We start from the raw sequence: 144,179 nt of genomic DNA on the forward strand, positions 1-144,179 counted from the left end.
AAAACGTAGCTGCATTGTGCTGAAAAATAACTCGTAGCCCTTTAAAAAATCCGTTATAAGCTAACAATTTATGTAAATAGTATATTTTTACTACACATTTTAAGACTGTTTATTTCTATTGCCAGTGGCCATCTAGAAAACATAATACTTGAAATAGCACGGAAACCTTAATGCATAAGCCCGACTCACACTTAGCTATTTTTTTTTCTTTTCCATTGCATCCAGCGATACAAACATGGGCACCTATTACGCAACACCGATGTTTTTCTAAACTTCGATTATCACAGATAATGAAAACTAATCGTCTTGCGGGAGGTTCCGAGTCCGAGACTCCCCACTCGACATCGCGCCATTCAGCAACAGTGCCTTTACCGTTGCCCGCGAAAAAACGCGTCCGTCGATTTAAAAAGTTTCGTTTTATTTTTAAATTGCGTAGATTATAAATAGTGGATGCTACTCGTGTGAGCCGCTGTGCAAGACGCGACGCTGAGACATGTACCGGTTAGTGCATTTCTTTTTTTTTTGTTATTGTTTACGGTGACAAGTTCATGGTTATTTGGCGAGAAACAAAAATACTAGTATATCGGTGTGTGACAACATATTTTTCATATTAGCCTTAGTTTTAAAGTTTCCGTTTTTTTAACAAAATCTCTATAATTACCTCAAAATCATTTTTATTTTTCAACAAAAAATTTTTTTTTTATAAAAAAAATCACTGTTTTATAAATTTTCAAACTGTATAAGCGATAGATAAAAGTAAAATAGAAAATAACTTAAATTTAAATAAAAAGGTAATTACCAGTAATACCTAAACTATTCGTCGTGTGTGGGACGTGGGTTAAGTAAACAGAGTTGATTATTAATTTATTACACAAAAGTAAAACCTCAATTGTGTAAATACGAATACATGTAAATAAAATTGATAAATAAAAAATAAAAAAAACCTCAATAAAGTATAAGAAGATGAGAATAACTATTTCAACATTTTCAACCCTTCCGATGTAGGTACAAATCAAATTATTTTATTAAATATTTTTGATTTGTTTTTGTAAGTAGTAACACTACTACTAAAGGCGCCTAGCCTTCAGAGATAACATACACTAGAGAAATTTCGACGGGTACCTCGGTGGTCGAGGTGGTGTAGCGGTTTATCACGTCAGCCGCGTTAGCTGGAGACCCGGGTTCGATTCCCGGCTTCGCCACCAGTGGGCTTGATCTCTTTTTCTTTAGTGTATGGTATCTATTTCAGTTTATATTTCAACCCTTGTCATTGCTCTTAAAATCTTGTTATCGGGTTAACTTGATCCAATTCTAGTTGACAGTGCCTTATCAAGCCATTTTATCTTCTCGTCGAAGGCCGGCAACAGACAGTCTTAATTTTCATAATCTTAAAAAATCATAATCTTATAAAATAAGATTGACTGCCTTGCCACACACATTCTTAAAATTCAAATTATTCGCAATCTGTCAGATCAATCTGAAAAAAATCATAATCTTAAAAAATAAGACTGTGTGTGGACAGTTGCGAAATTGTATGGGAATCCGTGCACTCGATCTGATTTCATAAGATTGTGATTTTTTAAGATTATGAAATTTAAGACTGCCTGTTGCCGGCCTAAGGGACAAAACTCGCAAAAAGTGCAACGGGCCTATTAATCAATTGGCAATTTCGTTATTTATGCCGGACGGACGGACACAAAAAATAAACACTTTTAATAGTTACGGGTTTTTTCACTATTTAAAGTGTAGAAAAGGTATAAAGTTATTTTACTGCATCACAAAATAAAACATTCTTAAATAGATCTACTATGTAATAACCAAATTTTAATCTATTGCAACAACACCTACGCTGCCTTTTCGAACATTCGTCCGCCAAATTGTAATTTTTGACAGGTCGTGGAAGGTGTTTACTTTACCGCCCTAGGGCGGTAAAATAGCTTATTACGTATCAGTATGCAGGCATGTAATAACACCGTTTACGAGCGAGTGTGATGAAAAAAAAATCATCACTTAAAAGTTTACATATTATAATTAGTTCACACGCATGTGGCAAACGTATTTAAACAATTATAAAAATCCACTCAAAGGAAAACGGAAGTTTGTGTTATCTGTAGGTATCAATCAAATAATACTTAATAAAATAATTTTCACGATTATAATGCATAAAACAGCATTTTATGATACGTTTTTTTATTTTATTCTCAAGGATATTCGTTCCGAAGCTAACCATGGCTTATTATATTTATTCAATAGAAATACTAACATAGTATTACATACAATGAATATTATAAAACTGAATCTAACTAAAAATAAAAATGTATGTCTAAACTCTAGGCCCTTGTGCTGGCAGCATTCATTCGCTGAATCGAAATGCTTATACTCAGTATACTGGGCCAAAGTTTACAAAAACTACCTACTCACATCTGACAGTTACATCGTGGCTATCTATAGTTAATATACGTACCTGTAGTTAACTAGGTATCCGCTGAAGTTAAGAACAATATTTCCTGCCAGTAACTGCTATTGTGTACGCACAATGCGCGGTTTTTGCGAGCGATTGTCTACAATTACTGACAAAACATAAGATTTAACCTACATACACAAGTTTGAGCTTAGGTTCGAATTTAATGAATTTCTGTGCCGTTTTGATGAAAATGTAGGCTTTAATTTGTTGCGTATGTACGCAACGAGTTATGCATGTGTGCGTGGCTGCGCCCACGGTTCATATACGTAATACCATACTTGAATAAACGAGTGTGCTACAAACCAGCGTTCGTGTTACTTGTCCCCTCGGCCCTATACATACCAGTGGCGACGAGGATGGGTATTAAGTCGAGCATGCTAACGGGTAAGAATGATAGACAAAGGCGGTTACTGTTATTAAGATATTTAAATGGCATAAAGGGACAATCGATAAAAGAATAGGAAAAGTATTGTATTTAATCAAAGACTATTACACCGGCAGTATTGTTAAAAGACATAAAAATCAAATAATTAAATATAACGGTACCATAACGGTTGACAGCCCGGGAGACCTAAGCTTAACAGATGTGGACGAGTACTTACCACTTGTAGACTCTTCCCCGCCGTCGTCGCCGCCACCGTTGCCGCCGCCGCCTCCGCCATACAATCCGTCTGTGCCGCCGCCGCAGTCGCCTCCGTCTCCTTCGCCGCCGCCGCCGCAGTCGCCTCCGTCTCCTTCGCCGCCGACGACCTATGGAGGCAACGTCCTGCCTCCGGTTCCGTCGTCTCCGTCTGATGACACTCCAGAGCTCTCGCAAGAGGGGAAAGGGTCAGTGACGAGTGACGCCGAGTTTCAAGAAGCGGAATCTTTTACGGATAGCTCTGAAGACACAGACACAGGAATGGTCCCCACTGAGGCTGAACAACCGAGTAACCAAGAGGTCCGCTCAGATATGAGAGACAGGTTACGACGTCGGTCAAAATTAAATATAGACTTTAAGAAATATTTTTAGGATGTTATGTGTAGTTACTAAGTAGTAGCGGGAGGAGTGTTGCGTATGTACGCAACGAGTTATGCATGTGTGCGTGGCTGCGCCCACGGTTCATATACGTAATACCATACTTGAATAAACGAGTGTGCTACAAACCAGCGTTCGTGTTACTTGTCCCCTCGGCCCTATACATACCATAATTAAAATGCTTTTTTTCACAATAATTCAGTTCATTATCAGGATTTTTTTTTGGCATTAATTATTCTCTTTATTTATTTTAACTCTTAGGCTAGGGTATTTTATAATCCATACTAATATTATTAATGGGAAAGTGTGTGTGTCTGTTTGTTTATCCGTCTTTCACGGCAAAACGGAGCGACGAATAGACGTGATGTTTTAGGTGGAGATAGTTGAAGGGATGGAGAGTGACATAGGATACTTTTTGTCTCCTTCTAACGCGAGCGAAGCCGCGGGCAAATGCTAGTATGATTATAAAAGTAAAATACAAAACCACTTATAAAACAATACAAAATATATAAATAAATTATAAAAAACCTAAACTAGGCTGCCGCCAGCAGCGGGGCAGGGCCCAAGCTGGCGGACGGTTGGCTGCAGAGAGAGAAACCGTCGGACTATCCGCGCCGTGTTTGGATCTTGGGACCTTCTGCATCTGGCCATTGATCCAGCCACCTAGCGAGAGTCTCTTAAGATGTTGGTCGAGACTCTTCTCTATGAGACCGTTCGCTAAAACGACTATTATGTGTAAACGACGCATTAATTATAATTATTATTTATGACAGAAAATCGAGTAACCAGATTTTATTTTATTTTTTTACCTACCTTTTTTCCACTTTCTATCAACAACAAAAAAAATATCAACCCAACATGAAATACCCTAATGACCATAATTTTCCTTGTTAGAATAGGTTTTTGAGTGAAGGAAACATGGCAAGCAAATATAATAACGAGGAATTTATTTACTTCAGTAAGTATTTATTGCTTAGTTATTGGGTATAATTAAATTAGGTATGTACTTACGTACTTATAACACAGTCAACTCAAAATCACCTAAAACATAAAAAAAACACATATCGTACCTAAAGTCTCGCATGGACGGAAAGTCGTTAGTTATATCTTAAAGTTTTTCACATCCGCTTGTTCATTAGCCAAAGGTGTTAATTAATATCCCGTTAATTACATTTTACTTAATTACTTTACTAATTACCCATGACACTAGGGGCCGCAGATGACAATCCTTTTTCGGCAAATAACAATGGAAAAGTAAAGTCTGAAAATAATTGTCAGAAAACGCCGATCAAAAACTTGTGTGCGATTATTTATCTGCTATGGATTAGGAGATACTTACATATTAAGTTTGAAAAAAAAAATGGTAATAAAATACATTTTCCCCTCACTAGCTCGGAAACACGTGTTTTGTCCTTTAATACCAGCGGGTAAAAACGCATTTTATCCACTAGTGAGTAAAGTAATTTGACCTTCAATAAAGTCAAATTAACTGCTTAAAAATTGATAAAAGTAGGTGAATCTAGTAATAAAGATGATTTACCACCTGTGGAAATACTGGAAGTAGTGATAAAAACGCATTTTTGCGTTGTAGTTTCCTCGCTATATCGAGGGGAAAAGTTTTGTGTTACACTCGGGTGCAAATGTATTTTACTTCTCGTGTGTTAAAAAACTCGCAAGTTCAGGATTCTATTCTCGAACCACTCGCTTCGCTCGTGGTTCAACTATAGAATCCTTTCACTTGCTCGTTTTTCAATTCCACACTCGGCGTTAAAATACAACTTTGCCCCCTTGTATAACAAATAACTATTTTCACATTACCTCTGTGACAGTTCAATATAAAGGGCTGAAAGTTGGAGACAAACAATTGACATTTATTAAATGAAAATGGACGTGGACTGTGACTGTGGGGCTAATCCACGTGCTATGGAGAGAGAGCTATGCTTGGAGTCTCTCTGAGGGACAAAATTCGGAACGAAGTGATCCGCCAGAGAACCAAGGTGACCGACATAGCTCTGAAAGTTAGTAGGTTGAAGTGGCAATGGGCTGGCCACATATGTCGCAGAACCGATAACCGCTGGAGCAAGCGTGTTCTGGAGTGGAGTCCGCGTCTTGGTAAACGTAGTGTAGGACACCCTCTGGCTAGATGGCGGGATGATTTGCATAGGGGGGCCGGCGGAAACTGGATGCATAAAGCAGCAGACCGGGCTCTGTGGCGTACCTTGGGGGAGGCCTATGTCCAGCAGTGGACTGCAGCGGGCTGATGATGATGATGATGATATGAAAATATTCCTCCACACATCCTTCTTTAGCCTGCTATACATACGAGTGCGTTTTTACATTATTCGATCCGATATCGGATGTCGGACCGATATCCCATACGGTTACAGGATACAGGCGCCATCTTGGATTTTTTTCATTGAAATTCTTCCGACATCCGATATCGGATCGAATAATGTGAATACGGACTCAAGTTCACACGGTAATGATGACACTAATGACTCATAAGTTAACTGCTAATTATTCATTAATTTATTAATTCTTAATTTACTTAAATATTCTTTCGCTTGAGTTCCAACGGACATATTTTAAACTATTTGGCCAGTACATGCATAAAATATAAAATAATTTAAATACACTACTTAATGTTTTAGAATGTAGATCATCAAAGGTTTTCATTAAAATATGCTAATTGCACTTGAACGCCCACTAACCTCTACTTACATATAATCAAAGTTATTATGTTCCCAGTTAATTATGAACTACTTGAGTAAATTCATAAACCTATGTGTGTTTTTATTTGTTAAAACAATTAATACATCCGTTTATGATTATGGCCCAGTTGTTAGAACTCGAGTTCAACGCCTTGTCGACAATGTGCAACCGTCGTAGTAAACAATTAAAATTATCACTCATCGTCATGACAACGCAATGTATAATGACTACCGTCCCCGTATTGTGCAGGTTTCTTGCTAATCTGGAGGTAAATCTTTTTAAATTCCGGCATCACTTTCCCGTGATATAGGATAGGTATATATCCTGATGGCAAACAAGCATACGGCCCGTCTGGACGCTTGCAATTTCAGAGGTTTTACTTGCGCGTTGCCGATCCTTTAGAATTCCTTTAGGACACACATCGGACGTGAGGGTAAGATTTAAAGGCTCTTCACTAGGGTCACTAGGGGTATTAGGTAGTCTCTCATAATATTAACAAAAACTGTACACTAAAGATATCGGGAAAATTAAAAAAATACATATACGAAATAGGTGTCGCTTAACTTCAAATCTGGGTAAATCCATTCTGATTTAAGGTTGAATATTTATATAAAAAATATAATACGAGTATGATCTGAAAGATAATCAACCTTATAGCAGAATGAATTTACCCAGTTTTGAAGTTAAGCGACACAATAGGAAGTTAGCAATGAAGTTAGATTACCTACCTATTTTTCCAACATTTATTTTTAATCAATTGCTGTTTACGTTGTATGGTCAATGAAAATTGTGATATCATTATAAATCTATGACAAAAAATCTGCGATTAAAAAAAATTGTGCTAACTTGCAAATTCTAATTCAAATTATACACAAAAAGACTTACTGATCCGTTATAAAATATTCTTTTATCTTTTTATTTGTGTAGGTAATAAACAAATACTTATTCATTGATATTCGCGCATGAGCTGACAGAGGAAGTGCGTGTGCACTGCACATGCAACGCTTGTGTAATGCATTATATGCGCTTTATTATTATACATGCATTTTTGGCCATCACACGTAATTCATTATGGATTACCTTATCTGTGGATCAGGTTCCGAAGAAAGTTTTTTTGTTAAAATTGACGACTTTTCCTGTTTTCCATTTTCCTAATGAGGAGGCACACTGACATTTTATTCCGCCAGGCGGCGCCTGTGCAAGTGTCTTGGCATATCGCTGTCATTCATATGTGAGAGAGAGAGAAAACAAATATCATCTCGCTCTTACGTATGAAATTCTTTATCTGTGCAATGGACTAATAGGGTGACGCCATCTGTCATAAACCTTTGAGTGTGCCTCCTCATTGATAGAGTAAAGTACATTTCTATTATTAGGTCGTAATTTGAGAAAGGTTTTTGCGATATTTGATTGGAAAATTAGAGCCAGTCACCATCAAGACAAGGCATCATCATCATGTCAAAACCCGTTCAGAATCATGTCAAATTGTTAAATGTGAATCGGCCCTCCGATTCTATTACTTGGAATTTATTAAGTCGTGTGGTTACTTACACATAATTATCACAGACCTCAACGTATTGATTTCTGCTTCTTTATTTTTTTCTACCACGCTGGTGACATAATCGAACCATCAAAGTGGTCAGATTATTTTTAATTTTTAAGGCTGAGCAGGAAAGCGGACCCTGGCGCTAGGCCGGGAAAACGCTAGGTTGAAGAAGAAGAAGAAGACGTAAGGTGTGAACAACAAATATTATACAACACATACAATCACGCCTGCATCCCATAAAGGGGTAGGCAGAGCACATGAACTACTAAAGTTTCAGTGCCACTCTTGGCAAAAAGGGGTTGATAGAAATCAAAATTGTGCCATTGCAGTGACAGGTTGCCAGCCTCTCGCCTACGCCACAATTTAACCCATATCCCACAGTCGACTTCTACGACACCCACAAATATTATACTTTGTTTTGTTTGTTTTCTTCACTTTCATTATTCTGAAGATGTTGTCTCAATCTACTGTAAACGATTGTTGACATTATACAATGTCATTGGAATAGAAGTTTTCTGCAGAGGCACAAGGTTGTTTCATGTAAACATAATATGACCCTCTGACTATCAAACAATACTAATGGTTAAGATTTGTTAGTTTTAATGAGCAAGCTTATCGGTGTTACTGTGCTTGCAACGGACGTTCTCAGGAAATATATTTATAATACGTTAACCATTATATTTATTTCTAAAGAGTTGTGACAGTTGAACCTTAGCTGAACCCATTCACGCTGATCACTTAGCTAAGTCATCTTGTGTTATTTTATCTCTTCGAGGCGAATAGGCCCCCAATTCTCCCATATCCCGACAAATACAAAACTTTTTTTAAATGTTTCAATGATTTAAGTACTGTTATTTCATTAGACTTATATTGATCGGGATATAAACCGTAATTATGATTATCTCTTTGAAAGATAAACGTAATCACGGTCCTGGTAAATATAAGACCAATATTTTTTTTTTATTTGACGCCTGTCGTGTCCCACTGTTGGGCAAATCCATCTATCTCTAGGATATATCATAGCTTTTGACATTTTGAGAATGCAAACTGTCGTGATCTCATATGTACTATATTATGTACCGCGTATTATGTAATTACTCCTTAGTACGATTTCGTGTGTGTTGTATAAGTCAAACAAAACGTGTGGACATTGTAAGACGGTCAGGGTCTGCCATGTTTACTGACATTTTTACCACACTGCGTAATTGTTTGAATCTGCTACAGGTCCAAGTGTCTACAATACAATACAATAGAAATATTTTATTCTATATTGCTGTCAGTATAAAAAAGAAACATTAATATATACACCGTGTTTTTAGGGTTCCGTAGTCAACTAGGAACCCTTATAGTTTCGCCATGTCTGTCTGTCCGTCCGTCCGTCCGTTCGTCCGCGGATAATCTCAGAAACCGTTAGCATTAGAAAGCTGAAATTTGGTACCAATATGTATATCAATAACGCCAACAAAGTGCAAAAAAAAAAATGAAAAAAAAAATGTTTTATTAGGTACCCCCCTTACATGTAAAATGGGGGCTGATATTTTTTTTCATTCCAACCCCAACGTGTGATATATTGTTGGATAGGTATTTAAAAATGAATAAGGGTTTACTAAGATCGTTTTTTGATAATATTAATATTTTCGGAAATAATCGCTCCTAAAGGAAAAAAAGTGCGTCCCCCCTCTAACTTTTGAACCATATGTTTAAAAAATATGAAAAAAATCACAAAAGTAGAACTTTATAAAGACTTTCTAGGAAAATTGTTTTGAACTTGATAGCTTTAGTAGTTTTTGAGAAAAATACGGAAAACTACGGAACCCTACACTGAGCGTGGCCCGACACGCTCTTGGCCGGTTTTTTTTGTTTTACGTTATATTAGACACGTCGTTAGGTTCATTATCAGGAACCACCCTGTATATCACTTTTAGTTAAATTCTCAAAAAAAACCGTGAGGACTGGAGAAAGGAAGGGGAGGCCTTTGCCCAGCAGTGGGACACCATATAGGCTAATAAAAAAAAAGTATATGAAATATCTGTGAAATACGAGCTCATAGACCGACCGACCGACACGATGAATCGAAATCGTATCGATCTTAGCCGTTTTAAATACCTATGGAATCAAAATCATTAAATATAATAGATGTTTCGGTTGTTATCACGTAAAACAAGATTAAAAGCTAGGTATCGAACTGCAAAAGTTTAGTATACTGACTCTACATAATAGAGCTGGTTTTTAATAGGCAAAGTGAATAACCTCAAAATCACACCTATGTAATAAATGTCACCGTTTATTAATCTAGATTATTATTATAACTAAGCCGTGATGTTCGATAAACCAATAGACGAGCGGTCATTGAACTTTAATATTATTTAAATTATAAAATAACGACTTCGCATATTTCGTCGCCTATAATTAGGTACCTGTATCCTTCGTACAGAAAATTAAAAGTCCTCTCGCGACCAAATTCGCCTTCCATGGGATCGCTTCCTTTATGTACACATATACTTAACACACAGCTTGCACACAGTAAAGTTTCTTAAACGCTAAGTAAAAGAGGTGATCAATAGTTATTTGTCAAGGAGGCAAAGTTGTATTTTAACGCCGAGTGTGGAATTGAAAAACGAGCAAGTGAAAGGATGCTATAGTTGAACTGAACCACGAGCGAAGCGAATGGTTCGAGAATATAATCCTGAACTTGCGAGTTTTTTAACACACGAGAAGTAAAATACATTTGTACCCGAGTGTAACACAAAAATAAAAAGTTTTGTGTTACACTCACTATAGCGAGGAAACTACAACGCAAAAATGCGTTTATCACTGCTTGAAGATGATTTACCACCTGTGGAACTACTAGAATCATCTTTATTACTAGATTCACCTACTTTTATCAATTTTAAAGCAGTTAATTTGATTTTATTCAAGGTCAAATTACTTTACCCACTAGTGGATAAAATGCGTTTTTACCCGCTGGTATTAAAGGACAAAACACGTGTTTCCGAGCTAGTGAGGGGAAAAACGAATTATACCCATATTTTCCTGCTTTACCCACTTTGCCTAAGTTTCCAAGGTAGTTTTTACTGATGCATCGAAAACTACACGCAGATTGGTAGTTTTACATTGCGCTCTTAGTGCAGCATGATGGGGAAGTCACTCCAGCTACTAATATGTTGTTGTGGATAGTATTGTAGTTGTACGACATTTGACAGAATTGTGTAAAGGATGAGATACCCCCTAAATATAAAAGAAGAAAATAATGTAGAAATTCCTGTAGATCGGTCACCACCACACAGGCCTCGCCTAGTGTGGGACCACGGATATAGTTGTCAAAGTTTATGTCATTTCTTTTAATACATTTATTTATTTTAATTGGTGGCCTTGCCCAGATGACAATTGCACATCGACCAAATCCAGATGAAGATGAAGAAAAAGTATATCGTGTTGAGAAAAGTCACATGACAATTTTCATTCATAGTTTGTTTCGATTACTTAGATTTGGGTCAAATAACAGAGTTAGGGCTCAGGTTAAATTGCTTGACCGTATTTTTACAGCTGAAATACCTGCACAGTTTTATCACTATAGGGAATATTCCATTCCTTATTGGTAATTACTATTACTTTAATATCAATACAACACGGGTTGTTATTTTCCTGGTACAGTTTTAATAGCATTTACCTTATACTTAAGTACCTATATTAATTTATAGCTATAATTTAGAAATTAGTACCAAATAAACATGTTTGAGATTTACCATTGTAGCCACAGGCCACGCGCAAAATTCAAGGAATTATTTCTTTATACCACTTTTCTTAGGCGATGGAAGTTGTGCTGTAATTTTATGATAAAAGTGGTATTGTTTGTGATAGAGCCATAATAAAAAATCACGCTAAAGCGTACGAATATGAGGGCGTGTACCATAAGGTTAGGCGTAAGAATATAATGATCGGCAATCGTCATTAATAAGGTCATTGCCACACGCTATTTTTTAAGTACGTGGTGATTATGCTCAGACACACCAACTGTATCAGAAAGATAAGACGAAAAATATGTTTTTCAGCAGAAGAACTGAGTTGGAATTGCTAGATTTGAAATCTGTGAGACTGTGATACAACTTAAGGTCTTACAAAGATAACTGTTAAGATTAGGTTACTGTTAAATAATGTTCGCCACAGCAAGCAAGCAAGGCAAGAGCCTATATTGGCGTTTTCCAAAACAATTAATCTATCGTGTTTTAGAGAAGGCTAGAGTTGAGAACTCTAAAAACAGAGTACCTATCGCATTTATGATTAATTGATTATAGAAATATATTACTTGATTACAGTACAAGTGTGGAATAGAGGAAATTCGAAACGAGTGGCGATAAATTCGAAACGACCGAAAGGGAGTATTTTTAACCGAAACGAGTTACGGCCTATAAGTTTCTCCTATAATTGACAAGAAAATACTATCTTACTTTGCGAAATCAAAATCCTACACATTACATATAAATGTAACAGGTAATACAGACCCTGTAAGGGCATAGACATAGTATAATTTAGTACTTATTATAATTACAATTATTTCTTATAACCTAATTATATATCTATAAAAAAGACGAAAAGTATAATTTATTTAAAAAAATAGTACGGGATTTTTTTGTTATAGTTATATTATTAGGTACTGTTCAATTTGAATTACAATGCCATATAAGGTAAACAGGATGTACATCTAACGTCGCACAGAATCCAAAGTATCCAAACCACATTTTATCACAGACGACTTTAATTAACCATAAGTATTATTAATTAATATAACCGGTTGTTTACAATAACTATAACATGGTAACGGAAAGTCATTAAATAATAATAGTTTATTAGCAACGTTCTATAGCTTAATAGCTAGAAGATCTGTCTTAAATTGTTACTAGGAATTTGATAGGAAATTTACTACACTATTAAGGACACTAAAAATAGATTTGTCGAATTTCTAACTGATTATTTGTTATTATATTATACTTATTACACAGGCAGATACTGATAGTTTTAATTAGAGTAAATAACTTTTTTAACTATAGGTCAAGCTAAACTTGCCATTAAATAAACGGGGCAAAATTGAAAAAAGTAGGGGCGAAAATTTATGGTCCCATAGAACTTTTGAATTTTGCAGATTTTTATAGTGACAACTGGACAAGATTTGCTGCCGTCTATATCACAAATAAACTCGAAACGTTAAGATTTTAGTTTAAAAATAAATTATACGGAATGAAGCGAAATTATAAAAGATGTAGGTATATTCTATATCAGCCAAACTCAAATGTGCTCCACAGAGACCTAGGGCTCCGCAAAACCTCTCTGGGGGGCTCCTTGTAAATTTTGGTTGACTGATATGCGACTTCAACTCTATTCCATAAAACCAAAGATTCACCAATTGTAAAAATAAAAACAGTTCCATGTAAATACCTCACATTAGAGATTCTAGTGATTAGATTTTATTATTATGATTAATATTTAGTAAATTAACTATTGATATAAACATTTTTTTTAATTTTAACGACCCTTTCTTTCCAAAAGGGTTCCATGGGAAAATAAGTTTGAAAACCGCTGTTTATACCTACTTTATATTTCAGACTAATCCTCCTGATCGCCACCGCGGCAGCCGCGCCGCAAGACAACAGCATCACCTTCATAAAGAACCTCCCTCCAGCTGGGGAACCGCTGTCTCCGTCCGAAGAGTCACTGTCTCTGCCCGAAGTGCTGCTCCCAGCACCGTCCTACGTCTCCACGCATATAGAGAACTTACCGTTGAGCAGCCAAGACGCTTCGGATTACAGGTAACTAGTTTCACTGTCTTTATGACTCAAGTCACACCTCGGACACTCGGTGATCAAACATATGAAAGAGGCGCGTTCCTAGCACACATTCTAAGCTCGTGTAGGTGAACGCGTGCTTGTATAAGTGAGATATGACAGGTCGACAGTTCGCGTTTTCGACTGGCGGTAACTGTGAGGTAACCGAGAGCGGGTGGGGGGCACTTTCAGCGGCGAGCGGAAGTGGCCATACTGTACGATAGTACTCTTTATTATACTGTGCTCAAGTCATGATAAGATACATAGAACCTGGAGAGCCACTGTCTCCGTCCGAAGAGTCACTGTCTCCACCAGAAGGGCTTATCCCAGCGCCCCCTCCTCGGATATAGAGAACTTACCGTTGAGCAGCCAAGACACTTCGGATTACAGGTTACAGGTAACTACTTTCACTGGTTTTGTATTTCATCATAAGATACATAGCCTCTGCCTCCGTACGAAGAACCGTTGTTTGCACCAAAACAGCTGATCCCAGCGCCGTCTTATGCGTCCTCGAATATAGAGAACTTACCTCTAAGCCAAGATGCCTCGGATTACAGATTAGAACTTAGTCGTCATTTCGTCAATCATCATTTATATAAGCGGAATAACAACAGCAGGCTGTAAGTGCTAAGCTCACAAATTGAAGCCTAATAGCTCCCATCACAATGGCTGTAATATAAATGTTATAGAACACTGGATGACAGGGACAGCGCGATGGTATTGACTTTACACTGTCCATGTCCCTGGGACACAATGTTATACCTATACTATAACATTTATAACAGCCAGTGTGGGACCATAATAAATTCTCCGCCACCGAAAACCACTATTTCGGCTTTGTGAGCTTACAAAACCTGATGAGTTCTACTGAAGTTAATTGGCTCTTCTCGAAATTGGCGACCTTTGTCGTAGCACGTTGAAAATCTTCCTCTAAGGGCCAGTTGCATCAACCACATTTGACAGACACGTCATCGTCACGCAGCTGACGACTATGGAACTTTCCATACAATAAAATTTAACGAACACTTTAACGGTGACAGACGGTTTAATGCAACCGGGCCTAAGCAGCAAAGATGTTTCTGATATTAAGATGATTCAAATAAAAGTAGGTACTTTAAAAACTGGAGGGTTAAAAAAATACATTACATCATGTCTTTCTGTGATCTTATCTCATTTATCTGTGATGATTACAGGACTGAAGAAGACAGCAGCAAACAGGAGTACCTCAACAAGTCAGCTGACTCCAGTCCAGACGAACAGACCACAGATTCCACTGAAGATTCCACGTTAGAAGAGTCTACGGAGACCAATGAAGCTACTACTTCGGTGACTTCGGTTACAGAGAGATATCAGCCTAAAACTACGCCTAAGGTAGTAAAAATACCCAAGGAGATTGAATTCGCAACTATGGGAACAAATCAAATTATTTTTAACAAATATTTTGATTTGTGTTTTTTAAGTAGTCACACGCCGACGACGCCGCCAAGACGCCGGTTCGAATCCGGCCTTCACCACTGGTGGTCCTCGTCATTTTTTCTTTAATATATGACATCTTATTTCGATTTTTGATTAGGGGACAATTTCAAATAATCGCCATGTTTTCAATGAGGAGGCACACTTACATTTTATTCCGCCAGGCGGCGCCTATCCAAGTGTCTAGGCATGTCACTGTCATTCATATGTGACAGAAAGAAAAAAAGTCATCTTCTCGCTCTTACGTATGAAATTCTTTATCTGTGCAATGGACTAATAGGGTGGCGCCATCTGCCATAACCTTTGAGTGTGCCTCCTCATTCGTCAATGGACACATCTGGCACTCTTAACTAGTTTAAAACATGGCAAATATGTTCATTACTTGAAACCCCGGTACCCCTTACTTAAGGAAGATTAAAGCTATTAATTACTTAAACAAGAATTAAGCTGTGTTCACTTCACTAATGTTCTGGATGCAATACCGTTGTCATATTGCTTTTGATGGCTACTGCATATTGTCTGCCTTTTCCACTAGAGAATTGCAACTATTACGAGTATAAAATGCCCGGTAGCATATCATAGATAGGCATAAACGTGAGAAAGTCACGCAAACTACATACACGATTGATGGTTATTAGTAACCAACTAATCATTAGATGCCAATGGGTATTTAGCATTCGTAACTTGGCAGTGAAAAACGTTGAAAGAAGCACAAGTATTCAAATACATAACAAGTATTTTATGAGTGTAATTTATAGGTGTCGGTGTAATCTATAGGATTTATTTATTTATAGGAGGGGGGAAATTGAAGTTTTTAAAAATGGGTAAGATGAAAAATCTTCCGTAGCTACACATAACACTAATACAATCTTACCACTCCTTTAAACTTCCCCCACTTTACCTTATCCAGATGTTGACTGTATCAAGGCACCTCAGAAGCGAATAGGGTTTCAGCAATCTACTTAGCATTTATACCAAGTATCTTAGCATCTGCTGTGTCTTTGATAAATGACCTCTCTTTTAAAAGTTTCTTCTTCAGTTTCAGCTCAAGAAATCCCCACCGAAGTTCTATTCAAAACTGAGCTACTTCGAGAAGCCGAGCTACTCCGCGCCCACCAATCTAGTAGACCGGTCTTCCAAGCGCAAGTTCCGATCCAACTGCCGATGTGAAAAGATTTCTAACTGTCCGAAACTGCAGATCACTGTGCCAAGATGTCCGGAGGAATATTTCTTGTGCTGTTTTTAAAATGTTAGATATCTTAAGTAGGTTTATATTTTGTTTAAAATTGGATGTAGAACGCTGATCTTCCAACATTGACATATATTTTTGGAAGGGGAAATAGGGCAAACATCTCGTTCCTATTTATGTCGATAAGATAGTCCGAATCAGAAGAACTCCGTTCCTCCAACCTTGTGAACCTGTCTATTACAATTTTGTTTAAAATGGCTGAAGAGTGACCAATTGGCTAACATTATGTACATTAAAAGACTAATTGTTTAGCCATTTAGATGTCCTAATAATTTTATTATTTTATAGTTATGCTATGAAGTGTCCGAGAGAAGTGGATCAATCCGTACGAATTTTATTTAAACATTCAGTATGCATTTTCTGTTGTGTACCATCGACATCTTCCGCTAACCTGACGCTTTTGACATAAAAGGTTGCGAGGTGATTTTTTTGTGGAAGGATAAACAGTATGTATGTCTCCTGACTATCCCTAACAACATCCCGTAGTAAAACTTTCTGCTTTCGGCCATTCCATCTAGAATAGCTCGTTGACCAAGCTAATAACATAAAAATCTTATCGACTGTATGATTTTCACTCTTTGCGAGTTAGTTTAGGTATCCCATCTCGCGGTAAAAAAAAAATGTGATGGGTGCAAGTTATCAAAGACTTATTTAATTGTATAGATATATTAATTTTAAGTATTTTAGTTTAAAGTCTTGAAGTAAATCTAAGGTTTATGTTGAAATAAACTTCCGAAATAATTTGGCAACTAGGAATATTTTTAAAACCCCACCGAATACAGGTTCAGAATGTAGTTGTTACCACAAAACTACAAGATATTAAATATCTTCCTTTAAATATATGAAACTAACAGTGCTGAAATATCATTTTTATTAGGGTTCCGTAGTCAACTAGGAACCCTTATAGTTTCGCCATGTCTGTCTGTCCGTCCGTCCGTCCGTCCGTCCGTCCGTCCGTCCGTCCGTCCGTCCGTCCGTCCGTCCGCGGATAATCTCAGTAACTGTTAGCACTAGAAAGCTGAAATTTGGTACCAATATGTATATCAATCACGCCAACAAAGTGCAAAAATAAAAAATGGAAATAAATGTTTTATTAGGGTACCCCCCCTACATGTAAAGTGGGGGCTGATATTTTTTTTCATTCCAACCCCAACGTGTGATATATTGTTGGATAGGTATTAAAAAATGAATAAGGGTTTACTAAGATCGTTTTTTGATAATATTAATATTTTCGGAAATAATCGCTCCTAAAGGAAAAAAAGTGCGTCCCCCCCTCTAACTTTTGAACCATATGTTTAAAAAATATGAAAAAAATCACAAAAGTAGAACTTTATAAATACTTTCTAGGAAAATTGTTTTAAACTTGATAGGTTCAGTAGTTTTTGAGAAAAATACGGAAAACTACGGAACCCTACACTGAGCGTGGCCCGACACGCTCTTGGCCGATTTTTTTATAAGACATATTGACCGGGATATAGACTGTGATTACCTTTTTGATTTCTATTGAGGTTCCGATATTTCGACGCAGTTGCATGCGTCATGATCACGGGAAACCTCAATATCGGGACCTCAATAAAAATCAAAAAGGTAATCACGGTCTTTATCCGGTCAATATACAATATAAGTATAATGAAACTAACCGTGAATCATTTAAAACTCATTCTTATTATGTAAGCGAGAACGACCAAAATTAATGTCCATTTAAAAATTAACCCTTTTAACCGGCACTATAGGCTAGTTTCCTATACTTAAAATAAAATATTTTATGCAGTGCACGAAATAAAGCACCACATAATTAGAAGAAAAATATGGATAGTAGTTATTTTTAAACATGATTTCTATTTAATGAATCAAAGAGAAAGATATAAAGTAAATGAATTGATCGTGACGTCACTCCTCAGTATTTCATAGTAATTCCATATTAACAAATCGTTTTGACAGTTCATAAAAAGAAGCTGATTTGACTAGTAGGAAACTAGCCTATTATTATAGTTTCATACACGAAGATACATGCTCTGGTTTGTTATATGTTTGAAAAATTGTGAATAACACAACCCAACCTACTTATAAATATTTTATCGGCTGTGCTATGACCGACGATGGCAGTCAAAGGGTTGAGCTATAACTGGGGTTAGCAAGAAAATATGTACAGGCTTTAAAATAATGTTAATTTATAAAAATAAAACATGAAATAACAATTTTATTTTTTATTTTGTAATTTAATAGCAACACTAGAAATTATAAATTAGGAATAGCAACACTGATTATACTTAATACGAAGATTTAACAGAAAACAGTCAATACTTATCTTTTGAAAAATAGTTCTACATGTCTATTTTGTGACTAAATATAATCCAATAACCTATAATCATAGCCTAAAATGCGTTTTACGCTTGGCACTTTTTTTCTAAATACTAAATAATCATAGGTAAAAAATATAGTCATTTGACCAATCACAAAAGACTACAAATCATTTCACTAAAACTAGCATGAATGAAATGAACAAAACTGACAGTATATATGAGTGACACCTGTATCGCTATACATATAGACGTTAGTAATTGTCAACAGCTACCATTTTATTGGCTAGGCACTGGTCCCACCAGACCCTTTAGCACAACTTGCCTTGTCGCGCGCGAGTCCATACGTCATGCGCGACTTCAAGTATGGACTCGCGCGCGACAAGGCAAGTTGTGCTAGAAGGGCAGAAGCGAGGAAGCGATGAGATCGGCGATAGAGACGATAGAGGGAGCGAGTTATAGTTCATCGCTTAGCGACGAACTATAACTCGCTCGCGCTATCATCGTGTCTCTTTTATTCACACGGGAGCGACTATCTTTTGTTCATTTCTACCGCCGATAGCTCATCGCTTACTCGCTGTTGGTGGGACCAGTGCCTTAATCTGTCACAAACATGCATATTTTCATTCACTCCTTCGTGCCAGCTCTTGTGAATGTGATTGGTCTATTTTTTCTTAATTATTCTAAGACTATGTCTTTATTTGAGCGGTTCAAGATATCGTCGCAAATGCGTTGTTATAAAATGCTTTATAAAGACAAAGGAGTTTAAATGACGGTCTCGTTAGCTACATGAATAAATGCATACAACTATTTCTGTAGCTGCTCAAATGAGGACACAGTTTGAAATATAATAGAGATAATAGTTACTAAGGAAGGCAAAAGTATTTACTTACGTATACATTGGCATATTAATTGAGATTTGAGACGAAGATTTAGTGCGTTTTCACATTCTCCGGTCCGATATCGGATGTAGGACCGATATCCTATATATTATGGACGCCATCTTCCCCTTCCCTCCCATCTCCTCTCTCCACCATCCCTTCATCTTCCTTTCTTTTTTTATTTTTCCCTTTGAATTCCTTCCGACATCCGATATCGGATCGGATAATGTGAATACGCACTTAGGATAACATGTATAGATATACATAGTATGTATTTTTATTTTGAATTCGGGGGCGCATTATATAAAGCTATAAATTGAAACTGATCTAAAACATATTTATAGCTTTATAAAATGAGGTCCAATCCTGCTGGTGACCTTTTAGTGCATGGAGTCAATTTCGACTGGTGGACAATTTAAACTAATCGATTTTCTTACAAGTTTTAGTGTCCACTGCATGTGTCCTTGAAACGGCTAACATCGCACCCCAAACACTGGTGACTCGATGGCCGCTATAGGAGGTTCTCTGTGGAGTATGTCGCCGCGAGATAGACTACCCGTCCTTATGTCATTCATACAGTTAGAAGAAGACGTGTCATCTATCTAGCGGTGACATACTCTCGCGGCCATCATGTGCTAGGCCTACTGGTCATATATGGCACGCGTGTTGAGTGGATGGATACAATGCAAAGACATATACTCCGTGTGTAAGAAAAAAACGTACCTCAGAACTATACAGAAAAAGGTACGGTGGCCTAGATGGCGTTACACCTTTGGGGGACGCTCTGCTAGATGGCGCTAATATTAATATTTGACATTTAACACATATCAAGCTAAGAATATGGGCCAAATTGTCAAAACTGAGGTTCAAAAGTTTCAAGTCTGTGTCAAGAGATGGCAGTCTATGCACTGTGATTACACATTTTACTTTGACAGTAACTCTCTATAATACTCGATCCTCTTTTATACATGTTACATATGGAACTCAAGTTAATTGGAGAAAATCGATCAGTTGAAATTTGTCCCCCGGTACCTTAAGCCGGGTCTGCTGCAACGTGTTTTTGTGCTTTTCTAACACCTAACATGTTTTCCATTTGTTGCAGCAAACATGTTTGAGTGTTTTTGCTAACAAAAACGCTTTAGCCACACCCCTTTTATGTTAGAAAAACATATTTTAGGTGTTAGAAAAATACAAAAACACGTTGCAGCGGACTCGGCTTTAGTTACAGAAGTATACTTTTAACAAAAAATTTATAACTTGGAGAAGGATCGACAATTTTTTGGTAGGTATATTGTGCTATTTAATTTAATTTTACAGTTAATAAGTAAATAATTGGAGTATACTTTATTTAGTCTCAATAATTGAGCATTGTAATTGTTTATGAAGTTCGATTAGAAATGAATAATCAACTGTATCAATTTACCAATCATGCTTTTTTTATCAGAAACGCGTTTGTGTCATATGGAGTAACAAAATCAATAAGTTTAACATATAAATAAACGATACAATCACAATAAAAATAGTAATACTGAGACGCATATAATAGTGCAAAAATATTGTATCACTAATTATGTTAAGAGTCGGACCAACGTAACTCAGCAGTCAATATGGCAAAGTGTAGCAATCTCATCATCATCAATGTCACAATTCGGCGGCTATTCGCTGTTTGGTAAATACTTTTTATCAGGTGCCTCCACTAACGCCAAATCTAAACGTGCTAGCTACACTGAGAAATTTGCATTGTGAATTTAACAAGTTCGACTTGTTGCGGGTTTATCCGTTTGAAACAAAAATATTTTAGTAAACGGTATAAATCACAATGTTGATGATACAAGTCGAATTTGTTCGAACCGCAAGGTCAAACTTGTTCAAAACATATTTGATTGAATCAGCCAAACATATGTTTAAAACAATATGTGCCATGTTGCTTTCATAAAATCGACTTGTTGATTCAAATATATTGTTGAAAATGACGACTAACTTGTTCAATGTACTAGTTACACTTAACAAAATCTAACTTGTTGTTTGAACCAAAGAGCACGTAGGCGCTTTTTAACCAAAAAACTTGTTGAACTTTACAGCGTCATCAATATGCACTATTTTATGCATCTCCGTATTCAGTTGATAATTTAAGCCAGAACACTGTTGTGGAATAATTTATAAATAAGTAATTGTCATGCAATAGTCATTTTCCATCACAGAAGTGACCTTCATATGCTTAAGGGTATCTCAATCAGAAAAGGGCCGATATGCACGTAAAGTATGGGTTCCTTCTCTGAGGAAAAGATATGCAGTCCGATAAAGTAAGCTCCTGGTAAAGATAATGGGTTCCTTCGTATATTTGATTTAAATTTATAGTACAGTCAACTATCAGAGATGTATCAACTTTTTCACCTTATTGCATTGTAATTAGAGATCCGGGTAAATACCGGGAAAATACCCATATCTACCCGTATTTACCCGTATCTACCCAAATGAGCGGGTATAAAAAATAATCTATGAAATTAAAGATTATTCTTAATTTACAGACTGAAATATATTTTTCTACTAAAATAAATATATATATATTTGACTAACTATTCTAACTAATATTAAAATGTTAACAGAGATTCCAAATATTCCATATATCATGTGTAATTTACCACATTCAATTAAAAAGTTGTATTCCCCAGATGTTTTAGGCCCACTAAGTATTCAAATAACTTACTTAACTTAAAACACGGTGGACAGACAAATTCAAATTCATTAGCCAATGAGGTCACAGCTTTGCAAAACGCCAGGTAGGTGCATCCGTATTGAAAGGGTGCAATAAGTCACTTGACCGGTCAGTTACTTTTTTTTATTTTTATTTATGGGATACTTATACTTTAGTTTGTACTTAGCTAAACAAGCGCCACGTCCATGTGTGATTTTAATTAACACTTGCTTTGAATTCGGACTGTAATAATGCCTTCTATGTGATGACGGCTAGATAGTAGGCTTTACCAAACAAACAGCAAGTAACATTTTAGTGCTATAATTTTGGTTTTCGACGCTAAAAGCTACTATAGATGTCGTATAAAGGTTTTCGGCGTGACCGCCTGTCGTATAAAAGCCTCCAGTAACACCTTTTAGCTCTATAAGCTTGTACCGCTAAAAGGTGTCATTAGGAAGTTGGTCTATAACAGGATCAAATATGACTACTATAGGTCTATATTATTGTATAATAGTGTTAGGAATCACTGCTATGCAATCAATTTGCGCTATTAAGGTTCCCGACAAGCCGCTATGGTTGTTGCGTTATACAGCTAAAAGGTGTTATTAGGAAGTGGTGTAAACGTTTATATCACCATTTTATAGAGCCGCTATAGGCCTGGTCTATAACAGGATCAAATATGACTATTATAGAACAATATTACTGTATAAAATGGTGTTAGAAATCACTGTTATGCAATCAATTTGCGCTATTAAGGTTCCCGACAAGCCGCTATAGTTGTTGTGTTATACAGCTAAAAGGTGTTATTAGGAAGTGATGTAAACGTTTATATCACCATTTTATAGAGCCGCTATAGGCCTGGTCTATAACAGGATCAAATAAGAACAATATTATTGTATAATAGTGTTAGGAATCACTGTTATGCTATCAATTTGCGCTATTAAGGTTACCAACAAGCCGCTTATAGTATTTTTAGTAGTTGTGTTTTAACAGATTTAAAACCTAACTATACCACTATTTTTGGATATAGTGGCTTTGGAAAACACTGCTATAGTATTTAACACTGTATAGTAGTGATATGAATACCATTATAGAGCTATTTTGCTGTATAATGAAGTTTTCAGGATACGTTTATATAGCTTTGAAAAGGTTATAGTCGTTTTCTAATGCCTTTTATATCTCATCGCCGTATACGCCACAATGACTCTTTAAATATCACCATAGATTAATTAAATAAACAAAGATTGGTAACTCAGTACATCGTGTAGCGACCTACTTAACGCGAGTTATCGTCGCTGGTACCTCTTAGTTTTCGAGTTATTTACAGATGGCGCTGTTTTCAATGTTGAAAAGTGCCACCTAGTGAGATAATAATTAATTACATTGCCGAGTAACCACATCTGAATATGATTCAATATTTTGAGCCGGCGGCACCTCGTTTTTTGGCTTAGGGGTTAGAGTATCTGACTTGCATTTTTGAGATCTCAGGTTCGAGACCCAGCTCCGGTTTTTTTTTTAATGTGTTTAAAAAGAATTATGTTGTTGTTTTTCGCTTTTTTTATTTTTCTAGTTGAATATTAGAAAAATAAGTATGATGTGAAGTTGAATCATACAAAAGTAAGTATGAATTGTTCGCGCCTACTTGTTGTGTGTTTGAATCATAGAAAAGTAAGTATGAATTGTTCGCGCCTACTTGTTGTGTGTTTATAAAACCCATAGGCCCATAGGGAGGTACTTATCTACCTACTCTACTCTCCAATCACTTATGTGACGTTGTCTCTTTCCAAAGACCGATGTGCAAGTTTTATCGCCCTTTACTGTATTTATATAAATTTATCGGTACCCATAAGTATTAAAAATCTTTATTTAGGCACCTACAGCTATACAGTCAAGGAATTTGATTCCCTGCCCATTTAATAGAATCGTTGTTAGAAATACGTATATAGTATTTTATTTTATTCCATATATCTTTGGTTATACTTACCTAGTATTGAAATATCAAATTACTTAGCACTGTTTTTGACATTTCAAATTAACTCGACCAAATTATGTAGGTTGCTTATAGGCGTATCGTCCGAAACTAAACTTAACACGTGTTTCTAATTTAGTAGCGTTGCTCATGTTTTATGCATCATCAAAGCAACGTCTTCATCTAGCTAGATCTTATGGTTTTTTGTGTTTCCTCGGAAGAAATCATTTATATTGGTCCCTAGTATCACTGTACAAAGTGGCTTGCTTTTTGCATAAAGTGCAGCTTTTTTGACCACAATTTCGCCGTAAGCCTTATATCTCTTTTCGTTTTTGTTTCACTATTGATAGCTAGCCAAGGCGCGTAAAACTAAATCCAGTGATAATTTTGTCTGTGACAAGAAGTGAGAGGAATAGTTCCCGTCATAGTTATCATTGTTATCAACAAACAATATTTCTTTAATCTTCACAAAACATTAAACTATTTGTTATAAGGGCCCGCGCAGACGGGCGACAAAGTCACTCGACGACTTTTTTGTCTCTGTCGTAACTCCTTGCGACAATTTCAAAGGTGCGCACACGGGAAAGACAGCGATGCAACCACAGACTACTATGAAGATACTACGGACGCAACTTTTTCTTTTTTCATGAAATTAAGAGCCTATCCAAAAAACATTTTTGGTACTTCAGAATAAGTGTTTAAAAGTTTTGATGAACTCGTTAGAATTTTACAACCCGGCATCGTTTTCCTCAATATTGTAGGACTATTCTTTTAAATTCTTGTCATATAAAGTCGGTCTTACCTCTACTTCTGAAGAATTGAAATTAAACGACAGGTATCAATGTCGACTTCAACAATCGGCATTTAAAATTATATTTTTTTTCGAATAATAACATACGTTTGCCCAGGCGGTTGAGTGATAACTGTCAAAATGACAACCGACCGGCGACTATTTTGTCACCGTGTGCGCACTTGCATTGAAACATATAGAGAATGAGACAGTTACGTCGCAGGCTTGTCGTCACTCGTCGAACCCGCAGACAAAAAGGTTGCGTTGCAACGTGTGCGCACTTTCATACTAGCCCATAGACCGATCTCCGCAGACAAAAAAGTTGAGTCGCCCGTCTGTGCGGGCCCTAACGCATACTTTGCAATTCGCAGGAGATACCAACGCCTGGACAGGCAACACCGACCGGGTTAAACGTCAAATTCAATACTAAAAGACGTTCAAACATATAAGCCAATTTATAAGTTCATTAAAAATACAGTGATAAATCTTTAATAACTTAATCATAACAATAGTGAAGTGTCAACCAGTGACTTATTATATAAAATTAAAGACTTGGCTTAAAGGTCTCGTAACCAGGCCATAAAATTCAAAAAAAAAAAAAAAAAAAACGTCAAATTCAAGCTTCGTGCGTATATCATTTCAATAATGTGTTATAAATATTAAAAATGTAAAATATAAGGAATTACAGTGATGTATCGTATTTTAATTAAAATGAGAAAGTGTTATCATAAGTTTTCATGCAGCCTAAGAAGCCAAATATTGACGAAAAAACTACGCCAACCGTCAACGGATAGCGTTCAAGATTTACAATTATAATTAATTAGCGTTTTTTACAGATGAGTATAGCTTACTTAATATTTAAGTGTAGTTTTTCAGATTATTTGTCTAGAACTAGTAACTGTCATAGGTTATTTTTGTGTTTTCTGTTTGTAAACATTTGAAGTACATAATAGTATTTTAACTTCCATATTTACATTTTCTTTGTTAAATCAACTCGAAATAATAAAACCTTACTCACTGCTATCCCGTGTAACTTGCAACAAAGTGAATTACAAAGTTTGTTATATGAAATCTTGTTAACAAAATCAAGGCTGTGGTTCCATATTCTTGTATCTTAATCACATTATATCCTGTTATAAGCCCTAATTAATATATTTTAACAATACATTTAGGCTTCAATATCTCACATGATGAATAATGTTACAGAACAAACTACCAAGGTTACAACACACCGGGATGTGATGGTGGCTAGAATGAAACAAACACAAGCCTCAAAAATCAGCAATCAGCCAACCAAGATGTCAAGTATGAAGACCTGCAAGGACAACGGGATGACCTCTAGGCAGTCATTGATCGGTTCCAGCAATGCCAAGAGATACATGAGCAGGCATTACAACGCATCCGGGACCTCGAGCAGCAACTGCAGGAGTCGGATTCAAAATGGTATTGCAAGTATTGCTCCGGGAACTCCGCTCTGGCTGAAAACAATTTAAGTATATTTGCTGAATATAATATATTTGATTTAGATGTGGTTCATGACAGTGCATCATGCTCCCCAATGAAAGACCCTGTAGATTTAAAACAGTCTGTGCACATAGAGGGCGGCAGTGATCCCAGAGTGACGTTGAAAGGGTCAAATAAAATTAAAAAATATCTAAAGCTAAGCAAATTCAAAATACATCAAAATGTAACAGCTGCCTTAAGCGATGAGCTTCTAAACTGTCAATACCAACTTGACCTGACAGCACAGGAGTTGAACCATCGCTCCGATGAATTTCACAAATTAGAATTTAGGGCTTGCAATATCGGACGGTTTTCAATTCCGGAACTGGTTTTCGAGATTGGACTTCAATTCCGGAATTCCGGAACTAGTTCCGGAATTGAACAATTTTTTTGGTTTGGTTTTCTGGTGGATTTTTGATGAATAATACAATTTTAAACTGAAATTTGTTATAAATCGACGTTTAAGACAATAACTCCGTACCTGAAAGGCGTATAACACCGAAATTTTCATTTTAGTAATTTTACAGGAAAGCCCATTTTGCGTCAAAATCGGTCTTGCAAGGTATTTCGAACTAATACAGTTAACGATACAAACGAGGTTTTAGTGCCAGTTTTCTGATAGTGGTCAACGTTAAAGTTATTTTTTTATCCATTGAGCATCGAAATAATATAAAAATAATAATTTACAAGAATTGCATAACGTCTTGTTCACATAACTATAATAAAATAAATATTGAATTACCTTTATCAGACTCGAGTAGGGACAAAAGATATCCAAGCTAGCCCAAAAAGACAGATTTTATGATTTATTCCTAGGTACCTACATGTACCTACACCTTAATTTTTTGTAAAAAAATAAATCATTCTTTTATATACATCATTTTCCATACATTTGCTTCTCAAATCTTTTGATTTTGTGGTAAGTGGTAATAGACTTAGATAGAGTTTAGTAAAATATGCACACGTCTTTGTGAAAAGTGTATAAAGTAACTACGACGTTATGCTTGTGAATGAATGTAATACTAAATACTACGATTTGCTTCTGAACTTAAGACTGTATGCCTAAAATATTCAGTGCTATGAGAAAAGAAGTAAATTTTTGAGTTTATGCCGCTTTAGGGTCCCCCCACATCTAGCGTCTCGCGAGCGTCGCGTCGGGCCAACTGTATGGGCAAAGCATGACGCCGCGTCGACGTCGCGTCGACGCGACGTCTTTTTCCATACAGTTGGCCCGACGCGACGCTCGCGAGACGCTAGATGTGGGGGGACCCTTAATTTAGATTATTACTGAAATATAAGTTCGATCTAATAAATTGAGCATAAATAACGACAATAAAATAATAATATTAATAATGTACCTAATGTTATTTATGTTTAATTATCCTTCAGTATTCGAGCATAACACTCAACTCCCGGCTAGTAATTTTAAATTATCACAAAACAAAACTTTCTACAACAAATATTTACTTTAAAATGATTATATATTTCACTTATTAGCTAAAACAATTGAGAGCAAAACTAGAAAGTGACAATGGTATAATATTAGCGGGTTAAAACTACACTATCTCGCTCTAACTAGCCCTGGATGCAACCCTTTGGTCATAAAATAGGCACTACCTGAATCCGAGGAGTGTCTAACTTAATGAATTTACATATCTTTTATAGACGCGGTAGTAGTTTTGTAAAATAACCAGGCTGATATTACACGTTTTCGTTCAAAAATATATCTTTTTTCAATTCCGGAATTTTCGAGATTATGTGTTTCAATTCCGGAACTGTAATATCGGAAAAATTGTCCGAAATTCCGGAATTTCGAGATTCCGGAATTCCGGAATGCAAGCCCTAATCGTTATTTTTTATTTGTATCAGTTCGTTTTTTTTTCTTCATCATGTATATTTTTTTTATTTTTTTAGATATACCTTGACACTTAGAGACTCTATACAGTATCTCTAACATCTCTTATTAAGCATAGTAGCTTTGTACTTTGTATAATTTATTGAAATTAATTTCCATAGAGCAGTCTGTTAATATTTTCTTTATGAATACTTTTGCATGTGTATTTTGAAAAAAAGTGGCTGAGGCGTAGGGTTAAAGCCGGCGTAGCTTTATTTGACGTTCATATCATTGTAATATGCCTACTTGGAAATAGTGCATTACGATACAAGTGCGTAAAAATCGACACGAGTTACGAATTTCCTTTTCGCACGTGTATCGTACGACGTTTTTCAGTACAGATGGCCCTCCGAAGTTTAGACCTGACATATACTCGTAATGAACCACTTCTCGCACTAGTGCGTAAAAAAAAACACCATCTGTACTGAAAATAAATATTTCAATGCATTTCAACACTTAGCATGATAATTAAGAAACTTTTCAAAGAATTTAATTAATAAAATTGACTTATAATATATTGTTTTATTCCACATTCATATATTTAAAAAAATCTGTCGTGCTGATATATGTAGCTGTTTGTGGTAAAACATTTTTATAGTAATAAAAATAAAATAATCTGAAAGTAATACTTCCGTCTTAGTGTGTTTTCACATTATACGATCCGATATCGGATGCAGGACCGATATCCCATATATTTAAGCCGCCATTTTTGATTTTCGCCTTTGAAATCCTTCCTGACATCCGCACTTAGGGTTGTAATATTTTACGTAGCATATTTTGCCTATTCTGGGATGTACGTCCAAGATAATTTAGAATAATCGTTAAAACTTGTGCAAAAAAAAAACAAATACTAATGATAATGAATGTGCATATTGAGAGTCAAGAGTATTGTACGCCAAATTCTGGCAGATTGTGATGTTACAAAATACTAACCCTATCATCAATTCATCATTTATAAAGTCGCCGTCAATAGAATTTGTGAACAATGTAAACAAACCTTGTACGTTGTCAAAATGTCTTTAATTTTCATTCTAACTCATCAGATACTGGCTAAATCCAACCTTTGAAATAATAAAATTGTGCTAAAATATTGATATTTTGTATAATGGTTTGTTTACATTGTTGGCAATTTCTATTGACAATTTGACAGCGATTTTAACTACTCACATTCGAACAATAAATAAATTAAATTTAAAACTTATCTTCAATGTGCCAACTTTGTTTAGCATGCAGTGTTGTGCATCTTGCATACGCGCCATCTACCGGATTATAATGTTTGCTATTAGTCATCAAACGTACAAAACACTTCCCATGAATTGAATCTGATTCAAGTACCCGATTGGTAAAAAATGACTTAATTGTTTTTGTTAATTTCGGTGTTATATAGTGATAATGTTGTACGATCATGTTCCAAATTTTGAAATAATACGACTTAGGTCATTTAAATGAAATTATTTCGTGAATTGAACAATACCATTTGTCGCGAGAGTATAGTAATGCCATCTATTGTTTTACGAGTCAAACATATAAAACGATGTACTGAGTTACACGTCTTCCTTTATTTAATTTAGTCTATGATATCACAGACCTGTTGAATAATGGTTTCGGTATCTCTTTTAAAACACAATAGCGTTATAGCTGAGTTTACTATATGTTTTATAAACCAAATCAGATATATAAGAGTAGAAAACGATTACTTTTAAATGACAATTTTGACCTTAAAAGGCTGCTTTATGGTGTTTATACATCGTAATTATGAAATCAGGCCAAAGATACGGTTTCTGGTTCCGTACAGTGTTTTTCTAGAAATTAACTTTAAAAATACACATAGCGACCAATTGTAGTTTAGATTTGTCATACTAAAAAGAAAACAACATTTATTAACACTGTTTAAAAGATCTTTCTACTTATAGTAAAACATTGAAATCAAGTATTGTTTTCTATATAAAGAACTTATAAGTTAAACTGGATCATAGTTAAATTCTCATGCAACCCTAATTGAATCCACGATGGCGGGCTTATGGCAGTGAATGCGTATGATAAGTGATATAGTCGAACTATAAAAGCGTATGTTTTACTTCTTGGATCCATAGTAGAAACTATGGTGCCAATAATTTTATTGTATTGAATTATATTTATTTATTTTATTCAAAACATGTATACATCGAGGGCGCATTTAAAATACTCCATTAAACTAATATTCTTTTTAACGGTAAAATTTCCATCGCATACCTTTTTGCAGTAATGATGATGATGATGATGATTCTAATGATGGAAGTATACGAAATCCAAATTATGTTAATTGACACTAAACTTCACAAGTTCACACGCCGCTTTTCATAAAGTTCCTCGTTTAGAACAGTTTTTGTTAAATATTACACACATTAAATTATTTTAGAAATTTCATTCATTTGCATTAAAAGGGACGGCAACTGCTATTACAGAACAAAAAACCTGTATAACGGAATCTCAAATGCTACTATAGCATAAATTGATACTATAATAGCGTTACTGTGTCCTCTATGTCAACAAATTAGCACAATAGTCATCATCACATCACCATTATAGACCTTAAACGTCACGGATGATACTGCTATAGCCCTATTATATCACTAAATGGCTGCATAATTGCGCCAAATCGGCTCTACAGTACCAATATAGACTATTTATAGGACCATTTAGTGTGATTTAATTTGGTGTCCTCGACCACTATAGGACCAGAAATTGTTACTTGAGAGGAACTATAATAAGCACACAAAATTTCATCCCCATCGGTTCAGCCGTTTAGGAGGAGGAGGTAACTAACACACAAGCATGTCAATGATATTTAACAAATTCCTTATTCAATACAAATACTTCGATATATGTTTATAGAACTATATTAATAAAATATAAATATATTATACAATACCAAGAAAACATTTTTTCACGATTAAATTCAATTTATGACCCATTTTATTACAATATTTATTTATACCCACCCATTAGGGTAGAAAAGGTAAATATCGGGTAGATTGGGTAAATACCCGGTAAATACCCGATATCTACCCCGGGTATTTTCCCGCCGCCCATCTCTAATTGTAATAAGGTGAAAATAAGTTTACTTGCAAAAATTTCATTTTTGGCACAAGCTTTTATCGCTGACTGTACCTTTCTTTCAACAGTTATCTACTGCTCTCCGAGACGCGAAATATCAGCTAAATAGGAAAACGGGAAGTGGGTCAAATTTAGCTTCTACGTTTTGACGCACACTAACATACTAACAAGGCAAGTTAAATAAAAGCTTGTAAAAATGGATACATCTCTTTGTAGTCTAGACTGAGCAAAGTGGTGCTGCTCTTGTGTTGGAGGCCAAAACTACTTTTGAGTTATCGCGTCAGTTTAGTAAGAAATTAAATACAATAGTTCACTTTACAAGGTAAAAAATTATTTGATTTATTAGTATTATGTCTACAGGAGTAGATTATACGCCTAATTGTTTTTGATGGTAATGAGTCATCCCTTTAGATCGCTTACGGGTGTATTTTTTCCAAATTTTTGTTCTATCAGATATCTTACCTGATGGCTACTAATAGGGTAGACGATTTAACCTATCCTGATGATCACTAAAACGTAGAAAGCTTAGGTACCTGATGTTCACTGATAAGATAGACAGCTTACCTTATGTTCACTAATAAGGTGGACAGCTTACCTGATGCTCATTAATACGGTCGACAGCATACCTGATGTTCAATAATGAAGATGACAACTTACCTGATACTCACTAATAAGATAGACAGCTTACCTGATGTTCACTAATAAGATAGACCGGTAGCGACTCTGTACAGAACTCGCAGGGTATGACGGGGTCGTCCACCTCGGCCGCAAGGCGCGGGCGCGGGGGGCGCGGGCGCGGGGAGCGGGGGCGGGAGGACTTGTTCGGTCGGTACTGGGTTAGGTCTGGGCGACAGCCGGTCTGAAATACAATATAAGACTGGCTTTAGTGACACGCTGACCATTGACGAATGGTCGGCGCGCAGCTGATCTATTGGACTCAGATATGACCCTTTTGTCCTGCTGCAACGCACACAGTTTGTATATTCTTTTTATTTTATCTTTTTTGTTATTTTTGTTTTTATTTACTGTATCAATTGTATTTTACTGTTCTGTGTCTTTTTTTATGTTGCGCCAAATTTGTGTGTTTTAAATTGTGTATTGTATTGTGTGTGTTTGCAGTCTGCCAATAAATAACTTATCTATCTATCTATCTATCATATGTACAGTCACGAGCTTTAATTTGTGACCCGTTTCCGTTAAATGTTGTTAGAACATTCATAATGCAATAAGGTCGAAACTTTAGTGCAATAATGTTGAATGTCAAGTTAATACATAAAATGTCATATCTAATCGACCCTTGAAGTGATAACCTCTATGCAAAGAGATATTTCGCGTCAGTGTCAGTCAAGTAGTTTAATGTGAAGAACAAAAAGTTAAGTTGTCGATGGTAAACATTATGACATTGACAGCGTTACAATATTAGCTCTAAATAGCGAAAGTTATTCTGCACGATATTCAACCTTGGGTCCCAAATTAAAGCTCGTGAATGTACTTCTATACAGTCAATAAAACTGCCTTTGTTATCTAATAACTAACTTTGGCTGATGACTTGACGTACCAACCTCATTTATCATTAAAAAAATTGTCGGTAGAGTCAGCAATAAAAGTACATACAGTACCGGTCAAAAGTTTGAGTTCACCCTTTGATTTCGGTACAAATGAGTACTTTTGTACGATAATTATCTTCGGTTTGGTAGTCGAAATATGTTTTCAACTTATATTTATTGTTTTGTGGAGATTTGTTTTACTAGTTAGACACAATTCACGTACCTTTCTTTCACTAAAATCTAATAAACATGACGGCAAAATGCTAGTTATATTTATGGCCTTGCCTTTGCCACTAATTGAGACACATCTTTACACGAAACACAGTTTTAGCCAGATAATATAGGCCAAATAATTATTTAGCCTATAAGATTTGAGGGAAACAGATGTTAAAAAAATATAAATTGTTTGCGAAACAAATTTTGACGTCTGAACTACAAAAAACTATCTCTCTAAAGCAGTCAATTGTACTGAAAACAAGGAGTGAACTTAAATTTTTGACCGGTACTGTATATATAGCCTATAGGTACTTCTTAAAAAAAATAACAAAATCTACTCTCAAGAGCAACCCGCAAGAGCTCAGGGTGTTAGGGTTGGGGTGGGAGGTTACTCAAACTGCCCAAGACCGGAGTAAATGGAGAACTATGATTCAAGCCCTACACCCCAGCAGACGGTAACAGGATGTAAAGAAGAAGAAAATCTACCCTCAAAAGGCTCCTAAAGGTAAATGTCCAATGAAAATATTACACGACCAAGAAGGTTAAAGACAGGTCGCTCTGTGACAGATCCGCTTGGTTTTGGTTAACCGACAAATTTTCTGTCTTTTTTGACTCAGTTAAACACCGTTGCATACAATACTTTTTCTACGACCATGCACTTAGTTTTTAATAGTTTTCTTGAACAACTTTCGTGAAATTCACACTGTTTCCTGTATTTTGACTTGTCGGCCTCTCATCTGTTCCAGCCTCACCCTGTCGCTCGCACTCCCCCGTGCCGCCGCAACCCCCGGCGCCCCGCGCACCCACGCTATATCCCTTAAAGGCTACCCAACAATACTTTAAGAGCTATATCCTATGCGTGGGTGCGCGGGGCGCCGGCCGGGGGCGGGCATCTTTTATGTAGGGTTTTAACGATCTATGCACGTCACTGTAAATGACGAATAACAACGCGGGAGTAGAAAATACCTAAAAGTACAAACAAACAATAATTTATTTGAAAAAGGGCAGGGTTTACAGGCAGATCTTAAAAAAGTAAACAGTCGTTTTGTTCACGTTTTTTAGCCGTGTGCAAACAGTATGCAAATCTGTGAATGTGTAGATTGTCTACTACCAGTGGCCCGTTTCTCGAAAGGTACAAGCCTTGTATTACAAGTGTGTTTCCATGACAACCCATACGATTTGACAGTTCGCGCACTTGTAATACAAGGCTTGTCGTTTTGAGAAACATAGCGTTTTCGAGTACAAGCCTTGTATTACAAGTGCGCGAACTGTCAAATCGTATGGGTTGTCATGGAAACACACTTGTAATACAAGGCTTGTACCTTTCGAGAAACGGGCCACTGGGCCCCATTTCTTCATAGCTTCGAGAAATAGGCCCCAGGGGCCCATTTCTCGAAGCTACAAGTTACAATTTACAAGTGGTTGTCAATGTCTAATATGACAAGTTGGAAAGAGACTTCCGCTTGTAACTTGTAACTTTCAGTTTTGAGAAATGGGCCCCTGGCGTCTAGTTTATATTGTCTGTAACGGCTCAGCCACGACATTGGTCTAAGCGCGACAGCGGTGAGCGGCGGCCATACATTGGAGCGAGACACAGCGATGGGACTTTTCATTCGCACGTATGGCTGCCGCTCAGCGCTGTCGTGCTTAGACCAATGTCGTAGCTGGGCCGTAAGATAGGCCTAGGGCAAAGGCGTGCGATTCAATTTACCTTATGATATATTATTAGCACCTAAATAGGATTTTTTGTAGTTATTTTTGAGTTCAGATTAGGATATAATATAAGTGATATCTAACTAGCCGTGAAGTCTTTTAGCTGTCCGAGTTTGATCGTTGGTTTGCGGTGGGGGGTAAAAATAAATCGTTCTTACAATCCAGCAATTTATTACGAAGATATGTAATATGTGCACACAATCAGTAGAACAATGTAATCAGTTTTAAAACAATAATTGTTTAAAACTAAGACTAGCTACCCATTCCATATTCCTCAATAAAAGTCCCTACAAACTCGCCCACCTCTTCTCAAAGATCCTGAACAGCCTCGTCTTTCCCTTGTCGTCGAAGCAGCTGTATCTTATAGAGTTGATCGCCAACTGTTTCAGCAGTCTTAAGTCCGCTTGCCTGCTCGCTACACCCGCGAACGCCACGTAGAAGTCGTCGGTCAGAGGTCTCGCCCCCCACACGCCGGGGTCGTCGCTCGATAACACCACGGGGAGTCCCTGAGATAAAAGTATCGCTAGCGGGTGGCTCCGCATATCCTTCACCACAGATAACACCGAGTTCGATATCACGCTCACTTCTATAGCTATATCGTTATTCTGCACGGCTTTCATGAGCTCGGATGTTTCACTAGAGCGTTCGCGTGGCCTATTCTTTTCGCTCCCAACAATACGGCGTCGAACAAGTTCTCGTCCACCGCCGTACCGTACTGTCTGGTCTCGCCTGCGTGGAAATAGAAATCTACAACGCGTTTCGCTCGCAGCAGAACCGGCAGGAGCTCCTTTAAAGGTTTCCCTTTATCCTCCTGGCCGACGAGATCAAAACCGGCGATGAGATCGGGATATTTCTGCTTCGCTAAGCCAGCCAGGTCTACCTCATATTGTATACCTTCCATACTAAGTTTTCTGCTGGGAGAAAGAATGATCTTCAAGCCGGCGAAGTCGGGATTGGTCTCCTTGAACCTTTTCGCTACGTTGTGATGCAGCGCGGCCATGTACAGCTTATCGTGCACGGTGCCGTTTAGTTCATACAGAGGGTACAGATTGAGTCTAATCTCGACGTATAAAACGTTGTCGTCGAGGAAGTTCTGCAGTGACTGGTATATGTACTTCTCACGCAGAGGCCGGTACTGTATCAGGGACAAGATCGGACCCATAGTTTTGACGAATTGCTCCCACGAGGCATTTTCGTCAGAATCAGAGTTCAAACCGTCCTCGGCGCCTAAAGTTAGGCGCTGTTTCAGCATCGCGTCAAATCCTGGTACTTCGAATTGATTTGTTCTGATGTGTTCTAAAAGTTTCCACGGGACTGGGCAGGGTTGCTTCGGGATGTTATCGGAGGCGTAGAATTTTAAATGGTTGTCCGTGAGGCATATGTACAAGTGTTCTTCGTAAGTGAGCTTTACAAGGTCATCTGGGTCGAGCATGAGCGAGCCGTGTACATGCAGGGCGGCGCCCTTCGGCATGTGGCGGATCACATCGTACAGCCGCGTGTTCCTCATCTTATCCCTGTACGAGAAATATTGTCCAGAGAGCGGCACATTATCCATGTCTACATTTTTAAAGAACATCAGTTGGGTGTTGACAAGAGTCTCTTTGTCTGAGAGTCTGAGTTTGCTCCCGAGTGCGTGTTGGGAGTCGTCATTGAGTAATTTTGCCCGTTTTGTCATATAATCATGCGTTTTCTTTGCTTGGAATTGATTGAGGAATATCAAGCACAAAACGCTGGTTGCGATGACGTTCATGGTTTCACTATTTACACCTGAACACTTACGGACATTATTGTCCTTTTGAACGATTTACACAATGTATCACGATTTCCAGGCTTTAGATTTAATTTAACACAGGGTTTCCAGCTGGTTCGCTGTTTCAAATAGAGTACCTATCGTAGCGCTAGTACATATCTTTACTTAGTACTATTACTCGTCTCTCACAGCAGCATAGAAGTCCAAAGATGATGCCACTGCCTTAGAACACAAGCTTTTTTTTATACTGTCACTGCACAACTTCATTAAAATTGAAGATAACCGTCTTGCTGTAACCTCGGCTGAAGACAGTGCTCTTAGAAACCTTCGACCTAGTATTTATACTCTTTCGCGTATTTGATTCAGTTGTTTATATGAGTTTACGTAAATATTGCCTTTCAACCGGCCTATTATCCGCGTAACACTGGCCTTTTGACTGATGGTGTAAACAGACGCGATAACAATAAAATATTTTGCATTTGATGTATCATATATCAACGTTTCGTGATTATTTCATCTCAGGGTTAGAACGGTTAGTCAGTATTAAAGATATTCGGAATATTCGGATTTTTTTTCAGTTCGTAAGCGGCCGGATAGTTCGGTTACATTGCCGAATATTTATCAAATAAATAATGTAAGTTAACTAATATTCGTATTTAGCCGAATATTCTTATTCGGCCCATCTCTTCTCTAGTCAGTATAATATGTGAAAGTGTGAGCGTCAGGACCCCTGGACCACTACAGATATTTGATGTTTAGTACATACTAAAATTTATCAATATTTACTACCTATTTGGTACCTGACCAAATAGGTAGTAAATATTGACTAAGATATCAATTAGTAGTGTTGTCTAGAACTATGTAAACCAAAAATGGTCCAGACATCCTGACGTCAGAATGTCTGGCCACTTTATTCGCTCGATTTTTCGATATCAGTGGAGGTACCAAATATATGTACTCAGGTACCAAATAGTATCAAATAGGTACTAAATTTTAGTATGTACTAAACATCAAATATCTGTAGTGGTCCAGGGGTCCTGACGCTCACGTGAACGTTAATACTGACTAACTACTATTGTGCCTGAGCTGTAAATTCACATTTTTGACACATTTATTTTGAAGTATGTTGCGATGTGGCTAAGACGTATCCTTTGCCAAATCTAGCGATTATTTACGAATTGGTTGAATCGAATATACGATTTCTATCAACTTACTGAAATGTCATTTGAATCGAAATGACAGACTCTGCCACAGCTTAAAAATAAAAATGAATGATAAATGACATAATAAGTAAATTCTGCGTGATAAATTAATCTAAAACTGATAAAGTAAAATAGTAATTAACGAAGATCCGCAAAATGTAACATGTATTAGATGATGTTTAAAGTAAGCGATCGCGATATATTGTTTTTAAGTACTTGATTTTTTTAAATATTATTACAGGATTTAATTCAAAATTTCATTAGGTCGCGCCAGTTTACGTTTTGTGGACGCTGTCATGTGTCAAAAATGTGAACTTACAGCTCCGGGACAATAATGAATTATCTTTTATATTGTAGTTAGATAGAGAACGGGTCAGTGAGTGCAGCTACGCGAAAACCGTTTTTACGGACATTTATTCGATTTGAAATTAATGAAGAAGGGCTTTTAAAGATTGATTAATTTTACAGTTTACAGAGCTGTCTCACTGACCCGCTATCAAAATACATCCTGTAGAAAGTTTTTTTTTTATAAACGAACGACGAGGGTTCAAATAATCATGCTAAAAAAATATCCTAAATATTTCCAGCGCTTTTCGAGTTTCCTAAAAAATAGCGCTTGCATTTTACTTGCCAATTTTTTTTATCTTAAAACACGGTGCACATGACTGATTGTTTTTAACCCCCAACGCAAAAATGACGGGGTGTTATAAGTTTGACGTGTCTGTCTGTCTGTCTGTCTGTGTGTGTGTCTGTCTGTGGCATCGTAGCTCCCGAACGGATGAACCGATTGCGATTTAGTTTTTTTTGTTTGAGAGTTAGTCGTGAGTGTTCTTAGCCATGTTTCATAAAAATCGGTCCACTATGCCGCGGTCGGGGGTTTTTCAAAATTTTAAGTTTGTGGTTAGGTTATACCTAGTTCAGCCTAGCAAAAAGAGTAGAAGATAATGGGGGCGCCACCGTCTATGTCAACCGTTTTGCATGTGGCACTATTGAGTGACTTTTGTATGACAACAGTAAGTATCGTTATAACAAAAAAAATCCATTTCTAGTTTTTTTTTTTATCAAGGCTGTGGTAGTTGCTTCCATTTACAAAAATAGGGAACTTAACTGTAGTTAAAATACCATGCACGAAATAAAGCATCAGATAAATATAAGAAAAACATGGACAGAAGTTATTCTTAAATCCAATTTCTATTTAACAAGTCAGGTAGAAATATATAAAGTAACTGAGTTGACCGTGACGTCACTCAATTCTATTTCATATTAATTCCATATTGACTTGCTGTTCAAATTCGTTTTGACAGTTCTTAAAAATAAGCTGATTTGATTAGGAGGCAAGTAGCCTATTGCCGCGCGAAAGTTGTGAGTAGTACCTATTAGACGTTTTGACTGAATTCGGGCACGCTTGGTCCCACCAAAAGCTAATAACGTATGTAATATACGTATGTATGTATCACCTAATTGTATTACTTAAGTCGCGCAATATGCCGTCCCGCACTCCTTGCTGGCTCCACAGAATACCAGCGCCGTTGGCAACGCCTAGTCGTGCCAACTGCATTGCTGAGTGGAGACCATTTCAGCTTCACATATTCTTTTCATTTGTTTGTATTGTTTTCTTCTTCTAGATTTTATAATTGTTTCTTTGTACTTTATTTGTCCTTATGTAATGCAATGATGTGTGTTGCCTGAATAAACATTATTCTATTCTATTATATTCTATTCTAATAAGCTATCGGCAATCGAAATAAACAAAAGATAGTCGTTCCCGTGCACAGATCAATACAACAAGATGGCCCTTACAGGGCGACTCGCGGTCACCAAGCATACGACAAATCAGGTTTATAAAAGTTTGAACGCGTGCGACACCGATCAGTAGCGCCCAAGTATACGACCCGCTAACAGTGTCCGTGTCCGCTCGGGAAAAAATCTTAAATAATCAATTTTGGTTGCAAACAATGGTCTCTTACAGCATAAAGTGGTGTGGCAAGTCTTCTAACACTTCTACATGTAAAAAAGATGGAACAACATTCCACAGTTAAGTCAAATTAATTATTTTGTTGAATATTGTTTATTGTCCGCGGAGTTCATTTATACTGGTCAATATGGTTGTGCTGAGCGGCGCCGAGGCGCGTCCATCCCTCTTTACCGAGTTAACAATGTGATATGCTATCCCTTTCACGTAAACGACTAGGCATGGGGCCATGTTAGTTTATGCCTGTTGCGGGAACTTCGTACTGCCGTTCGTACCATGTGCTACCATTTTATGAAATATAAAAGAAAGCAGATTTGTAATAGTGAATAATTATCTAGAATCTGTAGAGTCTGTAGTGGTATTTAGTTCATTGATTAGTTTAGAATATTTAGTTGGTTATTTAACTTAGTAAACGTAAGTAAAAATGCACAGTTTAGTTATTAGTTACTAGAATGATTTTTATTGAGATGCTATCACAATTATCATCCTCCTTGCGTTATCCCGGCATCGGCATTCGCCACGGCTCATGGGAGCCTGGGGTCCGCTTTGGAAACTACTACCAAGATTTGGCGTAGGCACTAGTTTTATGAAAGCGACTGCCATCTGACCTTCCAACCCGAAGGGTAACTAGGCCTTATTATAATTTAATTATAATATTATAATTTGTTGCAAAACAAATTCACCACAGTACTGGTACCGGTACCATTGTCTATAATAGACATGTCCCATTCCCATCCCTACTGCTAATCATAAAGGCGCGCCATTATTTGAAACGACCAATGGCAGCACCGTGCGCGCCCGCCTCACCCCGCAAGGATTGGTGATTTGCGTCTCGAACAATATCGCTTGCATTTGGCTTCTAGTGGGGTGTTCTGTGTTCCCGTGTAAATACAAAAATTAAAATTTTGAAAAAACTCCCGACCGCGACATAGTGGAACGATTTTCATGAAACATGGCTAAGAACACTCCCGACTCACTCAGCTTTCAGACAAAAAAAAACTAAATCCAAATCGGTTCATCCGTTCGGGAGCTACGATGCCACAGACAGACAAACAGACAGACAGACAGACACACACGCAAACAGATACGTCAAACTTATAACATTAACACCCCGTCGTTTTTGCGTCGGGGGTTAAACAATCGCGTCTCTTATACTCTATATCGTTGTGTCTCAAAAGCTTACCTGGTGCAAAACTAAGTCGTCGGCTAGTATAGGGACGCCGCAGAACTCGCACGGCAGCCGCAGCTCACCGGTGTCGGCGTCATCGGCGTCGGATGGCGGGCTCGGAGGACACAGGCGGTTGCTGTCACTACGTACAAGAAAGTACTGTTAAAATATATTCAATGTTAATGCGTTTTCACATTATTATCATTATATTGACGACCGGTCTTGCCTAGTGGGTAGGGCCCCGGGTTCGAATCCCGGTAAGGGCATTTATTTGTGTGATGACCACAGATATTTGTTCCTGAGTCATGGATGTTTCCTATGTATTGAAATTCTTGGGGGCACGTGGTGTGTGTGCTCAACCCAGGGGGTCACGAGGTCAATTTGTATGGCCAACCTAGGCTCCAGGGGAGCTCATGACCCCATGGATCCGCGCATGACGGTCAGCTACGTATACATTACTGGGGTAATCATTGAACTATAAATTTTTCTTTTCTGTACATAGTGTTTGTTTGTCTATCATGTTTTAATTAGTTTTTCCTCTCAATTCGCTCAAAGGTTGACTGGAAGAGATCCCTTACAGGGATAAGTTCGCCTTTGTACACCATAACTATACTGTATTTCTATGTCCTAACTTGTCTTATGTACAATAAAGTGTTTACATATATACATGCAATCACAGAACTTAATTTAGATAGAAGAAACAAATTCATATATTTGTATAAGGGCCGAGCGTGTCAAATTTTGTACTGAAGTTGATTCTTGCCTGTAATTTTAAATATGTCTCAGGCTCTTGATTGTTCATAATTTTTGTGTTGTTGCAATTGAATATCACGTAACGAGGCATTTTTTATGTTTTGGCTGACTTCAACTTACAAAAATTGACGCCCGAAAGCTGCAAGCTGCGAGTAAAGACGGACAACTCAGTGGATTTCACTGAGTTCATTTGACACGCTAAGTAGATACGTTTGCTTGATCTATGGTATATATGACATCTGTGCATGCAATTTATACTTACATATTAGTGTTGGTAGCATTGGACGCTGAGTTGTATGGCGCTGTAACCTGGAAAAAGCGAGTAAATTTTTATGTTTTTTTTATACCGTCGGTGGCAAACTGATTGAAAGCGGTCACCGTAACCTATGGACGCCTTAAACTCAAGGGGTGTCACAATTTAAAAATGTATACCGAGGCATGTACCGTTTTTGTAAAAAAAAAAAATGCGCGTTGCAGACCCATTAGAAACTTGTACAATCCGAAAGATTTTAACAGTCTATTCCTGACCACGTTTAGGGACTATAATGTCATATAAACTTTTCTGGATATCTCCTAGTTTCAGAATTACCAATTGAAAAAAAATCCTTATTGGCCTTTTTATTTACTTAATTAAATTAGAATAAGTTTAGAATAAGTTAAAGGCGTTGGTGCCATTAAGAAGAATAGTCTCACTATCCTCATTGATAGATATCAAAAAGTGAGAAGTAAAACCTTTCAAAAATGAGGTTTTTAGAAAAAAAAACGTTACAACTCATTTTCAGTGCAAGTTTTATGAATAACATTTACTTGTTACGTGAAAATACATTCAAAAATAGTTAAAAAAAATGTCTAAAAATTACATTTCATATTTTTTTGTTAATTTTTATATGAAAAACGCGAGGCGAAAAACTTTCAGGTTATTCAGGCCCACGGTGTATAAAACATTGCAAACCTCATTGAGTCCTCTTCGCAACTCGCGTAATGAAGACTTAATTTCACTGAAGCGATCCGAACTCGCGTTCGACCGCCCCGGTGAAGTCCCAGAGCTGCCTGGCGATGTAGCCCCGTTCGTTGGTCGACGACGCTCTTGGCCTAGTTGCAGTTCCTGGAACCTGAAGGAAAACAACGAATATTATTAAAAAAAAATATTATGTGATGTAACTAAAAATTTATGGTTTTCGTAATTTTTCCTTTATCTATGCTATAAGACGTTGCTTCGTACCAAATTTCAAGATTCTGAGTTCACGGGAAGCACCCTGTAGGTTTTGATTCCCTTGCAAGTGTCGAAAATTTGCGGCATAAACGGCTGTATCTTTTGATTGCGTTGGCTTAGAAGTTTGATTTTTTCACAGCTTCAAGGGACAGTAGACCTGAGTAATTGATATAAATTTCAGCTTCATACCTCCACGCGTTCCTGAGAAAAAGGGTCTTGACAGACGGACGGACGGACGGACAGACGGACAACAAAGTGATCCTATAAGGGTTCCGTTTTTTCCTTTTGAAGTACGGAACCCTAAAAGTAATATAGCAGAGAGAATGTTATCGGATGTACGCTGTATTAAACCTCATTTTGCATGAATATTGAAATAGCGCGTCGTTAGCCGAAAAAGGAAAGGCCAAGACAGACTGAATCGTCGCGCCAGAGGAGTAAGAGTAAAAATGTATTGCATAAATTTGAAATTGTATTAAATTTGAAATTGTATTAAATTTGAAAATGTATTAAATTTGAAATTGTATTAAATTTGAAAATGTATTAAATTTGAAAATGTATTAAATTTGAAATTGTATTAAATTTGAAATTGTATTAAATTTGAAATGTATTAAATTTGAAATTGTATTAAATTTGAAATTGTATTAAATTTGAAAATGTATTGTACGAATTTGCGCCGTAACTTGTGACTATTGTCTTCTAATATTGTCTTCGGTTACCGCGATAGTTACTCATTAAATAAAACTATGGAATCGGATTAAATCGCGTATAATGAATTTACAATTCATCCCGACGTTTCGAACACTTTACAGCGTTCGTGGTCAACGGGTGACTGGGTGGGTGATGGTGAATTGTAAATTCATTATACGCGATTTAATCCGTTTCCATAGTTTTATTTTATAATATTCTACTTTTCAGTTGTAGAGAGCCTCTATATTGAGAATTTCTCCAGTTTTTTGAGAAAACCCCTCATATTTTATATTTTGATTTTTCTATATACCTGTTCATAAACTGTTGTGCAGTCATAGGCCTTAAGTGACTTAGATCATCGATCGGTATGTTTGGCTCCCCGCCTAATACATGTCCTCTGGTTCTATTGGTTGCCACACTCTTCCTCGTAACTTGTGGCTATAGTCTCTTCTACTTCCCGGTTGTGGAGGGCGTCCATTTTGCGAAGCTTGTCGAGTTTAGCCGCCGGGGAGAGGACGGGTGGGAGTCCTGAAAGAAAATATATACAGTAGAACCCGCTTAAAACGATTCTGAAGGGACCCAGCCAAAAAAGCGTATTATACGGGAAATCGTATTAAAGGTGAAAAAATTGTGTTTCATCGTAAACTTTTAATATGGTTACTTTTTCTTGGAGCGATAATGCTTTTCTTCTTATTTTTGACATCACTGATCCAAAGATGGGACAAAGAATTCAGAAACTCAACACCGACACTCAACACCGCAGCAGTGATAATGAGCGAAGTGTAGGTATCTAGGTAGGTACGAACTATCGCACTAACCGCTGAGTTAGGACGACAAATTAGAAATTTATTTTTACGGGTGGCGGTGTCGCCAGAATCGCGTAATTAGTACAGTACAATTAGTTCCAATTGTTGTCACCCGCATAAATAAAGTTGTAAAGTAGTGCAAGGTGGGTGGTTTTAGATGGTGTATTAAACGGGGACGCGAATCGTATTAACCGTGAAAAAATGTCTGATAACAAGTCTCAAATTGTAGGGACCGGCGTAAAATGACGTAATATGCGGGAAATCGTATTAAACGTGATTGTTTTAACCGGGTTCTACTATATGTATGTATATGTGTAGACAAATGGGTCAAAGGACCTACAGAACAACATTCTAACAAAAGCTTCCAGTACGCTTGTGTAGTACATGTACTAATAGTACAAAAGACACGATTCCCGCCTGCACTGTACTAGACCGAACTACTCCCAAATGATTCTGCTCTCTAGTACATTTAGTACATTCACACACGCGCAACAGAATGGGACCGAAAGAAGCGAAGAGCCGAGAAGTGACAATGACAGCAAAGCGATCCGTGTGATCCGACCGCAACCGAACTAGAACAGACTGACTCGGACCGAGAGCGCGCGAAACGGCCGATCAGCTCTCGGCTAGTACGAGCGAGCGTTACTGTACGCCATATGCACAATTTGTCTCTCGCTCTCTCGGTGTACTACTGTACTAAATGTCCTAAAAGAACGAACTAGTACACTTCGGAGATCGTACTAGTTGGGCTATCTTTTCAGTGAACGAGCAGGCACAACTTTAGCTTCCAGGCTCTATATAATCTCTAAATAACGATTTGAGAAAATCTCAAATATTTACAAGGCATTTTATAAGTGTCAGGAATTAGAACTCGGCGCTCCAGTTTGGGGTTTAATTTTTTTTATTAAATGACCTCGGACTCGTGAATAACTCCAATGAAACTTCACGTTTTAGAAAAACTTACTAACAGATAGATAGATAGATCGTAAGCGATCAGTTTTTGCTACTCGCGCTCTTCGTCTTGTAGTATGGGAGGTCACACTTTTTATAGTACTATACTATAAGTAGGTACTTATGCCGGTACTTTAGCATTCTAAGGAACTTCTTCTTCCTTGCGTTATCCCGGCATTTGCCACGGCTCATGGGAGCCTGGGGTCCGCTTTGACAACTAATCCCAAGATGTGGCGTAGGCACTAGTTCTTACAAAAGCGACTGCCATCTGACCTTTCAACCCGAAGGGTAACTAGGCCTTATTGGAATCAGTCCGGTTTCCTCGCGATGTTTTTCTTCACTGAAAGCGACTGGAAAATATCAAATGACATTTCGCACATAAGCTCCGAAAACTCATAGGTACGAGCCGGGGTTAAGTCGCACGCTCTTACCGCTAGGCTACCGGCGCTTCAATTTTTTAGCCATAGTTCCTTAGAAAACCTTAGCATTCTAAGGAACTACGGCTAAAAAAATTCCGAAGCTCGATGAAACTTACCAACGGAAAGATTGTAAGCGGTCTCTTCCTGTCTCTTCCGCTCTTCATCCTGAGCGCGTCTCTGCGCACTCCAGTACGGCAGGTCGCGCACAGGGTCCGCCGGCGGCGGCGGCGCGGGCCGCTTCTTCACGGCGCCGCGGGACGGTCTGGAAAACACTTGAACAGGGTACTTAACGGCTCAGCCACGACATTGGTCTAAGCGCGACATCGGTGAGCGACGGCTATACATTAGAGCGAGACACGGCGATGGGACTTTTCATTCGCGCGTATGGCTGCCGCTCGCCGCTGTCGCGCTTAGACCGATGTCGTGGCCGGGCCGTAACTTCCGATCCGATCAACTTTTTTTTTGAGCCGTCGACACGATTTGTCACTATGGAATTTATATGAAATACCAGAATTACTCAATCGTTACAGTAGGTAACTTGACTGTACTGTACTTAAAATTCAATATTTTATACCATGCACAAAATAAAGCATCAGATAATTATAAGAAAACATGGATAGAAGTTATTTTTAAATCCAATTTATATTTAATAAGTCAGGTAGAAATATATAAAGTAACTGAGTTGACCGTGACGTCACTCAATTCATATTAATTCCATATTAGAAAAACGTTGAAATTCGTTTTGACAGTTCTTAAAAAGAAGCTGATTTGACTAGAAGGCAAGTAGCCTGTTCTGGACGATTTAAAATCAAAAAATGTATCTAAAACTAAATTTTTCAACTAGGGAACAAATCAAATTATTTATTGAATATTTTTTGATTTGTTCTTTTTTCAAGTAGTCACACTAATATATATAAATTATAAATTGAAATAGATATCATACAAGCGTGCGTGGCGGGCGTGTGGTCTAGTGGTAAAGACGTTAGCCGCGTAAGGTGCTGAATTTCATAAAAAACCAAAATAAAAACCAAGCAATCACCAACAACCCGCTAGGTAAAAAAATTTAAAATGCTTACTATTGGTCAAAATGCCGAGTACGAAGTAGTACGAACTTCACGCCGTAAGAATTTGACCTATCTGCGCATGCGCGAGTCGACAGTCGACAAGTAGCAATTGGAGCGGCCGGCGCGGGCGAGGAACAAGCTGCGACTTGCACACATTCGCATTCGCAAAACATTCGCATCGTTTGAAGCGAATGCGAATGTCAATGCAAATGTTTAAAAGAATGCGAATCATTCGCATATGCGAATGCGAATGCAAATATTCGTAACATCCCTACTGAAGACCCGGGTTCGATTCCCAGCTCGGCCACCAGTGGGCCTTGCCGTTTTTTCTTTCGTGTATGATATCTACTTCAATTTAAATTTTTCAACTTATTTGAAACGAAGTCAAATAGTATATATATGATAAATGGATAACACGAACTGGAATTCAATTAAACACAAACAGACACTAAAAATTCGCCAAAAAAAAAACAATATTGCACTTGACAACGTGGCATATTACAGAAATGGATTTAAACAGCATTCGAAATATAAGATTGAAAATAGCTACAAAATTCCAGCGCACCAGAGGCGGGGATAAGTTATTCCAGCATTTAGTTGCGGAATAAACAAAGCTATATTCTGTCTAAGGGAGGCCATAACTGTTTACGTTTATAGAAAAAACACGAGAGTGCTAAAATAATTATATCGAACTTGCGAAGGTTATCTATTTTAATTTAAAAAAAAAAAAGAAGAAAGATACTTACAAATCCTTATGAACCTTCTCCCTAGGCTCCACGCTAGTATTAATCTGCGGCTGATCATTCGTTCTCTTCACCGTTACTTTTCCATTTCTCTCTCTATCCCCCCCATTACCTCTTTCACCCCTAGACCCGCTAGGTGTCGCTTCAATCCTTCCATTGATACCCCTATCATTGCTTGACCCTGAAAACCTGTCTTGGACTCTATTGTCAGTTGGAAACTGTCTGATCTGAGTTTGAGGTCGGGTTCCAAGATCAGATCTTGTGAGACCGTTTTGTATATCTGTTTGGGGTCCGAGGTCAGATCTTGGAGCGTTTTGAGGTATATCTGTTTGAGGTCGAGGTCTAGTGCCGTTTTGACGACTGGTGGATGGCGCTGGGTAACCGTTGGTGATGGGATTCGGTTTCGCTTTGATTGGTATTGGTACGGGATCTGAAATGGAGAAAATAGACATTAAATATAGCCAATATAGGATACGGTATTTATTTGATAAATCTGACCATCACTAAGTTCTGACACGTATAGATTACGATATTACAATAATTGCAAAATGGTGCATACAAACTTCCACCCCCATTTAGGGAAGTGGGTTAGAAAGAGACAAAACGTAGCCTATGTCACTCTACATCCTTTCAACTATCTGCACTTAAAAAATCACGTAAATTCGTCGCTCCATTTTGCCATCAAAGACGGACAAACAAACACACACACCCTTTATAATATTAGTATGGATTCCTTGAACTATGATGATATAAAGAGTGATGAGTTCAATCGTACTTTATGTGTTACTCAGCAAACTCGTAGACGAGCTTCGTTCGGGTTGTGGCCGACGTTATCCAGCAATATCTATTAGCCAACCCTTTAGATTACTGGATCTTTAGACTCCGATCCGCACCCGCACCGCGCACTAAGTAATATTGCATTAAGTTCAGGGAGTGTTTTAGAGTAAAGCGGACGGGTCCGCGCAAACAACATCAACTTCATAAACTTTAGTGAATTTCACAAATGAACTAAACTACCTCCTGAAGGCCTACCGTCAGAAAGGCGTATAAATCCGTGGTTAGAGTCCAGATGTAGCTGCCGGTATTTGATCATGACGTACTCCTTGCACTCTGCGCATTGCTCGCTTCGAGCGCCGCAGTAGTTCTCGTGGTTCGGCAGAGCGTGGCGCGGGAGCTCTAGCTCGCAATATCTGGGGAAAGGCATGTTGGAATCTGAATGTTGGCAATACGAAAAAAAAAAAAATTATAGGACATCCTTACACAGATTGACTGAGGCCCACGGTAAGCTCAAGAAGGCTTGTGTTGTGGGTATATATAATATATATAGAAAACATCCATGACTCAGGAACAAATATCTGTGCTCATCACACAAATAAATGCCCTTACCGGGATTCGAACCCAGGAACGCGGCGTAGCAGGCAGGGTCACTACCGACTGCGCCACCAAGTTGTCAAACGGACGAAAGAAATAAGAGTGAAGGAAAGATTTCATTGAAGGAAGGGGGATCAAAAGGCTGACCTGCATGGCTTGATGGTCTGCGCACAGGAATCCCGGATGTGGTCCTCGAGGTCTGTCCCGCAAACGCTCTCGCCACACTTCTTGCAAGGTACTGTCAAACAAAACAATTACTAAGGCAAATTATAGTAAGACAGGACAGGGTCAATCATTTTCCAAAGGTTTCTTCAACAAAAGAACTTGGTCGATTGACGCAGACAACAAACGTGAACTCGCTTTTTTGTAGTCGTGTATGCCGTAATACTAGTGATGCTCTTAGGGACTATATTCTACACATAGGACACGCACGTCGTAAGACGCGGAACGGACACCAGCGCCGCGCCGCGCGAATGTAATTTATAAAACGTCTCGTCAAACGTCCAATATTTATAAACGTGCCTCGCCCGAGACAGATTAATCAGCTGAGCCAAACGTATGTGCTGCCTCCTACAAAGCACGTTTGCCACTCGACGACGTGCCTCGCTCTGTGTGGACGGGGCTATTGAGATCTCCTGCTTAGAACTTGGCATTGTATTCCGTACCTTCTTTGTGTAAAGCGTCATGATGCTCCTGCAGTTGTGCAAGAGGCACTGGCTCCTTGCAGACGGGGCAGTTGCGTAAATTACGCGCGCAGTGCACGGAGTGCGTCGTGAAGTTGATCGAGGGTATCTCGCGCTTGCTGCAATATGAAATCGTTGTAGAATTCAGATCCTATAAATTGTTACACGAAAATGGCTTACCAGACTATGGTAAATAGTAAGTAATAATAAGCGTGACATTGTGAAGTACTAATTTTGCTTCACACATTCCATGGTCCATGGATTGTATGTGATATAATGGTTGTCAAATGATATGAATTATGATGTAGTCATATGAAACCACCATCATGAGGCCAAATAGACATAGTATTTTTCACTTAAACTCCTTACACAGAAACTGTTCAGAAATGAGAACTTAAGAACTTATTTTCATATTTGTATTTGTACAGTTAATCAACAGTGTTTCAGTGTTTTATATACTTAATATAAAACAGACATTGCTGAACACAAGCTTCTCAGTGTTTCTCAATAAACAATACCAACAATGGATTTATTCATTACAATCATTACTTCCTATTTGCAACAAAGTATCTTTGAAACTGATTGTTCAATAGGCTCATTATAACACCACATACATACAGTAGGCACCTGGGCGACCAAGCTCTGCTTGCAGCTCGAAAATCCAAAAATTCGCGTTTCCCAGGACCTAAACCTAAACCAGATCGATTTTACACCTCCAAAATCCGTTTCCTAGAGCACTGGTATATATACAAGAATTAATTAAAACCAATTTGGATATGGCAGCAAATTCATAGGACGGGTAATTCCAAAGTATTTATATGTAATCTGATTCTTCTTAGGATTTCATACAATAATAAATGTGCTAGTTTCATACACTTGTTTTCATCCACTTGATGGAACAGTAGATAATTTGTTTAATTTTGAATATGCTACTCAGTACTGGACCTAAACTTTTTCGGGGATTGAAAAAAACTAAAAAAATGACAAATGTGGCACCCCTTCGACTAGGTGAAGTTTGAGCTAGTGGCCGGGGGCAAGGGCCTTGGCTCACTCCCCATAGATCCGGGCCTGATGCTACTTGCATAATATATTTTTATGTAAATATATTCATTAAGTATTTAGATTATAAGCATTGCAGTACCAAATTTATGGCAAGTTAGGCTACCTAATAATAAACTAAGAAAGCTTACAGAAGATATGTCAATGACAATTTTTATTGAAATGTCTGAAATATCTGTAAGTTAAACTGTATTTTTAAATTTTTATAAGAACAGCATGCACTTACGTCCAGAACAGCGACATTTGGTGCAGTGGAAGTGCTGATGATGGTCAGAACCGAACTCCTCAAATCTGAACGGCACGTTTATAGTGACTTTGGTATTTTTATAAGAACAGCATGCACTTACGTCCAGAATAGTGACATTTGGTGCAGTGGAACTGTTGGTGATGGTCAGAACCGAAATACGTAATCCAACATTCGCAAGTAGCTTTCACCAGAACCCCAAAGGCGGCGGTTTTTTTTTTCTTAAAAATTATTAAGGACCTACTCATAAATAATTTTATATTTGATAAATATAAATTTAACAATCATCATTTTAAGCAGAAGATATTCAGGAAAAAGGATCGGATCATTGTAAGTAAAAAGGTTTTTTTTAAATCTTAACTACCAAAATGTGAGACAATTCAACTGTTAATTATATAGAATATCTTAAATGTATAGAAAATAATGAAAGTTAAATTATGAAATTAAAACATTGATTCATAAGTGTGCAAACAATCTGTCTACATTGCGAGTTAGATCAAGAATGTTTTCAATTTCTTTCCGGCGATTCTTTCAGTAAGGTAAACAACCCGAGCAGTTACAACAGCTGTATTGCTCTACATCGTCTAAAAATAAACGGTGAGAGCGCATGTTAGTATAAATAGGACAATTTACACAACACGCCCGAATGGCGTTGTACTTACCAATTGGGACACTGTTTCGTATCCTCCTCTTCCATCTTACACTTTTAACTTTTTAATTACTAGGTATTTTATCTAACGAACTTTAAACTTAAACTAATCAAGTTCCTATAATCCACGAAATAAATAAGAAATCACGCGGTTCCTGCCGCTTCTCGCAACGCAAATAATACACATGAGGTCGGCAAATAATCTTGCTGTTACTTATGTACCCTCTTATCACAAAAAGCGATAGAAATTATTTTATATTTTGTTTCTCGGTGAATCCCACGAAAATGGTTGTTGTCAAAGTAGTGATGTGACGACAATAACGACCGAGGTAACGACGGTATAACGGTTACTTGTCAACTGTCAGGTAAAAATAACTCGTTATTGTCCATAGACAACAAAATATATCTGCGCAATATTCTGGTTATGTTGGTCATTCTGACTATTCTTACGATTTACTCCAAGAAAAAAATCGGCCCTATTTTCCACAAAACCTTTTTTATCTGCTTCCGATAAACAAACAATACCCGGTATTCCCCTTTTAACAAGATGAAGAGAGATGCCAGGCGCGCACTAATGATAATTTGTATTTTGCATGTCTTGATGTGCGAGACGCTTAACGTTATACGTGCATTATCGTTGTCTGCTGTTCGCCTGAGCTAGCCATAACCTCTCGCATGCCGCGATTATTTTTTTCATATGGTTTCCTCGTATGCGGTTCCGCGTTCCGACATACGAGAAGATAATTGTAAAAATAGTAGTTCAACTGCATACTTCAAAGTAAATAAAACAAAATGTAAATTAATCATAACATTTATTGCCTTACATATAAATTAAAAATAATAATCATTGCATGGAGTAAGACTACCGTATCATATATCTACTAGGAATTACAAAACTATCAGCGTTAGGAGGAAGATCTGTGACCACACAATAATTATTTCTCACTAGAATACAATTTATCACACAAATAGCAGGTACAGCCTTTAAAAAAAGTGAAGCTAAAAAGTGGCAACATCGTCGCATCGCGGGATGGCATGACGATATTGCCACTTTAATTTCTACTTTCAAGCTGTAATATCTACACTAGCATAATCTATGATGCATTATCAATGATGGTTTATGGTTCATTGAAAACCATTTGTTGAATAAACAGTGCTTGAAATCAGTTGAAATTATCGTTTTTCACATAATTTTTAAAGTCATGTGTTTTATTTTCATTTTTATTTTACCTGTTACATAAGTGTCCTTTTAATAATAGACTAGATAATGCGTGAATTCGTTATTTACCATAATATACAGAACATTTTGTATATTAAAGAATCATAATCAATTGTCTATTCTTACTTATAAGTTACACATCATACAAATTGTATTGAAACAATAGTTTTACATACATGTACAACTTTCATACAGTCCTCTGAAAATCAGTACGAACACTACGTAACTGATCAATATAAGACCTTATTCAATTATAATAAAGTGTTAATTACACTACTAATTATACACACATTTATTTATAACGAAAAATTATTGGTGCCTCAAATGTGCATTGACCAAAAAAAAATGCTTCAATTTTTAGAAGTATATACAAAAATCTATTTCTTAAAAATAGCTTTCTCAATAAGACAATTTTTTTACAAATTTTAGAATGGAATAGGACATTTGGCTTGTTGAAGCCTAGTTTAGAATACCAGTTTACAGAATACGAGAACAAGTGAATAAGCAATATTTTAATTTTGTATTCATCTGATCTGTTATAAAATGTTATCTTTACAATATCATAATATTCAAAATACAACATGTATATCATAAATGGTGATGGTGTATTTTTATATGGCTCAAATCTACTTGCCAACTTATCAGAGAGTAAAAAAAGTAGAAATTATTATGTAAGATTCACTTTTTAGATAATATTACACTTCTCAATATAGGACTAGAGGGAAGACATTTAGGTTTTAGATTATTATTCTCCTCATATATATTTTGATAATTATACTATGTTGGTGACCAACAAGCATACAGTCGTGCCTAAACAGCCATAGCCTATGGACACCTTCATCAGCATCATCATCAAATCTAAGATCAGATACAAAAAAGTGCTTGCATTTCTAGTCTGTAATATCAGTCAGTCAAAACATTCAAATGTTTATACACGCACTCACCACAATCAGAGGCAATAAAAAGCCAGGCAGGCAAGTATGGTCGCGCGATAAATGATAAAACATCAGGCCGTCCCTATCGCACTTATTATAGTGCGATAGGGACGGCCTGATGTTTTATCGTCTATCGCTCGACCATGCTATCCGTGCAGGATGCAATATTCTTACATATCATACACATTTCTTGTCCACAATCCTAAAACAGACATACACTCATGAAGCATTAAGATTATCCTTCACAGAATTACCACGCTTGTATGGCTTAGAACAGCTTGCTTTTTAATGATTGCTGTCTTCTCTATTGGCTTTATGATTTTATACTTTTTATGCAACACATTAGACCTCACATTTTGACATTTTGGGTGTCGTAGAAGGCGACTATGGGATATGGGTTAAATTGTGGCGTAGGCGAGAGGCTGGCAACCTGTCACTGCAATGTCACAGTTTCGTTTTCTTTCAACCCCTTATTTGCCAAGAGTGGCACTGAAGCTTTAGTAGTTTCATGTGTTCTGCCTACCCCTTTATGGGATACAGGCGTGATTGTATGTATGTATGTATGTATGTACATTAGACCTATAATACCACAACAGTTAGATTCAGTCACCGAGGCACTCTTCTCTTCTTTGATAGTGTTTGCTGTTTCTATGGCTTCTAGTAACATTTGTGTTCGTTTGAGGCATTGGAGTGTAGATTAAGTTTCTTGACAGGCGTATGATCCTAAAACGCTCATCACTTTAGATTGTCACTGAGGCACTAGCACTAGTATTGTCCACGTTGGAACCCGAGCCCTACGCCCCGCATCGTGTGTGTGGTGGCTCGCGCGACTTCGTACTGCGCTTGCATGGCTTGGAATAGCTCTTCTTGTTTCTTGATGGGGTCTACGGTTTTCTCTGGCGCCTCTTGTTTGACTGCATCTGTGGGAGTTAGGTTAGGTTTAAGAAATTTACGGTAAATTAACAATATTACCGAATAAAACGAAGCTACATTCGCACGGCGCAATAGAACTCAAAGTCGACTGTTCGAGTGCGGTCCGTTTGTTAATGTAGGTAAGAATGAATAAAATAATGTGGGTCTAGTGAAAAAGGGTATAACTCAAATTGACTCGGTGGGCACAAGTCCCACCTCGGACGTGACCTTTTTCACCAAGTCAATTTGAGTTATACCCTTTTTCACTAGACTCACAGTATGAAAGGCGGCAATATGAACATCAAAGAGCCTCCTGTATTATATTCTGCTTTGTTCAAATCATTATGGAGTGTAGAATCAATGTTCATCCATTTTATAATAACAATACCAGAAAGATTTAACAAAATTAAGGCCGAGCCACACCGGATGCGTATGGGACCCATACTATGGGTAGATGTGCATGAATTCGCATAAGCATCGTGTTGCTCGGCCTTTAAACTGATACGCCTAAAAGTTACGTTTATGCTAAATAGATGATCAAAAATTGTTCACCATTCTATTATTTTGACGAGAAATAGCGCGAGCGCCTGTTTTATGCCAGAGCAGGAACAAGTCTAATTTTGGGTCACTGAGCCAGGTAAGTATATATGTAAAATAAAATACCTATCAAATGTGTAAAATTGAGACAAAATAATAAACTGTTAGACACAGACAGGCCGACAAATCTTCACAAATCTGTAGCATGTTATAACTGTCTCCACCCATCATTTAATCATAGCGATCGTCATAGCACACTTGGCGGAGAGCCCGCGCGCAAATACTTGTGATTTTTAAACTAGATCAATAAATGATATGCGTACGTTGTGTTTTTTAGTAGACTACATGGAATTTATTTTGAGGAAATATTATGTGAGCCGATCTCAAGGCGTAGTTATCTCCTGAAAATCGCGTTTCAGCTGATTAACAATTTTAATCTGTGTGTGTGTGTGTGTGTGTGTGTGTGTGTGTGTGTGTGTGTGTGTGTGTGTGTGTGTGTCTGTCTGTGTGTCTGTCTGTGTGTCTGTCTGTGTGTCTGTCTGTGTGTCTGTCTGTGTGTCTGTCTGTGTGTCTGTCTGTGTGTCTGTCTGTGTGTCTGTCTGTGTGTCTGTCTGTGTGTCTGTCTGTGTGTCTGTCTGTGTGTCTGTCTGTGTGTCTGTCTGTGTGTCTGTCTGTGTGTCTGTCTGTGTGTCTGTCTGTCTGTGTGTCTGTCTGTCTGTGTCTGTCTGTGTGTGTGTCTGTCTGTGTGTGTGTCTGTCTGTGTGTGTGTCTGTCTGTGTGTGTGTGTGTCTGTGTGTGTCTGTGTGTGTCTGTGTGTGTCTGTGTGTGTCTGTGTCTGTCTGTCTGTGTGTGTGTCTGTCTGTGTGTGTGTCTGTCTGTGTGTGTGTCTGTCTGTGTGTGTGTCTGTCTGTGTGTGTGTCTGTCTGTGTGTGTGTCTGTCTGTGTGTGTGTCTGTCTGTGTGTGTGTCTGTCTGTGTGTGTGTCTGTCTGTGTGTGTGTCTGTCTGTGTGTGTGTCTGTCTGTGTGTGTGTCTGTCTGTGTGTGTGTCTGTCTGTGTGTGTGTCTGTCTGTGTGTGTGTCTGTCTGTGTGTGTGTCTGTCTGTGTGTGTGTCTGTCTGTGTGTGTGTCTGTCTGTGTGTGTGTCTGTCTGTGTGTGTGTCTGTCTGTGTGTGTGTCTGTCTGTGTGTGTGTCTGTCTGTGTGTGTGTGTGTCTGTGTGTGTGTGTGTCTGTCTGTGTGTGTGTCTGTCTGTGTGTGTGTCTGTCTGTGTGTGTGTCTGTCTGTGTGTGTGTCTGTCTGTGTGTGTGTCTGTCTGTGTGTGTCTGTCTGTGTGTGTCTGTGTGTGTGTCTGTCTGTGTGTGTGTCTGTCTGTGTGTGTGTCTGTCTGTGTGTGTGTCTGTCTGTGTGTCTGTCTGTCTGTGTGTCTGTCTGTGTGTCTGTCTGTGTGTCTGTCTGTGTGTCTGTCTGTGTGTGCGTCTGTGTGTGCGTCTGTGTGTGCGTCTGTGTGTGCGTCTGTGTGTGCGTCTGTGTGTGCGTCTGTGTGTGCGTCTGTGTGTGCGTCTGTGTGTGCGTCTGTGTGTGTGTCTGTGTGTGTGTCTGTCTGTGTGTCTGTCTGTGTGTCTGTCTGTGTGTCTGTCTGTGTGTCTGTCTGTGTGTGCGTCTGTGTGTGCGTCTGTGTGTGCGTCTGTGTGTGCGTCTGTGTGTGCGTCTGTGTGTGCGTCTGTGTGTGCGTCTGTGTGTGCGTCTGTGTGTGCGTCTGTGTGTGTGTCTGTCTGTGTGTCTGTCTGTGTGTCTGTCTGTGTGTCTGTCTGTGTGTCTGTCTGTGTGTCTGTCTGTGTGTCTGTCTGTGTGTCTGGCTGTGTGTCTGTCTGTGTGTCTGTCTGTGTGTCTGTCTGTGTGTCTGTCTGTGTGTCTGTCTGTGTGTCTGTCTGTGTGTCTGTCTGTGTGTCTGTCTGTGTGTCTGTCTGTGTGTCTGTCTGTGTGTCTGTCTGTGTGTGCGTCTGTGTGTGCGTCTGTGTGTGCGTCTGTGTGTGCGTCTGTGTGTGCGTCTGTGTGTGCGTCTGTGTGTGCGTCTGTGTGTGCGTCTGTGTGTGCGTCTGTGTGTGCGTCTGTGTGTGCGTCTGTGTGTGCGTCTGTGTGTGCGTCTGTGTGTGCGTCTGTGTGTGCGTCTGTGTGTGTGTCTGTGTCTGTCTGTGTGTCTGTCTGTGTGTCTGTCTGTGTGTCTGTCTGTGTGTGCGTCTGTGTGTGCGTCTGTGTGTGCGTCTGTGTGTGCGTCTGTGTGTGCGTCTGTGTGTGCGTCTGTGTGTGCGTCTGTGTGTGCGTCTGTGTGTGCGTCTGTGTGTGCGTCTGTGTGTGCGTCTGTGTGTGCGTCTGTGTGTGCGTCTGTGTGTGCGTCTGTGTGTGCGTCTGTGTGTGCGTCTGTGTGTGCGTCTGTGTGTGCGTCTGTGTGTGCGTCTGTGTGTGCGTCTGTGTGTGCGTCTGTGTGTGCGTCTGTGTGTGCGTCTGTGTGTGCGTCTGTGTGTGCGTCTGTGTGTGCGTCTGTGTGTGCGTCTGTGTGTGCGTCTGTGTGTGCGTCTGTGTGTGCGTCTGTGTGTGCGTCTGTGTGTGCGTCTGTGTGTGCGTCTGTGTGTGCGTCTGTGTGTGCGTCTGTGTGTGCGTCTGTGTGTGCGTCTGTGTGTGCGTCTGTGTGTGCGTCTGTGTGTGCGTCTGTGTGTGCGTCTGTGTGTGCGTCTGTGTGTGCGTCTGTGTGTGCGTCTGTGTGTGCGTCTGTGTGTGCGTCTGTGTGTGCGTCTGTGTGTGCGTCTGTGTGTGTGTCTGTGTGTGTGTCTGTGTGTGTGTGTGTGTGTGTGTGTGTGTGTGTGTGTGTGTGTGTGTGTGTGTGTGTGTGTGTGTGTGTGTGTGTGTGTGTGTGTGTGTGTGTGTGTGTGTGTGTGTGTGTGTGTGTGTGTGTGTGTGTGTGTGTCTGTGTGTGTCTGTGTGTGTCTGTGTGTGTCTGTGTGTGTCTGTGTGTGTCTGTGTGTGTGTCTGTGTGTGTGTGCGCTGTGTGTGTGTGTGTGTGTGTGTGTGTGTGTGTGTGTGTGTGTGTGCGCGTGTGCGCGTGCGCGTGCGCGTGTGCGCGTGTGCGCGTGTGCGCGTGTGCGCGTGTGCGTGTGTGCGTGTGTGCGTGTGTGCGTGTGTGCGTGTGTGTGTGTGTGTGTGTGTGTGTCCTGAACTAGTCTCATCCAGTTATGAATATCTGAATGATTTTCATGTTATGTAATGTAAATGTTTTTCATGTAATGTTGTATTTTTATATCTGAATGTTTAAACGTATGTATATTAAGGTGGAGCGAAAAAACACTTTTCTGGAATTAGCAAACCTAATAGTTATCAATCAATGCCCCTTAGTCTATGAAGCCTTTGTACAAATTTTCGGCTTTTTAAATCAACATCTTCTGCCTCCGCATTAGGGTTGAAATTTTGAAAATCTCATACAAACCTAAAAATTCAACTTTCAGATAAAAAAAAATTCGGCAGTATTATGTTTAGTATATGTTATTGATACATATCATTATGAGAAACTACAAAAAGTTGCGAAAATGGCGTCAAGAATCGCCAAAGTTTGTCTAGTAGTAGTAGTAGTAATCACTTTATTGTGTACAACAGTTTATATACAATTTGTAGGAATAGAGATACAAAGGCGAGCTTATCCCTATAAGGGATCTCTTCCAGCTAACCTTGCTTGCTAAGCTTGCTAAACTTCCAGCTAGTTTCAGTACATTCGCCAAAATAGCCGCTAAAATACTGAAAATTGGCGATTTTTAACGCTATTTTCGCAATTTTTGGTAGTTTCTTGTAATAATATGTATCAATAATGTATACTGAACATAATACTGCCGAAAAACATTTTTTATCTAAAAGTTGAATTTTCAGGTTTGTATGAGATTTTCAAAATTTCAAACTTAATGCGGAGGCAGAAGATGTTGATTTAAAAAGCTGAAAATTTGCATAAAGGCTTCATAGACTAGGGCATTGATTGATAACTATTAGGTTTGCTAATTCCAGAAAAGTGTTTTTTCGCTCCACCCTAATGTATATACCATGTATTGTGCCTAATGAGTAATGACGTGTAAAAGAGCCCTTGTGGCTTTCTTGCTGAATAAACGTTTGTATTTTGTGACGAGTCTCGTCGGCACTTTGAATAGGTGAGAGTTAGGAGCACTTACCAGGGTCTCTTATGCCCATGAGCCGCATGAACTTCGATGCCTGCTTGCCGTCCTGATCTGAAGCGAAGCGTGTACCGGTCCAGGGCGCCGCTTTTTCTGCTTCAGACTTTTCTTCCTTCTTATGAGCCCATAGCAGCTTGCGTTTCGCCACCTGAGAAGAAATATTTTTAGTTTATTTACAGGTTGACTCAGGAGAGGAAGGCAGGTCGATATGGACGCATTTCTTAACTGGATGGAATCCACAATACAGGAGAAATGGTGCAAGGAGATATGGGGTTGGTTACTGGATTTAATCGGGCAATTGTTTGAAATAACAGGCGGAATGTATTCTGTGATATGGGGGCCGATTTTTGAGTCTCGCGGCGTTCGAATTCAGAAAATTGTCACTGAAAATAATAGGCAATTCACCGTTTTCAAGCGGTATTTTAGTGACAGTGAGACTCAAAAATCGGCCCCATGTAATCAGATTTGGCCAATAAACTCGTGTGATATGAATATGTTATTGCATTGAAAGCTCTCATCAACAACGACTGAAGGTCCTGACATGGTTCCAGTATGATCAGAGATCGGACATTTGGGCGTCATTTGCATGACGTTTACGGAATAATTAACCTTATGTTGTTAGAATGACGCTCAGTTAACCGACCTCTGATTATGATACACTATAAATGGTATATCGAGGTCATTGGAAGTCTAGGATGCCTTTACCCACTGCTTAGGTCAGGTCAAGAGTCTAGGTCCGCTGGAAGGGGTCATTTTAGAACCCTACCCAATGGCTTCCCAGACTGGGAGGAATGCATAATGCATTTATCCACTGAAAAAAAGATCAAGGGTCTCCAATCTCCTAACTTTTTAGCAAGCAAAGCAATTATTCACTGTGACTTGAACTCTAACCATGACATGAAACTCTTACCTGATCGAGGATCTTGTTAGAAGGCGCCTGCGGGTTGTAGTAAGAAGGTAACGGCGCAGGTTGTCCAGGCTCGTGAGCCGCCGCTCGCAACTGCTGCGCTGTTGCCATGGAACCGTCAGGGGTTTTGATTTGCAGGCCTGAGGAGAAGATTACATTTATTGTATAATATTATTGTTGTCTGAGTACCCACAACGGCTACAACACAAGCCTTTTTGAGCTTACCGTGTAACTCAGTCGATCTGTGTAAGAATGTGAATTTATTTTATTTTTTAACCCCCGACGCAAAAACGACGGGGTGTTATAAGTTTGACGTGTCTGTCTGTCTGTCTGTGTGTGTATGTCTGTCTGTGGCATCGTAGCTCCCGAACGGATGAACCGATTTGGATTTAGTTTTTTTTGTCTGAAAGCTGAGTAAGTCGGGAGTGTTCTTAGCCATGTTTCATGAAAATCGGTCTACTATGACGCGGCCGGGGGTTTTTTCAAAATTTTTATTTTTATTAGGGTGTTACAGGATTTTGTGTGAAATCTAGTCAAAGGTCCCACTTTTCGTACACTTTACTCGCTTTCCATAAGCACGAAATTTATTTGTATCTTTATACGAATTACCCGTCATCGTCATGCGTTCTTATATCAAGTGTCAAAATGGTAAGTTTTGCTAGGAAACTGCACATATCATAATAATTTATGACAAAGATCTTTTGAGTCTGAAATACATATAAACATATGGAAATACACATTTTTAGGGTTCCGTTAGTCAACTAGGAACCCTTATAGTTCCCCCCCCCTCTAACTTTTGAATCATATGTTTAAAAAATATGAAAAAAATCACAAAAGTAGAACTTTATAAAGACTTTCTAGGAAAATTGTTTTGAACTTGATAGGTTCAGTAGTTTTTGAGAAAAATACGGAACCCTACACTGAGCGTGGCCCGACACGCTCTTGGCCGGTTTTTAATCCTAAAATTTATAATCGAACACAACGAAAAACGGCAGGCCTGGCTATAGTAACCATGGTCATGGGATCAATGTTTGTTTACCGACACCTGTGGGTGTGGGCTATTCCACCATAGTGACATTAACAATTTTTAAACGTAGTGTCGTCGAGTGGTCAGCGGCCCCGCGGACCGGCCTGTACACAGAGCGACTAGTCACCAGGACGAGTCCCGGTACGATCTGGGTACAGGACGGTCCGCGCAACCACCTCGAGCAGGATCCCTTCTTCAGTTCTTGAAATATTCTATGGAGCCGGTCATCTACGCCCATTTCCCTGAACAAACACCTTCCAAATTCCTTTTATTGTCCATTTCTTAGTTCATCTGTTTCTTTGTCCACGGATGATCCACTGTGAGAATACTTCATTTGTCTGATTCCCCGAATGACCATCGTTAAAATGATCACTTCGCCAAATTCCCTGAACAGCCATTTATTAGTGAATTTTGTTCATCATGTTTCTGACACTTGTTCTGAAGTGAATATAAGTGTGGGAGTGCTGCCGGAACAGTAACCTGCAGCTCCAACTCCAGGGAACTGGGCGGAATGAACACAACACAAGTGATCGACAGTCTGCCTGCTTTCGGCAATTATTAATATTAAGAACTCATGGTAGCCATACAGATTGAGCTATAGATTGTTGAGTAAGCTTACCCATTTTCTCCATGACTTCCAGCTTTCTGTTGACCTTGAATGAGGAAGGTTTGTAGTCGCCATCGCCGCGACGCTCGCTGTAGCCGGAGCTGCTTCTGTACATAACATACATACAATCACTCCTGTATCCCATAAGGGGTAAACAGAGCACTTGAAACTGCTCAAGTTTCAGTGCCACTTTTGGAAAATAAGGAGCGAGCATAAATATGTAGTTATAAATATTATAGGCTATTTTTACACAGGTTGACAGCGTTCTCGAGTTCAAGAAGCCTTGTGTTGTGGGCACTCGGATAACATTATACATAAACATACATAGAAAACATCCACGACTCAGGGGGGTGTTATTTACACAAATAGATGCCCTTACCGGGATTCGAACCCAGTGTGTGTGTGAGCGTCAGGCTTTTGTGACCACTACAGATATTTGATGTTTAGTACATACTAAAATTTAGTCAAACCTATTTGATACTATTTGGTACCAGAGTACATATATTTGGTACCTCCACTGATATCGAAAATCGAGCGAATAAAGTGGCCAGACATTCTGACGTCAGGATGTCTGGATCTATTTCGATATTTAAATAGTTCTAGATTTTCACATTACTAATTGATATCTTAGTCAATATTTAATACCTATTTGGTACCTGTAAATATATTTTTTTCAAATTTTTTTGCCATACCAGCAAAAAGTTATGACGGAATTTAAAGTTGTGAGCCCAGATGATTGATTTGATTTTTTATAATATTAGTATGGATAGGTGGTACATCCGATATGAGATATCGGATCGTAGGTATTTACCCGGCGACGTGCGACGGCGGCGGGAAGGCGGCGCCGGGGCGCGCGCGGGGCGGGCGCTCGTCGGGGCGCTCGCGGGAGCCCCGCGACTCGCGACTGTCTCGAGGCTCGCGGGACCTAACAATATACCATTCCTTCAATACAGGTGCCGACTACACAGTAACGGCCCATTTAGACGGTACGAGAACTCGCATACGATTTTTACATTGCGGTATTCGATGGCTGTGCAAAATTGTACATACCCTCAACAGCCCGCAATGTAACTGAAATCGCATACGAGTTCGTACACCGTCTAAATCAGGCCTAATAGTAATAGTTGCGGATCAGAAGGAGCTAGTTGCGGGCCGACTTTGGGCACTGGTCCCACCGCGAGCGCGAGAGTTACTTGCCCGGCGATCGACTATCAATATCGCCGTGTCTCTTTTATTTGCACGGCAGTGCTCATCTTTTGTTCGTTTTTATAGCCGATAGCTCATAGCTTACTAACTCGCGGTGGGACCGATGCCTCACTTTAAACATCCAAAATAGAGACTACAAAATTTTTACCTTTTTGATTTTTCAGAGGCAACTCTTAACCCATTCAATGCCGAAGACGCGAATCGCGTCCTGTGTATGCGTAAACGTGATGCCGAGGACGCAAATTCGCGTCCACGAGGCTAGAAATCAACTATACTTAAAAGCTGATACGAAAATGTTATTTTATTTATGAAAGATAATATTATACCGTCGCTGGTTTCTGGATTCAGTGCATTTGTAATTTTCATAATTCTTATCTCGGATGCCGAAGACGCGAATTCGCGTCCTGTATATGCGTAAACGTGATGCCGAGGACGCAAACAATGCCGCAGACGCGAATTCGCGTCCTTCAAGTGTGATATATAACCTAATGCCGCGGACGCGAATTCGCGTCCATTGAAATGTTAACGTGATGCCGTGGACGCGAATTCGCGTCGTCGCGTAGAAGGCGGCGGCACTGCGTGATGATTAAAAATATGAGGCGCCGGCAATGAATGGGTTAAATTTGCATCCCCAACCACTGGATTACGAACCTAATGTTCTTCCATCTGACCTACCAAATCGACCGTCCACTCGACTAATATATCCACCATATAGGAAACTGTATATGTTCAATGGTTCATGACTGTGTTCAAACTGGTATATCAGAGAGTCTTCAAAAACAAATTTATCAAATACAAGCACAACAAAAGTATAAACGCATAAATAACAAGACTATAAAAAAATAACAAAACATACCTTCTGTCGTCATCGCGACGGTCTCTATAGCGGCCTTCTCTGTTGTCTCGGTCACGCTCGCGCTCCCGCGATCCTCTGTCTCTGTCGCGACGATCACGATCGACAAATCTATAAAAAAATAAGATAATAAAAGTTTCCATCACATGTGACCTAATAACACAGAAAATACCTAGAACTATTATACTTCAAATACATACAATAAGATTGCTTTCTTCTGAAATTCCGATAAAATTAAATCCTTGTACCAAATTAAGAAGAAGACCCCTTTAGGCATGAAACACCACCATATGTTTAAGATACAGCGGGGCAATTATGACTGGAGAGCAATTTTGAACTGATCAAATTTTTTCCATGTTTTACACTATTAACTTGAGCTCCATATGTATCCACTAAAACGCGTGCCATATATTATTATGATTAGTGGACACTCTATTTAATAACGCAAAAAAATATGTGTAGCATATGCGGTAAGGACGTTTAAAATTTTTTCGTATGAATTACCAACAGAAATTCGTTCTTATTGCAGATGAAGAACAAACCTTTCTCTGTGGAACGCCACGTAGGAAACGTAAAACGTAGTAAAGTGTATAGTACTATTTGAGTAAGTTACCTGGGCGACACGGCATCTCGGGCATCGTGCGAGCGCGCGCCATCCCCCCGGGGCGCCCCCGGAGCCCCGTCTCCGAACTTCAGGTCCATGAGGGCTGGCGGCTGCATACAACATTATATTCATTAATCACGTTAATTATAAATAGACATTGTTTTTTTGCTCACTTAAGGCTATCAAAAGCTAGTAAGCGCTTAGCTATCGGTGATAGTAACGAACAAAGGAGAGTTGCACCCGTATAAATAAAAGAGAGATCGAGCGAGTTATAGTTTATCGCTCGCTCGCTCGTCCTAACATCGCGCCTCTTTTATTTACACGGGAGCAACTATCTTTTGTTCGTTTCTACCGCCGATAGCTAATCGCTTATGATAGGACCAGTGCCTTAATCTCATTCAGACGTACATAACAATAGTTTGAAATTTGGAAAGTGGGAACCTTATATGGAACCAACAGTATAATACAACTGTTTCTGTGCTTATTATCAAAGTTGTCATGGTGATGCCTCCTCCTCCTAGGTTACCCACGTAAAAATGGCGACAATTATAAACAAACGCATAGAACTGGGAAATCCGTAATAGGCTAGTTTCCTACTAGTCAAATCAGCTTCTTTTTAAGGTGGCTCGCTTTCCATACAAAAAACATCTACCATTTATTTAGTCACCGCACACTACAACTAAATAAAAATATGCGCATACATCTACTATACATTATCCATCGTCGCAGTATTGAACGAAATACATTGTTTCATACAGAAATCATGGACAAATCCATGTGAATTTTTTATTAATTTTACGAAAATGTGTGTGCCAAATTTTGTGTACAGACACAGAGCCGTCATATTTCGCGCATTTTTAGTTGACATTGTCATCAGTGACACTTGGCTCTTGACAAGTAATTATTTAAAGATATTGGTTTATTTAACTCAAGCAGACTCAGAAATAATGACGCATTTTGTCAATAAAGATACATATCGTGTATTTCGACACTGCTAGTGTAAATCGAAATGGCGTCTCGGTCAAATGCATTGACTATGAAACAGGAGATCTCGAGTTCGATTCCGGGCTCTTTTTTAATAATTTGAACTTTTTTTGGATTTATTAAGTTTTATTTTTATTTTTTAATAGAATAAATATTCTATTAAAAAAGACTCTTACTATATTTCTTTCCTATTTTTTATTTTCATACAAAAATACATTACAATCTTTATTATGCCTTTGTTGATAAAATAAAATATTACACGTCAGGTCAGGTACATAGGTCATAGTGTGGCATAGTATTAGTATTAGTAATGTGCTGACTTCCTTACATTTACTGAGCTAGTTGACCTATGTTATTGTTGTGTGAATGTTTTTCTTCAACAACTAAATAGTTATATATATGAATATGTATGTAGGTATGTGGGTAGCTTTTGCACATTGTAATTTTTCCTCAGTCACCCGCTGAGCTCAGAGACCACGAACGCTGTAGTGTTCGAAACGTCGGGATAAATTGTAAATTCATTAAACACGATTTAATCCGTTTTCATAGTTTTTATTTCATGAGTAACTATCGCGGTAACTGAAGACAATATTAACTAAATGGTTACAAATAATAATTATCATCAATATAATCTGGTCCAGGCAGGCAATTATGGTCGCGCGATAAATGATAAAACATCTGGCCGTCCCTATAACCGCACTTACTAATAGTGCGACAGGGACGGCCTGATATTTTATCGTCTATCGCGCGACCATGCTTCCCATGCTGTACTAGCTTTAGCCCGCGGCTTCGCTTGCGTTAGAAAGAGACAAAAGTAGCATATGTCACTCTCCATCCCTTCAACTATCTCCACTTAAAAAACATGTCAATCCGTCGCTCCGTTTGGCCGTGAAAGACGGACAAACAATCACAAATTATCTTTGGTGAAACAACGAATTCTTCCACTTCAGATTATAGAGTAACCAGCTTTTCCCATTTATAATAAACCAGCTTTTGACCGCGGCTTCGCTCGCGTAAGAAAGAGACAAAAAGTAGCCTATGTCACTCTCCATCCCTTCAACTAAATCCCCTTAAATAATCACGTCAATTCGTCGCTCCGGTTTTGCCGTGAAAGACGGACAAACAAACAGACACACACCCTTTCCCATTTGTAATATTAGTATGGATTTGACATTATTATTTATATTTAAATAATTATATATGTATAGCCCAATTTCGTCGGTAACAGCGTGTTATGTAATGGCGTCGTTGGGGAACAATCGTCTGTCACGCCGTGAAGGTGCGTTCGATTCCCAGGATTATATAAACTTTTTGTATTTTTTGGATATAAATTTCGTTTTTTTTATTGACTGAGCAAGAATGGAGAGCCGAAGGTATCAATTTTGTCTTAGAGAACATATTGATTTTTTTATTGTCATTTTGATTTTCTATTTATTAAGTTGAGATATAAAACACAACTTTTAATACCCTCGCTAAATATAATATTTTATCGAAATCACTCCTTAGATAAAAAAAGTCCACTTGAGTTTTTAAAGCATTACGTTACTCAGTTAACTATTGCATTTTCATTTACTAATTTAAGATTTCAAAAGCGATTTGAATACCCTTGCTCCATCAAAAATAAACAATTAGAAAAAAAAATCATTCGGATCGTAGTTTAGAAACTAAAATTTATCTATACTTTTTGGATTTTTTTTTAAATATCAGATTTGGATAATTATGTTAGAAATTCTGAGTTCGACGAACAAAAAATAGTGTCACATAGTGTTGTGTTCCTGCCGGTGAGTAAGGCTGCCAGAGCTCAACGAGGGTGCGGGGTGCTGACGACGGGAGGACTTACGGAACTAATTTGTTCCGTCTATTGTCCTTTGAGTCGTCGGCAACCCAAACCCTCCTTTGAACTTGTACACTCCTTTTTGCTGTGCATACGCAGCAAAGGGGAGTGTACAAGTTTCTAATGGGGCGGCAACGCGCAAGCGACACTCTTCGAGTTGCAGGCGTCCATAGGTTACGGTGACCGCTTTCCATCAGGCGGACCGTATGCTTGTTTGCCACCGACGTAGTATTAAAAAAAGAGAAAAAGTCCTGGATTCGAACCCAGTACTTCCATGCAAATCATGCGATGGCACGTATTTACCGCAAGGCTATTTAAACAAGCTGTCGCCGCGTGAAATTATCGACTAGAAGGAATACAAAAACACTGTTTGTATGTGTGAGTGGTACTTAAAAATAGTGTAAAATAGTAAATTTATTTACATTAAGGGGATTAACGTTACAATGAGAAGTTGAATGTTTGTTGTAATACGTCAATTTTAATATTAAATGTTCGCGAAGCATAATTGAAAGTATATAAATGCCTGTACGACTCCACAAAAAAAATAAGACTGGTAATTTGCAGATTAACGCCATCTAACGCAGCCTGAGCTTCGGGTAACCTAGGCGAGCCACCTTAAGAACTGTCAAAACGATTTGCTAATATGGAATTATTATGAAATACTGAGGAGTGACGTCACGGTCAATTCATTGAAATGAAATGAAATGAAATATTTATTTTCCAAGTAGGCATATTACAATGCGCTTATGAACGTCAAATAAAACTACGCCGGCTTTAAAGCCGGATTGAAATCTTCTCGAGGCTGAGTAGGGTTAGCCCTACTCAGCCTCGAGAAGATTTCAGTCCCCCCTCAGTTGGAGGAGGGTATCCACTATGGGACCGGCAAGAAACTCGGCGGGCCACTTCTTTTCAAAACATTACATCTTATAATTAACATGCATTAAAAAAACAAGATACAATTTAATAAGCAAAAGTATTCATAAAAAAAAAATTGCTTATTATCTTTTTCTTTGACTTATGAAATAGAAATTATGTTTAAAAATAACTACTGTCCATATTTTTCTTGTAATTATGTGGTGCTTTATTTCGTGCACTGCATAAAATATTTTATTTTAAGTATAGAAACAAAGCCTATTGTTGAGTATACCTTGTCAGGCCTGTCATCGGGTCTGTCGCCCAGCAGTCCGCGGCGAGAGCCTTCAAAGCCGCGGTTACGATCCGGCCTGTCCGATCTGGAACAAGTTTGTAACTTCTATAGTTTGTTTTGTAGGTACACTTCGAAAATTAGCAATTCTTATTGGTCGTATTCCGCATATCAAGGTTATTAAGTTTATACTTTAAAAATTTTAAATCTATCTAATGCACAAGTAATTCTGGTTCAGTGTTCTATTCATCATCATCATATCAGCCCTTTATCGACCACTGATGATGCTGAGCATAGGCACATCTCGGACACTGGCGATCAAATATATGAAAGAGGCGCGTTCCTAGCACACATTCTAAGCTCGTGTAGGTGAACGCGTACCATGCTTGTATGAGTGAGATATGACAGGTGGACTGTTCGCGTTTTTGACAGACGGTAACTGTGAGGTAACCGAGAGGGGGTGGGCGGCGCTTTCAGCGGGGAGTGGAAGTGACCATACTGTACGATAGTACTCTTTATTATACTGTGGCATAGGCCTCTCTTCTAGTATGCCACTTGTGTTCTATTAGTGTTAAACTACGATTTTTTTTATTCTTACCATAAATTATAGCTCTAAGGCTTTTCCTTTGTGCCTTGTCAAGCAGTAGACTTGCCCCAATACAAAGATGTTGAGAACGCCAACAGATTCACTTTTTTCTCCACAACTGTGTTACCGGCAGAGAGGCAACGTTGAAATTAAAAAGTGGCAATATCGTAGTGTCGTCCCGTTTTCTCACACGTATTGATTTGAAAGGGATGACACTACAGTCTTGCTACTTTTTAATTTCTACTCTTTTTGGTCAGACTGCAGTTCGCGGTAGACTTCATGTTTTTGATGGCCATAGACCTCCCTCGTCCAGTCCACAGCCTAGAGTGCTGATTGCGTCAAGTTATAAGTACCTCCCGTGTGATGACGGGTTAAGAATTTCACCACCCCCTTTCTTCCCGTGGGTGTCGTAGAAGGTGACTGTGGGATATGGGTGAAATTGTGGCGTAGGCGAGAGGCTGGCAACCTGTCACTGCATTGTCACAATTTCGTTTTCTGTCAACCCCATATTTGCCAAGAGTGGCACTGAAACTTGAGTAGTTTCATGTGCTCTGCCTACCCCTTCATGGGATACAGGCGTGATTGTATGTATGTATGTATAAGTACCTGTTAGATCTGTCATCGCGCCGGGGTGACCGACGATCACGGTCACGCCTTGGCGACTCGCGACGGCGGTCTCGGCGATCGCGGGATCTTTCTCGATCACGGCTGTCGGCTGAAAAATGAAAAACCCATTTTAGAATCGTGAAATACTTGCACGACCAGTCTGGCTCAGTCGGTTAGTGACCCTGCCTGCTGAGCCGCGGTCCTGGGTTCGAATCCCGATAAGGGCATCTATTGTGTGTGTGTGGATTGAGTGAGCACCTTCCGAAAATAAAAAAAAATATGCTGATCATTTAGTAAAAGTTCTAAAACAATTGTAAAACGAATCTCTGAATTTGTAAAAAGATAAATCAAAAGATACAGCCATTAACATGTGCTCACTCAGTTCTCACAAACTACCAACGAAAACAGTGAATATATTCATTTAACATATAATATTTATATACTAACATTTAGTAAAAAATAGGCCAACCTACCTCTATAAATATTAGATCACCTAGTGACGTATTAAATTTTTTACAAATAGTTTCTTATGCTCACTCAATCCACACACTTTTGAAAAGCCGAATTTTGATGAAAAACATAAGATTTAGACCGCTATTATATGTGTATAGTTTAGTAAAAGTGAAATGGGAATTTGTAAAATACAAAACGAACCACTAACGTGTCAGGTTTTTTTATAATAATTTTTTGTAAGTGCTCACTCAGTCCACACGTTTTGAGAAAGTTAAAAATGTAAATATCTTACGATTTGTAGCACCTAAGACACTCGAAAGTACTTCAACATTTAGTAAAAATTTTTACTAAATATCCACCATTTAATATTTTATATTCGTTGTCTGGTTTTAAAGATATTCAGACATAACTTTTCTCATACAAATGTATCAAGTAGGGTGACTACACTATGTCGGCTCCTGATTTTCCCCACCTTCCCATTGTCATATTGAGATTGGGGAGTTTCGTTCGTTCAATTTTGATAATATTAAACTAATACCATATTAATTAATAATTATCCATCTGCAAACTGTTTTTAGGTTATGTTCTTGGCCTAGTGATGATGTGTATTGTGTATTTTTTATCGACGTCAGGATAATAACCATATCGACATGCATGCATTAAAAAGGACATGAATGATAATTGGTAAGAAACAAAGAATATAATACTTCACTAGTAAGAAACCAGAACCTGGTAATCTAATCGCGCTAACAGATGAGCGTACCGGATTTGTAAGTGGGAGCGAGAAATAGTTATTCTTTTCTCGCTCCCACTTACAAATCCGGTAAACTATTATCAAAATTGAACGAAACTCCCCAATCTCAATATGACAATGGGAAGGTGGGGAAAATCAGGAGCCGACATAGTGTGGTCACCCTACTTGATACATTTGTATGAGAAAAGTTATGTCGGAATATCTTTAAAACCAGACAACGAATATAAAATATTAGATGGTGGATATTTAGTAAAAATTTTTACTAAATGTTGAAGTACTTTCGAGTGTCTTAGGTGCTACAAATCGTAAGATATTTACATTTTTAACTTTCTCAAAACGTGTGGACTGAGTGAGCACTTACAAAAATTTATTATAAAAAAACCTGACACGTTAGTGGTTCGTTTTGTATTTTACAAATTCCCATTTCACTTTTACTAAACTATACACATATAATAGCGGTCTAAATCTTATGTTTTTCATCAAAATTCGGCTTTTCAAAAGTGTGTGGATTGAGTGAGCATAAGAAACTATTTGTAAAAAATTTTATACGTCACTAGGTGATCTAATATTTATAGAGGTAGGTTGGCCTATTTTTTACTAAATGTTAGTATATAAATATTATATGTTAAATGAATATATTCACTGTTTTCGTTGGTAGTTTGTGAGAACTGAGTGAGCACATGTTAATGGCTGTATCTTTTGATTTATCTTTTTACAAATTCAGAGATTCGTTTTACAATTGTTTTAGAACTTTTACTAAATGATCAGCATATTTTTTTTTATTTTCGGAAGGTGCTCACTCAATCCACACACACACCATCTATTTGTGTGATGAGCACAGATATTTGTACTTGAGTCATGGATGTTTTCTATGTATATAAGTATGTATTTATCTATTTAAGTATGTATATCGTCGCTTAGCACCCATTGTAAGCTTTGCTTAGTTTGGGGCTAAGTTGGTCTGTGTAAGGTTGTGCCAAATATTTATTATTATTTATTTATTTAATGTGTCTGATTATGACTGTCGACTCACAATAATTATGTCCAGAGATCGAACAGTTGGGCGTCATTTGTATGACGTTTACGGAATAATTAACCTTATGTTGTTAGAATGACGCCCAGTTATCCGATCTCTGGTTTATTTTTAAGATACTTTTTTTACTAAATAAGTGATGGTGATGGAAAATCTTTGAGCTATGTAAAAGCAATATAATCTGTTCACAGCGTTCCAAAAATGTCCCAAATTGTCGTAAGCTCAAACCTTGCTTATTACGCAGTGAGTTCATATTTTTCTTCCATTTGAACTTAGTAGAACCTAAGCTACACTAAGGGCCTGAGATAAAAATAACGCACTCTTTTTCTTCTTGCAGGTGAAAGAAAGAGAAAGCATTATTCGTAACAAGCCGTAAATGTCACAATAACTTGGCGTATTGAGATATTTGTGAGTTCCGTGGCCACTCTGAAGGGACTGTAAATATCCATACTAATATTATAAATGGGAAAGTGTGTGTCTGTTTGTTTGTCCGTCTTTCACGGCAAAACGGAGCAACGAATTGACGTGATTTTTCTAAAGATAGTTGAAGGGATGGAGAGTGACATAGGCTACTTTTTGTTTCTTTCTAACGCGAGCGAAGCCGAGGGAAAAAGCTAGTATAAATAGTATTACCCTTACCGGAGCCGCGGTCGCCGGGGCGCTCCGCCTGCGGCAGCTCGGGCTCCGACTCCTGCTGCGAGTCCTGCGACAACAAACACGACGCTACATCCAGCTTCTGTCACGGACACATGGGGATTATCACCTATTTGACGACGCCTTTAGTGTAAATGCCGCTGTACACATGGGGCCAACGGTTGGACCAACCCTTCGACCAACCCCTTGGCCAAGCGTGTAGAGGGCTACTTGGCCGTACGTTTGGCAGTTGGCGCCAGCGCTGGCTGGCCAACCGACTGGTGTCGGTTTTTTGTTCACACATCAAAGGATCTTGGCGTCAATGGCCAACTGCGTTCACAGTTTCACACGTTGGCGCCTCATTCAGTGTGTCGTCAGCCGTCAGAGAGGACAGTAGTGAAAAATTTACGAAAATAATAAGTTTATCTATACTAATAACAGTGTTTATTTTAGGAAATACAATAACCTTGCAAATGTTTAATGTATTGCCTAAAAAAGATAAATGTGCTTATCAGAATATACAAAAAATTCTTAATATTTCAGATAATTTAATTTTATCACGGGGTTATTTTTTATTAATTAAATTTTGCTGACAACGTGAATGACCTAGAACTATCTAGCCTTTTCCATTCTACGTCCATCTTTTATGAAGGGCCATTGCCAAGTGATTGGTTCACCAATGTGTAAACAGCGACTCTTATCTTGGCCAAGGTGGTACTCCAAGGGTGGGCCCAACCGTTGGCTCCATGTGTACAACTGTACAGCGGCCATAAGACCTGAGACCTGAGTGCACTGTCATATGGGCGGGGCGTGCGGCGTGCATGTCAAACAATAGAAGCTCATGCAAGGGGCCTGAGTCGACGCTGCATAGAATGTACGCACGCTCGCCCGCCCCGCCGACCGCTCCGCCGACCGCTCCGCTCCGAGCGGCCACTCAAGCCTTCAACTTATATGTACAACACGCCTCATCGTTCATATGATTATGAATAAATATTGAGTCCAAAACTCCGTCCATAAAGGGTCAACCTTGCTCCCTATCTCCATGGCTGGCCGACCAACCATTATGCGTCTACTCTGTCTACTAGCTTAAAAAAATATAGTGGTTTTACAGTTTTCGAAATAAGGTTTTAATTTACTTTCATTTCATATTTACGTACGCCTGTGTGCATAAAATATCGCCTTGTCAAATAGAATATAAATACCTATCAAAAACCTAGCATAAAACATGCAACTCACGTAAATCTGTCATACCGCACCCATATCATATAGCGTGCTACGCCTGTATACGGGCAATACGGAGTATATTCGCAATAAATTGTGAGCAACGCGATAAGACTGGCCATGTTTTATTTATCGCTAGACGCCGCCAATAAACCACTCGTTTCTATTTACTTTTCCTTTCAAGTTATACTTGCGAAAGAAAATACACCGCTAATATAGTTTTTTTTACTGTTTTGAGTTAAAGACTTTTGAATGAACCTGGAAATGATCTTATATAGTTTTTACCTGATTATGAACCGTCACCTTGTATTATAGTATATAAAAAAATAAATATATAATAGTAATATGTTTATAACCAATATATATAAATAAAATAATATAATATTAATGATATTCTTCAGTTTTTATTAGTCCGCGGATTTAGTAACCAAATAATAGACATATCAATAAACTGTGGTACCCCCCTACATGTAAAGTGGGGGCAGATATTTTTTTTCAGTCCAACCCCTACGTGTTTTTGATTATGAAGATTGTTTTGAACTTGATAGGTTCAGTAGTTTTTGAGAAAAATTCCATTCCATATTATTAGCATATAATTAAAATAATTTCTTATATCTTAAGTAACAAGTTCTGCTCTAAAAATAATCCAAAACATGGTATAACCTAACCTAATCATAAAAACTGCAAATTTTAAATTCATACTCACATATGCCATTAACTGTATAAAATACCAACTTTTAGTTAAGAGTTTGTCATGTTAACGTAATGTTTGTCTCAGAATGTCTATTCTAAGTACTTACGTGAACCGAAGCAGCGAGGAGCCCTCAGTCCGTGCGAAGCCTCAGCGGGATTTGACTTTGGTTTTTGTCAATTTACAAATGGGTAACCATATAAAATAAAAGTGTTAATATCATCTTTGAAAACATCTGATATATAATACTATAGTGAAATACTTGTGAGAGGCTAGCTTAGTCTATTCTTTATGGCTGGGCATGGATGAGGTCTCTGGTTGAGTTCTGAACACATATTCATACTCAAGTTTATAACTTCGAAGATAATTGTAACTTTTCATTCATTTTAAAAACATCTGTTTTAATTAGCTTGTTTCTATATTTTTAGTTTTACAGTTTTAGAATCATTTTGATCAGCCATGAGAATTTAAGAAGAAATATCTAAGTTTTTTTAGCACAATAATAAATATTGTTGTATGCTATGGAACAATTGATTACAGATGTAGTTTGAAAAGGGTTTCCTTCGAAATTTTCCGGAAACGTTCGTATTTGTCATGCTAGTTCAGTCAATGTCAGTACATCTTGTACTAAGACTGACTGAAATCGTATGACACGTTCGTAGTTTCCGTAACAATACGAAGGTAAATCTTTCCGCACTACATCTGTACTCAATTACCACTGGTACTTGAGAAAATATTAGTGTAAATTATGTCTCAACCTGAGACACTCTTGACAACACACAGCATAACTAGAAGTGCTATCTCCTCATCTTAGTTCTTTCCTAGTTGCATCACAGAGCCTCAGATCGCATCGCAGATTGCATTAGATATCTGGAACGATAGTTCCAGTTTGTAAACTAGATATAGTTTACAAACATTTTGAGTAAAAGAAAAGAGTAAAAAGAGAGTTGAGAATGTAAGGAAATCCATACATTGTATGACTCTAATACCCAGACTCTAAATACCCATGTTCCTAAAATACTTACAGTCAAATGGGGTCAATAGGGATGCCGGGGTTAATAGGGATGAGACTTAATGTGATTTACTGGGCATTACTAAATATTTATTTACACAAAGTGTACCATAAGAATTAAATGATACAATTTCTGTAGCATTTTTTAAAGAAATTGGAGGGCAAATCACATTTTAAGCCTCATCCCTATTCACCTCGGCATCCTTATTCACCCCATTTGACGTTACCAACTCAGCTAAGGCTCAAATGAGGTACAATAAAGCTCTAGGCCTAAAAGCTATCTTTAGTCTTGAGCTTTGTAAGTAACTTCCTGATGCCCCTTGAGCCTACATTGATCTATAGCATGTAAAAATATTTCTATAATGTTGGTTTGTACCAAAAGATGTTTGTAAACAATCATACAAATGGAAACACAGCAGACGCAGAGCTGAGCGGATAATGCAACTAGGTTTTACTAAGATGAGGGAGTAAATAGAAGGGTAATGTGATGGTAATTACCTCGCTCATGTCCATGTTCACTTCCTCGTAGTTTGTGTCGTCCTCGCGCCGCCGCCCCGCGCCCTACAAAGTCATTCTATCGTCAAGAGAAGGCAGATTAATAACTATATCTCAATTTTCACTAAATATGGTAACATATGTGATGATGGCAATTAGTTTAAAATAATCTATGAGTCTTCAAATAATGCTTTTACTTACATTGAAATAAAGCAGTTAGCAAGGACTTTTAGTAACATTGAAAATAAAGCACATAGTTTTTTCAAGTGCTTTTGCTATGGTGGCATAAAAACGAATGCGGCCAATTGAAATAAGTACTCATTTACCTGATTACTTCTTAAGAACTTATAAGAGAAACCCAAATTGTGAAAATATATGGATGTATTACCAAGGCCATAATGTCAACAACTAGATTTTACTAATTAGATATGGTGCTTTAAGGTTTATAGAAGTTACAGCTTACAGCAGCTGCTGTCAAATTTATAATACTTATGCGAAATTTTGCACCGTCTATGATTATATTCAATTGAATCAAGAGGGACACATTGGTAAGGTATTACGCTAATAAAAATGCAAAATATAAAGCAAGAAACTTACCGATGAGTGATGACCAGCATAGCGATCGTTTTCGTGCTCATCGTCACTTCCGTATCCTACCAGAGAATCCATGGCTCCTAAGATAACTTGAAGAAACTCCCAGAATAGATTATTCAGACTATAATATCATATAACAAACGCACTAGCGAAAAAATTTTTTGTTCAATATGGGCAATATGGCGGACAGCGGCGCTTTTAGGTATTAATGAACAGCCAAGAATTGTACGACCAATGGCTTACATATAGGGCTCCACAGATCTTGTAACAAACGACGCGAAATTTGTGGAAATTTGGCACATTGCTGACTTTTGTAGGTGTATTGAATTCAATCATCAAACTAAAGCCGCAATGTAGATGAAATCGTAGCCACATTTTGGCTTTTTTTTTTTTTTTTGAGGTGAGTGATGGGAGTTTAGAGGAATCCTCTATCATATCCACAAGAAATGACGCCGGGATGTCCCGGAGGGACATCCCGGGGAAAACATTTTGGCTGTTCATCTTCATAATGGTCATAACTATGGAGTTTAGAAATATTTAACATTCCATAGTCATAACACTCATAACGAAACTTTTGGTTTTTGATGAATTGCTCACTACTAACGAATTACAAATATAATAAATCGATCAAATAACGCAATGTATCAAGAACCTTGGTAGGACTACAGATTTTGTAGAATTGAATCATTATATATTATTAAGCTAGATTGAGTTGTTAGGCCAAAAAGTGTGTCCACATGAGTAAAGTTGGTAAAGTTGGGGCTGGTGTCCCTCTCGCACTTATTGCCGCTGTCAAAATTATTTGAATGACGTCATCACTGTCATTATTTGGGGATACCAGTCAATATTCAAAGTTACTACCAAATCTACTAATACCGAATTAAAGGTTTTTTTTTAATTGCGCAAACCTTTGGTTTTATGGCTTCATATTACTTACATTTATTACTTACTAATTCGTTACAAGGTATTAATATCCTTGCCTCGATATAATATTTTTTTTTTATACTACGTCGGTGGCAAACAAGTATACGGTCCGCCTGATGTAAAGCGGTCACCGTAACCTATGGACGCCTGCAACTCAAACAGTGTCACATGCGCGTTGCCACCCCATTAGAAACTTGTACACTCCCTTTTGCTGTGTTAAGTACACAGCAAAAAGGAGTGTACAAGTTCCAAGGAGGGTTCGGGTTGCCGACGACTCAAAGGACAATAGACGGAACAAGTTAGTTCCGTAAGTCCTCCCGTCATCAGCACACCGCACCCTCGTTGAGCTCTGGCAGCCTTACTCACCGGCAGGAACACAACACTATGAGTAGGGACATACAAAAATAATTTAAGAAGTTTATAAACTTAGTTATCATACAAGTAAAAATACTACTACTATAGTAATCTCTTTAACACTGGTCACACGTGCGAGAGGGACACCAGCCCCAACTTTGACCCTCTCATGTGGACACACTTTTACTAGTCTGATAAGAACGCCTTTCTGCGCCGGTGATAAAGTTTAATTTAGTATGGCAAAAAAAGTGTGAGCTCAGTCCCTATTGAAAGTCCATGGATCAAATATGTACGCATACGCATGCGCTGTATGTTTTTTTTGCTGCGTAGAACGTAACTTATGATCGGATACTAGTGCTACATTAATATACCGTCTGGTTTATCATTTCGTTACTTATGAAATGGTAACTTTATTCAATTTGGTTTGCCTTTTAACGATTTTGCTTAGTGATTGTATACCACAGTATTGAGTTGAACTAAAACAAAACATTTTTGAATCATTTCGTAATTCTTAACTCCTAAGTTTCTTTGATAGTAGTATCCGAACACAATTTTTTCTGCTCACTTTTTTTTTCTTTTATTTAATATGGCGGAAGCATTGACCGCCGACGGGACGTCTGATTTTTTCATTATTCAGTTACGAATCGCTTTATTGTAATAATTTCGCGTATATGTGATACAAAAGTGAACATTCGAATCTTGTGTGTTATTTTTCAACAAACAATTATTTTAAAAGTGCGCTGGAAAAGCTGGTTCTTCTATAAAAATGGTAATGATAGTTTTTTGTTTTGATACTTTTTTACGAAGTTGAGTCTCTTGAAAAATGTGTTTACAGACATTATCATGCATATTTTGCCAGTTTTAATGATTAATACAGATACTTTAATGGCAATTTTTTATTAAACTCGCACAAAAAGCGTATTTTTTGCCTTTTTTTTCTTTGTTTTCAACATTCTAACCAAAAAAAACTGTCATCAGGTGAAGACCATATCACATGTTTCTTGTTCTCGGATGTTTTTGACCAAGTCCTGGGATGTCTTGGGAGATTTGGGATCTTAATTATGCAAGCTTGGGTGTGGCTGTATTGATTTTCTTGGAAGGTTCTAGGTATAGCGTTAGAATAGGTCTTGTTAGCTGCACTTAGCCTGTGCAGAGGAGAGTCGAACAATGCGGTTAGAGCGTGCGGGATCGATGTTTGGTGCTCAGTAGCTCATTAATTATTAACAAACACCAGATATTTTTGCTTATTAAGTGCAGAAGACTTCCATAATACTGTGCATGTGAATTTAAAGAAACATGTTTTCTTGCAAAGTCACCAAAAAGCATGTAAGAGATTAATGTCAAATTTACAACGTAAAATTGTGATGAAAACGCATAAAACCTATAAAATTGCAGAGTAAACAATTCTTATCGGTTATGCAACCGAACTACAGTATTATATGCAGCCAGAAATAGAAAAATGAGTGTTTAAGTTCCTTTGTCAAGACCTGTCAATCCCATGGCCAGTGAATTTTTCTTTTTTTATACTTTTTAGTAAGGATCATGGTGTTATTGCACAATGTTGGGAATACTATTAAAAATGAAAATTATGCTGTTGTTTTTGTTTTAGTCTAAACGGGCAGCATATGGGGATGATGAGGACAATCCTCCGACACCGTCTGATGACTCGGACTTTGATGATGATGAAGATCCAGATAACTTGGAAGTCCCAGGTAAGATATATTTCATATTAAAAAATAAATTATATTGCAGTCTATGTGGTCAATTATTATTATTAAAAATTCTAATTGGAACTTGACTTTCAAAAATGCCTAATTGGCCTATTTTAGAATTAGCTTTTTATTGAGTTTAGTCATTAGTTTTAGTGATAATGATAATATAATAATAATGTATTTTTATGTTCATGACTAAATAAAGCACTTTGATTATACACTGTAACTATGTATGCTTTAAAAAATATAACTCTGCCACACTTTCCACCTTTTATAATTTATTTAAAGTGGAGCAACATGAAAAGTCAATCATTTATTATTTTCAGTAAATCATTTTTTTTTTCTATTGAGTTAATACTTATTGGAAATCCATTCTGAGAGCCCTATGTCCCTGATGAGGGATAACAGGATATCATCACCATCCAAGCAAATACATAATCCTATTTTGCAGGCGGTGGCAAGACACTGGCAGCGGCGGCACAGCTGGGCAACAAACCCAAGGTCACAGCAACACAAATGCCCGTCACAGTCAGAGCTACTACAAATCCGTTAGCTGGTGAGTTACATTATCATGAAATATTCTGTCCACCTTTCAAGCCCCGCCAGTGCCCTTGGGGCCAACTTCAAAATTTAAATGACAATAACATTTTGACATAAGGGCATTTCCAGAATCTGGGACCCAAAATTAGCATAAGTTGTTTACAAAAATTAACTCACAGTCAGTTTTGTGACGACACTTAAGCATAAAGTTTGTCTAAAAATTAACTTTCTTCACATTCAGAATGTAGATTACGCTTAATGTTTATGAAATTAACACAAAGACAATATTTTTAAAGCAATTTCATGCTTAATGATCGTCACAAAACTGACAGAGAGTTAATTTTTGTTAACAACTTAAGCTAATTTGGGTCCCAAATTCTTAAAATGCCCATAATTCAAAATTTCATGCTGATTTTTGACATATGAGTCTCGGGAAGTAAATTATACATGTGTGCGTAGCCGAATGCACAAACGCTGACGAAACGCTCACGATATCTTTCGTGGCTATTTATCTCTATCGCTCTTGCCTATTGGCGTGACAGAGCCAGACTACGTTGCTGTCGGACTTTCGCGGCGTTTCGATTTCGTCTCGCGTCGCAGAAATGCCATCCGGCTACGGGGTCTGCCGATCTTTTTAAACAGATTTGCTGCTGCAATGGAATATCTTATGTTTCAGTGCCAACAGCAACTCTTAATTGACTTTTGATATGTCTTATGTCTTCGTAGTATATCTATGTATGGGTTGGGATTTTCTTAGCACATGAAACTTTTGTGGTTTAATATTGATTCTTGTTTATTGACTTACGACATACATTATGTTGATATAGAACGAAACATATTTAAGTTAACAACAGGTAGTTTTCATCTCTTTCAATTAAATTGTGGGCCAAAGAAATTGTTAAAAAACTTAAATCAATCTTCTTCTGCTTGGCTCCTTCCCATTTACTTGGCGTCGGCCCTTCTAATCATGCGTCGCCAGGCCGGTCGGTCCTGGGTCGTCTCTGGTCTTAAGTTTCCATTCTTCATATATTATCTGACAACTGCCATCCAGGTTGTTGGAGGTCTACCTGATCCACGAGGTGCAGCTAACTCCAGGACTCCTTTGGTCATGTGTTTTGGTGGTCGCCGCATCACATGACCCTACCACCTTAATTGGCCTTCTACAAGTTTCTCTTGGATAGGTACAGTTGACTACAAAGAGATGTATACACTTTTTCACCTTATTGCATTGTAATAAGGTGAAAAAATGGATACATCTCTTTGTAGTCAACCGTACCACTCTGAAACTGCCTCTTACGTCTGTTCCGCACATGATCAAGTCTCGTAACGCCGCCTGCCCATCTCAGCATTTTCATTTCAGCACAGTGTATCTTGTTTAAAAAACTTAAATCAAGGCAAAACATAATATGTACATTTATTTGTCTACAGCTCCATCAGGAGTAGCCTTCGGTCAGGTAGCCAACCAGGTGAAGCCGATCAAGATATCCGCCAGCTCCTTGTCGAAGCCTATCAACCTGGGCGCGCTACCCCGCGGCGGTGGTAAGTTGTTCCCTCCTGTTGAAAAGATTACATCAAGTAAGGTACAGCGGGGCAAATGGTTGACAAATGTAACTGGTCCATTTTTTCCATGTTTTACTATTTTTGCATTATTAAATAGAGTGTCCACCGGTTATATATAGTAGGCGTGTTCAGTAAATACATTTATGACTCAAAATCATAGTGTAATAATGGAAAAAATTAATTAGTTATAATTGCCCCCCGGTCGAGATTTTCCCCGTTGTACCTTAAAGCTAGGAACATACTACGCGGACGTCCGTCGTAAATCGACCGCGACCAATCAGTGTGCATGCATGGACCAAAACATCCAGAGAGCCAGATTTCGATCGGACGTCCATGCGCTCAAGGCCACGTCCACGTCCGTCGACCGATAGTTTGCACGGTTAAGTGTATATTCATTGTATAGATCCCCGTCCGCGGTCGATCGACGACGGACGTCCGCGTAGTATGTTCCTAGCTTAACTGAAGTTGAACATGATTCAAGTTCAGCGATTGCGACAAACAAGTTGTATTTATGTGCCATAGTTGAAAATATAGGTTTTTTTCATTATCCTAGATTACGATTAGACCGCACAAATTAGACCGCATTAAAGTTTAAAATAAAAACGCGATACTGATATGGTAGGGGTACAGTCACCGGCAATAACAAGTAACTTTTTTATTGATAATGTGCAATAAAGTTTAAATAAATAAACATCGCGCAAAAAGAAGACCTCTAAAATATGTTTTTATACCACATCAGTGGCAAACAGGTATACGGTCCGCCTGCTGGAAAGCGGTCACCGTAACCTATGTACGCCTGCATCTGGCAAAATCTTATTTTTCGAGCCAGGGTTTGCAGCCTTGTACGATGTTATTGCCGGTGACGGTACACATAAAAATGGATGCCTATAATGTTTATTTGTTAAAAAAAAAAAATGATCTAATCCAAAATGTTCATGGCATAGACATTTTATGTTATGTAAAATCAAAACTGGCTTAAGTTTGAACTACCAACCAAAATAAACTAAAAAAATTACTATTTCTATTTATAACCGCGTAGGTCAAGTCATCCTTAGTCCGAAATAATCCTGACGTCACCTTATCTCTTTCATTGGTATATTTCCACGGCATTTCCGGTGATATGTTCAACCGAACGAGTCAACAAAAACGTCCAAATTGAAGGATAATTTACTTTAAATATTTAGAATCATGGTTGTTTTTACTGTGTACTTTTGGGCCATTTTGAGCCTTGGGGTTTCCAATATTATATAATTTCGCTGTAACCTCGATATAATTATTTGTAGGTTATGGCGTTTATGGAGTAGTAAATAAATTGATTGGCCATTGAAAAAAATATTGTCTATAGTCTTAGTCTAGGAAGTGTTAGGAGAAACTTCTTTCACTGGTTACTCGGAACCAAAATAGGACAAAATAAGAAATGAAATTATGTTAATTTTAGAAATAAATAATTGATAAGAGCATGAAATACTAAAGGCTGTTTTTTTTAGAGGTATAGAACTTTGAAATGGAATAAAACAAAGATGATATTTTTCAATTGACATGAAATTAACTTTATTCGATAGACAATTTTCTGGCATTATAATTTGAATATAACTTCTGGCATATTACCGCCACGGCTGGCTCGGACGTAGTCTAATCTGGAGGTCCAGTTTTCGATTACTTTTTCCAACATTTGTGGCCGTATATCGGCAAGAACGCGGTGAATGTTGTCCTTCAAGTGGTCAACGCGGTTTCGGGTTTATCGTCGTAGACTAGAGACTTCACATATCCCTACAGAATATAGTCGAGTGGCGTTAAATCGCACGATCTTGGACGCCAATTCATGGGGCCGAAACGCCCGAAACGTGAAATTATGCGATCACCAAACGTTTCCTTCAATAAGTTAACTGTGGCACGAGCTGTGTGGCATGTTGCCCCGTCTTGTTGAAACCACAGTTCCTGCACATCATGATCGTTCAATGGTTGAACGAAAAAATCAGTAATCATGGCCCTATAGCGGTCACCATTGACTGTAACGTTCTGGCCAGCATCGTTTTTAAAGAAGTACGGACCAATTATCCCACCAGGGGCCTGTTGCATAACAATTTACAACTTGTATTACAAGTGGAACTCTCTTTCATATAAAATGAATTGGAGGGGGACTACCGCTTGTAATATGAGTTGTAAATTGTTATGCAATAGGCCCCAGGCCATAAAGCATACCAAACGGTCAGTTTTTCTGGATGTAACGGTGTCTCAACATAGGCTTGAGGATTATCATCACACGAAATGTGGCAGTTTTGTTTTTTGACGTATCCATTCAAGCAAAAGTGAGCTTCATCGCTTATGAAAATCGACGAAGTCTTTGGAACAGATCCTTGATTTTCAAAATAAATTTTCACAATCTGGAAGCGTTGTCCAAGCGCCTATTTATTCAATCTTGAAATGCCAAACCAAACTAAACACAAATCACTTTATAGTTTACAAAATTACCGCCAATTAAAAGTGTTGCCAAATTAAAGTTCTATACCTCTAAAAAAAACACCCTTTATATTTTTTCATGACAGTGCCTCTCCAAGATTATGTATATTTTTTCATGACTTTTCCAAGATTATTTCCAAGGTACGGAAAATCGACGCGGAATCGGCTTTCGCGACCAAAAATCGCTCGTTAGTATGAACATGCGTACGCATGCGTTCAGCGACGACGACGCGCAAGCGTCTTCATACTATCGAGCGATTTTTGAATTCCGCGTCGAGAGTTTTAGGAAACCTTTACGTGAAGGAGACGCTTTTGTCGTGAGAATTTTTCCCATGGATTTATCCTTGATCCTAAGTGTAAAGCCTGAGCGTACGCTTCGGAGCGTTCGGCGGGGCAGGCGAGCTCGCATACAATCTATGCAGCGTCGGCTCAGGACACTCATGAGCTTCATTTGTTTGACATGCACGCCGCTCGCCCCGTCCCGCTGGACGCCCAATATAAGCGTGCACAGGCTTTAGGGGTAAAATAAACAGAAGGGGCGCAAGTCGTAAGACGTGGAACAGACGCCCGCGCCGCGCCGCCCGAGTGTTATTTAAAAAAAATCTCCTCATTACATTTTGTATCGGAAAGACGCAAACATAAGTGCGGTCGTGGCGCCGCGTCGCTTGAATGTTGTGACGTTTTTTATTTAAATTACACTCGGGCGGGTGTCCGTTCCGCGTCTTACGACTTACGTCCCTTCTGCGTATTTTATCCCTTACACTAAAACGATTGGTTGTGGATAGCTGCCGCGCCGTCGCCCTTCGCGGCGGGCTCCTCGGCCGCTTACAGCGCCGCCTCGCTGCTCGCGCAGAGTGAGTATCGGCATCACTAGTACTGTCTATGTCATACATCTGCACATATCCTGCATTCCTCTTACCCCCTCATTCAGAAATGTTTACTAAAGACAGGCTGATAAAAATCGTTTGTCCCTTTCCATCGTACCAATACGTCGTTTTAACGTCACGAGCAACGTTTGGCTGTCCGTGCGTCTTTATGGTGTGTTCGCAGATGTTCGAGAGTGGTCGTTCTCACCCGCCGTGTACCCGCCGCGAGTACGACCACTCCCGAACATTTTCAAACACGTACACTGCGGGTAACAAGCCGCCGCGATATAGCACGACATGCGATTTGGTCGTTGTGGCTCGACTGTGAGGCTTCGTGATGTTATTTTTTTTTTCTATACAACTTCCAGTCAGATTGACAAATGAAACATCTGCAATTCTGCATTCCGCGCAATGCAATGCGTGCTGCACATAACAATATGGCTGTGTACTAGAACTTCACGATTCTTATGAACTCATAACGCGCTTGCATCAGATTTCGACGGACTGGACGCGGCGCGATTGCATCGTACGTTGCGTGCGTCCAGTCCATAGCCATAGAAATCCATTTAGAACTACTGAGTCCTGACTAAAATTACTCTAAGGGTCGGTTGCACCATACCGTCTGTCACCGTTAAAGCGTTCGTAAAATTTTACTGTATGGGAAGTTCCATAGACGTCGGCTGCGTGACGATGATGTGTCTGTCAAATGTGGTTGATGCAACTGGCCCTAAATATAGTAAAAATATATTAACCAATAAATAAATGTTAGTCTAGTTAATTTTCAATGTGCAGATGTTTATGGCATAGGCTACCACCATAAGATTTCCACAATTTCTTATACCTTCGTGGTACCTTATACCGAGGTATTATTTTACGTTGTAAAAAAACTGGGTTTCTAACTTTCTATATGAAGGTGGAAGTAGAAGTAACTTTCTTAACCCGCGTACTAATTTTCGGTAGTCAATTAGGCAAGATTGCTATAAATAATCATCTAGAAATGAAACTTATTGACAACAGTGTTACATTGTTTATATTGCTGTAATAACCTTGGTTTCTACCATTTTACAAAGACTTATCCGGATTCGATCCCCGGATATGTAAGTATTAACTAAAAGTAGTAAAATCTTTGAATTACTTTTCTAATTAGCCCTTAGTTATTGCCTTCATACTAATGGAGGGTTACCACAAAGATTGAACTTGAAGAATCAACTTCAAACATAAGATAGTAATATCTTCGTGGAAATCTTGTGGCGGACTATTAAGTAGTTTTTTGTTAGATAATATTTGTATTTTGTAGTTAAATATAAGAATGTACGATGATCGCATGTATTTGTGGCATGATCCGAACATGAGTGTGATAAATATGTCGTAGTGGATTTTACGGACGTCTACGAAAAAGAATTGAGAAATTGTATGTATAATAAATATGAAAGTGTAAACGATAGAGTTTAAAAATTGTTTATCTGTAAACAATGCATCGAAGCTTTGAATGAAACCTTCAATTCCTAATTGATAATACTCATTATGTGATTCACGATAAACGCTGATTTGTCAAGTCTAACAGCACAGCCACGACATTGGTCTAAGCGCGACAGCGGTGAGCGGCGGTCATACATTAGGTTCGACTCAGGACACTTGCATGAGCTTCAATTATTGGTTGACATGCACGCCGCACGCCCCGCCCCGCCCCGCCCCGCCCCGCCCCGCTACGCCCAATATGACCGTGCAGTGCACTCAGGCCCTACACTAATATTTGTGTCACTTAACTTCAAACTTGGGTAAATCCATTTGGCTTTCTTTCAGATCATTTTTAGGGTTCCGTACCAAAAAGGTACAACAGGAACCCTTATGGTGCGACTCTGTCCGTCTGTCTGTCCGTCTGTCACATTGTTAAATATCTCGAGAACTACTTATGCTATCGATATGAAATTTTGAATAGTTATAAACATTGTGAACCTCTACAAGTTAAAAGTATTTTTTTTTTTAATTAATTATTATAAATGATAGAAAATGGCCAAAATGAAAGGGGGGCAAACTGAACATTTCAAGTAACTAGGTCAAGTGGGGTATCGTTGTTTTTTATATATCAACCTTAAAGCAGAATGGATTTACTCAAGTTTGAAGTTAAGCTATCACATTTAATAGACTTCACGAAGCAAAGCACACGTCTTATGTTATGAATGAAACGATATCCATACACTCGTTAATTTTGACAATACCTACATATATCGTCCGTATTGTCGAGGCAGGCAATCATGGTCATTTCATAAATGATATAACATCAAGGCCGTCCCTTTCGCACTATTTTTTAAGTGCGATAGGGACGGCCTGATGTTTTATCGTTTATCGCGCGACCATGCTATCGGTGCAGTTTTATAAGATGCGAGTGACAAAGTAGTTTACAGATATCTAAACAAAACCTCCACTATCAAGGCGTTACAAATATTTTTAACGCCTTGGCTATAAAAGTTTATTTAATTCGGGAGACGTAAATCAAAGCATGGATTCTTCTACTCTACTTGAACCTTTACTATCGAATGTGATTGTTTGGAGTAGCTAGTTAGTTATTTAAGTGTTCTAATTAAAACGTTTTTATTTTCCTGTCGGCATTTTTTGCTATCCCAATTTATTAAAATTTGGAAGAACTGAACTTTTAAAAAAAATATCAACTGGAAAACAATGTTTTTTGCAGATTTTTTATTTTGATTTGGCATATTTTCAATATTTTGTTGCATTTGAATGTGATGTTAAATGTTAATGAATATTACTTTAATACTTTTGTTTCGTATCTTCTTTGTAGATGTGTTCTTCGATTATTATTTCGTAGTTTGATATTAGTTTTTTTAGAAGTAACATGTAGTAGTTATCTTCTTTTTGCGTTGTGGTATGCTTGTTACTATTACATGGACCAAATATGTTTGCGTACGCCATACAGTCAACTGCTTTCGAGTGAATATTTTCCTTGTATTCACAAGGATACTTGGCTGGATATTAAAGTTAAGAATATATTCACAAATTTTTAAGATGAAGCAGTAGATCATTTGAATAGTAGTAATATTACAAAGAAAAGCCATCACTTTTTGTGACCTGTTCTTACAGCTTAATGAGTTGAGCGTTACAAATCAAAGATGGTACAATATCACTCTTTGGTCCATGTAAAATCCTAACCTCTTATCCATTCATGTAATTAACTATAACTTCACTTGCAGTGGACATGGCAGGCATTCCTGGCATGAACTCGTACTTGCTTCAGAACCTGAATCAGATATTAGCGTCGGGCATGGGTGGGCCTTTGGCAGGCATGCTAGGACAGTTTGCACAGCTCACCACGCCGAATTGGGGTCCAAAAGCAGGCCTCTATCCTCAAGATAAGGTCAGTTGCTATGTGTAATATTCATTTATGAGCTTTTCTCATCTGTTTTAGTAGTTCAACAACATATTCTAAATATTATGGTATAGATTGGGCGTTACAATTTGGTGCCGTGACCAGGATCTATAATGTTGCTTTTACATTTGCCCTTTCTCATAGTTTGTATCACATCAATCCTTAAGACCTGTTCACCCTTAGTCCATTTTCACATTATCTGATCCGATACTGGATGTCGGAACAATTCAAATCAATGGAAAAAAATCCAAGATGGCGCCTGTAATGAATGGGTAACCGGCATCCGATATCGGATAGGATAATGTGAAAACGCACTTAGCGACGAGGCCATGAAAGGGTTGATTGAACTTAATTTGTACCTACTTATGAATGTTTTTGTTTTTTGCCATACGACTAAATAAATAAACCCCATGTGTTTTATTTTTTTCAGATGCCCGGTGATGAGGAAGAAGTGGATGATGAAGAGATGGGCGTGGCAGAGACCTACGCCGATTACATGCCTACTAAACGTAAGTGATTCAGTTCATTTTGCATTATCTATATAATATAAAGCTACAACCCGACTGACATTTTTCCAAAAATAGGCAGAAGGGGGATTTGAAGGTGGCAGTGTTTGGTGTGGTCGTATAGAGTTTGGTCCTGCGACCCCGGATAGATCAGACCGTCGGTCTACCGGTTCCGGGTAAAAAAATGTCGGACGGCCTGGCCAAACGGCTGGAGTTAGCCGGGGAGTGTTCGACCAAATGTCATAGAGGACCCTGGGCAGTTTTTGACGCCGCCATTTTTTTTTCAAAATGGCCGACTTTTTTTTTTGACGATTTTTCAAGTTTGTCGTAGAGAGCTCAAATTTTGGTCATAGAATCTCCAAGCGGCCTCGATTCGAATGAAATAAAAAAAAATTGAAAAGTGCTACAAATGTGGGAAAACTGGCCACTTTTATTTTGTATGGCAACTTTTAAACCGTAAGAGATAGCCGGGGGGTGCTCGACCAAATGTCATACAGGTATCCGAGTAGAAAAAAGTTGCATTAAAAAAAAATCAAAATGGCCGACTTTTTTTTTGAAAATTTTCAAAATGGTCCTAGCGCGCTGAGATTTGGCACACGGGTGGACGGTCGTGCTAAGATTAGTATTCAAAAAGAAAATTTTGAAAAATTCAAAATGGCGGCCTTTGAGGGCCAATTGAAATTTGAATGGAGGTTTTTCTTTTAATTACCATAGCTCCGTAACGGTACAAAGAAGTGAAAAGTGCTCAAACAAATGTTATACAGTCACCCGAGGTCCATCGAATGGCATTAAAAAAAAATCAAAATGGCCGACTTTTTTTTTTGAAAAATTTCAAAATGGTCCGAGCGCGCTGAAATTTTGCACACGGGTAGACAGCTACCCCTAGATTAGTATACAAAAAGAAAATTTTGAAAAATTCAAAATGGCGCCCTTTGAAGGCCAATTGAAATTTGTATGGAGGTCCTTTATTTAAATCCCCATAGCTCCGTAACGGTAGGGAAAAGGTTAATAGTGCTTGAACTAATGTTGTACAGTTATCTGAGGTCCATCGAATGGCATTTACAAAATTTCAAAATGGCCGACTTTGAAATTTTTTTTTTTTATTTTCGGTCCGAGCGCGTTCAAATTTGGCACGTGGTAAGAACGGGGGCCAAAAATAGAAATGAGAAAAAAAAAATTTGGAAAAGTCAAAAACGGTGGCGAGAGGGGACAAAGTCAAATTTCCCTACCAGTTTGTATGGAGGTTTTTTTTTAAATCCCCATAGCTCCGTAACGGTAGGAAAAAGGTTAATAGTGCTTAAACTAATGTTGTACAGTTATCTAAGGTCCATCGAATGGCATTTACAAAATTTCAAAATGGCCTTCTTTGAAATTCTTTTTTTTTTTTTGTTGGTCCGAACGCGTTCAAATTTGGCACGTGGTAAGAACGGGGGCCAAAAATAGAAATGAGAAAAAAAAAAATTTGGAAAAGTCAAAAACGGTGGCGAGAGGGGACAAAGTCAAATTTCCCTACCAGTTTGTATTGAATGGAGGTTTTTTTTTAAATCCCCATAGCTCCGTAACGGTAGGAAAAAGGTTAATAGTGCTTAAACTAATGTTGTACAGTTATCTAAGGTCCATCGAATGGCATTTACAAAATTTCAAAATGGCCTTCTTTGAAATTCTTTTTTTTTTTTTTTTTGGTCCGAGCGCGTTCAAATTTGGCACGTGGTAAGAGCGGGGGCCAAAAATAGAAATGAGAAAAAAAAATTTTTGGAAAAGTCAAAAACGGCGGCGAGAGGGGACAAAGTCAAATTTCCCTACCAGCCTGAGGGAGCGTTCTACAGCCCGACGGTCATTGCTCCGGTCCAAGTTCCGAGCTGCGTACAGACAGTGCTCCCAAGCAAGAAAATATAAGTAAAAGTGTCTAAAAAGCGACGCGGCGGGCCGGAGGTCCAACTTCCCTACAAATCCTACAATCCCCACAGTAACTACGCGGAGGGCCGAAGGCCCGGAGCGTGTCTGACAGGCTCCCAAGTACGCGAAGGCCGCAGGCCGAGCTGCGGGCAGAGTGCTCCCAAGCACGCGAAGGCCGCAGGCCGAGCTGCGTGCAGACTGTGCTCCCAAGAAAACAATAACAAAAAGTATCTAAATAAGCGAAGCGGCGGGCCAAAGGCCCGACGCGGAGCTTCGAAACCCAGCGAAGGCCGAAGGCCGAGCTCCGCGTAGGGCCGAAGGCCCGGAGCGTCCCCGATCGGCTCGCCGGCGGACCGGGACTCACGACGGGCCTGCGGCCTGCGGCCTCCGGCCCGTCGTTTCGCTTCTCTAAGACACTTTTACTATTGGGTCGTGTTTAAGCTCCAACTTTCCTACAACCCCCACAGTAACTACGCGGAGGGCCGAAGGCCCGGAGCGTGTCTGAGAGGCTCCCAAGCACGCGAAGGCCGCAGGCCGAGCTGCGGGCAGAGTGCTCCCAAGCACGCGAAGGCCGCAGGCCGAGCTGCGTACAGACTGTGCTCCCAAGCAAAACCATAACAAAAAGTATCTTAACAAGCGAAGCGGCGGGCCGAAGGCCCGACGCGCAGCTTCGAAACCAAGCGAAGGGCCGAAGGCCCGGAGGCCGGAAGGCTCGCCGGCGGACCGGGAAGTTGGAGCTTAAACACGACCCAATAGTAAAAGTGTCTTAGAGAAGCGAAACGACGGGCCGGAGGCCGCAGGCCGCAGGCCCGTCGTGAGCTTCTCAAGACACTTTTACTATTGGGTCGTGTTTAAGCTCCAACTTCCCTACAACCCCCACAGTAACTACGCGGAGGGCCGAAGGCCCGGAGCGTGACGGAGAGGCTCCCAAGCACGCGAAGGCCGCAGGCCGAGCTGCGGGCAGAGTGCTCCCAAGCACGCGAAGGCCGCAGGCCGAGCTGCGTACAGACTGTGCTCCCAAGCAAAACAATAACAAAAAGTATCTTAACAAGCGAAGCGGCGGGCCGAAGGCCCGACGCGGAGCTTCGAAACCCAGCGAAGGCCGAAGGCCGAGCTCCGCGTAGGGCCGAAGGCCCGGAGCGTCCCTGATCGGCTCGCCGGCGGACCGGGAAGTTGGAGCTTAAACACGACCCAATAGTAAAAGTGTCTTAGAGAAGCGAAACGACGGGCCGGAGGCCGCAGGCCGCAGGCCCGTCGTGAGCTTCTCAAGACACTTTTACTATTGGGTCGTGTTTAAGCTCCAACTTCCCTACAACCCTCACAGTAACTACGCGGAGGGCCGAAGGCCCGGAGCGTGTCTGACAGGCTCCCAAGCACGCGAGGCCGCAGGCCGAGCTGCGGGCAGAGAGTGCTCTCAAGCACGCAAAGGCTAAAGCAAAAAAGCAAACAAGCAAAGCAATAAATCAAACAAGCAAAGCACAAAAACAAAAAGCAAAAGCATAAGCAAAGCACAAAAACAAAAAAGCATAGCTCAAAAACAAAAAGCAAAAGCATAAGCAAAGCACAAAAGCAAAACAAAAAAAGAACACCGCGGGGCCCTCGGGCCCCGCGCACCTTTAAAAACTAGTCTATATAATATAAAGCTACAACCCGACTGACATTTTTCCAAAAATAGCCAGAAGGGGGATTTGAAGGTGGCAGTGTTTGGTGTTGCCGTATAGAGGTTGGTCCTGCGACCCCGGATAGATCAGACCGTCGGTCTACCGGTTCCGGGTAAAAAAATGTTGGACGACCTGGCCAAACGGCTGGAGGTAGCCGGGGAGTGTTCGACCAAATGTCATAGAGGACCCTGGGCAGTTTTTGACGCCGCCATTTTTTTTTCAAAATGGCCGACTTTTTTTTTTGACGATTTTTCAAGTTTGTCGTAGAGATCTCAAATTTTGGTCATAGAATCTCCAAGCGGCCTTGATTCGAATGAAATAGAAAAAAATTGAAAAATGCTATAAATGTGGGAAAACTGGCCACTTTTATTTTGTATGGCAACTTTTAAACCGTAAGAGATAGCCGGGGGGTGCTCGACCAAATGTCATACAAGTATCCGAGTAGAAAAAAGTTGTATTAAAAAAAATTCAAAATGGCCGACTTTTTTTTTTGAAAATTTTCAAAATGGTCCTAGCGCGCTGAGATTTGGCACACGGGTGGAAGGTGGCCCCAAGATTTATATTCAAAAAGAAAATTTTGAAAAATTCAAAATGGCGGCCTTTGAGGGCTAATTGAAATTTGAGTGGAGGTTTTTCTTTTAATTACCATAGCTCCGTAACGGTACAAAGAAGTGAAAAGTGCTCAAACAAATGTTATACAGTCACCCGAGGTCCATCGAATGGCATTAAAAAAAAATCAAAATGGCCGACTTTTTTTTTGAAAAATTTCAAAATGGTCCGAGCGCGCTGAAATTTTGCACACGGGTAGACAGCCACCCCAAGATTAGTATACAAAAAGAAAATTTTGAAAAATTCAAAATGGCGCCCTTTGAAGGCCAATTGAAATTTGTATGGAGGTCCTTTTTTTAAATCCCCATAGCTCCGTAACGGTAGGGAAAAGGTTAATAGTGCTTGAACTAATGTTGTACAGTTATTTGAGGTCCATCGAATGGCATTTACAAAATTTCAAAATGGCCGACTTTGAAATTTTTTTTTTTTATTTTCGGTCCGAGCGCGTTCAAATTTGGCACGTGGTAAGAACGGGGGCCAAAAATAGAAATGAGAAAAAAAAATTTGGAAAAGTCAAAAACGGTGGCGAGAGGGGACAAAGTCAAATTTCCCTACCAGTTTGTATGGAGGTTTTTTTTTTAAATCCCCATAGCTCCGTAACGGTAGGAAAAAGGTTAATAGTGCTTAAACTAATGTTGTACAGTTATCTGAGGTCCATCGAATGGCATTTACAAAATTTCAAAATGGCCGACTTTGAATTTTTTTTTTTTTTTCAGTCCGAGCGCGTTCAAATTTGGCACGTGGTAAGAGCGGGGGCCAAAAATAGAAATGAGAAAAAAAATTTTTTGGAAAAGTCAAAAACGGCGGCGAGAGGGGACAAAGTCAAATTTCCCTACCAGCCTGAGGGAGCGTTCTACAGCCCGACGGTCATTGCTCCGGTCCAAGTTCCGAGCTGCGTACAGACAGTGCTCCCAAGCAAGAAAATATAAGTAAAAGTGTCTAAAAAGCGACGCGACGGGCCGGAGGTCCAACTTCCCTACAAATCCTACAATCCCCACAGTAACTACGCGGAGGGCCGAAGGCCGGAGCGTGTCTGACAGGCTCCCAAGTACGCGAAGGCCGCAGGCCGAGCTGCGGGCAGAGTGCTCCCAAGCACGCGAAGGCCGCAGGCCGAGCTGCGTGCAGACTGTGCTTCCAAGCAAAACAATAACAAAAAGTATCTAAATAAGCGAAGCGGCGGGCCGAAGGCCCGACGCGGAGCTTCGAAACCCAGCGAAGGCCGAAGGCCGAGCTCCGCGTAGGGCCGAAGGCCCGGAGCGTCCCTGAGAGGGGCCGGCACGTGAGCCCGGCGGGCCGCAAGGCCCGCGGGGCGAACCCACGCGGTCAAACTGCTCACCCCAAGTGTCTTAATAAGCGTAGCGGCGGGCCGAAGGCCCGACGCGGAGCTTTGGAGCCGAGCGAAGGCCGAGCTCCGCGTAGGGCCGAAGGCCCGGAGCGTCCCTGATCGGCTCGCCGGCGGACCGGGAAGTTGGAGCTTAAACACGACACAATAGTAAAAGTGTCTTAGAGAAGCGAAACGACGGGCCGGAGGCCGCAGGCCGTAGGCCCGTCGTGAGCTTCTCAAGACACTTTTACTATTGGGTCGTGTTTAAGCTCCAACTTCCCTCCAACCCCCACAGAAACTACGCGGAGGGCCGAAGGCCCGGAGCGTGTCTGAGAGGCTCCCAAGCACGCGAAGGCCGCAGGCCGAGCTGCGGGCAGAGTGCTCCCAAGCACGCGAAGGCCGCAGGCCGAGCTGCGTACAGACTGTGCTCCCAAGCAAAACAATAACAAAAAGTATCTTAACAAGCGAAGCGGCGGGCCGAAGGCCCGACGCGGAGCTTCGAAACCCAGCGAAGGCCGAAGGCCGAGCTCCGCGTAGGGCCGAAGGCCCGGAGCGTCCCTGATCGGCTCGCCGGCGGACCGGGAAGTTGGAGCTTAAACACGACCCAATAGTAAAAGTGTCTTAGAGAAGCGAAACGACGGGCCGGAGGCCGCAGGCCGCAGGCCCGTCGTGAGCTTCTCAAGACACTTTTACTATTGGGTCGTGTTTAAGCTCCAACTTCCCTACAACCCCCACAGTAACTACGCGGAGGGCCGAAGGCCCGGAGCGTGTCTGACAGGCTCCCAAGCACGCGAGGCCGCAGGCCGAGCTGCGGGCAGAGAGTGCTCCCAAGCACGCAAAGGCTAAAGCAAAAAAGCAAACAAGCAAAGCAATAAATCAAACAAGCAAAGCACAAAAACAAAAAGCAAAAGCATAAGCAAAGCACAAAAAGCAAAGCACAAAAACAAAAAAGAACACCGCGGGGCCCTCGGGCCCCGCGCACCTTTAAAAAACTAGTGTTTGTATATACTTACGCCATGTGCCAAATCTGATATGCCATGAACTTACATTATCTATTGTAATCCTATTTGAATAAAGAATATTTTGCCAATTCATTGCAAAGTTGGAATAGGCGAGACGACTAAAAAAAAACTAATTCCTCCGTCAGTTAGATTATCAAATAATTTTAGACACGTATTTTTTTCTTTATTCTCGTAAACGAAAAATTAAGACGGTACAGTGCGTTGAAGTTTCGCGTGACGTCACGCCTGGGTACAATTTTTACTTAGAAGTGACGTCAGAAGCCCCCACTCCGGAACTTTGATGCTCTACCTATATCTTTGTATTTTTTCATTAATTAAAAAAGCGAAAAATATGTGTTCAGTATTTTTGGACGATCTAACTGACGGACTAAACAGATTTTTTTAATGTAGTCGTCATCCCTATTGGCGCGGCGTAGGCGCGCGGAAATTATTATAGGTTCAGCGGAGTTCCGCAAAAAAAAAAAAAACAATTTCTCAAAATGTTTCTTATTCACGTAAATCGGTATTATATTTGCTTTACACAAGTTTACTTAAACAATGTTTATCTGCAGTGAAACTGGGCCGCAAACACCCGGACCCGGTCGTGGAGACGGCCTCCCTGTCCTCTGTGGAGCCAATCGACGTGCACTACAGCCTCAGCTTACCCGACGAGACGATACGGTATTTTTTTTATATAGCCTATAATGTGTCCCACTGCTGGGCAAAGGCCTCCCCTGTTTTCCGCCACTTGTCACGGCTCTGTGCATGCTCTCGCCAGCCGCCACTCCGAGGTGTGACGATGGTGACAACTTGACAAGTAGCAGAGGCAAAAGCGCCCTCTGGTGCCATCGAAGTCGTTATACTTAAATGTAATTCCTATTGCAGACCATTCCAATAACCAATTAATCGATACGATACATCACCCTTATCAGGAACGGACTGCTATCCGCTCTGCAGTTGGAAGCCGTCGTGTACGCGGCACAGGCGCACGAACACACGCTACCCGACGGCACGAGGGCCGGCTTCCTTATAGGTAAGAACTTGTAGTTGACTTTCTGCCATTCGATGTACCCACCACAGTTGCAATAATGGACCGCTTGATGATAAGTGGTTTAAGTAAATTGTGCACGATTTCAACACCAGCAGGGTTAGCACATGATTGCCACGAGAGTATGTCGCCGCGAGATAGACTACCCGTCCTTAAGTCATTAATACAGTTAGAAGAAGACGTGTGATCTATCTCGCGGCGACATACTCTCGCGGCAGTCATGTGCTAGGCCTACTGCGGTGGATTATGCTGGCCCTTTCAATACTTGGCGTGGCGAGAAAAATTACCAATGGCTTATACAATTTTTACACCTATTTGTGGCTTCTAAGTGATATAATACTTTAATTATATTAATAGTTCATTTAAACCATAAAGGCGTTACTTGGATTCTATCCTCCACACTATTTTTTAGCAATTCATTGCCAAGAGTGGCACTAAAACTTGATCAATTTCATGTGCTCTCCCTACCCCGTTTGGGAATACATGCGTGTGTTTATGTATGCGTATGTACAGTCAACCAATTGGAACCGTAGGCCACTGTAGAACTATGTCATAGTGACGCTATAAATCAGATTGTAAGAAATCTCTTACTGCTTGTCATTTTGACATGGTTGTAGAGTGGCCTAGGGTTCCAATTGGTTGACTGTATGTATCACTTATTTAAAATGTGTATAATAAAAATAAATAAACGTTCTCAGGTGACGGCGCTGGTGTGGGTAAAGGCCGTACGATCGCCGGTATAATCTTCGAGAACTACTTGAAGGGCCGCAAGCGAGCCATCTGGGTGTCCGTCTCCAACGACTTGAAATACGACGCTGAGAGAGATCTGAGGGACATTGGTGCCGGGAAAATTGAAGTACACCCTCTGAATAAGGTAACTAAGATTTTTTGACAAGAACCTCCGTTTCAGTTTCAGGAAAAAATGTTACTCCATACGGATCTTCTCTAGGTATGTACCTACAAGCGTTCGGGTCATCTACAATTTACAGAGGCTATAACTTTTGTTACTAAGCACTAAGGCAACATCGTAGTTTAGTAGTCTCTAGTCTAGTCTCTGTCGGGACAGCACTAAAGTTATCAAGCCGATAAAGTCGGAAAGGGACAAACTTTAGTGAACGTTTATGAATTAAAAGGGGGTTCAACTGTAACTTTATACTATACTAGCTCTTGCCCGCGCCTTCGCTCTCATTAGGAAGAGACAAAAAGCAGCCTATATCACTCTCCGTGGCTTCAACTATCTCCCCTTAAAAAAATCATGTCAATTTGTCGCTCCGTTTTGTCGTGAAAGACGGACAAACAAGCAGTTACACACACTTTCCCATTTATAATATTAACATGCATGTCAATTGATCCTCAGTTCAAATACGCAAAGATTTCATCGGCGGTGAACGGGAACGTGAAGAAAGGCGTGGTATTCTGTACATACTCGGCGCTGATCGGCGAGACGCAGTCCAACAGCACCAAGTACCGCACGAGGCTCAAGCAGCTTCTGCAGTGGTGTGGGGAGGACTTCGACGGATGCGTATCCTTTCAAAAAAAACCGGCCAAGAGCGTGTCGGGCCACGCTCAGTGTAGGGTTCCGTAGTTTTCCGTATTTTTCTCGAAAACTACTGAACCTATCAAGTTCAAAACAATTTTCCTAGAAAGTGTTTATAAAGTTCTACTTTTGTGATTTTTTTCATATTTTTTAAACATATGGTTCAAAAGTTAGAGAGGGGGGCGCACTTTTTTTTCCTTTAGGAGCGATTATTTCAGAAAGTATTAATATTATCAAAAAACGATTTCAGGAAACTCTTATTCATTTTTAAATACCTATCCAACAATATATAACACGTTGGGGTTGGAATGAAAAAAAAATCAGTCCCCACTTTACATTTAGGGGGGGGTACCCTAACAAAACATTTTTTTTTTTCACTTTTTATTTTACCACTGTCGGCGTGATTGACATACATATTGGTACCAAATTTCAGCTTTCTAGTGCTAACGGTTACTGAGATTATCCGCGGACGGACGGACGGACGGACAGACAGACAGACAGACAGACATGGCGAAACTATAAGGGTTCCTAGTTGACTACGGAACCCTGAAAATCTATTTTGCAAAGAACTCGAAAAAATATTTCGTAAAAGTTTGTAGACGCAAACTATCCGCTTATGGAATGTCTATTCTACATCGCATTTGAGACTGCGTTGATATTCTACACGTACAGTCCACCATTGACATTAGTAGTCATACTGCAATCATACCAACTTATGCTGTTTCAGTTTTAGGTAGCCTTTTGGTGACAGTTTACATTAAATTACGAGTAAATACTAAGGCTCCGCTTGCTAGATAGCAGACTACCAACGAAAAATGAACATTATAGTCTTAACGGTGTGACTTTGCCTTTAAGCCTTTATAGGAAATGTATTTCAGAATTATCGAGTTAAATTTAAGCATAATTCGTATTCGTGACACGCTAGTGCTTTATAAAATGTCAAAAATGGGGATAGTTTTTGAGTTCACGTCATTGTTTTCATAAAAATCTCCTTACATCCCTAACTAGATCGTATTCGACGAATGCCACAAAGCGAAGAACCTCTGCCCCGTGGGTTCTGGCAAGGCCACAAAGACCGGCCTTACCGCCCTAGAGCTGCAAAACAAACTGCCCAAAGCCCGCGTAGTATACGCTTCGGCCACAGGAGCTTCTGAACCGAGGTAATAATATCAACGTTAATTGATAATAATATAAAGTCAGGTAAATAAATTACGATAAAAAAACTGTCCTTTTACTAACCACAAGCTTGGAATCCCGCGGCATATCCATACTAGCATTACGTTTGAGATCATTCACCCCGTGTGGCATCCAAATCCCCGATCACTGATCATTAGGCATTGGTCGCGCCAAAGGCACTGGTCCCACCGCGAGCTAGTAAGCTATGAGCTATCGGCTGTAAAAACGAACAAAAGATAATCACTCCCGTGTAAATAAAAGAGACACGGCGATGTTTATAGTTACTCGCCCAGCGGTGAGCTATCAATGTCGCCGTGTCTCTTTTATTTGCACGGGGATGCTTATCTTTTGTTCGTTTTTATAGCCGATAGCTCATAGCTTACTAGCTCGCGGTGGGACCAGGGCCTAAAGCGAGTAAGCGATGAGCTATCGGCAATAGAAACGAACAAAAGATCCCGTGTAAATAAAAGAGAAAGCGAGCGAGTTATCATCGCTCGACGAAGAACTATAACGGCTCAGCCACGACATTGGTCTAAGCGCGACAGCGGCGAGCGGCGGTCATACATTGAAGCGAGACACAGCGATGGGACTTTTCATTCGCACGTATGGCTGCCGCTCGCCGCTGCCGCGCTTAGACAAATGTCGTGGCCGGGCCGTAACTCGCTCGTGCTATCATAGCGTCTCTTTTATTTACACGGGGGGCGACTATCTTTTGTTTTTCTGTAGCTCATCGCCTGCTCGCTTTTGGTGGGACCAGTGCCTAATTTATTTATTTATTTAAACTTTATTGCACAAATTATCAATAAAAAGTACAAATGGCGGACTTAACGCCTTAAGGCATTCTCTACCAGTCAACCATTGGGCAAAACAGAGATAGTTAGTTTGGTGCAGAAGATTATAAAGCCAGTATGAGATTTTAACGATTAAATACAAGTCGATACCTACTATTATAAAATAAACATACACAAATACAATAAGTAAACCTACATATAATGATGATTAAAATAATAGGCTAGTTTCCTACTAGTCAAATCAGCTTCTTTTTAAGAACTATCAAAACGATTTGCTAATATGGAATTACTATGAAATACTGAGGAGTGACGTCACGGTCAATTCATTTACTTTATATCTTTCTCTTTGACTTATTAAATAGAAATTATGTTTAAACATAACTACTGTCCATATTTTACTTCTAATTATGTGGTGATTTATTTATGCACTGCATAAAATATTTTATGCACTGTATAGGCAAAATATAATTTACAAGTACAGAAGGCTCATCCTTTGAAGGCCGCCATTCTAAATTATTACCTTCATTAACAAACGATTATAATTTCGAATTCAAACTTGTATCATATCACGATGGTTACTCTTGCAGCGCGGTGAAACTGTTCTATTAAAATCTTATCTTTCAGAGAAAATTTTAAATGTCAAACTTGTATCATATCACGATGGTTACTCAAGCATTTTAGACTGTTCTATTAAAATCTTATCTTTAAAGCTTTGTTTAGTCTGATTCTTTTTCTGACAGATATCATCTTAAAATGTAAGATAATAAATAAGGTTTGCTCAATAAATTATTGTTATTTTTAAGGAACATGGCGTATATGGTGCGGCTTGGGATTTGGGGGGAAGGCACACCCTTCCCTACGTTTATGGACTTTATTAATGCCGTGGAAAAGAGGTAAGTCTTATAAAAATGGTTCACTATACAAATGTCAACATTAGGCGTTCATGCCAAAAAGATCTATTCTCAATTTGATGCTTCTTTTGACTGACAGCTTTTGTCCGTAACGGAATGAAGAGTGGTCAGCTTATAAAGTACAGAAACTAACGTTAAAACATTAGGTACTGAGAAGGTTAACTATATCCAGAAATTAAGTATCAAAATGTGAGTAAACGGGTCTATATACTTAAATATTTTATCATAATAGGGATGACGACTACATTAAAAAAATGGCATTCTGTTTAGTCCGTCAGTTAGATCGTCCAATAATAATGAACACATCTATTTTCGCTTTTTCTAATTAATGAAATAGTACATTACATCTGAGGCCGGGAAAATGAGGATTTCCGGCCAAGCGGGTATATACCGGATAGGGATACGAGGCCGGGAATCCGTTTTCCCTTTACAGTCCTCTCGAGTTGTTGCGCCCAAAAAGCGATACTTCCCAGCCCATTTTAAGGAACGTAAAGACAATATTTCATTGCATGTTTGAGAAAAAATACAAAGATATAGAGCATCAAAGTTCCGGATTGAGGGCTTGTGACGTCACTTCTAAGTAAAAATTGTACCTAGACGTGACGTCACGCGAAACTTCAACGCACTGTACCGTCGTCATTTCTCGTTTACGAGAAAAAAGAAAAAATACGTGTCTAAAATTCTTTGATAATCTAACTGACAGACTAATTAGTCTTTTTTTAGTCGTGTCGCCTATTGCATTGTTCTGAGTAGTTATTACTTAGTTATTTGAGTATCAGCCCATGAAATATTCTCTTCTAAATTTAAAAAAAACTGTTCGTTTTCGCAGAGGAGTCGGCGCTATGGAAATAGTAGCAATGGACATGAAGCTCCGAGGAATGTACATAGCTCGACAGCTGTCTTTCCACGGCGTGTCGTTCAAGATCGAAGAGGTACCACTATCTGATGCCTTCCGAGACACTTACGACAAATCGGTGGCGCTGGTAAGTTGATATTTATAAAAATTGCAAGACCTTTTAGAACTTCAAACAAAAAAAGAGAGTAAAGCGGGTACTCACTAGCGAACTGTAACCGAACATCAGATACAGTAACGAGTTCAGGCCGGATCCATATACCCATTTAACAAACCCTTGAAAATTATTGATCACCTCCTTTTGAAATTTGGAAATCGGTTATAAACTAGGGATGTACCGACTAGTCGGGAAAGCCTACTATCCGGCCACATTTCTAATCGGCGATTAGTCGGCGAAAAAGGCCGATTAGTCGGCACTTCATTACTGATAGAAAAACAGTACAAAACTAAATTATCAGCTGAAAATTATGGTTGCATTATGTACCTATTCGTAATTCCTTTCTTTGTCAAAACAAAAAAAATCTGTAATCATTACAGAAATAAATTTCCTACCTAGGATTATAGATTTCATAGGCAGGATCACTACCCACTAAGCCAAGCCGCTTGTTAATGGAAAATGTATATAAATATTGGCATGAACCTAAGAACCTGTAAAAAATCATAAAAAGCGCGAACGAAGAACCAAAAATGACATTCAAAATGTAAATTTAGTCGAAAATTATGTTTGGGCCGACTAGTCGGTCGACTAATCGGCCACTCAAGCGCCGACTAGTCGGTAGTCGGCCTAGTCGGCCAAATCAATAGTCGGTACATCCGTATTAAAAATCTCTCAAATGATGATTGTTTTCGTGGGCCAGTATATCATCAAAGATGGTGAATCAAAAGGTTATCTGTGAGGCGCTTTAAGCAGAGATTACTAAGAGATATTTTTAACCTTAACCATGATTAAACATCAGGCCGTCCCTAATGCACTATTTGTAAGTGCGATAGGGACTGCCTGATATTTTATCATTTATCACGCAACCATGCTTGCCCGCCAGGAATGTATCCTTGGCCGTATAATAGTTATTTGTTATACAAGGGGGCAAAGTTGTATTTTAACGCCGAGTGTGGAATTGAAAAACGAGCAAGTGATAGGATTCTATAGTTGAACCACGAGCGAAGCGAGTGGTTCGAGAATAGAATCCTGAACATGCGAGTTTTTTAACACACGAGAAGTAAAATACATTTGCACCCGAGTGTAACACAAAACTTTTCCCCTCACTGTAGCGAGGAAACTACAACGCAAAAAATGCGTTCATCACTGCTTCCAGTAGTTCCACGGGTGGTAAATCATCTTTATTACTAGATTCACCTACTTTTATCAATTTTAAAGCAGTTAATTTGACTTTATTCAAGGTCAAATTACTTTACCCACTAGTGGATAAAATGCGTTTTTACCCGCTGGTATTAAAGGACAAAACACGTGTTTCCGAGCTAGTGAGGGGAAAAGTAACTTTTACATGTTCAGTGCACTTGTTTTAATGAAACTCACAAGAAATAACATTGTTGTTCTAGTGGGTGGAAGCTATGCAGCGGTTTACAGAGGCGGCAGAGCTAATCGACGCGGAAGCTAGGATGAAGAAAACCATGTGGGGACAGTTTTGGTCGGCGCATCAGAGGTTCTTCAAGTACCTGTGTATCGCCGCCAAGGTAATTCATCTTCTTGTATTTGATATTCATAATGTTTGGAAAAGTAACTGGGAAAAAATCATTAAAATCTTGAAATCCTATAGGGGTATTTTTTATGAGATAAGAAGCCAAGCGGCAGGCCTGATTAGTAATAAATAAATAAATATTGGGGACACCTTACACAGATCAACTTAGACCCAAACTAAGCAAAGCTTATACTATGGGTGCTAAGCGACGATATACGTACTTAAATAGATAAATACATACTTACATATAGATAGAGATAAGTTTAAGGACATTAATATAATGACAGTGCATTGTCAATATATTTATGAGAATATTATGTATGTACATAAAAACATTTGTAAATTTAAGAAAAACTGTGATGTACATAATATAAACACTAGAAATAAGCATAAGCTTGCAGTGCCCTTCACTCGGCTCCATAAAATTAAAAAATCATTCATGGGTAATTGTGTAAGATTTTATAACAAACTTCCTAATGCCATCACTGAACTGTCTTTTAATCGATTTAAACATTATGTAAAGCGTATACTGATCTCTAAAGCCTACTATAGCACACAAGACTACATGAATGATGAAACACTGTGGGATACAAGTATTGCTGAAAACCATTAATTATATAGCTTATTAATGATGATATTGATAATTCAATGTATTTTTACACAATTTTTTTGACATTTAGAATTTATTCTAGAAGTTTTTATACTAGTATTTTTTTATACAATTTAGATTGATATCATTTTATTAAATCAATGTAGTTTTAAAACAATATTGTTTATTGCACCAATAAATTGCTCTGATATTTAGAATAAGATGAATATTGTACACTGTTGACAATTTAAAAGTGCTTATTGTAAGCCTATTTGAATAAAGAATATTTTGATTGATTGATTGATTGATCATACATAGAAAACATCCATGACTCAGGAACAAATATCTGTGCTCATCACACAAATAAATGCCCTTACCGGGATTCGAACCCAGGACCGCGGCTTAGCAGGCAGGGCCACTACCGACTGAGCCAGACCGGTCGTCAAAACGCCATTATTGCCGGCAGACGGTTTTTGTCTTTTACATCTTAGTACGCTCTTTTTCGAACAGTGGAGGTTGTATCGGTCTGGAAATATTGCAAATGACAATTCATTTTACAGTTTAGCTGTGCGAGGCAGTAAGTTTCTAAAGAAACACATAGTTGAGGATTGTCAACCATCTTAGTGGTAAAGATAGAAATGTTACCGCGTAGCGCTATGGCCGAAAGAAACAGCACCATATTTTTTGCTATTATTGTACTGTACTGCATACATTTAACTGTTATTTAGTAGCCTTCGTACTTTACTAATTATGTATATGAAATCTTCCCTAGGTCCATCACGCGGTAGTGACAGCGCGGGAAGGCAGTCAAGTGCGGCAAATGCGTAGTTATCGGTCTGCAGAGCACGGGCGAGGCTCGAACCCTGGACCAGCTGGAGAGAGACGACGGGGAGCTCAGCGACTTCGTCTCCACCGCCAAGTAAGTAATATTTTTTTTTTGTAATTATAAATAGGCTTACTCTTGGCCACAGACTAGCCAAAGGCAAAGACATGGCCTACGATAGATTGAGCTCGCCCAGATGCCTGTTCACTTTTGATTTTGAAGGTTGCCGGGTTATATGAGCTCGGAAATATAGCCGCCGGCAAGGAATTCCACTCCTTGGCAGTGCGTATAAGGAAAGAAGCAAAGCGGTTCGTGCGAATTCACGGAATATCTACCAATTAAGAATGGAAACCGGCCGTGCGTCTAAGGGACTATCCACACACATGCGGGCGGCGCGGCGCTGACGTCCGTTCTGCGTCTTAGGACATGTGGCGCCTGTGTGTGGATCACGGCTAACGCCGTTTTCACATTATACGATCCGATATCGGATGTCGGAAAGATTTCCATAGAAAAAATCCAAGATGGTGCCTGTAATGTATGGGATATCGGTCCGACATCCGATATCGGATCGGATAATGTGAAAACGCACTTAGAGTCCGATTCCGATATACTATTAGCTTTGTGAATTGTTCTGATATTGACAAACTTCGACGAATATCATTTATTGGAACTGGTCATGCGGCAAACGTCCAATGTAGACGCCTCGGCGGAGGCAGGTTGCTCGGCCGAGCAAAACGCGCGCATGCCTCTGCTGAGGCACGTCTACATAGTACGCTCCGCATGATACTACAACCAGCCTTACTACTGAAACCGTCTATCGTTATTATCATATTATAATTAAAAACCGGCCAAGAGCGTGTCGGGCCACGCTCAGTGTAGGGTTTCGTAGTTTTCCGTATTTTTCTCAAAAACTACTGTACCTATCAAGTTCAAAACAATTTTCCTAGAAAGTATTTATAAAGTTCTACTTTTGTGATTTTTTTGCATATTTTTTTAAACATATGGTTCAAAAGATAGAGGGGGGGGCGCACTTTTTTTCCTTTAGGAGCGATTATTTCCGAAAATATTAATATTATCAAAAAAATTATCTTAGTAAACCCTTATTCATTTTTTCATACCTATCCAACAATATATCACACGTTGGGGTTGGAATGAAAAAAAATATCAGCCACCACTTTACATGTAGGGGGGGGGGGTACCCTAATAAAACATTTTTTTCCATTTTTTGTTTTTGCACTTTGTTGGCGTGATTGATATACATATTGGTACCAAATTTCAGCTTTCTAGTGCTAACAGTTACTGAGATTATCCGCGGACGGACGGACGGACGGACGGACGGACAGACAGACATGGCGAAACTATAAGGGTTCCTAGTTGACTACGGAACCCTAAAAAGTGGCAACATTGTAGTGTCATCTCTTTCAAATCGATACGTGTGAGAAAACGGGACGACACTAACTTGTTGCCACTTTTTAATTTCTATTCTTTTTGGTCAGACTGTAATTACTAATTAAGCATTCAGAAACCATATTGCATTGACATAAAGTCCATAATTGTTGAAGTGTATCATTCATTTTAGCATTAAAAATAAAGTACAACATAAGCCGTCATTATTATCTTTTATTTCGCTCCAATATAATTGGATAACAACAAATTTTGTTAACATAATCAGGAGTTCCTTTGTACAAACATATTGGAAAAATCTGGCTCTTCCACCGGCCGTATTTTAGCCAATTCTGTAGCTAACCGCTCCATCGTCTCCATATTAGCTTTGTTCGGGTTATCTCTAAACAATCTATTCAGCCTTCTGAACTCGTCATTCAATTTCTTCATCATTGCTTCATACTGTGCTTTTGAATCTAAATTTGCAACATTTTGATTGTAACTTTCCTCTAATGGGTCTACTTCTTGCTTTATTTCCATGGAAACAGAACTTTCGTTCGATGCAGCCGACATAGGCCTATCATTGGTCTCGTCCATATCACTGTCGTCCGTTTCTTCTTTGTCATCATTTTCAATTTTCACATGTCTAATCTCACCAGCGATTTTATAAGCGACGTCAGTATCTAATGAATCGCTGTTGTAATTGTATTTGTAGTCAATAGTGTTTAGAACGCTCGTTAAATGTTCACATATTCGCCCTTTTATACCTATTTTACAATCACAGCAAAGGGAATCTGTATTCAAACGATAAGTCTCTCCATCGACAGAAACCATATAATCATTGGCCCCGATTTTTTCTATAGATTCTGAAGCAAGGTCAATTTTCGGTAGGAACTTCGTATGCAAACTTACAACATCATTATTTGTATATGCAATTATCATTTTCTGAAAATGACTCTCTAGAATTTTAGTAACAACGTCTATCATGACAAATAATTCAAACGACTTACATTTTGTATAAGGAATTCTTTTATAAATATTATAGGTGCCTCGATATGCTTTCCGTTAAAGTCTTTGATCCCCATCCATTTCTCCCAGTCTTGCCAGACATACTCGATCTTTTGCAAAAAGGGTTGCATTATATCATTGGTTAGTAAACTATAATGGATTTGAATAGCTTCTTCTATATTGTCAGCATAGATTAAAGACTTGAAGAGTTGCATAATTTCATGTCGCTTGCTTTTGTCTATTTTATTGTCATCATTGCAAATAAACTCCCAAAATTCTCTGCAAATTTCAAACCTGTCCGGTTTGACTACTATACTTGGAAACATCAAGGATAAAGCTTCCTTTATAAATGTACTTACAAATGAAATTAATTTGGGCTCAAAACTCTTCTCAAAGCCAGTCTCTATAGCCGTTGATATAGCCAAAAATATCCGTTCATATATGCCCAGGTTTCTCTCATTGAATACAGCGCAAGCAATAGGCAGTGACCCGAATGGCGTGGGCACGTAAACCATCATCACAAAAGGCCCGGAATTTATTGGCGTTACATCTATTAAAACATTCTCAATACTGAACTCTGTTACAACTCGCCCCATCAGTGATGTAATAATAACCACAAACTGATTGCTCATGTAGTATTTAATCACATGTCCAGTTTTTTGTAAAGTCTCAACCTTTCTATTAATAGCATCATTAATATCTACATTTCTGAGAGGCCTTCTCTTTTGAAATAGATATATAATATGCCGCAGAGTAGGGTTTACACTTGCATTCTCAATGGCTTCACTGTCTGGTCCATTTTGCTCTACCAAAAGCAGTTCATGGTAACATTTAGCGATGGAAGGCGTGTAGCCATCATTAAAATATTCATAGAAAGCAGAATCAATGTGATTAGAAGTTCTTAACTGACCCAGATTCTCCGGGTCATGTAATGGGTGACAATGATTAAAATCAATCTTAATAACCATATTTAGACCCATTCTCAGATCTAAATCATTTTTAATTGTATTTTTATTCATAAACTTTACCTTGAAGTCCACTTTCGCTTTGCAGTTAAGATTCTTTGATCGTTCGGAAGTTGTAGATTTATTTTGATTGGACCGATGGCACCAGAATGATTTTCTGTAATGAAACCGTTTCATATTTGGGAAGTAACTGTGTACAATCCATGTGGTGTTGGTGAAAGCAGAGAACTTTGCTATCCATTCTTTGGTATAGTTGTTATAGTGCTGTGTGTCGCCCTCTCCAACCTTACATTTTAAGTGGACGGTGAACATGTCTGGGGAAGTGTAGTTGAATCTGCCAAATTTGGCATCACTTGAAATTTTCTCTAAAAATAACTGTAGTACCTTTTTTGTAGACATTTTCTTTCTGAAAAATATGAAAATCAAGTTGTTAGTCGAAGCAGTGGATTTCTCGTAATTTTAATATTTTTTGTCAATAATCATTAATTTATTATAATAAAATATGATGAATGACACCTTAAATATTGTATTTATTTGAGTATTCTTATTTCACGTGTATCCGATTTGAAAAAGCATCAATTCAATTACTTTTTGTTTACTAATAATTATACTATTTTGAGGTTATGTTTATGTGTCATTTCATACTAAAAAACTACAAATACGACAAAATGTTTTGACATTTTAGTTAAACTTACCTTTGTAATAACTATTTATTCAATTATTTACACACACAAGATACATGTCAATGTAATAATTATTCAACTTCTTACTCCTTTAAGAAGAAAACATTTCCATTCACACGTTTGCGATATCTTGACATCGTTTTTATTGTCTTTCATACTTATATTCCCAATATATGCAAAACTAGACTAAAAATAAAACACTAATGTTTTCGTAAAAATGTAAATAACGCGTAATACCAAACTCTCATAACATTACACGCTACAAACCCTAGTCGACGTCAGCGACGCGATCGATGCGTTCCGTTCCGCGCAAATCAAGGTCAAGTTGAACGACGCGCGCTGCGAAACGGTACGGTTTGTAGCGAGAGATTTGGTAGCGCGCTGCCGGCGTTGGCGCGAAAATTCAAACCTTCTTATTTAACTTTTTAAATTAAAAAAGTTATAGTATAGCGGTTATAAATAGGAAGAATGTCGCGTGATTTTATTAACATATAACATAATAATATGCTCTTAGCTAACTTTTTAATTAAATAAAAATTGCAGAATCATTTTTCAATGAAAAACAGAATGTGTTTTAATACTTGTTATCCATATATTACGTCATGTAAGGGGGGGGTCATACTAAAGACAATCCCTGTTAAAGGGAAAAAAAAATAGTTATAGTAAAGTTACAATTAGTGTTATTTGCCCTTTTTTTTCAACTTATAGCGAAATAATTTTGTCCTTTAATATACCTAGTAATAAAGATTTACTTTAAAGGCGTCTCCGGTACACTCATTTTGTTAATAGAAAAAAAAATGTGGGAGTACATTCCTTCGTGCCTATTTTCTTTATTTCAAACAGGCTTATACATATTGCCAAATTATTAAAAAAAATTAAAAGGAGGCTGGCTCGGTGTTCCTCGGCTGGGCGCGCCTGGAGGAGGCCGCATCGGACCGGGAACAGTGGAAATCCTTCCTAAGAGCCCTATGCCCCTGATATAATCATCATCATAATTTCGTTTTTTTTCCTCAGGGGCGTGTTCCAATCTCTGGTCGAGAAGCATTTCCCCGCCCCGGACCGCGAGCGGATCAACCGGCTCCTAGGCCTCGAGGGGCCTAAGAAGGCCCTCCCGGCGCCCACGCCCAACGGCAGGACCCCTCCCGTCACAGCAGTATCCGGGGAGCCCAATGTGTTAGTTGGCTGGACGGTCCCCTTCCCGTCACAGCAGTATCCAATGGCAGGGGAGTCTGGGGAGTCAGTAGAGAAATGTAAATATTATGCATCTGTGAAATGTAAGTTTAAATGCATATGTGTTAGTTGGCTGATAGGCCTCAAGGGGCCTAAGAAGGCTCTCCCAGCGGCAGGACCCCTACTGTCACAGCGGTATCTAGGGAGTCCAGTAAGAGGAAATGTAAGTATTAGAGTACCTTTATTAACTGCCTTTTAGGCCTCGAGGGGCCTAAGAAGGCCCTCCGGTGCCTACTCCCAACGGCAGGACCCCTATTGTCACAGCAGTATCTGGGGAATCTAGTAGGAAGAAGAAGTGTAAATGCAAAAATTATTAATCCACCAGTCTTTAGGCCTCGAGTAAACTTTTTAACCTTGTTTTCTCTGTGATGTCAGATTCACGCCATTGGATTATTTCTATTTCATTAAAACATAGTTGCATTATTTTTGTAAATTTTCAAACGAAATAAAATAGTCTATGTCTGAACTATGGCTTAACAGTAGCTAACAATTTCAGTAAAAAAATATTGAATTTCTCATTTATATGGCTGTGCATTAGGAAGGTTACTAGATCTGTTTATACATCTCCATCTTACGTGTCTGTTTATATACATATTTATTTTTTATAGTTGTTGTCTTTCCAGTAACATCACGACAGCAAGCCAACATAGCGGCGAAGCGCGCCCGCGGCGGTTCGTCCTCGGACGAATTTATCCGAGGGTCCGATGACGAAGGGGACGCCGAGTCGGACAACGAACGGAGACGGTCCGACTCGGAGAGTGACTCCAATCCGTTCCGCGCCGGATCCGGAACTGATTCTGACACCGGTGAGTACAACTATTTACTTACTGTATAGGTGAAGGAGCTTGTGGTTTGTCTTCGGATGAATTTATCCGAGAATCCAAAGGCTGACAAATGGAGACGGTCCGACTCTGAAAGTGACTAATACGTTACGCGCCGGATCCGGAACTGACGACACCGGTGCGTGTTAGACTAGCTATTACATCTTTATTTACAGACTAGCGACCCGCCCCGGCTTCGCACGGGTACTTTACCTACATATAAGCCTTCCTCTAGAATCACTCTATCTATTAAAAAAAACCGCATCAAAATCCGTTGCGTAGTTTTAAAGATTTAAGCATACATAGGGACATAGGGACAGAGAAAGCGACTTTGTTTTATACTATGTAGTGATATTCATCATGGGATGAAGTATCAGTAAATCTCCTTTCCAGTTTAACCACTGCTGTCTCTTACTGGGGCAATGCAGAAATGTATTGAATAAGTAACTATTCTTTTGGTCAATTGTTATCTTATCTACACAAATACATAGTCGGTACACTGTTTTAATCTGATAATGATTTCCACAGAACCCTGGATGAGAAAGAAGAAACCCCTCAAGAAAAAGAAAGCCGCATCCCCTAAAAAGAAGCCTTCCACGACACAAGACAAAATCGAGAACATGTTCTCCAGAAAGACCAACACCACCACACCAACGGTCACCGTCGCGGCGCCCGGAGGCATGCTGACTGGCACGCCTGTAGGAACCAACGGGTTATATCTAGGTAAGACAAGACTATATTAAAATGTTGATGTTGTCACTCCAGAAGTTGTGGAGACAATACATAGCACCCTTACGGCCCAGCCACGACATTGGTCTAAGCGCGGCAGCGGTGAGCGGCAGCCATACGTGCGAATGAAAAGTCCCATCGCTGTGTCTCGCTTCAATGTATGGCCGCCGCTCACCGCTGTCGCGCTTAGACCATTGTCGTGGCTAGGCCGATAGGGTTGCAAAAAAACGTTTTTTTTTCTGGCTTGAAAAAGCCGTGAAAAAAACAGTTTTTTCTGGAGTATGTTTTTTTTTCTAAAGTACGAAATCTCAAAATTTACGTTAAATTGATTTATTTTTAATACTTTTATACGGTTTTTTAGACTTAATGTTAACTATTAAACGAATTTAATAAAATTACTTTAATTTCTGGTCTTATAAAAGTAACATTTACAAAATCTGTAGTTGGTAGTTATCACTATTTACTGTTGGCAACACCACCACCTCCACGCCGCATCGGGGATTCCCCAATAAACGTGTGTATACTGAATGTTAATCGAATTAAAATGTACGTTATTGTTATTGAAACACGTTACAAGTGTTACAACTCACGAAAAACCGTTATTGTCGAATTATATGTTCATTAAAAAAAAAAACATATTTAGAAAAAAACAATGGTGCTCGGTTTTTTTTCATGGTTTTTTTTTTTCATGATTCTGAAAAATAAACGTTTGGCTTTTTTTCTATTTGCAACCCTAAGCACCCAGTGTGTTTTCTTCTTTATATCAAAAATCCTTATAAATATTACAAAATATGTGCAATAATTAGGTGGCTTAGCGGTATTAGAGGTACGACTTTCGATCCGGAGGATTAGTTGTTACAGCGGTCCCCAGGCTCCCATGAGCCGTGGCAAATAGCGAGATAACGCAAGGAGGATTATGATAATGATGATGTACAATAATTATTTTTTGTTAATAGGTCCAGCACGCAATAACCAGCCGCCACCCCGGTCAGCCATAGAACGCGCTTGCAGCATGAAAGAAGAACTATTGGCTGCCATAGAACGACTCGCCAAGCGACTACCACCTAACACACTCGATCAGCTGGTCGACGAACTAGGAGGCACTGAGAACGTAGCCGAGGTGAGACTTACTGCCTTTACTTAGCTAGATCTTGTAGGAACAACCTTCCACCACTCCGCTCGGATATGGAACAAGCTTGCAACTGGACAAAATGACGGCTGCTATAGAATGAATCGCCAAGCGGCTACCACCCAACACACTCGACCAACTGGTGGACGAACTGAGAGGTACAGAGAACGTGGCTGAGGTGAGACTTTCCTAAGGCTTACTGCATTTAGCTAAGACATGGTAGGAACAACATTTTACCACTTTGCTCCGCTATGAAATACTGCACCTTCACCTTCACCTATACAGTAAGTAAAAATAATCAGCCAATAGGCTGATACAGAATAGCTTGCCAAGTGACTACCGACCAACACAGAAGGATCACTGGCATCTGACATTTCAACAGGAATTATGTTTAAAAGGTCCGTATTTCACATGAGACGCAAGGATCCTTCTCTATGTAAAGCTATATTTGCTGCGGACGTGTGTAATTTTAGTTTGTGGTATAGTTAGGTAAGCCAAGAATTCGCCATCTAGAAGCATTGATACGAGTACGCATAAGTAAAACAACTAGAGTAGTCAATTTTAATAGATTCTTGCTTTGTCCACAGATGACAGGGCGCAAAGGGCGCGTAGTACAAACGGAGGACGGTCAGATTCTCTACGAAAGCAGATCCGAAGCCGACGTACCTTTAGAAACACTCAACTTAACGGAAAAGCAACGGTTCATGGACGGCGAGAAAGATGTTGCCATCATTTCTGAAGCTGCGTCCAGCGGTATCTCTCTACAAAGTGACAGGAGGTGAGAAGTCAAAGTCAGAATTTTCATAGCCTGTTTCATAACCTAATAATATTGTAATAAGTCGGTTGAGTTGAAGTTTAAAATCAATAAACCTATCGAGGGTTTACTGGTGTAAATTAAATCGAGATAATTTGTCCTTTAAATAACAACATTGTGGAAATAGCACATAGTTCGATTTTCTAAAACCAGTTTGCTCAACTTATCGGGCTGCAACAGTAAACCCTCGCTATAAATTCTCATCTCTCGGTTAAGTCTTTATTTATTATTTGTTTAGATGTCCTATAGAGAGGTCCTTTCCGGTATTCATATTGAATGTTCGTATTCAGAATAACGGTTGCATTGCCGAATAAACAAAGTAAATAACTAATGAAGTTGTATTCCATTGGATAATACTATTTTAGTAGCTTTCTAAGGAACTACTAAAAAGAGAAATCTGGTATGAGTCTGATTTTTAATCAATGAATTCGTATTGTGTGTCCAGAGCGCGAAACCAAAGGCGGCGAGTACACATTACACTGGAACTGCCCTGGTCGGCCGACAGAGCTATACAGCAATTTGGTAAGATTTAACATTTGAATTACAGAGAGAGAATTACCTACATTGTTTTACTTGTAAATGGCAAACTTAAAACTATAGATGTATTTTATTGGCAGTGGCAGATACAAGATTCCCAACGGGTGTATGTAGAAGTCCATATCTGGCCTTACCTACAAAAATTTTTACGCGTCGCCACTGATATCTGGTTCTCTTTTCTTTTTAAAATTGAATGCACATTTTAGTACATTTTTTACAATATCACGACGTGGTGGTCGCTTGCTTTCTAAATCTTAGTTAATAAGCTACCTAAGGTAATGTTAGAATTTAGAAACCAAATAGTGGCTATTTGAAATCCTCCGTCTTCACTTCCCATCAGGTGTGACTATGGTCAATCGCCGCATAGTCCATAATAAAAATAAAAAATATAAAATCAAAAGTTTTTTTCTGCGTTGTCATAACGTCCAACAGCTAATATGATATTAACATTAATTCATTGTGCATCCAGGTCGCACACATCGGTCTAACCAAGTGAACGCGCCGGAGTACATCTTCCTGATCTCGGACCTGGCGGGCGAGCGGCGCTTCGCCTCCACCGTCGCCAAGCGGCTCGAGTCGCTCGGCGCGCTCACGCACGGCGACAGGAGGGCTACGGAGACCAGAGACCTCAGCCAGTTCAACATAGATAACAAATACGGTGAGTGCACCCTCGACGCCTTAACTCACAGAGATAGGGCCACAATACCAGTAAAAATCTGATCATAAATAGTCCCAATGCAACATTTCGACGACAACAACGTACAAGATGAAATCTGCGATTTTTTTTGTAGCAGATAGCACCTTGTACGTTGGTGGGTAAGGTGCAATTTTCTGAAAAAAATAATTGCAGGTTGTACCCTATACGTTGTTGTCGTCGATTTCTGCAATACGGGTTACCCTCGTCTGGCAGAATAATTTTGGTCAGAAACACACTTCGCATAACATGGTTCGCACTATGTATATGTGTATGATATACACTAGTTGTGTACTTTTGTAGCAGGTAATGAACGGAAAAGGTCATTATCTAGTGATATACCTAATATATCGCATGTTTGGCCGTGTATGTGAAGGACTAACTTTTCATGAACGAGGGTAGATTTAAAAAAAATGTTAAGATATATTTCATAAACACAGATAGCGAAATGGACAGACAGTTCACTATTCTAAGTAATATAACCTTGATTTATTGGACAGGTCGGACGGCGCTCGAAGCTGTGATGAAAGCAATAATGAAATACGAAACGCCACTAGTTCCCCCGCCGAGGGATTACAATGGAGATTTCTTCCAGGTAAATCTAAAAATGTTATACACATTAACCTTAAAATGGTCCACTCTCATTTGTGGAAAAGGCCGACAGGCTCATTTAATTTTGGCATATAAATAAATAAATAAATAAATATTATAGGACATTCTTACACAGATTATTTACAGAGTCCCACGGTAATCTCCAGAAGGCTCCAGACAACAATATATATAATATACATATACAAATACATGGAAAACATCCATGACTCAGGAACAAATATCTGTGCTCATAAATCACACAAATTAATTTGTTTGGGATTTCAACCCAGATTTATTTAAAACATATCGAGAATTGTGGAACGCAACTGAATTCTAAAACTAGTATAATTACGAGTTTGTGTGGTAGTTAAGCCGGAACATAACTATACGGGGTTGAGTCACACAAGACAGCTTTACAGCTGAAGGGATAATAATGAATTAATATAACATTTATGTTTGTTTGACAGGATATCGCCAGCGCACTAGTCGGAGTAGGACTAATAACCAACAGCGAATCGGCACCAGGAGTGCTCACGCTCGACAAGGTATGTACTGGATTATTTTCATTTTGGCGGGGTCGCCATGTAAACGTGTCACATTTACATGATAACTCATTACTCTCATTAGACAAGTAACTTTCTGTTGCCAGGTATATTTTTGTTCTCTTTGTGAAATTTGTCGCATTAAAAAACTTATTTCTTTCAGGACTACAACAACATGTCTAAGTTCCTAAACAGGATATTGGGCATGCCAGTAGAGCTGCAGAACAGGCTCTTCAAGTACTTCACGGACACGCTCAACGCTGTCATGGAGCAAGGTATCTATAACCAAATAATTATTCGCATAACTTTAGTTCATGGTCCGTCATTTTCATTTCATGTTTATTTTTTGATTGGACAATGCCACGGTGATCGCAACTGAAATGTACTTAAGTTCCGTCTGCAATTGAAAAAACAATATCATGATTGAAGTGTCGTATGGGGGAAATAGTATGTGTAACTCTCCCTCCATTACAGGATTTACAGGTTTATGCTTCAAGTGTAAACGTTTTCATCTAAAATTCGTCCTCATTTCGTTTGATGATTCAGGATCTTTTTATGATGGAAAGCCACACAGATGTCTGTCTTACCTCTGTTTTGCGTCTTGCCTTTGGTTTGAAGCTATGCGTGTAGTAGCAGTGTTTACAGTGATATGTGTTTGCAGCCAAGCGCAGCGGGCGGTTCGACCTCGGTATCCTAGATTTGGGTAGCGCGGGTGAATGCGTGCGTCGCGTGCGCTGCGTGCGTTTCCTGCGTCGACACGCGACTGGAACTGCGCCTGTTGAACTACATACCGTGCATTCTGAGGTATACTATACTAATAATAAGAAGTTTCCATGACTTTGAAAGCTTTTTCCTTCCTTTTATATTCACCAACGGAATGGCAGCGGATGTTCATAAAGTTTCATGTTAGATTTGCCTTAGCCATTGACAAATTCCCTACTGAATACTGATATGATATGTTCGTCGTAATTCAACGATTCAATCGAGTAAAACATAACCTTACTTAGTGCCGTAGTTTGAAGAAAACAACTTTTTTATTAATGCAAAAGGCTACCAAATGCACTGAGTTATGATGTAATTAATCACTTAATAAGCCGTGAAGTTGTTTTTCACAATTACGGTTACTTAAGTAAGAGTCTCGATATAACTAAATATTTATCTTTCAGCGTGGCATGGACTGGACGGAGGCGCTCGAAAAGCACTCGCAACACGACGGGCCCAAAGAAGGCTTCTACCTATCAGTCGCGCAACGGAACGGCAAATACACCGCGGTTCTGTGCATCGCTGTTGGCAACCAGCATGCTAGGACGCAGACCAAGCTCAGCAAGAAGGAACAGATGTACCAGATATACAGGTTAGTGAAATTTTAAAAATGGAGATAAAGTCGTATAAACGTCTTGAAAACCTGTACAATTCTCTCAGTAGTGGAGTAGAAATTTTGGCGCGGTCGCCATGCGATGTGATTCAGCAACACTCACGAACACAGTCCAAACTGAGCAAGAAGCAACAGGTGTACCAGATATACAAGTAAGCTTGAGAAAACAAAGAGAAGGTTTGTGTAAACATCTTGAAAATCTGTAAAATTATCTCAGTAGTGGAGTAGAAACTCTGACGCGGTCGCCATGTGATTTGATTGGACATCACGCCCGGATACAGATCAAACTCGGCTAGGAGCAGATGTACAGATAAGCTTCTTCTACTATCATTTTACTTTCGCACGATTAGGATCTTTAGGTGGAGATTCCGGTCTTTCTAGGCTTTGCCCCTTCGCCGGAGTCCGCCTTCGGTTTTTCTGCCACCTGAAGCGCACCCATTGGGCTCGAAAAACATAGTTTCCTCTCTTATACTCGTATTTTGTAAATAAAACTGTTCTCCCGCAGGCCTAACACCGGTCTCCAGCTCCGCCTAGAATCGCTCGCGGAGATCGAGAAGAAATACAAGCGCGTGGCCGCCGAGGACGCCGAGATGTCGTGGAAGGCGCAGCACGCCGCCTCGCTGCGCGTCTGCAGCCACGCCTACTGGCGCGCCTCCTGCAGGAACGCGGCCAGCTGTGAGGTCAGTGTGGTGCTTACCTTACAGACTGTCTCACCCAAAGAACATATAATACTAGAGTGGACGCGCCTCCGCCATTGAGCAGACAGTTGTCGTAGTGTGCGTGCGTGATGACACGACTCGCTGCTCGTTCTCGTGTACACAGACATGGAAGTGTAGAATAGGAGCGTGCTTCCACAAGTGTGTGGGTTCAAGGACTTGCGACAGGTGTATTAGATCGACAAATCAGTCGGCAAGTATGGTCGCGCGATAAACGATAAAACATCTGGCCGTCCCTATCGCACTTACAAATAGTGCGATAGGGACGGCCAGATGTTTTATCGTTTATCTGAGCGACCATACTTGCCTGCCTGATCTCCTTCCTTTATATATCTGTGGTCAATGTAGTCTCACCTGAAATACAAGCGAGTGGCCGCCGAGGACGTCAGCTTATTTCAGTTGTCGCAGTGTGCGTGCGTGATGACACGATTCGCTGCTCGTTCGCATCCACACAGACAGTCAGTGTATAATAAAAAGGTTTACAAAGTAAACTTTTCACAGGTTGGCTTAAGGCGGCGTACATACCACGTGCTCTCCGGGTCGGTGCTAGCCGTGTGGGCTCGCGTGGAGGCGGTGCTCGCGCAGCGCTCGCAGCTCAACAAGATGCAGGTCGTGCGCATCAAGACCGACCAGGGACTCAAGATAGTCGGTGAGCGGTGTACTGCAGGGGAAATAAACACCTCTACGTTAATACCTATAACAATTATAAACAACAATTAAGTCCCGATTTTAAAAATAATTATGTGTATTAATCGTGAAAGTTTAAATCAGAATTATAAACAATCCACTCGTTCCGAACTCTGGATTCTGCAACCATAGCTTAACATTGTTTACATTAATTTCATGCCCTTTTGCTTCACTAATACAAAATTAAACATAATTTTCTGTTCAAAACAATTCAACCTAAAAATAAGTATTTTTTTTGTAACATCCAAGCATTTGGTTCGTGATGCTGCTAATAGTGAGACTGTATTTTGCGATAGGAATTATTATCAATAAACGAATATGAATATGAATACAACCTTATTGATAGAAACCATAGATTAAATTAATTAGAAGATTATACCATCCCATACATTAAAATGCGGCCGCCTAAAGACATGCAAAAACTAGATGGCACCACTAAAACTGCCTTGTTGCCGTCGATTACTTGTAGATTGGCTTTAAGTGTCACTTTCGAGCCATAAATCTATGTCGAAAGTAACACTTAAAGTCCGTCTACAAGGAATTGATCGAACAAGACATTGTTTTTAATGGCGCTATCTAGTTTTTGCACGTCTTTAGACGGTCGCATTTTTTTAATGTATGGCATGGAATAATCCATACTAATATTATAAATGGGAAAGTGTGTGTGTCTGTTTGATTGTCCGTCTGTCACGGCAAAACGGAGCAAAGAATTGATGTGATTTTTTAGGTGGAGATAGTTGAAGGGATGGAGAGTGACATAGGCTACTTTTTGTCTCTTTCTAACGCGAGCGAAGCCGTGGGCAAAAGCTAGTCTTCTTATATTTAATTAATGATAGTACACTAAATTATAGCTTTATATTAACTGTACATTTGTTTCCAGGCACGATGATCCCAAAGAACTGCGTAGACCCGCTGAAAGAGACGCTTTCTTCAGACGCGTGAACGTTTCCGAGCAGTCGTTCGAGCAGGGCGACCTGAAGTGAGCGGACCTCGGCTCAGCGAGGCCTGTCTGGTGAAACCTGATCGTATTCCTTCCTCTACAAAATATCTACAACTTGTACCATTCACTATTAAACTTACCATATGCGAGACTGCACTCAGCAGAGCTTAGATGGACGGCTGTCTGACACGTTTTAACAAGTATGTAATTGCAAAAGTGACACATGCGACAGAACTATGACTAATAGTTAATGTAACGCTAAAATAACTATTTAATTATATATTCCTAATTCTGTATGTTTGACGGTATTAGTTCCCAGAATATTCAAATATTAATTGGGAATTGTTTACCTACAGCCTACCAATTTTTATCAATATCGAAAACGAGAGAATGGACAAACTTTTTGGGAATTACGTATCTCCCTTGCAACAACTTGACTAATATTTGATGGACGGACCTTATTTGATTACAATAAGGTTTCCTAATAACTGTAGTGTAACTGTGAAGTTTCACAATATATTTTATGACAGTGACATTTGGCAGACCTCGCTAGGTTCGCGTCCATGGCCTTATGCGCCATGGCTAGATGTGATAGGCCTCTGCTTCGGCTCTGGTAGTCAATTAGTGATTCTTTGGATGGTTTCATTCAGCCTCCCGTTGTGTTCAAATTATTGCTTGCCTATACATGCCAAGGCTTGTCAAAGTCGAGAGATAGGGTAATTAGGGCCTTGGTAGGGTAAATGCTCCTAATATTGACCATAATTGTAAAAAAAAATTATGTGACGTTTTTAAACCAAAAGTACCACATTATCGCTTACTTTAAGGATGATTTAATAGATGATTAGTATAAAAATACTAGTAAATGTCGCCCTTAAGGTTACCGACAATCTGGTACCTTTTACTCCTTTTAGCTTAAAGTTTTAGATCGGTTATTACTTTAGAGATGTATAAAGTAGCAATGGTTTTTGCGAATTTCATTATAATTCTGCAAATAAAAATAATTTAGAAAGAGTGCCAGTAGCAATCACCGGAGATGTAAACAACAAAAGATATTAATTTATATAAATGTTCGACACACAGCACTCACAACATCCGCGCACTGGTCCGAAGATAGATCTTTTTTAGAAGGTGCTGAGGAAAAATGGGTATTTGCAGACAATCCCGCGCAAGACTAAGAAGGGGGAGAGACATCCGCAGGTTGACAGGCAACCAGCCTTTTTGCCGTATGTGAAAGGGATAACGGATAAAGTTGGATCAGTACTAAGAAAAGTCTCCATTAAGACTGTATACACACCGTTATCTAAAGTAGCGAGTCTCTTACGCAGTCCTAAGGATGTCATTCCGTACCAAAGTCCGGGTGTCTACAAGATAGATTGCAGTTGTGGAAGTGCGTATATTGGCCAAACAAAGCGCAGCGTTCAAGAGAGGGTGAAGGAACACATAGCGGCAGTTAAAAATCGCCATATACACAAATCTGCAATCGCCGAGCACTTGCTTACTGCGGAAACGAATCACTGGATTGAGCTACACAAACCCAAAGTTCTTTCCACCGAGCGACACTATTATCCGAAGACGGGTATAGATTATCGCCAACATGGGGACCAGTGATTCAAATGTTCAAACCAAAAGATCTATCTTCGGACCAGTGCGCGGATGTTGTGAGTGCTGTGTGTCGTGCGGTGGGAAATAAACAATAACTAAAAGCGGGTAGATTATTTTTATTTGTCTACCCCGAACATTTATATAAATTAATATCGGGTAGTTTTGTGTTGTTTACATCTCCGGTGACACTTTGCTGGGACGTCAGTCTTCCGCGACCACGGCCAGTGCAACCTGGCCGAAACGTTGGAAAAAAGGTAAAAATAATGTTAATTAATCGCGTTCGACCTGTGTGTGACTTTAAATATGTGTACAAAGCGCGAGAACTTAAAGTGTTATATTGCAATTATATTCCAAAGATGTAATAACACATGTCAATAATTGTGTGCGTTTACCCTGCTTCGGATGATGTTAGATTTGTATAACTTTTTATACAGGGTGACTTTAACAAGGGAATTGGCAAGTATATTCAAGTGTTCCCCAGAAAAGGTTAAAAAGCCAAATTCGCTCTTCGATTATCTCGAGAGCTTTATTAGACAGATTATACCTATTAATAAAGCTGTTACATTGGTCTCTCTGACTCTCATTAAAATATCTGTGTGGAAAAGAGACAAACGTATCGCACGATAGATGTGTTAATTTGTCAATATTTTACATATCTTCGAGTCAGTACGTGGCAAAAGCTTTATTCTTAGGCTAAAAAAGGGTTCGGTAACAACGATTTGATTTCATAGCAGCATAGTCGAGTATAGTAAAGTACAGTATTTTATTTAAGCAGTTGGGTAATAAAAGCTGATAATATATAGATAGATAAATACTCTTTATTGGCACACCTCAGCAAAAGATACAGTGTAGACAGTCTTATCGCCAAAGAGTGATCTCTTCCAGACAACCTTTGGGTTGGATATAAAAGGTTTTAACTGAATTTTACTCAAAGGTTGCCATGAAATTAAAACATTGCTACCGATCCCCCCAATAAACCCCAATTTCGATTAATTAATTTCAGATTTGATATAGAAACATGATATTATTTATGTAGCCGCCGCCTGGCGTTAGTACCTATAGTTATAAATATAAACTACACCCTGTTCATTGCACCTTATCCCCTAGTGCTAAGGTCCGTTTCCCAACGGCCACGGTGGGCAGGGTATAGCGCGGTAACTGGCATTCAGTTCCCTATACTATAATTAATTTTAGTGTATGTCATGCGTATGCATCGATTATTAGTTTTATATAATTTTAATTATTTATAGATTTAATGGGGTGTCCGTGTCGGCGTAGAAAAACTACGTAAAGTGAGGTAACTGAACACATAATATCGTTCATTGACCCGACTGTTTCTATTTCTCTTGCACGCTTACAGTCATTGCGTCGCTGGTGTCAGTAAATGCCGTGCGAGAGGGACCGCAATATAAGTACTCTTGTGCGATAGAGATAGTGAATAAGCGGCTCAATGTACGATATTTTTAATGTGTAGCGTCCTTACTTTAGTTGCCAAATTTTAATTCATATTTGTGTGAAATAATTATTGTGTTTTACTACGCCGATATGAAGGCACCAAATAGACATCAATTTGATGTGTAGGTTTTTTTGACAATTTTATATAGGACCTAACAAATTGTGACGCGTTCTGGAGTTCGAATCGGCGTCTGTATGAACTGAAATCAATGTTTAATTTGTACAAAATGTAGCAAGTTATTGTTTTAATTATATTTTTAATCTTATTATAAAAGTATTCTGGTAATCAAGATGCAATCAAAGCTATTTTTCTTAACGAATTCTCATTTTCATCATATTCTACCAATATACGTTGATTGAACGAGATATCCTCCTCAATCCCAATGTCCTTTTAAAGGGACAAAATCAAATCTAATTTTGAACTATTTTAGAATATAAAGCTACTCTGGGGTGATAGGATATCTAGTTCTAGCTTTGGCTAATGCTGGTTAAATCTAGTCTATTTAAATTGATTATTAGAATACTTCCGAAAAGATACTATAGTGCTTATTTCCGTTTTGGTATCTTAGACCTTATTTATAATAATTTAAAGTCTATTTAACGTAGCCTAAAAGGAATAAGCTCCTAGTATTTACAATTAATTGTTTAATTTTATTTGGACGCGGCGTATAGCCTATAAGGGTCTACCCAAACCTGTCGACTCGGAATCGGCTGTAGCCGACCGACAATCGCTCGTTAGTATGAAGACGCTTATGTGTCGTCATCGCTAAATGCATCGTACGCATGTTCATACTACCACACCTCGGACACTGGCGATCAAATATATGAAAGAAGCGCGTTCCTAGCACACAAGTCACACAAGTCTAACCTCGTGTATGTGAACGCGTACTATGCTTGTGTGAGTGAAATATGACAGGTCGACTATTCGCGTTTTTGACAGGCGGTAACTGTGTGGTAACCTAAAGGGGGTGGGCGGTACTTTCGGCGGGGAGCGGGAGTGGCCATACTGTACGATAGTACTCTTTATTATATACTATGATACTACCGAGCGATTTTTGGTCTGCAAAAGTCGATTCCGCGTCGATATGTTTGGGGAGACCCTAACGTGAAATGGAATGCATTATAGCGCGTGCAATACGAAACTGAACTCTACTGAGCGGTGATAAGGTATCCCATCGGCGTGGACTTAATGAGAAGTATATTTTGTATTTAGATTAGTGACATAAGTTGGCTTAGGGCCAATTATATAAAGTATATATTCGAAATACACGAAATTGTAAGATTTTATGTCCCCTCTAGCGTTTCTAATAAAAGAAAGTGTTGTAATGTCATTTTCAATGAAAATATGGCTGGTAATGACATAACCAATAAATTAATTTTCATTTTCACAATAGGGATCACTTGCTTCAAGGTCATAAGTTGCATAATGGTCGTTTTCATTCAGAAATTCGGATGCTAAAGTCCTTATGAAGCATAAGGACTGTTCTTCGAAGGAAAGCCACGTTTTTAAGCTCAGTTGGTTTTAATTCTGATTAAAATCTCGTGTATTTCGAATATAGTAACGATAGTGATATCGAATCGAATCAACCAAATATTAGTAAGAGAAGCACACGCTAGGTAAGGCTAAGTGTTTTTATAGAACTGGCCCTAACGCCACCGACTAATGGTAAAATATTGTTGTTAGCTGTCTGTAATAATGCGAAATATCTGATATCACTAGGTGTGCTGCGGATTTCAATAGTAAATGTATTGTAAAAAAGGTTTTTTTATGATAAAAATACGTACGATATGATATTAAATCACACATGAAATTAGAGACTGACCAAGCTATTTTGAAACAACAGTCTGTGCCAGTGTTTAAGGCCGAAAGTACACTATCATATGTTTATCATTGAAATATGATCATAGGATTCATAGGTCTGTATGCCTCCCTTTTTTTCCAACGTGAAGAAAAAGGACGGCATGTTGCCTAGGATCATATTTCTATGATAAACATATGATAGTGGACTATCGGCTTTATGACGTTGACTTAACACGTACAGTCGCCATCAAATAAAATGGAGGTCATGGTGCTCGCAAATATATGAGCACTTCTCTATTTTCAAGGTGATAAGCAGAGGGCGGAATTGCTCATGGCAAAAATCAAACGTCAATAGAGTTGGAACGTTAAATTCTATCGACTATCGATTACACTGAAATTATCAGTATGTTGTTGAGTTGTTTTCGACGTAAGTACGACAAGGATACTTCTTTATCCATTTGTTGACTGTTTTTCGTTTTGGATTAACCATTTTTTTCGAACGTGAATTAGTTTCAAAAGGACTAGTGACAGAAATGGTAATTGTAATTATATGTCATACAATTTACTTTTAATCTAATCAAAGAGGTCAAAATCAAATGGTCGAATAGCTAATCAAAGAGGTTTAAAGTCAGAAATGTAAAAGGAGACTGAATTTATCGATAGCTGAAAATGTCGATAAAATTTAACATTCCAACTCTATTGACGTTTGATTTTTGCCATGAGCAATTCCGCCCTCTGGTGATAAGGCGTGTTTAGATATTTTTGCGCGCCCCGGCTGCTCAGATATATCTGATGGTGACTATACACAGTCTCTGTTATAATCTAACCACAAAATTAAAATTTTGAAAAAATCCCCGACATAGTGGGGTCACTATCAAATTTACCTTATCGCTAAAAGACTATATAGCTGACACGTCTGGAATGTGTTATGTCTTTGTGGCTACGTAGACATGAATGCTAAATGTGTCTTTAGCAAAACGTCTGGATCTTAAAACGTAACAATTTAAAATGATCTAACTGCAAAACATCTTCATCTTCGAATGTCTGTATTACAAAACAGACATGAACGCTAAACGGTCAAGGAGCAAAAAATCTGGATTGTTTAATGTTTTTATTGCTAAATAGAATAAACGCCAAACGACCCGTTAGCAAAACGTCTGGTTTTAAAATGCTTAAGTGTCTTGAGAATTCAAACCTTCTCGCACTGTTAATAAGAACTGTTCTGTTACATATTTATAAACCATGGCGATGACACATTATATTTCCGGACGTTTTGCTACTGAATAGTTCTGTGTTGACGTCAATTAACTAACTACACTTTTGGCTTTTTAGATATGCTAATCATACGGACTATGTATATTTCCAGACGTTTAGCTACTCATTCATTCTAAGTCTCAGCCATCCAGTTAAATTTACTTTTTGCTGATTGAGTATTCTACTTTCATGTCATCCCAGCTGAATTGACTTTATACTGACTGTATATTTAAATTTTCTGACATCTAGCCGAAATAGTCGTTTAGCGATAAGGTAAACTTGATAGTGACCCACATAGTGTACTGATTTTCATGAAACATGGCTAACAACACACCCGACTAAATAAGCTTTCAAACAAGAAACTAAATCTAAATCTGTTCAAATTAAAATTTTGAAAAAATCCCCGACATAGTGGGGTCACTATCAAATTTACCTTATCGCTAAAAGACTATATAGCTGACACGTCTGGAATGTGTTATGTCTTTGTGGCTACGTAGACATGAATGCTAAATGTGTCTTTAGCAAAACGTCTGGATCTTAAAACGTAACAATTTAAAATGATCTAACTGCAAAACATCTTCATCTTCGAATGTCTGTATTACAAAACAGACATGAACGCTAAACGGTCAAGGAGCAAAAAATCTGGATTGTTTAATGTTTTTATTGCTAAATAGAATAAACGCCAAACGACCCGTTAGCAAAACGTCTGGTTTTAAAATGCTTAAGTGTCTTGAGAATTCAAACCTTCTCGCACTGTTAATAAGAACTGTTCTGTTACATATTTATAAACCATGGCGATGACACATTATATTTCCGGACGTTTTGCTACTGAATAGTTCTGTGTTGACGTCAATTAACTAACTACACTTTTGGCTTTTTAGATATGCTAATCATACGGACTATGTATATTTCCAGACGTTTGGCTACTCATTCATTCTAAGTCTCAGCCATCCAGTTAAATTTACTTTTTGCTGATTGAGTATTCTACTTTCATGTCATCCCAGCTGAATTGACTTTATACTGACTGTATATTTAAATTTTCTGACATCTAGCCGAAATAGTCGTTTAGCGATAAGGTAAACTTGATAGTGACCCACATAGTGTACTGGTTTTTATGAAACATGGCTAACAACACACCCGACTAAATAAGCTTTCAAACAAGAAACTAAATCTAAATCTGTTCATCCGTTTGGGAGCTATAATGCGACAGACAGATATACACGTCAAACTTATAACACCCAGTCGTTTTTGCGTCGAGGGTTAAAAATCTCGCCTGAGTTTGGTCTGACTCTAGCCTTTTCAAATCCTAATTTGATTGAATATTTTTTAGTGAAATTCGAGTTTACTCACGATTTTAATTCTCTTGCCATATATATGTAAATTACTGCTATATCAATCTGCAGCACACTATATCTATTAGTTGAAATAATTGTTGAATTCATTACGGTTTTCTCACGAGGTTAGTCTCGCATTGATTGCGGGTAATACAGGAAAATGTAAAATAATCCGCTCACAGAGTAGGGACTAATACAGATGTAGGAATGAGGACCATGAGAAAACTTTGTAATTTGTGTAGGTATCTGTATTTTTCCCTACTCTGCGCCCTGCGCCTATACTACTCAAGTCATGGCACTTTAAGTCTCTGTCTTCATGAATAAAGACAAATAAATGTATATAAATACTTTCTTGCTTTTTATTTATAGTAATAATATACACAAAATAACTAGGTACTTCTATGTAAAAATGCAGTACTTGCCCCAAAAGTGCTGGAACTGGAGTATAAAAATAACAAGCGAGGTGGTGAGGACGACCAAAGAGGATCGAGTATATGTCTTTGGGACGACAACTCATCACTACTCGGAATAAAAACACAAACAGGCGAGATATATCAAATGGATTCCATCTCAAGAGACCTGAAGTCCTTCGGTCCACTATTAGTTAAAAACTCAACAAAAAAAAGGAACTATTCATATGTATTTTATCCATCTTTTATCAAATAACGCACAACCAACTAAAGTTGGTTTTATTTTTAATTCCCGCGCAAAGCGTTTAATTAATGCAAATATTTTGTTCTACATATTCTTCAAATTTTTATTTTTAAGGTTCCATATACTAAGTAAGATACATAAGGAACCCTTTTTTTCTGTGGTATGATAAACATTAACACCTAGCACTGACGCTTACATTTTTTTTTTATTTGTCCCATTTTTTGGACACAGAAGTTGCGGGACAGACTTTAAATGTATGTTTAGTAGTGCAATCAAACTTTAGAAAGAAAACTTTACACTTTTATGACCATTTTTTATTCACGCTAACACAGTATACGTCAAAGAATATAATACTCACGTCTTGGTATACGTGCGTATAGTTATTTATTGCAATAACTAAACGCATTATTTGATTTGACGTTTCAATTTCATGATGCATTTACGTTGGGTCAATTTTACTAATTATCAACAATCCTGAACTTGTAATAAGCTTAATTAGACCTTATATTGTAAGTATTAAAGAAGCAATCAGCAAAAGTTAGTACGTTATTTTCGTCACAGTTAAACACGTTTTGCATTTGTATCGGGAAATTAGCCCATCCATAATAAACGTCAGTTTCCTGAAAATGGTCGCCTCGCTTTTTCTGGCTAATGTTTTTTTTCTAATGAATTGACTGAAAATTTCGCAATTACGGCTTAAATATGACTGACAAAGAAATTACGATGGAAGATCTAGAGGAAACGGTGAGTAGTTTGCCTTATTCTAGTTGGTTTCGTTTGTTTGTAGCGGTATTATGGAAGTGGGTCAGTGCCGCGGTATATGCCTATAAATGATGCTAGGATGCCGAAAGGGCAAAGGCTACTGGTACTAGGATATTGGTTATTTCTATGTGCTTTTTTTCAATAGACAAATAGTAGTTTTAAAGGTCGTGTATAAGTTTTATTTCAAGAAAGGCGGATAATCCTATTGTTTCTTTACTTCCGACATGATAATATTTTCGTTACATTTCCTCTTTATGTACTGTATGATGAATGAGTGTGAAATTGTTTTATTAAATTTAATTTGCGTGTTCGATTCTATTTGCGTATATCACAATCTAAGTTGCACATATTGAATGTGTGACTCATTCAAGAGTGATAGTAAACACGACCATTGCTCATGATTCATGAAACAGTGCCAAATATTTGCATAGTGCTAACTATGCTATGCGAGGGCCATACTAGCACAATTATTTGAGAAAGCTCTCATGAGTATTCTAAATAAGAGGGTGCCATTGTATTCTACATTTCTTACCCTGGTTTATACATATATTAATTAAATTTTAGTACTTATGTTCAAGCATTCCTCTATACTATATCAAATCTATTGTAAAAATTGGTGTGTGCCATCCAGATATGGACACCGGTGGCAATTTATGTCATTTTAATATGGTTGAGTACACAAACATCTTTAAAAACCAACATGCCAAAAATATATTTACACGTCTCTATGACAATTGACAATAAGGTTGTGTATACATATATTTGGTATGTTGGTTTGTAACAGGTTGTTAACTCGACTGTACCAATACATTGGAAAAGGAGAAACAATTATAAGTGGCTCAACTTTAGTAAATGCTTATTAATAAGTGTGATGTCTTTATGGTGACTACAGGCGCAGCAAACTGAGGAGCAGCTGGACCTGCTGGCGTGGAAGATGGACGGGGAGAAGGACCTGGCCGTGCCTGTCAGCAGCCAGGACATGTGCGTCATGACACTGCTCAAGTCCGTCTCCGAGGTTGGTGGCTCTTGTCTTATAATAAATGACTGTAATGGACTAACAGACTCTTAGAAATTATAAACTTTTGCTTGATGGATATATAAAATTTAAATTATGGAAAATTATTATATAAAAATATTAAATTACAGCAAACAAATTAATGTCTAATTTTTATGCAGTTCTTGTATGAAAACATGACTCATTGCTTGGCTATTGAGCCAGTCGTACATATTTTTTTATACATCTCTTGTTTTAATGGCACAACATCACTATACTAATAAATAAACATATTATCTGGAAAAATTATAAATAGTAAAAAATTATAATTTGTATAAAATATTTTACAATTTGTCAGTTACCTAAAAAACTTTGATTAATCCCATATAAATATCTAGAATTTATATTCAACAATAAGTTAAGTGTATATTCACAGAGTGTACTTGTAGTAAGGCCTACTAACACAACTAAGCTACCATTTGTTTTCAGCCAGTTGCATATACGCTGACAGAAGGTCAGGAGAATACTAGCGTTCTGTCTCTGCTGCGGCTTGGGATCTCTGTTACCATTATAAAGTATTAAAAGTTTTACCTTCCACTTTTGGCTGAAGGTCTTCCTAAATGTTAATTGTCAGTATAGAGACTTTTTAGTTCCCACCAGCAAAAGGCTATCCTTAATAAAACTAACTACTGTAATAAAACTAAAATAACTAAACACAACTAACTTTGTAAGTAAAACAAGTCTGAACCCAACGCTTGGCTATCCCAGCGTTGGGTTTGGACTTGTTTTAGTTTTATTACATCATGTCTTTTATTGTAAGTTTTACCTTCCACTTTTGGCTGAAGGTCTTCCTAAATGTTAACTGTCAGTATAGAGACTTTTTAGTTCCCACCAGCAAAAGGCTATCCTTAATAAAACTAACTACTGTAATAAAACTAAAATAACTAAACACAACTAACTTTGTAAGTAAAACATGTTCGAACCCAACGCTTGGCTATCCCAGCGTTGGGTTTGGACTTGTTTTAGTTTTATTACATCATGTCTTTTATTGTAATACAGATTTTTTCACAAAATTTTCTAAATTAGTGTTGCCAATCCTACCGACTGCGCCATTAACGACTCGATTCGAATTATAGTCATTCGATGATTCGTTAATTTGTCAGTGTAACAGCGACATTTCTTCAACCAAAACTTTACTTTTGGGGTACCTACAGACCGATCATTGATAGATAGATAGATTGAATACAGCTCAAATAATAGAACTGGGCATTAAGTTCACTATTTTTGTTTATATAGAGAAATACACTTTAAATTCTAACTATTTATCTTGGAACATCTATCCTATAATTTGCAATACAATGGTAACTGGATCTCCCAAGCCGCAAGTATCATGCTTATCGGTATTAGCCCCGGCTGCCGTACGGTCGCCGCAAAGCCCGCGGACGGGCCCTCATGACCACCGACCTCGGTCGGCACACACGTTTTGTTATTGCGGCTAAGATGTCTGTCCAGGGCGGTAGGTACAGTGCACTGTTTATGGTAGACGGGAAGTAGGTTAAAAAGTACAAAATGACATGTTTCTAGGTGAAGTTTACGAGTATTTGTAAAGAATTTTTTTATGAAACCTGATATCTGAATTTATTTACTTTACTGGGTTAATAAAATAACTATTTCAACTAAACAGTTACCTGCGTACAATAACTATAGACAGTGTACTGTATTGCTTGTCAAGGTGTAGTGCATATTCGATCGAGCGCATCCATGCGAGCAGAAGACTGCTTTTGCTCAATAATACTACTACAACTATAAAATTTACATGTGTAAAAAGTTTGAATAAAATGTGGGACTTCAACAAATATAGACACAAAGATAGGAACAGAAATAAAACTAGTAGTAGCTATGCGTTCATAAGAAACGACGTTTCCGGCTGCGCTGTCTATTTTTTACAAGTTCTACACGTGTTCTTCTACTTAGTTCATGTAATGAGAAAGCTGGAGCCCTGAGAATTGAGAGTAAAGATCTACACTCGTACTACTTGCCTGTCTGGTTTACATTGCAATGTGGATGCATGGGTAAACATTCATTACAGTTGATTACACAAAGCTGTGTTCATCGAATACGCAGTACACACTTGGCAGACGTCTGAGCCTCTAGAGCTGTTAACTTGACTTGAGTAACCGATGGCGTTATGCAGTTTTCACTTTAGCATAATGTCATCGTTCAAACGCTAAAGTTCAAAAGTCAGTGTAGAATGATCAGAGGTAATAACTATCTTTTCATGAAATGTAATAATTAGAGATATAACACAAAACAAGCCTTCATGAGCTTACCGTGGGACTTAGTCAATCTATGTATGTATTTATTATTTTATTTATTTATAATCCATGTTAGAGTTAGTGTTAACGATAACAAATATCGTAAGAAAATACACCTGACTTTTGAATGAACAAAAATGGAAAATAAGTCAGCTGAAAAATAATTATAAAACTTCAAATCGAAAGGAGGTAACTTAGGCTCATATACGGTATACGCTTCACAAATTGGTATGTGTATCATCTGGAACACAGCCAACTTTCCTCTGCCACTACCAAATATTGCCTCAATATTTAATTTTTGTTCTGTAAAACTTATTTTCCATATGTAAAACGCAGCTACAACAGCTTTATGTATTTGGTTCTCATGCCCACGATACTTCAGTGAGGGCGCCACGCCATCCGTGTCATGTTTTATCTCAGTCGGACCCGAGGGGAGATGCTTTTGTTTAGAGCGGTGGCTTGTTTGGGCCAAACCTTGTGCAGTTGTAGCATTTTATTACTGATACCGACTATTCCAGTTTATGTGGCCTAGCATTTTGGCATCACAAGGCTATGGCGATATTTTTATGTAGAAAATTGCTACATAAAAATATGCAATGACTCACTGCTCTAAAACTGTTTTAAAAATAATTCAGTGACAAGTGTTGGCAAGTTTTAAATCACTTGAATTAGAAGATTTATTTTCGGAAATCTTCAAAAATATTTATTTAAAAGCATTCCATCAGTGTCGTAGATAAACGTTACTCTTTGTCAAACAAAATCCTTAAAAACATTCTAAAAAGAGCATTAGTAAGGTTGGTGATATTCTCCTTTTCTCATCACATTTTTATAGAATTACAAGTAAACATTGTATAACCCTTGTATCAGAGAGTTATTTTGAACAGCACATAAAAGCATCTACCCCTCATTATCGCTCGAGCTCACAGCGAGTCCTCTTAGGTGCGGTCTGACTACACTGCTCTCCGCCGTGAACTGGTGGAGGTCCAACAACTACAACGAGAGTTGTCGGCTCGGCTGAGGGCTCAGCTGAGACTGGTGCATGGGAAGTTCGCTAAACTGCGGCAGAGGCTGGCCGTGGCTGACCAGCATATGCAGGCACACCAGCGGTAGACAGTACAAATTATAAACAACACAGCATATATCCTGTTTCCTATCTCCACTTCTGTGGCTACATGGAACTGGTAGAAGTACCACTGGCCGTGCCTACCAGCATATGCAGGCTCACCAGCGATCGACGCCCAAGCTAGTACTAATAGTTTGGTAGCTGACAAGCTGACATAGTTTATTACTTGCGAGACAAACAGGCTGGTACATGAAACGTTTGCTACAGAAGACACTAACTGTATGTTGGTCAGTATATGTAGGCATATATCCGATACAGGATAATAATACAGCTAACTTTAAAACTACTGGCCTGAAGGATCTACTAAGCAGAATGTATACTAAGTACTCGTAATACTAAGCTTATAGATATTTTACCATACACATTGCCACTCAAGAAGTGCCAAAATAGTGCCCCTGCACTGCTAGCATCCAACATACTCCCTTCTCAGACTTACGGCTATTATACTGGTGAGTATCAGTATCATCTATACTACAGATGTAGTGCGAAAAGAGTTTCCTATGTATTTTTCCGGAAACGTTCGTATTTTTCCGGAAACGTTCGTATTTTTCCGGAAACGTTCGTATTTGTCATGCTAGCTCAGTAAATGTCAGTAAATCTTGTACTGAGACTGACTGAAATAGCATGACACGTTCGTACGTTTCCGTAACAATACGAAGGCAAATCTTTTCGCACTACATCTTCTGTACTCACACTAGGGCCACTAGGCCCGTTTACACTTATGAAGTTATTACTAGTCAAATCATCACAGATTTTAACTAAGAACAATAATGTAACTTTACTGTAATCGAACTATGTGCCAATAACTTAGTTTTAGATCAAGCACGGTTGTAGAATTATATTAAACCTGAGGTACAATAATTAAAAAGTATTCATGGATCTACCTGTGTAATGTTATATAACTGTTGGTCAATGTATCTCAGGCCTAAAGTTTAAGTAAACTTTAACCTCCTTATTAATAAAGTTCAAGTCTACGGTTATCAAGCCGATAAAGTTCGTTTGTTCCTTTCTATCACACCAATACGTCGGAAAGTGGCAAACTTTATCGGCTTGATAACTTTAGTGAACGTAATTTAGCAACCATTTTCAAATACACAATTGTGTAAAACACACTTATAATAGCAAATTATGAATACTATGTTACATGATAATTAAAATTAAAAACACACATGGGCCATCTGCACTTTAGTATCGTAGTCTGAATGGCCCCGATCTAAACGGTACCTTTACATGATAATAATTAGAACTCACATGGTACAGATGTAGTGCATAATAGTTTTCTATCTTATTCTCTCGGGAATTTTCGTATTTATATGCTTAGCATACAAATACATCAACAAAAAGATCATGTGTTATTTGTTCCTAAAATTAGTTTAGAAAAAAGTATTCGAATAATCAATCGATTGAAGAAATTAATCGCTTAATAAGTGCGCTAATAAGTCGACGATTAATTAAATTGCGAATAACGGTAATCAAAGCTCTTCGATTAAAACTAATTAATCGTCATTTTCAAACGATTAAAACGAATTAATCGTCTAATTTTAATCGTTAGTCTATTACTTTTTTGCACAAGTCTGGTATGCTACTTCAGTCGACGTCAATACTTCTTCTACTGAGACTGGCTGAAATAGTATGACATTTTTCTTGCGTTTCCTTGCAAATGCGACTGAAAAACATTTTGCACTACACCTGTACTTAAAAATATCGCACATAAAGTCAGGCTAAGATAAGTTTGCAACGATTTTGATAGCCCCTGCAAGGGTTAAGTAAACATACTAATTTCATTGAAGTTTGACGTTTTAAATAACATTTGCACCGGCGAAGCTGTCTAAAGTCTAGCGTCCACTAGGCTCGCCGAAGTCGCCGAGTCGGATCTCATTAATACGCCTTCTGCATTTATTATGAAACTGCGTCTATTGTCGACGCGTCGAATCGAATTCACCGTTCATAGTAAATGTATAGGAGGCTCATTCGACTCGATTCGGCTCCTGGCCTAGTGGACGCCATCAGCCTTTAATCACTGCTAATTTATCTTGGACTGATCCTAGGCGATTTGCACCTTATGCTTAACTGCCCCAATCGAAACTGTACCTTACGTGATAAGACTTAGAGCTCACATCGTAGACCTGAGTGTAGGTATGAGTTTAGAGTAATTAGGTGATCTCAGACGAGTGAGTGAAATGACTGATGTTTATTATGTTTAAATAATGTAGGGAGTCAATGCGAAACTTTCCTTTTTTGATCAAAATATTAAAGGTAAAAAAACGTGCGTTTTTGTCAAACGTTACTATCTGTCCCATTACATTATATGTGACGTTACCTGGGTAAAGGGACCTTATTGTCGATGGCGCTTACGGCGTTATGAACGATGTTCGTATACAAATACGACGCCGCGGGACGTAAGCGCCACCGACAATAAGGTTCCTTTACACAAGGATAACGTCACATATATTGTAATGCGACAGATATTAAAAACGTTTGACAACATACTCGTATAATGAAAAGAACCTAACTTGATAGCGGTTGCTACGCCCGTTGAAGCACAATATTTTTCAAGTAAATAAATGTGGCTATGACTCTAGAAAGGACCTTTGTTCACTTGGAGAATAAGGTCCTTTTAGGGCACGGAACGTCGCATTTCGCCCGTGACAAAAAAAGTTTTTATGAAAAGCGTTACTTGATCGAAGAGAGAAAGTTATGATAATGATTAATATTTGCTCAAATTTAATTGGGCTATGATGTGTGATGTGCAGTAGCTTTTTTGTATGTCAAACCAAATAATATTCATACCCAGATTACGTATATTTTGAAAAGATGTATCCAAATATTGTTTGAAAATGTATTTAAGTGTATTCTGTTGTAATGATAATGAAATACAATGAAACTGTTGTATGTATGTGTCCCGTACAGGGGTTAACTTCGACACTGGGATAATTTTGAAAATCGTAAATATATCTGAAACAAGACGCTTTCTTTACGGTATCATTTTGCTGGAGTATAAAGTGCTTAGTTTAGTCGAGATTACACCCTTTACGGGATTGCCCCAGTGGTCTTAAGTTTCTTATTATAATTAACGTGTTGCAAGCGCAAGCCTAACATTTGAATGTATTGTATTTTATTCAGTCTGTTTATACAGTCGACAAAATCGTTGTAAAAATGAAATTTAAATAACTTATTGCTGTGAATTAGTGTGAAAGTCAGTAGCAGAGAGAGAGAGAGAGAGATAATAAGTTAGATAAAGACAACACAGATTGAAACAACACGAAGTACCTAAAGATAGTTTTTTCACCCGTATACAATGAAAAAAGGTCTCCTCTGACTGTAGTCAATTTGTGAATGCGTTGGATCGAATTTAACATAGCGTGCTATAGGATAAAACGATGGATGATGTTTCTAATTATTTGTAAAATGTATAAAAACTGATCATGATAAAATTGGAATGTCAGACAAAAATACAACACAAAGTATGGATGCTAATTAGATAAATGTAAACACCATATTTTGTAACATTAAGGGTCTTCTCACAGTCGATGGGGAATTTCTAAAAGTCAATAAAAAAAAATAACACTAAATGGGAGCGAAAATATGCCTTTCGTTCATCGCTTTCACTGTGCATAGACATGAATTGTTTAAATTGGCTTTTGAACATTCTGTGTCGATGAGACGAAACTGAGTAACTTAATATTAAACCTAGGGAATGTTGCTTTGTTTGTTCACAATTAATAACTAGAGAGCGGATTTCTGGTAGCGATTTAAATATTAATATGGATATGACTCGCATAATTTATTATTTTTTCTACACACAAAAAAAATGTATCGGAACATAAAAATAAAACCCTTTTTGATGCTTTTGTCAATATTGGAAAAAGATTATGATGATAATATTGATAATAATAAAAAACAATATTTGTTAATTTTTTTAAATAGATTATTTAGTAAAGTTCTTCTTTAACGTTTCGTCTGCTCATTGCACACTTCTATTACGACTCAAGAATAGGAAAATGAACATTAATTTAATCTAATTATTCAGCGAAGTTTGCGGTGTGCGATCATGCGATGTAATAATAATAGATTGTAAGACCTCATTATAAACCACATGACATGTATTTAAATAAAAAATTGCACTAGTCATATCCATATTAAAAATCGCTATCTGAGATCCGCTCTATTAATAACTGTGTTAGGTAAATAATGTAGAAAAATCTGGCTATTCTCACTTAAGCACATTTATTATATTTACAATTTGTAAGCAACATTTAATATAATATATGTGATCTACTGATTTCTTTGAAATTTGTGATAGACTCAAAGCGCGTGCATTATCGCGCAAATATTCTACTCATTATTAAATACAGTTTTTGCATGCTTTTAGTTTATATAAGGCGGGGTAAGACTAAAAGTATAAGGATGAAATGAGACCTTCTAAATGTTTTGTCTTGTACAGGCAGCTGCAGAGAAAAGGGGGGGGTCTTCTTTTCTATGCAGCTGGTGCCATAGTTTATCTTACCCCACCTTAACTTATATTGTGTATATGTATGTTATAGCTTATGTTCTGTTTATGACGTTACCAAAAACGTTGCATTTACTAGCATTTATTATTTGTAGATAAATAAATGTAGTAAATAATCAAAGATAGCAATAATTTTGTCTCATTTATCTTAATGCACATATCACGCACCGCATGGTTATATTATTACACGTTTTTAATTGATATCGAATAAGGCAAATAAAACCTAAGGAAATTTACTCCCATCTTGAAGCCGGCGACGCATTTTCAACTCCTCTGCTGTTGCAGCCTGCAACTTACAGGTGTTCATGGGCGGTGGTAATAGCTCACCATAAGGAGACCGTTTGTCTCCTTTATAATAACAATTTTGAATATTCTTACTATTCGCGTTTTATTATTGTTTGTAAGATTAGATACAAAGATATATTTGGTTTTCTTTATTAACGTTTTGGTTTTAATATAAGTATTTTTATGCGATATTACAAGCCGCTTTAAAATTTGCCTGTTCGATATCTAAATTGCAATAAATTATCTTTAAGCAGTTTATCGTTTCCAGTAATGAAATCACGCACGTAACAATTAACTGCGACATGTTCGCCGGCGGCCTTTGAGTAATTATGTTAACTAGAGAGGGCACCTCAACTTGATTTTGTGTAACAACACTTAGAGCTGATCAGCACAAACGCGCTTAGTCTGTGCCGAACGGCTGTGGTAGATTGACGTATCGCAATGAAAAATATTTCGTCTAAATAATGCCGTTATGTGTAGTGAGGTACTGCACAAACTGCTCAGGAAAATCTAACAAAAGCTAAGGAGTGACTTTTCATACGTAGGTTTACTGCATTTTTGTTTAAACACGCTTACTTTTTAAAAAATGTATCAATATAAACTCATGCCGAAGCGCCATGTTGCGGCGGCCATGTTTCGTTGAAACCAAAGAGTAAAAAATGCAACAAAAGCAGACGTGACAATATCGCAAGTTAGTTCAAGTTTCCTATCATACATTAAATTATATATATTTATCGACGCAAAAAAGGTTATTTAATTATTATTGTCAGAATTGCACAGTTTTCCGACATGTCGGTCTATAACAGATTCTCAATACGCGTGTCGAATTTCATGTGAGTATGTAAATGTAAGTGCAGTACCTAACCTGCCTGAATGAATTTGGATAGGTAGACGGTCAAGCAAATTATGAGAGTATAAAAACGCGCGAAATTCAAATTTTCTATGGGACGATAAACCCGCGCCCATACATACATGGATGTAGATAAAGTTATATGTGTATAATTAGGCATTAAAACACTCATGTTATCTTATTAACACAACAAAAACAACACTCATCTTTTAATGCCTACCATTATGCAAATGTCACATAAATAACTAATATCCAGTTGCGGCTACGTGTACACATGTACGCTCAGTCCGTATACAGCTTTAAAAAATGTGGGCATTTGAAAAAACCGGCCAAGTGCGAGTCGGGCTCGCGCACAAAGGGTTCCGTAGCAGCAAATATAATAAACCAATAACTTAACCAAAATTACAGTTAAATCAACCTATCTCAAAAACTATAAGAGATACTTTGATCAAACCAAAAATCGTTGAAAGAGTTAATTAGCATGCATCACCTCTATTTTTTTTAGAATTTTATACCCCGTAGTTATAAAAATAGAGGGGGGGGACATACTTTTTACGACTTTGAGAGCTGATATCTCAAAAACCGTTCACTTTAAGAAAAATGTTTTTTAGAAAACTTTATATCATTTTAAAAGACCTTTCCATTGATACCCCACACGGGTATGTACATCGAAAAAAAAATTTTCATCCCTCAGTTACATGTATGGGGGGCCCCACCCCCAATTCTTTTTTTTACTATTTAGTGTCATAATTTTGTAGCGGTTCATACAACACATATTCCCATCAAATTTCATCACTGTAGTACTTATAGTTTCCGAGTAAATCGGCTGTGACAGACGGACAGACGGACAGACGGACAGACGGACAGACGGACATGACGAAACTATAAGGGTTCCGTTTTTGCCATTTTGGCTACGGAACCCTAAAAATTGGAACTCACAGAGTTGTTAAAAAAAAGTTAAATCGCTGTCGGTTTTGCAACGATAATTAAGCATGGAATTTCAATAAAAACATCGTGAATTATACTAAGCTATAATCTAAATTCAGAACGTGAAAAAAGTTTAGTTTTAAATACAGATTTCAAGCTTGATTATCATTACAAAACTAACAGCGATTTATGTTTTTTGTTAACAACTCACGCTAATTGAAAGTCATAAATTAAAAAATGCCCATGTAAACCCATGTCACTTCTATACTACGACTTCTAATCTATGCACTCTATGCAGGGCTCATCATCGCGACCGAAAGGTCGTAAGCGCCGAGTAAAATCGTAGCGCTTGCGACGTTACGGAAGCAGGCCATTGGTTCACACCTCGCCCCCTCGCCCCGCCTTCAGCTTACAGGCTGTGACACGTTCGTTGTTTGCTGTAGCTCCTCTATACGAAGTAATAATTACTCAATGCCGGCGGCACACCTCGGACACTGGCGATCAAATATATGAAAGAGGCGCGTTCCTAGCACACAGTCTCAGCTCGTGTAGGTGAACGCGTACTATGCCTGTATGGGTGAAATATGACAGGTCGACTGATCGTGTTTTTGACAGGCGGTAACTGTAAGGTAACCGAGAGGATGCGGGCGGCACTTTCAGCGGGGAGCGGGAGTGGCCATACTGTACGATAGTAATCTTTATTATATTTATTATGTGCCGACGGTGTTTCCGCTCTCTAGTAGTATATGCTCTAAGGTCCCAACCAAGTTATTTCACAAACAATACACTGCTTAAAGTACTATGTCTAAATCCACTAGTGAATAAGGGAACTACATGTCTGATACTATGTAAGGTAAGGTCTAATCTAATCGCCGTAGCCTAGACTAGATACAAGTAGCTCCTATATGATTTTTGATGTGTTTTACAAGTTACAAACGGTACCTATATTATTACTACATCACATATGTTTGTATTATAGATAACTAGCTTTTGCACGCGGCTTCGCTCGCGTTCAATTCGAAAATTACGAAATGCTCCATACAAACTTCCACCCCCTGGTTTAGGAGAGTGGGGGGTAAGAAAGAGACAAAAAGTAGCCTACGTCACTTTCGATCCCTTCAATTATCTCCACTAAAAAAAAATCACGTCAATTCGTCGCTCCGTTTTGGCGTGAAAGACGGACAAACTAACATACATTTTGTGGAGCACTGTATACATACTATGTATCTGTATATTGTTACCTTTGATTGTAATAATTACATAAATAAATAATCGTACCGTGAATGGGGGGCTTAAAGCAAGGCATTCATTTTTCTGTACATAATAATTCTGCGCGATGCCGTAGATAAAGATCCTCTTACACCAGCCAATATTATATTATGCGTTCATTCGATATCGATAATTTGATGCGTTCATACGGGACAACGGTAGACTATTCGATGGAATGCTCTCGAAGTTTAAAAAGTCTATAATACAAACATAAAGGACGTTTAGGCTTTAAACTATAAACGCCGAATATTATAATAGTATGTAGGTAGTTAGAGGACATTGTCCGTAGTACATGTATTACGCTTATTAACACACAATTCACTACTTAAATCATTCGAATATTTTCAAAATACGATCGTTGTTCGGAAATATTTCTCATTGATTTATTATGTACTAATTTAAAGTAGAAGATATAAAATAATAAGAACTCTATAACTCTAATAATAAGTCCGTCTGTCTGTCACATTACTAAATATTTTTTTCAATACAGATGTTGTTTTTTTTACGCACTAGTGCGAGAAGTGGTTCATTATATGTCAAGTCGAAACTTCGGAGGTCCATCTGTACTGAAAAACGTCGTTCGATACACGTGCGAAAAGGGAATTCGTAACTCGTGTCGATTTAAAACACTCCCTTCGGTCGTGTTTTAATTTATCGCCACTCGTTTCGAACTTCCTTTTTTACGCTCTTGTATCGTAATGTACTATTACCTATTAGGATTGAAAAAAAAAACTAGTAATTCTGAGTAGAAATAAGGTAAACTTTATCAAACTATCACTTCATCACAGAAAAAAGAGACATCAATAAAAATGAATTGATTACGACATGGTATGACTAATGACCGTATACTTATTTTCAAAATTGTTAGTACATAATACATCAATATTTTTGTCATTATATAAAATAACTTTTAATATCAGCACGTCCAGCACTTTTGTATCTTCTTGATCTATATGTATATTATATAGACAGGCTTATATTTACAATAAATTATTATTATTTTCATTTTACTATACACAGACCAGTAGAATGAACTATATTTAGTTTTTGATTGCAATGTTATTTTTAGAATGCTTAAAGTAGTTTTACAAAACTGAACAAAACTATATTTATTTCTGAGTCATTTTTACATTCATCTACTCCATTTATATTAGAGCCTTTATACTTGTATTGTTGAAATGTTGATTTAAGTCGAGGTTCTCCTTAGACGGTCAATTTTATTGTAGGGGTATTCCACGAGAATGTCGCTTAACGACATGCAATTCTTCTAATACTTCTGAAGACGCTAAGAAAGCAAAATTATGTCGGACAACCTTTCATGACTTGCTTAACCAATTGGCAGTATTCTCGAGCTTTACGGATTTGATTGATATAGCTGCCATACAAGGCAAAAGCATGTCGTAAGCGACTTTCTCGTGGAATGCTCCTGTACAAGAATTATGCTACCAAGCGTGAGATTTTTAGTATAAATTGAGAGGGCAGTGTGAAGTAGCATCCAAGTAATCCTCACACACTTATAGATGGACGCTTCTATGGGGCTATAGCGCACTACACGCGCATAATTTCCATGTCTGAACCAGCGAGTCGTTTCATCAGGCACGCACACAACGACAACTGTATGCTAATTGAGCTAATAACTGCGAGACGTCCGTCTGTCCGCTCTCTAGTATTATATGGGCACTGGTCCCACCGCGAGCTAGTAAGCTATGGGCTACCGGCTATAAAAACGAACAAATATAATCACTCCCGTGGAAATAAATTAAGAGACACGGCGAAGTTTATAGTTACTCGCCCAGCGATGAGCTATCAATATCGGCGTGTCTCTTTTATTTGCACGGGAGTGCTTATCTTTTGTTCGTTTTTATAGCCGATAGCTCATAGCTTACTAGCTTGCGGTGGGTGCCATGCTCCGACTCTCAGAGTTATTTACCATCATTGAAGAGTACAATAAGTTTGGTCGTCTATAGAGCCCTAGTATTCGAATCTCGATGTCCAAAGAAGACAATATGCACTCTGTATCCTATTTAAGCATAGATTTGTATCGAAATACTTCAATGATTGTGTTACACCGTGTTTCTAGTTTAGTTTATAGGTAATTTAGACGAATTGTTGAGTCGTGCCCTCTCGGTTGACCCGATTGTATTTGTTTTGAATAAAGATATATTTTACGGTTTTTTCTTGTATTTATTTATGGCTTGTTTAGACGGCGCGCGAACTCATGCGATTTTAGATACATGAGGTTACAGCCAATTCAGTCGGCCGATCAAATGCCATATTGTAATGAGACCCGCATGAGATTTCGTACCGTCTAAATTACCCCTTATACCCAAATAGTAAGATATAACAGCAGGGTTAGCACATGATTGCCGCGTGAGTATGTCGCCGCGAGAGAGACTACCGTCCTTATGTCATTAATACAGTTAGACGAAGAGACGTGTCATCTATCTCGCGGCGACGATTGTACTTTGAATAAAGATATATTTTACGCCTTGTATCATTGCTATGGCCTACTGACATGGCAAAATAAACTCACTCCTATATTTCCAAACGCGGTTCAGTGCCACTCTTGGCAGGGGTAGGAAGGAGCCGAAATGTATGAAATATTGCAGTGACAGGTTTGCCAACCTAACGGCCACAGAATGGAACACAATGGAGTAAGGTGGTTGTAGAAAAGAAAAAGACAACGTCGTATATAATCCTTTATTGATTTGTACTTAAACGATAAGACAATAAAATCTGGAATGCAGGAGACGGAAATACTCGTTGTTACACTGTTAATGTGTTAAAATATTCGTAGGAAGGAATTAGTGTACCTAGCTTTCATACAAACACAAAAGTCTAATATCTGGGTACAGTCAACCAATTTGAATCCTAGGCCACTCTAGAACCCTGTCTCATTTAAACCGTGTTCTATTTCCATATGTAGTCACATTGACGTTTACTGTGAAAAGGTTCTACGGTTGACTGTACCTATCCAACGTCACAATCGCTTGCGCTTCGTCATAGATTAAGTATTTCAGATCATACTATCCCATACATTATAATGCGACCGGCCGACCGCCTAAGGACGCGCATACACTACACCACACATAGGTGGCACCACAAAAAAATGCCGTAATGCCATCGATTATTTGTAAATTGGCGTTAAGTGTCACTTTCGAGCCATAAATCTATGTCAAAAGTGACACTTAACGCCATCTACAAGTATAATCGAAAGCTACAAGACATTTTTTTGTAGCGCCATCTATGTGTGGTGTAGTGTATGCGCTATGCGCGTTCTTAGGCGGTCGCATTTTAATGTATG

The 144,179-nt window shown here is 38.7% G+C and overlaps 6 protein-coding genes and 1 pseudogene across 11 annotated transcripts; 3 read left to right on the forward strand and 4 right to left on the reverse strand.

Moving 5' to 3' along the window:
- The first annotated feature begins 345 nt into the window (after nucleotides 1–345).
- On the forward strand, nucleotides 346–17,151 carry LOC125236691. Its single transcript, XM_048143604.1, has 4 exons — nucleotides 346–501; nucleotides 13,341–13,544; nucleotides 14,753–14,930; nucleotides 16,072–17,151. Exons 1-4 carry the CDS (start codon nucleotides 494–496, stop codon nucleotides 16,276–16,278), a joined length of 597 nt encoding a protein of 198 aa, XP_047999561.1. The 5' UTR covers nucleotides 346–493; the 3' UTR covers nucleotides 16,279–17,151.
- Nucleotides 17,152–35,039: 17,888 nt separating this feature from the next.
- Nucleotides 35,040–37,023, reverse strand: LOC125236646 (annotated as a pseudogene).
- A 5,689-nt stretch (nucleotides 37,024–42,712) lies between these two features.
- On the reverse strand, nucleotides 42,713–51,894 carry LOC125236647 (TRAF-type zinc finger domain-containing protein 1-like). The gene is made up of 8 exons (XM_048143526.1): nucleotides 51,633–51,894; nucleotides 49,650–49,786; nucleotides 49,132–49,222; nucleotides 48,646–48,803; nucleotides 47,617–48,043; nucleotides 45,923–46,068; nucleotides 43,941–44,158; nucleotides 42,713–42,842 (listed from the first exon to the last, which is right to left on the reverse strand). Exons 1-7 carry the CDS (start codon nucleotides 51,665–51,667, stop codon nucleotides 44,034–44,036), a joined length of 1,119 nt encoding a protein of 372 aa, XP_047999483.1. The 5' UTR covers nucleotides 51,668–51,894; the 3' UTR covers nucleotides 42,713–42,842; nucleotides 43,941–44,033.
- Nucleotides 51,895–52,414: 520 nt separating this feature from the next.
- Nucleotides 52,415–76,874, reverse strand: LOC125236563 (arginine/serine-rich coiled-coil protein 2). 5 transcript variants are annotated; one of them, XM_048143408.1, is made up of 13 exons: nucleotides 76,677–76,873; nucleotides 76,083–76,145; nucleotides 72,667–72,730; nucleotides 69,788–69,896; nucleotides 68,599–68,683; nucleotides 64,643–64,743; nucleotides 64,033–64,140; nucleotides 62,782–62,895; nucleotides 61,983–62,077; nucleotides 60,340–60,476; nucleotides 59,427–59,577; nucleotides 54,353–54,693; nucleotides 52,415–54,121 (listed from the first exon to the last, which is right to left on the reverse strand). In XM_048143408.1, exons 1-12 carry the CDS (start codon nucleotides 76,746–76,748, stop codon nucleotides 54,539–54,541), a joined length of 1,254 nt encoding a protein of 417 aa, XP_047999365.1. In that variant the 5' UTR covers nucleotides 76,749–76,873; the 3' UTR covers nucleotides 52,415–54,121; nucleotides 54,353–54,538. The 5 variants fall into 5 exon arrangements, with proteins under 5 accessions (XP_047999365.1, XP_047999364.1, XP_047999363.1 ...); XM_048143407.1 differs by having other exon boundaries at nucleotides 54,362–54,693; nucleotides 72,661–72,730; XM_048143406.1 differs by having other exon boundaries at nucleotides 72,661–72,730.
- Nucleotides 76,875–78,545: 1,671 nt separating this feature from the next.
- Nucleotides 78,546–120,759, forward strand: LOC125236495 (protein strawberry notch-like). The gene is given in 34 exon segments (XM_048143315.1): nucleotides 78,546–78,720; nucleotides 79,561–79,663; nucleotides 80,115–80,219; nucleotides 81,632–81,742; nucleotides 85,009–85,077; nucleotides 88,299–88,462; nucleotides 88,905–88,983; nucleotides 96,044–96,152; nucleotides 96,404–96,504; nucleotides 97,218–97,393; nucleotides 97,877–98,041; nucleotides 99,065–99,216; nucleotides 100,827–100,916; nucleotides 101,764–101,917; nucleotides 103,345–103,479; nucleotides 104,846–104,875; nucleotides 104,877–104,992; nucleotides 109,950–110,096; nucleotides 110,309–110,328; nucleotides 110,789–110,971; nucleotides 111,515–111,709; nucleotides 112,672–112,835; nucleotides 113,432–113,622; nucleotides 114,104–114,180; nucleotides 114,665–114,853; nucleotides 115,390–115,484; nucleotides 115,948–116,025; nucleotides 116,186–116,297; nucleotides 116,684–116,826; nucleotides 117,189–117,376; nucleotides 117,903–118,077; nucleotides 118,615–118,762; nucleotides 119,681–119,734; nucleotides 119,737–120,759. Coding segments are annotated over 34 exon segments (4,068 nt in total). The 5' UTR covers nucleotides 78,546–78,717; the 3' UTR covers nucleotides 119,784–120,759.
- LOC125236496 lies at nucleotides 106,500–109,001 on the reverse strand. The gene is made up of 2 exons (XM_048143317.1): nucleotides 108,948–109,001; nucleotides 106,500–108,658 (listed from the first exon to the last, which is right to left on the reverse strand). Exon 2 carries the CDS (start codon nucleotides 108,649–108,651, stop codon nucleotides 107,263–107,265), a length of 1,389 nt encoding a protein of 462 aa, XP_047999274.1. The 5' UTR covers nucleotides 108,652–108,658; nucleotides 108,948–109,001; the 3' UTR covers nucleotides 106,500–107,262.
- A 7,702-nt stretch (nucleotides 120,760–128,461) lies between the features above and the next one.
- LOC125236695 lies at nucleotides 128,462–133,281 on the forward strand. Of its 2 annotated transcripts, none has more exons than XM_048143607.1 (3): nucleotides 128,462–128,584; nucleotides 129,495–129,617; nucleotides 132,851–133,281. In XM_048143607.1, exons 1-3 carry the CDS (start codon nucleotides 128,543–128,545, stop codon nucleotides 133,019–133,021), a joined length of 336 nt encoding a protein of 111 aa, XP_047999564.1. In that variant the 5' UTR covers nucleotides 128,462–128,542; the 3' UTR covers nucleotides 133,022–133,281. The 2 variants fall into 2 exon arrangements, with proteins under 2 accessions (XP_047999564.1, XP_047999565.1); XM_048143608.1 differs by lacking the exon at nucleotides 132,851–133,281 and adding an exon at nucleotides 130,086–130,221.
- The last annotated feature ends 10,898 nt before the right edge of the window (nucleotides 133,282–144,179 follow it).

This window comes from Leguminivora glycinivorella, chromosome 19 (genome assembly GCF_023078275.1).
Source record: "Leguminivora glycinivorella isolate SPB_JAAS2020 chromosome 19, LegGlyc_1.1, whole genome shotgun sequence".
Classification (NCBI taxonomy): domain Eukaryota; kingdom Metazoa; phylum Arthropoda; class Insecta; order Lepidoptera; family Tortricidae; genus Leguminivora; species Leguminivora glycinivorella.

Coding starts and splice junctions, on each gene's coding strand:
- LOC125236691 (XM_048143604.1), top strand. Junction 13,545..14,752: donor CAAGACGCTTCGGATTACAG/GTAACTAGTTTC, acceptor TGATGATTACAG/GACTGAAGAAGACAGCAGCA. Junction 14,931..16,071: donor AGCCTAAAACTACGCCTAAG/GTAGTAAAAATA, acceptor TTTCTTCTTCAG/TTTCAGCTCAAGAAATCCCC.
- LOC125236647 (XM_048143526.1), bottom strand. CDS start 51,667: ATGGAAGAGGAGGATACGAAACAGTGTCCCAATTG. Junction 49,223..49,649: donor TGACGCTTTACACAAAGAAG/GTACGGAATACA, acceptor TTTGTTTGACAG/TACCTTGCAAGAAGTGTGGC. Junction 48,044..48,645: donor ATTTATACGCCTTTCTGACG/GTAGGCCTTCAG, acceptor TCTCCATTTCAG/ATCCCGTACCAATACCAATC.
- LOC125236563 (XM_048143407.1), bottom strand. CDS start 76,748: ATGGATTCTCTGGTAGGATACGGAAGTGACGATGAGCACGAAAACGAT. Junction 68,684..69,787: donor CGCGATGACAGATCTAACAG/GTACTTATACAT, acceptor AACTTGTTCCAG/ATCGGACAGGCCGGATCGTA. Junction 64,744..68,598: donor CCGATGACAGGCCTGACAAG/GTATACTCAACA, acceptor TGTTGTATGCAG/CCGCCAGCCCTCATGGACCT.
- LOC125236496 (XM_048143317.1), bottom strand. CDS start 108,651: ATGTCTACAAAAAAGGTACTACAGTTATTTTTAGAGAAAATTTCAAGT.
- LOC125236695 (XM_048143607.1), top strand. CDS start 128,543: ATGACTGACAAAGAAATTACGATGGAAGATCTAGAGGAAACG. Junction 128,585..129,494: donor TGGAAGATCTAGAGGAAACG/GTGAGTAGTTTG, acceptor TGGTGACTACAG/GCGCAGCAAACTGAGGAGCA. Junction 129,618..132,850: donor TGCTCAAGTCCGTCTCCGAG/GTTGGTGGCTCT, acceptor GAGTCCTCTTAG/GTGCGGTCTGACTACACTGC.